The 138162-nt window shown below is 51.0% G+C and overlaps 7 protein-coding genes and 1 long non-coding RNA gene across 9 annotated transcripts; 5 read left to right on the top strand and 3 right to left on the bottom strand.

Annotated features, from left to right (window-relative positions):
• Positions 1–2778: 2778 nt before the first annotated feature.
• On the bottom strand, positions 2779–10712 carry PIFO (primary cilia formation). Its single transcript, XM_054291643.1, has 6 exons — positions 10688–10712; positions 8531–8673; positions 7526–7624; positions 5976–6012; positions 4658–4812; positions 2779–2847 (listed from the first exon to the last, which is right to left on the bottom strand). The coding sequence occupies exons 1-6, from the start codon at positions 10710–10712 to the stop codon at positions 2779–2781; spliced, it is 528 nt and encodes a 175-aa protein (XP_054147618.1).
• A 3525-nt stretch (positions 10713–14237) lies between these two features.
• Positions 14238–19142, bottom strand: LOC128947388 (acidic mammalian chitinase-like). The gene is made up of 11 exons (XM_054291646.1): positions 19118–19142; positions 18633–18662; positions 17475–17676; positions 17081–17137; positions 16812–16977; positions 16575–16699; positions 16206–16311; positions 15946–16131; positions 15126–15245; positions 14902–15043; positions 14238–14316 (listed from the first exon to the last, which is right to left on the bottom strand). Exons 1-10 carry the CDS (start codon positions 19140–19142, stop codon positions 14909–14911), a joined length of 1152 nt encoding a protein of 383 aa, XP_054147621.1. The 3' UTR covers positions 14238–14316; positions 14902–14908.
• Positions 19143–22320: 3178 nt separating this feature from the next.
• On the top strand, positions 22321–28452 carry LOC128947387 (acidic mammalian chitinase-like). The gene is made up of 11 exons (XM_054291645.1): positions 22321–22394; positions 23186–23215; positions 24196–24397; positions 24781–24837; positions 24942–25107; positions 25220–25344; positions 25477–25600; positions 25707–25892; positions 26477–26596; positions 26677–26818; positions 28205–28452. Exons 1-11 carry the CDS (start codon positions 22370–22372, stop codon positions 28450–28452), a joined length of 1425 nt encoding a protein of 474 aa, XP_054147620.1. The 5' UTR covers positions 22321–22369.
• Positions 28453–49959: 21507 nt separating this feature from the next.
• Positions 49960–54393, top strand: BTG2 (BTG anti-proliferation factor 2). The gene is made up of 2 exons (XM_054291647.1): positions 49960–50154; positions 54050–54393. The coding sequence occupies exons 1-2, from the start codon at positions 49995–49997 to the stop codon at positions 54391–54393; spliced, it is 504 nt and encodes a 167-aa protein (XP_054147622.1). The 5' UTR covers positions 49960–49994.
• An 8546-nt stretch (positions 54394–62939) lies between these two features.
• On the top strand, positions 62940–63812 carry LOC128947394 (uncharacterized). Its single transcript, XR_008484047.1, has 2 exons — positions 62940–63166; positions 63692–63812. It is a non-coding gene; the product is annotated as an uncharacterized LOC128947394 (long non-coding RNA).
• An 85-nt stretch (positions 63813–63897) lies between these two features.
• On the bottom strand, positions 63898–137434 carry FMOD (fibromodulin). Of its 2 annotated transcripts, none has more exons than XM_054291653.1 (3): positions 137428–137434; positions 66809–67819; positions 63898–64273 (listed from the first exon to the last, which is right to left on the bottom strand). In XM_054291653.1, exons 2-3 carry the CDS (start codon positions 67803–67805, stop codon positions 64122–64124), a joined length of 1149 nt encoding a protein of 382 aa, XP_054147628.1. In that variant the 5' UTR covers positions 67806–67819; positions 137428–137434; the 3' UTR covers positions 63898–64121. The 2 variants fall into 2 exon arrangements, with proteins under 2 accessions (XP_054147628.1, XP_054147626.1); XM_054291651.1 differs by lacking the exon at positions 137428–137434 and adding an exon at positions 71394–71560.
• On the top strand, positions 93739–104048 carry PRELP (proline and arginine rich end leucine rich repeat protein). Its single transcript, XM_054291654.1, has 3 exons — positions 93739–93803; positions 100835–101780; positions 103271–104048. The coding sequence occupies exons 2-3, from the start codon at positions 100850–100852 to the stop codon at positions 103447–103449; spliced, it is 1110 nt and encodes a 369-aa protein (XP_054147629.1). The 5' UTR covers positions 93739–93803; positions 100835–100849; the 3' UTR covers positions 103450–104048.
• OPTC (opticin) lies at positions 110952–115138 on the top strand. The gene is made up of 6 exons (XM_054291655.1): positions 110952–111173; positions 111472–111610; positions 112910–113068; positions 113298–113500; positions 114313–114408; positions 114926–115138. Exons 1-6 carry the CDS (start codon positions 110952–110954, stop codon positions 115094–115096), a joined length of 990 nt encoding a protein of 329 aa, XP_054147630.1. The 3' UTR covers positions 115097–115138.
• Positions 137435–138162: the final 728 nt, after the last annotated feature.

Raw genomic sequence — 138162 nt, 5'->3', positions numbered from 1 at the left:
TTTGCTTTCATTTCCCTTCAGCATTTTCTTACAGAAAATAAAGAAGAAAAATCTTCTTTATTTTAGGGTTAAACAAAACCAAAAAAATGTTTTCTTTGGTTTCTTTGGAAAAACCATTTGGGTTTTCTTTACCCCAAAATCTGGGTTCAGTTCCCATCCAGAAAAAGCTCCTGAGGTTTGGTCCAAAATCTTCCAAAAATTCCAACTTCACCTCCGCGCTGTTAAAAGGATCCCCCCTCTTTCCAAGGACAAAAATTTAATTAAAAAAGGTTTTTTCCAATGATTTCCTGCCAAAAAAAAATCTGAAATTAAATCTCAACCTCCCCCCTGTGTGTGCCACTGTCGCTTCTGCTGGTGCCTTGCTTGTACAGAATGAAAAATGTACAGAAAATGTAAATGTTTGTATATATCCAAAAATTTTATCTTTTTTTAACTTTACTTTTGTGGTTTCTGCAAGGAGAAAAATCCCTTGCTGGGTAGGGGAAATAAAAAAAAAAGGTGGAATGAAAATTGTAGTTTTTATGTTCATAATAAAAGAAAATTTACGTCCTTACGAGCAAATTTTTTGGGAATTTTTGTGTTCATCAGAAAGGACTAATAATTATTATTTAGTAAAGGTATTTAGTATTTTTATGTTCCTTTATCAATTTAATAAAAAATAATAACTTTAAATTTAATAACTATTAATTTAAGTAATATAATAATAATTTGTTATGGTCATAATTTAAAAAATTATGTCCTTATGAGCAAATTGTGATTTTTGTGTTCATCAGAAAGGAATAATAATAATAATAATTTAGTAAAAGTATTTAGAATTGTTTAATAAAGGTATTTAGTATTATTATCTTCCTTTATCAATTTAATAAAAATTATAAATTGAAATTTAATAAATATTAATTTAATAAAGGAATATAATAATTTATTATGTTCATAATAAAATAAATTTTATGTCCTTATGGGCAAATTGGGATTTTTATGTTCATCAGAAAGGAACAATAATAATTATTTTGTATTATTTAATAAAGGTATTTAGTATTATGTTCCTTTATCAATTTAATAAAAAATAATAACTTTAAATTTAATAACTATTAATTTAAGTAATATAATAATAATTTATTATGTTCATAATTTAAAAAATTATGTCTTTATGGGCAAATTGGGATTTTTATGTTCATCAGAAAGGAATAATAATTATTATGTAGTAAAGGTATTTAGAATTATTTAATAAAGGTATTTAGTAAAGTTATTTAGTATTATTATGTTCCTTTATCAATTTAATAAAAATTAATACATTTAAATTAAATAAATATAAATCTAATAAAGGAATATAATAATAATTTATTGCGTTCATAATAAAGGGAATTTTATCTGAAATTTTATCTAATTTAAATTAAATTAAATCAATTTAATTGAAAATCATTTCATTAGTAATTAAAATTTAATTGTTAATTAAATTATTTTGAATTAAATTATGAATTTAAATTAGCATTTGGGTTTGGAAATACAGAAATTAAAGGTTTGAGGGGGAACAGCTGCCCCAGCACCAGGAACTTTCTGTTTCAGGCCACGTTTATTTTTGTGTCAATATTCTCAGTTTCAAGCATTTAAAATTACTTTTAAAATTAAGAATATTTTCATTTCAGCAGGGAAGGAGCCAAAATGCAAAAATCCACCTGTCCCAACCCGGCCTCTGTCCCTCAGTATTTTCAGGGTGATATTTTGGGCAAAAAACCATAAAAATTCTCTGAGTGTTAGAATTTGAAATGTAGGGAATTCTTGGAAAATCATTTGGTTTATAAAATTATTTGGGATATAAAATTATTTGATATATGAAATTCTTTTCGTATATACAATTACTTTGTATCTAAAATTATTTGGGATATAAAATTATTTGGTATATAAAAATATTTGGGATATAAAATTATTTTGTAGATAAAATTATTTGGTATGTACAATTATTTTGTGCATAAAATTATTTGAGATATAAAATTATTTGGTATATAAAAATATTTGGGATATAAAATTATTTGGTATATAAAATGATTTGGTTTATAACATTATTTGCAATATAAAATTATTTGGTATATACAATTATTTTGTATATAAAATTATTTGCGATATAAAATTATTTGGTATATAACACTATTTTGTATATACAATTATTTGGGATATAAAATTAATTGGTATATTAAAATATTTGGGATATAAAAATATTTGGGATTAAAAATTATTTGGTATATAAAGTTATGTGGTTTTATAATCTAAAGTTTAAAATTAAATATATACTAAATATATTAAATAAATATTAAATTAAATATATACTAAATATATTAAAATTAAATATAATACTAAATATAGTATTTAATTTGAGGCTTTAAAAATTTTTTAAATACTAAAAGTGAGAATATAAATTTATAGTTTGGAGACATGTTAAACTAACTAAATGAAAGTTTAGAATTTGAATTTTTATGTTACAATTGATTTTATATATTTATATATTTTGATATATTTTGAAATATTGTTTTCAGTTCATTACTAAATATTTTTTAAATATCTCCAACACATTTAAAACACATCAAAATATTTTAAAACACCTTCAAACTATTTCGAAACAAATTCTGGATTTCAATTTCTTCCCGATGAGCTGGAATGGGGCTGGGAGGATTGAGATGAGCAGAGCAAATTAAAAACATTAAAAAGCATTAAAAACATTATAAAAAAAACCATTTTAAATATTTGATTTATTCAGCCTGGAGCTCCAAATAAAGACATTTTTCCTCAGCCGTGGTGCAGCTTCAGGTACGCCTCCCTGCCCTGGTGTTTCTGGAAATTTTTATCCACAGTCATCTAAAAAAACCCAAATTTGTGTTAAAAACAATGAAAATGTGCCGGGAAATGAAAGGGGGAGACCAAAAATCGGGATTTAAATCAGATTTTTGTACCAGCAGAGCCCCATGAGGCAGCGGAGGCCCCGCTTTGCTCATTTTGGGGAGGGAAATTGGAGGAAATTCTGAGTAAAAGGGGATTTTGGGGGGGTTTTGCAAACAGGGATTGATTGAGGGAAAATCACTTTGTGTTTTGTGCCCTGGGCTGGGAAAAGCACAAAAAAAATTGGGAAAAAAAGGAAGAAAAAAGGAAGAAAAAAGGAAGAAAAAAGGAAGAAAAAAGGAAGAAAAAAGGAAGAAAAAAGGAAGAAAAAAGGAAATTTTCTCTGTCAGAAGTAGGAAAAAGTAACAAAACAGGGAAAATGGGAATTAAAAGGGAATTTTTATCTCAGAAGTTTTGAGGTAGGAAAGGATAAAAAAGTGGAGGAAATGGGGAAAAAAAAGGAAATTTCCTGTCTCAGAAGCAGGGAAAGAAAATAAAACTGAAAATATGAAGTAAAAAGGAAATTTCCTGTCTCAAAAGCAAGAAAGAATAATAAAATAGTGAAAATACAAAGTAAAAAGGAAATTTCTTGTCTCAAAAAAGGGAGAGGGCAATAAAAGAGTGAAAATATGGAGAAAAAAGGAAATTTCTTGTCTCAAGAGCAGGAGAGGATAATACAACAGTAAAAATGGGAAATAAAAAGGAAATTTCCTCTCTCAGAAAATACTGAGGTAGGAAAGGATTATAAAATAGAGAAAATATGAAGTAAAAAGGAAATTTCTTGTCTCAGAAGGAGGAAAGAACAATAAAATGGTGGAAATGGGAGGTGCAAAAAGGAAATTTCCTCTCTCAAAAGCAGGAGAGGACAAGAAAAAATTTAATTTAAATTAAATTAACGGTTGGGTTTGGAAATACAGAAATTAAAGGTTTGAGAGGAAACAGCTGCGCCAACAAGAAAAAAGTGAAAATGGGAAGTGCAAAAAGGAAATTTCCTGTCTCAGGAGCGGGAAATGAAAACAAACCAGTGAAAACGTGGAGAAAAAAAGGAAATTTCCTGTCTCAGGAGCAGGAAAGGACAAAACAGTGAAAATGGGAAATTAAAAGGAAATTTCCTCTCTCAGAAGTAGGAAAGGAGTATAAAATAGAGAAAATTATGAAGTACAAAGGAAATTTCTTGTCTCAGAAGCACTGGGGTAGGAAAGGATAACAAAACAGAGAAAATATGAAGTTAAAAGGAAATTTCTTGTCTCAGAAGGAGGAAACAACAATAAAATGGTGAAAATGGGAAGTGAAAATGGGAAGTGAAAATGGGAAGTGAAAAGGAAATTTCCTGTCTCAGGGGCAGGAAAGGAAAACAAACCAGTGAAAATATGGAGAAAAAAAGGAAATTTCCTGTCTCAGGGGCAGGAAAGGACAACAAAAAAGCGAAAATATGGAGAAAAAAAGGAAATTTCCTGTCTCAGGGGCAGGAAAGGAAAACAAACCAGTGAAAATATGGAGAAAAAAAAGGAAATTTCCTGTCTCAGGGGCAGGAAAGGAAAACAAACCAGTGAAAATATGGAGAAAAAAAAAGGAAATTTCCTGTCTCAGGGGCAGGAAAGGACAACAAAAAAGCGAAAATATGGAGAAAAAAAGGAAATTTCCTGTCTCAGGGGCAGGAAAGGAAAACAAACCAGTGAAAATATGGAGGGAAAAAAGGAAATTTCCTGTCTCAGGGGCAGGAAAGGAAAACAAAAAAGCGAAAATATGGAGAAAAAAAGGGAATTTCCTGTCTCTGAGCCTTCCTCACCTTCTGCACCTGCATCTTCATCATCCTCTGCACCGGCTGGGGCAGCGCTGCCCAGTTGGGAGCCCCGAACCGGGAGGGCCACGAGACCTTCTTGGTTTGAGGCTCCCGGATGTCGTAGGTGCCAGGCCTGGGGAACAGGAATTGTTTATTTATTGATTTAAATGCATTTTATCTGCGTTTTCGGGCTGGTTTGGTTGAATTAAAATGTCCCAGCGTCGGTCAAAGTGTCCCAGCGTTGACCGAAATATTCTAATATTATCCAAAATATTCTAATATCCAAAAATATTCCAATGTTAACGTAAATATTCTAATGTTGATCACAATGGTCCGATGTTAACCAAAATATTAAATAAAATATCCCAACGCAATCCAAAATATCCCAGTGTTATCTAAAATGTCCCAATATTAACCTAAATATTCCAATGTTAACCAGAATATTCCAGTGTTAATCAAAATGTCCTGGTATTATCAAAAATGTTCCAATGTTAACAAAAAAAATTCCAATATTAACCTAAATATTCCAATGTTAACCAAAATATTCTAATACTATCCAAAATATCTAAATGTTAATCAAAATACTCCAATGTTAACCAAAATGTCCCAATATTAACCAATATATCCCAATGTTAACCAAAGTACTCTAATATTAATCAAAATGTCCCAATATTAACCTAAATATTCTAATATTATCCAATGTTAATTAAAATATCCCAATATTAACCAAAATAACCCAATGTTAATAAAAATATTCCAATATTAACCAAAATATTCTAATATTATCCAAAATACCCCCTAATATTAACCAAAATATCCCAGTATTCCAAGTATTCGAAAATATCCTAATGTAAACCAAAAAATTCCGATATTAACCAAAATATTCCAATGTTAACCAAAATATCCCAATACCATCCAAAATGTCCCAATAGTAACCAAAATATTCCAATATTAACCAATATTTGTTGAGATAAAAAGCTTATTTTCTGGAGATAAAAAAACTTCTTTTTATAGATAAAAAAATGTTCTTTTTTGGGACATTAAAATATATTTTTGGAGCTAAAAATCATCTTTTTTGGAGACAAAACCTCTTTTTAAAATTATTTTTATTATTTTATTTTATTTTATATTTTATATATTATATTATATTATATTATGTTATATTATATTATATTATATTATATTATATTATATTACATTACATTACATTACATTATATTATATATATATTTTATTTTATTTTATTTTATTTTATTTTATTTTATTTTATTTTTTATTTTACAAAGGATTTTCCTCACCCGGGGGTAGCGGTCCCGGTCCTGCAGGCGGGTCGGGAACCGGGGGCTGCTGGAGCTGAACGGGACCGGGACCGGGGCCGGGCCGGGCCGGGCCGGGCGGGGCTCAGCCGGGAAGGGCCCGTAGGCGGCGGGGCCGGGGGTCACGGTCTGGGAAAGCGGCAAAAAACGGGGAAAATCAGCAAAAACCAGGGAAAAGGCAGCAAAAAGCAAGGGAAAAGCGGCCAAAAACCAGGGGAAAACAGCAAAAAAACCAGGGAAAAGGCAGCAAAAACCAGGGGAAAAGCAGCCAAAAAACAGGGGAGTTCAGGGAGAATTCACCTCCGAAATTGCACCTCATTCCCACCCAAAGTTCCACCTCATTCCTGCCCAAAATTCCACCTCATTCTCATCCAAAATTGCACCTCGTTCCCTCCCGACATTCCACCTCATTCCCTCCTGAAATTCCACCTCATTCCCTCCCAAAATTCCACATTCCCACCTAAAATTCCACCACATTCTCACCCAAAATTCCACCGCATTCCCTCCTGGAATTCCACCGAAATTCCCTCCCAAAATTCCACCCCATTCCCTCCCAAAATTCCACCGAAATTCCCACCCAAAATTCCACCTCATTCCTATCCAAAATTGCACCTCATTCTTGCCCAAAATTCCACCTCATTCCCACCTAAAATTCCACCTCATTCCCACCCAAAATTCCATCTCATGCCCTCCCGAAATTCCACCTCATTGCCACCTAAAATTGCACCTCATTCCCATCCAAAATTCTACCTCATTCCCACCCAAAATTCCACCTCATTCCCGTCCAAAATTCCACCTCATTGCCACCTAAAATTCCAAATTCACCCCCAAAATTGCACACTGCCATCCAAAATTGCACGTTCCCACCTAAAATTGCACATTCCCACCCAAAATTCCACCTGCCACCAAAACTCCACCACATTCCTACCCAAAATTGCATATTCCCACCCAAATTCCAATATTCCCACCCAAAATCCCAATATTCCCACCCAAAATTCCAATATTTCTACCCAAAGTTCAATATTCCCGCCCAAAATCCCACCACATTCCCACCCAAAATTCCACATTCCCATGGCAGCACTCAGGGCATGGCACAGCCGGGCTGGGCAATATTTTGGCTGCTTTTCCCCTATATTTTTCCTGCTTTTCCCCCTTTTTTTGGGCTGCTTTTCCCCTCTTTTCGGCCGCTTTCCCCCTGTATTTTTTCTGCTTTTCCCCTGGATTTTTTCTGCTTTTTCCCTGGATTTTTTCTGCTGCTTTCCCCCTGTATTTTTCTGCTTTTTCCCTGGATTTTTTCTGCCTTTTCCCTGGATTTTTCTGCTGCTTTTCCCCTGTATTTTTTCTGCTTTTTCCCTGGATTTTTCTGATGCTTTTCCCCTGTATTTTTTCTGCTTTTTCCCTGTATTTTTTCTGCTTTTTCCCTGGATTTTTTCTGCTGCTTTCCCCCTGTATTTTTCTGCTTTTTCCCTGTATTTTTTCTGCTTTTTCCCTGTATTTTTTCTCCTTTTCCCCTGTTTTTTTTTCCTGTTTTTCCCTCTTTTTGGCACTTTCCCCTCACCTGAGCCCTCTGCTGGAATCTCGGGGCCGTCCTGGCTCCCATCACGTAGCCCAGGGCGCTCATGGGCCGGGTGCTCCAGGAGGATTGCAGGACGTTGTTCTGCAGTTCGAGACCCAAAATAATTTATTTGACATTATTCAAAAGCATCCTCTGCAGGGCAGAGTCAGCTGAGCAGCAAATGTTATTCCTAATAGGGTTTTTCCTAATTATTCCCTTTATTTCTGACTGTTCCAGAACCTCAAGGATCGGTTGGGAAAGGAGAAAATTCCTTTTTCCAGGAAAATTTCCTATTTCCATCCTGCAGTGGGTTTGCAGGGCAGGAGTGCGTGATACTGTTCTTATTATTATTCCCTTGATTTCTGACTATTCCTGATTATTTCCTTATTTTTATTCCCTTAATTATTCCCTTAATTCCTGACTATTCCGAACCTCGAGGATTGGGTGGGAAAGGAGAAAATTCCTTTTTCCAGGAGGATTTGGGACATGTTCCAGCAGGCTTGCAGGGAGGATTTCATGGTACTATTCCAATTAAACTTATTCCTAATAATTCCCCTAATTTCTGACTATTCCAGAACCTCAAGGATTGGTTGGGAAAAGAGATAATTCCTTTTCCCAGGTGGATGTGGGACACCTTGCAGTGGATTTACAGGGCAGGAGTGCAGCATGAAAAGCAGATTCTATTCCTAATAAATTTATTCCTAATAATTTAGGAATTTCTTAATTTCTCACTTGTGCAGAGCCTGAAGAAAAGGAGAAAATTCCTTTTCCCAGGAGGATGTGGGACATCCCCCAGCAGCTTTTCAGGGAGGAGTGCATGGTACTACTCCTAATAAACTTATCCCTAACAATTCCCTTAATTTCTGACTATTCCAGAACCTCAAGGATCGGGTGGGAAAGGAGAAAATTCCTTTTCCCAGGAGGATGTGGGACATCCCCCAGCAGGTTTTCAGGGCAGGAGTGACCCCATAACTTCTCTAAAAACCCCAAAACGCAGGAGGAGCTCACCTCCGGCCCCAGGTAGGAGCCTGGCCCCAGCAAGGGGCTGCCCCTCACGCCCAGCACCTCGATGCCCATCCTGTCCGGGGCAAAGCTGGAGGGGAACATTTTCCGGTCCTGAGTGGTCCCAAAGGAGATGAGCTTGGACATAGCTGAGGGACAGGCACAGGGCAATGCCAGAGAAACAAGAAAAAAGGAGAGAAAAGAGAAAAAAGAGAAAAAAAAGGGTGACCACGAGATGCTCTCTGCCTTCATCCCCCTGCTCTGGGTATTTGGGAGGGGTTTGCTCTTTGCCTCAAAGCCACGAGGGGCTGAGAGGAATGAGGGATTTGTCTTTCCAAAAAGATTGGTTTCTCACAGGAAAATCGATTTGTTTTTCACAAGCAATGACAGATTTGTCTTTGCCATGGATATTTAGGAGGGGTCTCCCCTTTGCCTCTGCCTGATTCGTCTCAGACCCTTCCTCAAAGCCACGAGGGGCTGACAGGAATGAGGGATTTGTCTTTCCAAACAGATTTATTTTTCAAAAGCAATGACAGATTTGTCTTTCCAAACAGATTTGTTTTTCACAGGAAAATGGATTTGTTTTTCACAAGCAATGACAGATTTGTCTTTGCCATGGATATTTAAGAGGGGTCTCCCCTTTGCCTCTGCCTGATTCGTCTCAGACCCTTCCTCAAAGCCACGAGGGGCTGACAGGAATGAGGGATTTGTCATTCCAGATTTATTTTTCACAAGCAATGACAGATTTGTCTTTCCAAACAGATTTGTTTTTCACAGGAAAATGGATTTGTTTTTCACAAGCAATGACAGATTTGTCTTTGTCATGGATATTTAGGAGGGGTCTTCCCTTCCCTCTGCCTCGTTCCTCTCAGACCCTTCCTCAAAGCCGCGAGAGGCTGAGAGGAATGAGGGATTTGTCATTCCAGATTTATTTTTCACAAGCAATGACAGATTTGTTTTTCCAAACAGATTTGTTTTTCACAAGCAAATCAATTTGTTTTTCACAAGCAATGACAGATTTGTCTTTGTCATGGATATTTAGGAGGGGTCTCCCCTTTGCCTCTGCCTGATTCGTCTCAGACCCTTCCTCAAAGCCGCGAGAGGCTGAGAGGAATGAGGGATTTGTCTTTCCAAACAGATTTATTTTTCACAAGCAATTTGCCTTTCCAAACAATCTGTGGGTCTGCTGGTAGGTAAAGCCAGCACTGAGAGAGAAAAGAAATGATGGGAAGGATTCCCATGGATGGAAATCCAACCATGGATGGGATTCAATCCATTCCACTGATTGATGAATGGGAAAAAAATATTTACATTTACAAATAAGCTGTAGGTTTGCTGATAAATTAAATTGGATATTGCAAGTTGAAATAAACAATGGGAGAAAACCCTAAACTCCATAAGAATTAAAAATTTAAAAGGAGGGTTGTACATTCGAGGGGAATCTTTGGTATCAGGTGTTTTGGGAAGCCTGAACCTCTCAGATACCTCAGAAATGGGGGAAAAACCCCTTAAATTCTGTAAGAATTAAAAATTAATTGGGAGGGTTGTACATTAGGGGGGAATCTTTGGAATCAGGCGTTTTGGGAAGCCTGAACCTCTCAGGTACCTCAGAAATGGGGAAAGAGAGAAGAAAATTGGGATATAAAGGAGCCTGATCCTCCAAAAGTTGGAGAGACCCCAGAGGAGCACCCCATGGCCTCTCCTTTTATTGGAATAAAGCAAAAGAACTCCTCTGTCTCCGTTTTGGCCACAAACCTCTGATATTTGTGGATTAATTCTCCTGACAGGGCGGATTTTTCTTCTTTTGGCCACAAACCTCTGATATTTGTGGATTAATTCTCCTGACAGGGCGGATTTTTCTTCTTTTGGCCACAAACCTCTGATATTTGTGGATTAATTCTCCTGACAGGGCAGATTTTTCTTCTTTTGGCCACAAACCTCTGATATTTGTGGATTAATTCTCCTGACAGGATGGATTTTTCTTCTTTTGGCCACAAACCTCTGATATTTGTGGATTAATTCTCCTGACAGGGCGGATTTTCCCCATTCTGAGCAGAGAACTGGGATCTGAGAAGCTCCTGGAGAGCAGCTGATGGCGGGACGGGGGATGAAGGAGAAGCAACGCCAGCCCCTCCAGGTGCCCCTACCTGGGCCAGCTCTCACCTTTGGGCTCCTGCCTTGCTGCCATCCCGGCCTGGCACAGCTGCGGGTGTTACGGGCACCAGGGAGCCGGGGAAAAGCGGGGATTGGGCATCAGGGGGCCGGGAAAAAGCCGGGGTTGGGCATCAGGGGGCCGGGAAAAAGCCGGGATTGGGCATTTCCATCGGGAACGGGCCGGGCTGGCTCCGGGAGCAGCTCTGCCCTGTGAGGTCACAGCGCTGGCGGTGTGACAGCGGCTCCGGCCCCGTTCCCCTGGCACTGCCAGGGAGGGGCAGCGAGAAACGCCGGCTGGGAGGGAAGCCAAAAGCACCAGGGTGAGCGTCAGGGATACACATTGTATATTGGCTTTTTTCAACTTTTAAAATGGATTTTATATGTATTATTTTAAAGTAACTTTGCTGTAAAAATATAGTTTACATTTGTGTTGTTAATTAAACTTAGTAGTGAAACGGCTGATATGTGTTGTAGATACATGTTATAATATTGGCTTTTTGAAAATATTCAAATGCGTTTTATATGTATGATTTTGAAGTAACTTTGTTATAAAAATATGGGTTTCATTTGTGTTGTTAATTAAGCTTGGACATAGTAGTGAAATAGATGATATAAGTATGTGTTATAGATACATAATATTGGCTTTTTGCTAATATTTAAATGGATTTCATATGTGTGATGTTGAAGTAACTTTGTTATAAAGATATGGTTTTTATGTCGGTTGTTAATTAAACTTAGTAGTGAAACGGCTGATATGTGTTATAGATACATATTGTAATATTGGCTTTTTGCAAGTATTAAATTGCATTTTGTATGTCTGATTTTAAAGTAACTTTGTTATAAAAATACAGGTTTCATTTCTGTTGTTACTTAGACATGGTAGTGAAATAGATGCTATAAGTATGTGTTATAGATAAATAATATTGGCTTTTTGCTAATATTAAAATGGATTCTATATGTGTGATCCTAAAGTAATTTTGTTATAAAAAGATAGTTTTCATTTGTGTTGTTAATTAAACTTAGTAGTGAAATGGCTGATATGTGTTATGGATACATATTATAATATTGGCTTCTTGCTAACATTAAAGTGGATTTCATATGTATGATTTTGAAGTAACTTTGTTATAAAAATACAGGTTTCATTTCTGTTGTTATGTAAACTTAGTAGTGAAATAGATAAGTATGTGTTATAGATACATAATATTGGCTTTTTGCTAATATTTAAATGGCTTCTATATGTGTGATGTTAAAGTAACTTTGTTATAAAATATAGTTTTCATTTGTGTTGTTAATTAAGCTTAGACATAGTAGTGAAATGGCTGATATGTGTTATAGATACATATTGTAATATTGGCTTTTTGCTAGTATTAAATTGCATTTTATATGTGTGATGTTGAAGTAACTTTGTTATAAAAATATAGGTTTCATTTCTGCTGTTACTTCAACTTAGACATAGTAGTGAAATAGATGCTATAAGTATGTGTTATAGATACATAATATTGGCTTCTTGCTAATATTTAAATGGATTCTATAAGTGTGATACTTAAGTAACTTTGTTGTAAAGATATGGTTTTTATGTCGGTTGTTAATTAAACTTAGTAGTGAAATGGCTGACATGCGTTATAGATACATATTGTAATATTGGCTTTTGCAAATATTAAATTGCATTTTATATGTATGATTTTAAAGTAACTTTGTTATAAAAATATAGTTTTCCTTTGTGTTGTTAATTAAACTTAGTAGTAGTGAAATACATAACTATGCGTTATAGATACATAATATTGGTTTTTTGCTAATGTTAAAATGGATTTTATGTGTGGTGTTAAAGTAACTTTGTTATAAAGATATGGGTTTTATTTCTGTTATTAATTAAACTTAGACATAGTAGTGAAATAGCTGATAGAAGTGATATCAGTGTGTGTTACAGATACATAATATTGGCTTTTTGCTAATATTTAAATGGATTTTATATATGTGGTGTTAAAGTAACTTTGCTATAAAAATATAGTTTACATTTGTGTTGTTAATTAAACTTAGTAGTGAAATGGCTGATATGCGTTATTGATACATATCATAGTATTGTCTTTTTGCAAATATTAAAATGGATTTCATATGTGTGATGTTGAAGTAACTTTGTTATAAAGATATGGTTTTTTATGTCGGTTGTTAATTAAACTTAGTAGTGAAACGGCTGATATGTGTTATAGATACATATTGTAATATTGGCTTCTGCAAATATTAAATTGCATTTTATATGTATGATTTTGAAGTAACTTTGTTATAAAAATATAGTTTCCCTTTCTGTTGTTACTTAAACTTAGTAGTGAAATACATAACTAAGCATTATAGATACATATTATTGGTTTTTTGCTAATATTAAAATGGATTTTATATGTGTGGTGTTAAAGTAACTTTGTTATAAAAATATAGTTTTAATTTCTGTCGTTAATTGAGCTTGGATACAGTAGTGAAATGGCTGACATGCATTATAGATACATATTGTAATATTGGCTTTTTGCATGTATTAAAGTGGATTTTACAAGTCTTGTGTTAAAGTAACTTTGTTATACAGTTTTTATTTCTATTGTTAATTAAACTTAGACACAGCAGTGAAATACCTGATATTAGTTTGTGTTATTGATACACGTTATAATATTGGCATTTTGCAAATTTTAAAATGGATTCTATATGTGTGATGTTAATTTTGTTATAAAGATAAATTTTTTATTTCAATTGTTAATTAGGCTTAGACATAGCAGTGAAATAGCTGATATGCATTACAGACACATTGTAATATTGACTTTTTGCAAGTATTAAAATGGATTCTATATGTGTGGTGTTAAAGTAACTTTGTTATAAAGATATAGTTTTTATTTCTGTTGTTAATTAAGCTTAGACATAGTAGAAAAATAGCTGATGTGTGTTATAGATACATATTATAATATTGTCTTTTCATAAATATTACGATGGATTTCACATGTATGATATTAAAGTGACTTTGTTATAAAGATATAGTTTTCATTTCCGTTGTTAGTTAAGCTTAGACACAGTGAAATAGTGAATAGTAAATTTTGTGCTAAAATGTCTGCTGGGATGGGATAACATCCCAAAAGCACAGCCAGGAAACACACGGGCTCTGAAAAGGCAGAGCAAGGAGGGGCCATGTAAAATAGTCCTGAATATGTAAATTAGTTTATTGATATACATAACAAGCTATGAATATTCAACAGAATGATTTAACTAAAAGGTATTTAAGGGGAATCCCTTGGGGATTGGGGCTGACCCAATAATGTTTGTCCTTGTTTCCCAATGTCCTTCATTAAACATTTTAACCTGTTTTTCACACCTTTGCTCGATGGTCTTTGTCTCCCATTGTCCTTCATTAAACTGTTTACATTTCCACAGAAGAGCAAAGTGTTTTTCTCTCCTGAGAGAATCAGGAAGTGACAAAACACAAAAGAAGAAACGAGTGGAACCAGGAAGTTGTTGGTTTTGGGTGAAGGTTTATTGAATCATTGTCATTGTGTGCAATGGGATCAGAAGGATCTTTGATCTGGATCGGGATCAGGATTGGGATCAGGATCTGTCACTGCAGCTCCTCCTGCACCTCCAGCAGCTGCAGGGACGTGAGGACTGTGCTGTGAAAAGAAAGCAGAATTTTCCTTGGTGTGACACATGAGTAATGCCATGGCTGACTCTCACAATTAAATTAAATATCAATAAATTAAATTAAATATCAATAAATTAAATTAAATTAAATTAAATATCATGTATATGTGTTAGGAGAAGTTTTATAGATTTATAGTTATGTTTTATTGTCCCCTTGTATTGTTATTACGGGGTCTGGGTTTGGGACATTTGGGAGGGTGGGGTTGTTACTATTGCAACAGCTGATTTCCAATTAAGATTTAAGGAAGTGAAACTCCACCACTGCATAGGGAAGAAGGAGTCAGTGGACAAAACTTTGGGAAGGGCTAAAGGGTTAAAAGGCAAAACCTCCATTGGGCAAATGAGCACATGCTGGGGAAAAAATAATTTAAGTTTTCTCTATTCAGTCTTCTGTTGTATTTTTGATAAGGTTTTAATAAAATTTTTTAATTTTTTAGAAGTGAGTATGGTTTTTCACACTGGGGAAGGGATGATGTTTGCAATGCCCCCTGGCCCACCCCTCCTTGTCCTTTGGGGCACACAGCCCGTGGCCCGTGGCCCTCCCTGTCACTCACAGCACGCTCACAGCCCCAGGCCCTTCTTCAGCGTGGAGATCAGGGGGTATTTGCCCTGGTGGCAGAAGTTGCCAGTGAAGTCATCCAGGTCGATGGTCCACACCATGGCCCCTCCAAAGTTGTTCTTCTTCAGCCAGTCCACCTGTGGGGAGAAAAAACCCTGGTGAGCCCCAGGAATTGACCCCACAGGAGAATCCAGCCCCACCCCAGCACTGCCCCCAGACCTTGAGGCCGAAGCTCTTCTCGTTGTCGTAGCCGACCCACTCGTTGGCCTTGTAGGCGTAGGGGACATCCTCAGGGGCATCCCAAACCTGGGTGGCTCCAGAGCTCAGGAAGGTGCAGATCTAAGGAGGAAGAACAGTGGGAATGTCAGCCAGGTCAGGAACCCAAACCTGGGAGCTCAGGAAGGTGCAGATCTGGGAGAAAGAGCAGTGGGAATGTGTTGTGGTGTGATGTCGTGGTTTGCCTCAGATACCGCGGGTTTCTCCCTGAAGATTCCTTCCCCAGGTGTGTCAGTCACCTCTCCTTTCCCCTCCCAGCACTGGAGCTGGTGCTGCATTCAGAGGCCTGTGGGCCAGAATAAAGCTCTGGATCCAAACCCTCCATCAGAACCGACTCCTTTCCTTCACCATCGCCTCAAAGCTTCTCCACAGAGGGAAACCTGAGGAGCAGCCCCTGTTATGGGGGGAAGCTCCATCCCAGCACCACCAGAGCTCCTGCGGGCCTGGACTTGTCCCCACATGCCCAGCTGCAGCACCAAGCCAGCCAAAAGTGTTTTTGGGGTAAAACACCACACACCCTGCCAGCCAAAGGTGTCTCTGAGGTGAAATCACCACACACCCAGCCCGCCAAAAGTGTCTGTGGGGTGAAACACCACAGTGCTGCTTTTTGGTTCAGCAGCAGGGCCAGACAAGCTCAGGCACGTCCTGTCCACAATATTGGTCATATTCCAACAGGAATGTGAGCCAGGTTAGGAACTCCATGCTGGGAACTTACAGCAGCGTCAGGGCTGGCTTTGCAGGCCGCGATGAGTCCCTCACTCACCTCGTAGTAAGCCAGGAGCCCGGCCTCCCCGGTGTAGGGCCCTGCAGGGCCAGGCCCGGAGCTAGGAGCACCAATGGCCGTGTTGGATGGGCTCTGCAGGGTGAAGCTCTTTCCATAGGTTGGGAATCCCACCAGCAGCTTCTGGGCTGGGGCGCCGTTGTTCTTCCAGTAGTTCATGGCGTATTCCTGGAAAAGGCAGCAGGGTTCAGGCCGTGCTGTGGCACAGGGAGCCCCGGGCCGGAGGCCCCAAAGGCACTCACAACACTGAGGGTGCTGCCGCTGCTGAACAGGGGGCTGTTCTCGCCCGTGGAGCCGTCCCAGGGCCCGTGGAAGTCGTAGGTCATGACGTGGATGTAATCCAGGTACCTGTGGGGAGCAGGGCTCTGTCCTCACCTGAGGGCCCGGAGCTGGGGCTGCCACCACCCCACAGCCCCTGAACTTGGGGATCCCTCAGGGGCTTTCACTGCCGGTCCACAGGGTGTCAGGTTGAGTTCTGACTCTGTCAGTGTTGTTTTAGTTTACTGCATTGCTTATTTTATCCTTTTATTTCCTTCACTATTAAAGAACTGTTATTTCCCACCCAGGGAACCCACCCCAGGACCACCAGGGACCCCAGGTTGGTCACTCACTTGCCCAGCTCAGCAATCTCGTAGCCAGACTGGATGGTGGAAAGTCCTCCAGCCACAGCAGCAGTGACCATGAGCTGGGGCTTGTTGCTCTGCTTGGCTTCCTGCTCGAAGGCTGCCACCATTTCCTGAGGGAGCCAAGGCACAGCAATCACCTGGGGGCTCTCAGGGCTGAGGCTCTGCAGCCCCCCAGGGCTCAGAGGCAGAGCTGTGGCCAGCAGGGCCTGGAGCCAAGCCCACCTTAACCAGGACGGTGAAGAGAGACTTGTCCTGGGCAGGGCTGCCCCTGGAGCCGGGGTATTCCCAGTCCAGGTCCAGCCCGTCGAATCCGTACTGGCGCAGGAACCTGACCACGGAGTTGATGAAGGTCTGGCGGTTCTGGGGCGTGGAGACCATGGTGGAGAACCTGGGCAAGCAGAGCAGGAGAGAGGTGAGGTTGGAATCCAACCTCTTCCTGCTTTCCCTCCCTCTCCCGGGACTCATAATTGGAAAGAGCTGGTTGGACTCACTTCTGTGTGCCGAAATTCCATCCTCCAATGGCCAGCAGGGTCTTCAGGTTGCGGTTCCTGCAAGGAAGGGACAGGAACCAGAGTGACCCCAAGGGTTTGGTGTCACTGTGGACTTTCAGTGTGGGTCCCTTTGGTGGGAAAGGCCAAGAGCCACTGCCCCCATGCTCAGAGGATGGGGCTGTCCCCATGTCCTGCCCTGGCTGTGTGTCTGTCCCTCTTTGCTCAGCATCCTTGTCACTGAGCTGAGAGGGAACCAGAGGGAAGGACTGGGAGGGAGCAGAGAAGGACACAAGACGGAGAAGAGAAAGTCAAGAAGGGAGCAGAGAAGGACATGGGAGGGAGCAGAGGAGGGCACAGGAGGGAGCAGAGCCCTGCTGGGGCTCCCAGCACTCACTGGTTCTTGAGGCCATTGAAGGACTTGTAGAGGGTCTCGTCGTTCCACTCGTAGGTGGTGATCTCGTTGTTGTTCATGCCGGCGAAGGCGTAGATCAGGTGGTTGCACAGGTTGGGGTCGATGTTCTCGGGGGTGTACCTCCCCTCCCCAGGCCTGTACTGGGCCCAGTTGGTGAAGTAACAGGTCAGCACATAGGCAGTGCCTGCGGGGAGACAGCGGCCATGGAGGGGCTGCAGAGCCCAGCACGGCCCGGCCCTGGGCACGGCATCGCCACTGTGGGCACAGCTCCTGTGCCACACTGCAGGGCAAGACCTGTTCTGTTACCATCTGCATGGCAGCTGGCCTTTGGCAAGCGGGCAGTTTGCCTTATCTCTCCCACAATCACTTCTCACTATGGACAGGACATCCGCTGATAACAACCTATTGACTGATAAGAACTACACTGCCTGACTGATAAGAACTACAGCATCCCACTGGGAGCTGCTCTGCCCAGAAAGAGGAGCCAAGCATTGCCACCCAGATATAATCTGGAGATTCTGGAACACCAGCACAGCTTCTCCACTGGATTGCCCAGAGGAACAGCAGCTGCCTCTTCTTCCACTGGATCTTCAGAGATCCCTGCTCCAGCAGAGCCAGCCCTGACACTGCAGGAGGGCTGAGCCACAATTCCAATGGGACTGCTGCCAACAGCCTGACCCACAGCGTGTCAGGTTGGGTTCTGACTCTGACAGTGTTGTTCTACTGCACTGCATTGTTTATTTTATCCTTTTATTTTCTTCCCTACTAAAGTACTGTTATTTCCTGCTCCCATATTTTTTACCTGACATCCCCTTAATTTAAAATTTACAGCAATTCGGAGGGGTGGGGAGGGTTCACAGTCCCCATTTCAGAGGAGGCTCCTGCCTTCCTCAGCAGACCCCTGGCTTTCCAAACCCAAATATCTCCGTGTGTGGGGCACAGCTCGGCCAAAGGCAGTGGGGCCGGGCACCCTGGGGCTCCCTGGGGCTCCCTGGGGCACCCTGGGGCTCCCTGGGGCTCCCTGGGGCTCCCTGGGGCACCCTGGGGCTCCCTGGGGCACCTGGGGCTCCCTGGGCTCCCCCAGCCCCGCAGCCCCAGCCCTTCCTCCCCGGCTGGGCAGGGCTGGCTCAGGGCACCTACCGAGCTGGGCGTTCAGCAGCAGGGCCAGACCTGCAGGGCACAAGGAAACAACAACACACGGTCACTGCTGGGCCTGGGCAATGCACACCCTGCAGCAAGGCTCTGCTCACAAGCTCAGGCACAAGAGTTTCGCTCAAGTTTCTCCAAGCACTGCATTTCTCCAATGAGTTCATGTAAAAGCACCAAAAAGAACCCACACAGATGCCAAAGGAATCATTTGGATTTCAGGTTTAAGTCTAAAAGCACATTTCCATTGCAGCCTGCAATGAGCTCTGTCCATGCCCAAAGCAGAGCAGATCCCCAACCCCAGCAGCGCTAAAGAAGAGAAATTTCCCTCCCCAAAGGAAATTGAGAAATCTCTGACAGAAAAGAGAGAGAGAGCAGCGTTTTCATCCCTCCAGCCCCCGGGCAGGCAGCAGAGCAGCAGTGCCAGAGCCCCCAGGCCTGCTCAGGAGGGCACAGAGCTCCAGCCCAGCAGCACTCACCCGTGAGCAGAGTGAGCTTGGCCATCCTGGACCAGACTGATGTGCTCGGGCTCTCTGCCTCTTTTATACCCTGCTCCTCTCTGCTGCCAGCGTGGGACCCACAGCCATGGACAAACATTACGCAACTTGGCAGGGAGCAGTGTCACCAAACCTGTCACCAGCACAATGGGCCCGGGCTCTCCAGCTGCAGGGGTCACTGCCGCGGGGCTGTGCCACGTCCTGGAGCTGCGAGGGCAGATAAAGAGCGGGATTAGATTGTGGGGTTGTCCAAATGTTGTTCTAACAGCAGCTCTGTGTCCCCCGATGGCTGCAGGGGTGACCTTGTGCTGTCCTTGAGCCCTTCCCAGGGGCTGGCACTGCCCAAGCCCAGCCTGGGTGGCCCTGGTGGGAGCGGCCCCAGGCAGGGCTGAGCGGGGCTCTGGCTCCAGCCCGGGCACTGCTGGGGGCTCTGCGCTCACCTGGGCTGGGGGACAGAGGGACCCTGGGGCTCTGCGCTCACCTGGGCTGGGGGACAGAGGGACCCTGGGGCTCTGCGCTCACCTGGGCTGGGGGACAGAGGGACCCTGGGGCTCTGCGCTCACCTGGGCTGGGGGACAGAGGGACCCTGGGGCTCTGCGCTCACCTGGGCTGGGGGACAGAGGGACCCTGGGGCTCTGCGCTCACCTGGGCTGGGGGACAGAGGGACCCTGGGGCTCTGAGCTCACCTGGGCTGGGGGACAGAGGGACCCTGGGGCTCTGCGCTCACCTGGGCTGGGGGACAGAGGGACCCTGGGGCTCTGCGCTCACCTGGGCTGGGGGACAGAGGGACCCTGGGGCTCTGCGCTCACCTGGGCTGGGGGACAGAGGGACCCTGGGGCTCTGCGCTCACCTGGGCTGGGGGACAGAGGGACCCTGGGGCTCTGCGCTCACCTGGGCTGGGGGACAGAGGGACCCTGGGGCTCTGCGCTCACCTGGGCTGGGGGACAGAGGGACCCTGGGGCTCTGCGCTCACCTGCGCTCTCCTCAGTGAAGCAGAGGAAGGTTCTTTATTTCTTGGAGGTTAAACTCCACAAGGACACCCCAGAGGACGAGCCCAGTTAATTTTCCTCTCAAATTTATCCCCTCATTTTCCCACTCAGCTCTTTCCCAAACTGACACACCCCTGTGTTGCAGAGCATTTCCATTTTTCCCTAAGTGAAGCCCCATCAGCTGAATGCCTCAAAATATCCTTTCCACATTTTATCTTCTGTCCCGATGGAGACTCCAAGCTCTCTCTCTGTGTGAGGAGAATGGGGACTGGATTTCTTCCCTTTTCCCCACTCAGGAATGGGGACACGGCTGTGTCCCTGCACTGGGAGGTTTAATTCCCTGTGGGGTGACATGAAAGTGACTTTCCAGGAGGTCACCCAGCCTTGGATGACTGGAAACCTGGAAAACAGCCTGGTATCAGATGCTGGCTGATCTGCAGATTAAAATGTGCCAACCTGAGCCTTGGAATTTTGTGCAGGCACGGGGTGGGACACAGCTGATAACAGGACAACATCCTCAAGGAGCATTTTTCCAATGTTTTTCTTGGTTGATAAAGTCCCAGGGTACAAATTCAACAGGGATAGATCTGGAAAATCTCGCCCTCAGTGACCTCTGGAGCATTTTCAGCTCTGTTATCCAGGGAAGGTGTTTGGGTATAGAAACAAGAGCATTTGAGGCAGGATCAAGGACACTGATTTGTTTTCATGTGGGGGTAACAAATCCTGGAGCTTTCCTTCAGGACTTATCCTGCCCTTCTCCTGTTCTAACAAAGGTGTTTTGCTGTGGGCTCCCTCGGAGTGCTGGGAAGTAACAAAGGGCACAAGAATTGCTCCTTGCTGAAAGAATTCCAGTTGAAAAGAGCAGACAGGGAGATTCCATCTATTCGAGTGTTGGGTTGCAGAGAGATTTCACCACTCTGGGTTTTTCCAGCTGCATCTTCCCAGTAAAACTCTCATCCTGCCCATTCCATTGGCTGCTGGGAACACCAGCACTGGAATTATCAAAACAGAGGTGTGGCACAAGGCTTGATGCAAACAAAGTGAATCAGAATCAGCTTCTGCTGCGTTGTCCTCCCACTTGTTCTTGTGACCATGGGTGTCAGGAGATTAGGGAAAGAAGATGACAAAAACAACGCTTCTTACAGAAGAATTTTGCTTTATCAGGTGGAGAATGACTCAGCAAAAAGCGATGTGGTTTTTCTTTAGTGATGGGACTCCTCATGTCTGCTTCCAGAGGAGACCCCACCTCACCTGGGTGGGCAAGACACAGCTCAGAGCACCAAGGTCCCTCTGTCCAACAGAGGGAAAAGGGAAGAAATCCAGTCCCCAGGCTCCTGACACAGGGGGAGAGCTTGGAGTCTCCATCTGGATAGAAGATAAAATGTGGAAAGGATATTTTGAGGCATTCAGCTGATGGGGCTTCACTTAGGGAAAAATGGGAATGCTCAGCAACACAGGGGTGTGTCAGTTTGGGAAAGAGCTGAGTGGGAAAATGAGGGGATAAATTTGAGAGGAAAATTAACTGGGCTCGTCCTCTGGGGTGTCCTTGTGGAGTTTAACCTCCAAGAAATAAAGAACCTTCCTCTGCTTCACTGAGGAGAGCCCAGCAGAGCGCAGAGCCCCAGGGTCCCTCTGTCCCCCAGCCCAGGTGAGCTCAGAGCCCCAGGGTCCCTCTGTCCCCCAGCCCAGGTGAGCGCAGAGCCCCAGGGTCCCTCTGTCCCCCAGCCCAGGTGAGCGCAGAGCCCCAGGGTCCCTCTGTCCCCCAGCCCAGGTGAGCGCAGAGCCCCAGGGTCCCTCTGTCCCCCAGCCCAGGTGAGCGCAGAGCCCCCAGCAGTGCCCGGGCTGGAGCCAGAGCCCCGCTCAGCCCTGCCTGGGGCCGCTCCCACCAGGGCCACCCAGGCTGGGCTTGGGCAGTGCCAGCCCCTGGGAAGGGCTCAAGGACAGCACAAGGTCACCCCTGCAGCCATCGGGGGACACAGAGCTGCTGTTAGAACAACATTTGGACAACCCCACAATCTAATCCCGCTCTTTATCTGCCCTCGCAGCTCCAGGACGTGGCACAGCCCCGCGGCAGTGACCCCTGCAGCTGGAGAGCCCGGGCCCATTGTGCTGGTGACAGGTTTGGTGACACTGCTCCCTGCCAAGTTGCGTAATGTTTGTCCATGGCTGTGGGTCCCACGCTGGCAGCAGAGAGGAGCAGGGTATAAAAGAGGCAGAGAGCCCGAGCACATCAGTCTGGTCCAGGATGGCCAAGCTCACTCTGCTCACCGGTGAGTGCTGCTGGGCTGGAGCTCTGTGCCCTCCTGAGCAGGGCTGGGGGCTCTGGCACTGCTGCTCTGCTGCCTGCCCGGGGGCTGGAGGGATGAAAACGCTGCTCTCTCTCTCTTTTCTGTCAGAGATTTCTCAATTTCCTTTGGGGAGGGAAATTTCTCTTCTTTAGCGCTGCTGGGGTTGGGGATCTGCTCTGCTTTGGGCATGGACAGAGCTCATTGCAGGCTGCAATGGAAATGTGCTTTTAGACTTAAACCTGAAATCCAAATGATTCCTTTGGCATCTGTTTGGGTTCTTTTTGGTGTTTTTACCTGAAATCACTGGAGAAATGAAATGCATGGAGAAATTTTAGGGAAACTCTTCTGCCTGAGCATGGGCAGAGTTCATTGCAGGCTGCAATGCAAATGTGCATTTAGGCTTAAACCTCAAAACCAAACGATTCTTTTGGCATCTGTGTGGGTTCTTTTTGGTGCTTTTATATGAAATCATTGGAGAAATTAAATGCTTGGAGAAATGTTATCAAAACTCTTCTGCCTGAGCATGGACAGAACTCATTGCAGGCTGCAGTTGAGATGTGCTTTTAGACTTAAACCTAAAGTTCAAATGATTCCTTTGGCATCTGTATGGGTTCTTCTCTATCCTTTTACATTATTTCATTGGAGAAATGAAGTTCTTGGAGAAATGTTAGCGGAACTCTTGTGCCTGAGCTTGTGAGCAGAGCCTTGCTGCAGGGTGTGCATTGCCCAGGCCCAGCAGTGACCGTGTGTTGTTGTTTCCTTGTGCCCTGCAGGTCTGGCCCTGCTGCTGAACGCCCAGCTCGGTAGGTGCCCTGAGCCAGCCCTGCCCAGCCGGGGAGGAAGGGCTGGGGCTGCGGGGCTGGGGGAGCCCAGGGAGCCCCAGGTGCCCCAGGGTGCCCGGGGTGCCCCAGGGAGCCCAGGGAGCCCAGGGAGCCCCAGGGAGCCCCAGGGAGCCCCAGGGAGCCCCAGGGTGCCCCAGGGAGCCCCAGGGAGCCCCAGGGTGCCCGGCCCCACTGCCTTTGGCCGAGCTGTGCCCCACACACGGAGATATTTGGGTTTGGAAAGCCAGGAGTCTGCTGAGGAAGGCAGGAGCCTCCCCTGAAATGGGGAATGTCAACCCTCCCCACCCCTCTGAATTGCTGTAAATTTTAAATTTAGGGGATGTCAGGTAAAAAATATGGGAGTAGGAATAACAGTTCTTTAATAGGGAAGGATATAAAAGGATAAAATAACAATGCAGTGCAGTAGAACAACACTGTCAGAGTCAGAACCCAACCTGACACGCTGTGGGTCAGGCTGTTGGCAGCAGTCCCATTGGAATTGTGGCTCAGCCCTCCTGCAGTGTCAGGGCTGGTTCTGCTGGAGCAGGGATCCTGGAGAAAGGTGCAGCCTCTGCCTCTGAAGATCCAGTGGAAGAAGAGGCAGCTGCTGTTCCTCTGGGCAATCCAGTGCAGAAGCTGTGCTGGTGTTCCAGAATCTCCAGATTATATCTGGGTGGCAATGCTTGGCTCCTCTTTCTGGGCAGAGCAGCTCCCAGTGGGATGCTGTAGTTCTTATCAGCCATGCAGGGACATTCAATAGCTGTTATCAGCAGATGTCCCTCCTGAGGGAGGAGATAAGGTGAACTGGCCACTTGACAGACTCCAGCTGCCATCCAGCTGGCAATAGAACAGGTCTTGCCCTGCAGTGTGGCACAGGAGCTGTGCCCACAGTGGCGACGCCGTACCCAGGGCCGGGCCGTGCTGGGCTCTGCAGCCCCTCCATGGCCGCTGTCTCCCCGCAGGCACTGCCTATGTGCTGACCTGTTACTTCACCAACTGGGCCCAGTACAGGCCTGGCCTGGGCAAGTTCACCCCTGAAAATGTCGACCCTTGCCTGTGCAACCACCTGATCTACGCCTTCGCCGGCATGAACAACAACGAGATCACCACCTACGAGTGGAACGACGAGACCCTCTACAAGTCCTTCAATGGCCTCAAGAACCAGTGAGTGCTGGGAGCCCCAGCAGGGCTCTGCTCCCTCCTGTGCCCTCCTCTGCTCCCTCCCGTGTCCTTCTCTGCTCCCTTCTTGACTTTCTCTTCTCCGTCTTGTGTCCTTCTCTGCTCCCTCCCTGTTCTTCTCTTCTCCATCCTGTGTCCCTCTTTGCTCCCTCCCTTTCTTCTCTGCTCCCTCCCACTCCTTCCCTGTGGTTCACTCTCAGCTCAGTGACAAGGATGCTGAGCGAAGATGGACAGAGACACGGCCAAGGCAGGACATGGGGACAGCCCCATCCTCTGAGCATGGGGCTAGCAGCTCAGGGGTGCTGTGGACATCCATTCTATGATTTTATGACATGCAATAACTCAGGTTCCTGCCTCTTCCCCTGCAGGAACAAAGACCTGAAGACCCTGCTGGCCATTGGAGGATGGAATTTCGGCACAGCCAAGTGAGTTCAAACCATTTCCGGCCCTAAATGGCAACATAGGAACAAAATGAGAAGGGGAAGGGGCTCCATGGGAACCCCACCTCTCTCCTGCTCTGCTTGCCCAGGTTCTCCACCATGGTCTCCACTCCTGAGAACCGCCAGACCTTCATCAAGTCCGTCATCAAATTCCTGCGCCAGTATCAGTTCGACGGGCTGGACCTGGACTGGGAATACCCCGGCTCCAGGGGCAGCCCTGCCCAGGACAAGTCTCTCTTCACCGTCCTGGTTAAGGTGGGCTTGGCTCCAGGCCCTGCTGGCCACAGCTCTGCCTCTGAGCCCTGGGGGGCTGCAGAGCCTCAGCCCTGAGAGCCCCCAGGTGATTGCTGTGCCTTGGCTCCCTCAGGAAATGGTGGCAGCCTTCGAGCAGGAAGCCAAGCAGAGCAACAGGCCCCAGCTCATGGTCACTGCTGCTGTGGCTGCTGGACTCTCCACCATCCAGGCTGGCTATGAGATCGCTGAGATTGGCAAGTGAGTGACCAACCTGGGGTCCCTGGTGGGATTTGAGGGATTTCCTGGGAGTGATGAAGTGAAAGAGCCCCTGAGGGTGGGGTGACGGCAGCTGCAGGCCCTCAGGTGAGGACAGAGCCCCTCTCCCTGCAGGTACCTGGATTACATCCACGTCATGACCTACGACTTCCACGGCTCCTGGGAGAGGAACACGGGCGAGAACAGCCCCCTGTTCGCCGGCCCTGCCGACAGCGGCGACTACAAATACTTCAACGTTGTGAGTGCTTCCCTGGACACCCACAGCTCCCAGATCCTGGGTGAGATTTCGAGGAGTTCATCCCACAAATCCTGGCAAAGGCTTGAGTGGGACTGTTTTCTTGCAGGAATACGCCATGAATTATTGGAAGAGCAATGGTGCCCCGGCTGAGAAGCTCCTGGTGGGATTCCCAACCTATGGAAAGAGCTTCACCCTGCAGAACCCATCTGACACCTCCGTTGGAGCTCCAGCATCCGGCCCTGGCCCCGCTGGGCCCTACACCAGGGAGGCTGGAACTCTGGCTTACTATGAGGTAGGGATGTTCCATCATGTTCCTCACTCAGATCATTTGAAGGAATTGGTCAGGAAGCTCCCATGGAGTTTCCATTGGAAGGAATTGATCAGGAAGCTCCCATGGAGGTTTCATTTGAAGGAATTGATCAGGAGGCTCCCATAGAGGTTTCATTTGAAGGAACTGATCAGGAAGCTTCCATGGAGTTTTCCTTTGAAGGAATTGATCAGGAAGCCCCCATGTAGTTTTGATTTGAAGGAACTGATCAGGAGGTTCCCATGGGGTTTTCATTTGAAGGAATTGATCAGGAAGCTCCCATGGAGTTTCCATTTGAAGGAACTGATCAGGAAGCTCCTGTGGAGTTTTCCTTTGAAGGAATTGATCAGGAGGCTCCCATGGAGGTTTCATTTGAAGGAATTGATCAGGAAGCTCCCATGGAGTTCTCTGCATGGCTCAGGCACAGAGCTCTCCATGGAATCACCAGGATGGAGTTGTGCACTCAGGGAATGGGGTGGCAGCACAAACCCAGAGGATGAACCCAAGGCAAGAGCAGAGCCTGAGCTTTCCCCTTTTTGTGGATAACATTCCTCCTTCCTTCTCCTTAGATCTGCTCTCTGCTGAGCTCTGCAGCCACCCAGGCTTGGGATGAACCCCAGGATGTCCCCTACGCCTACAAGGGCAGCGAGTGGGTCGGCTACGACAACGTCAAGAGCTTCGGCCTCAAGGTCTGGGGCAGTGCTGGGGTGGGGCTGGATTCTCCTGTGGAGTCAATTCCTGGGGCTCACCACGACTTTCCTCCCCACAGGTGGACTGGCTGAAGAAGAACAACTTTGGAGGAGCCATGGTGTGGGCCCTGGACATGGATGACTTCACTGGGGATTTCTGCAAGGAAGGCAAATACCCCCTGATCTCCAGCCTGAAGAAGGGCCTGGGGCTGCAGAGCGGCGGTGAGTGGCTCCAGGAGAGCAGGAGCAGCTCCCTGGTGGAGATTCCTGAAATTCCTACAGGGGTGTGGGAGGGATGAAACATATTGAACCTTTTCCCACCCAAATTCCAGACTGTGTTCCCCATCTGAGTCCCTTCCTCCCATCACTGAGGCTCCCAACACCACCACCAGCAGGAGCAGCTCCTTGATGGAGCAGCTCCTTCATGGAAACTCCCAACCTTCCTATGGAGGTGTGGGAGGGATGAAACACCAGGAACGTTAACATAAACCTTTTCCTGGTTGAATTCTTGAATTCCAGACTGCGTTCCCCCTGCTGAGCCCCTTCTTTCCATCACTGAGGCTCCCACCACCACCACCAGCAGGAGCAGCTCCTTCATGGAGACTCCCAAGCTCCCTATGAAGGATGAGGAGGAATCAAACACTTCCAACCCTTTCCTGCCTAAATTCCAGATTGTTTTCCCCTCTCCTCCCATTTGAGTCTCCAACAACCACCACCAGCAACAGGAGCAGCTCCTTGATGGAGCCTCCCAACATTCCTAAGGAGGTGTGGGAGGGATGAAACACCAGGAATGTTAAAATAAACCTTTTCCTGCTTAAATTCTAGCATTCCAGACCATGTTCCCCCCTCTGAGCCCCTTCCTCCCATCACTGAGGCTCCCACCACCACCACCACCAGCAGGAGCAGCTCCTTCATGGAGACTCCCAACCTTCCTATGAAGGATGAGGAGGAATCAAACACTTCCAACCCTTTCCTGCCTAAATTCCAGATTGTGTTTCTCCCTCCTCCCATTTGAGGTTCCCACCATCAGCAACAGGAGCAGCTCCTTCATGGAGCAGCTCCTTCATGGAGACTCCCAAGCTCCCTATGAAGGATGTGGGGAGGAATCAAGCACTTCCAACCCCTTCCTGCCTAAATTCCAGACTGTGTTCCCCCTCGTCCCATTTGAGTCTCCCAACACCACCACCACCAACAGGAGCAGCTCCTTGATGGAGCCTCCCAACCTTCCTATGGAGGTGTGGGAGGGATGAAACACCAGGAACATTAAAACAAATATTTTCCTGGTTGAATTCTTGCATTCCAGACTGCGTTCCCCCTCTGAGCCCCTTCCTCCCATCACTGACGCTCCCACCATCAGCTCCAGCAGGAGCAGCTCCTTCATGGAGACTCCCAAAATTCCTATGAAGGATGGGGAGGAATCAAACACTTCCAATCCCTTCCTGCCTAAATTCCAGACTCTGTTCCCCCTCCTCCCATTTGAGTCTCCCATCTCCCACCACCACCAGCAACAGGAGCAGCTCTTTATGGAGGAGCTTCCTATGTAGGAGTGGGACGAAACACCAGGAACATTAAAATAACCTTATTCCTGGTTGAATTCTTGCATTCCAGACTGCGTTCCCCCCTCTGAGCCCCTTCCTCCCATCACTGAGGCTCCCACCACCACCTCTGGCGGCTCCGGCGGCTCCGGCGGCTCCGGCGGCTCTGGGTTCTGTGCCGGCAAACCCAACGGGATCTACGCAGACCCCAACAACAAGAGGAACTTCTACAGCTGCCTGAACGGCCAGACCTTCGTGCAGAGCTGCGAGCAGGGGCTGGTCTTCGACCCCGCCTGCTCCTGCTGCAACTGGCCCCAGTGATTGCCAGTGATTGCCAACCCCTTCCCGGCCAATCCATCCCTCGCATTTCATTGTGTGCAATAATCATGATTAAATAAAGCTTTCTCAAAGCAATCCTCTCTGTTGGAACTCTATTTTTTTTGCATTTTCATGGCTCTCAGGGAATCCTGGAGCGCGTGGCTGTTAAAATTCCCGACAGCAGGTGTCAATGTTGCCTGCTCTTCTTCCCAGCCGTGGTGGAGCGATTTTCCAGGAGTTTTTCAGAGATTTGCCGGCAACATTTGGAGAAGAAAAGTGGTTGCAGGCCAGAAAGCTGAGTTGCTGTTCCTCTTTGTTCAGTCACAAATCAAGATCTGAGGTGAAGACGAATTTTTTAAGCAGTTTTTTATAGAAATAGAGCACTTTGATAGGTAAAAAACCCCACAAAAACCAGGATAAAGGCAGAGTTTGTTTCTCCAGGGTTTTAAAGCCTGTGGGAGACATGGAATCATGGAATCTCAGAGCGGGATGGGTTAGAAGGGACCTTAAAGTTCATCCCATTCCACCACAGGCCATTCCTCCCGTTTGGGACAGCCAGGAAAGCTCCTTCCTCTCCGAGTCCCACTAGCTATAATATAAATATAAATATAAATATAAATATAAATATAAATAGAAATAGAAATAGAAATAGAAATAGAAATAGAAATAATATAAATAGAAATTATATAAATAAATACATCAATTCCTATACCCATAAATTTAGATATAGATAGAAATATAAATGTAGATATAAATATAAATATTGTAAATAAATACATCGATACCTTTACCCATAGATATAGATATAGATATTGATATAAATATACATAAATATATAAATAGAAACAGACATAGAAACATTAGTATAAATATAAGCAGAAATAAAAATAAAAATTAAAATAAAAATAAATATAAATATTATAAATAGAAATTATATAAATAAATACATCAATTCCTATACCCATAAATTTAGATATAGATAGAAATATAAATGTAGATATAAATATAAATATTGTAAATAAATACATCGATACCTTTACCCATAAATATAGATGTAGATATTGATAGAAATATACATAAAAATATAAATAGAAACAGACATAGAAACATTAGTATAAATATAAGCAGAAATAAAAATAAAAATTAAAATAAATATAAATATAAATATAAATATTATAAATATAAATGGTATAAATAAATACATCAATACCTATACCCATAAATTTAGATATAGATAGAAATATAAATGTAGATATAAATATAAATATAAATATTGTAAATAAATACATCAATACCTTTACCCATAAATATAGATATAGATATTGATAGAAATATACATAAAAATAGAAACAGACATAGAAACATTAGTATAAATATAAGTAGAAATAAGTATAAGTATAAATATAAATGGTATAAATATAAATATAAATATAAATGGTATAAATAAATGCATCAATACCTATACCCATAAATATAGATATAGATATAGATGTTGATAGAAATAGAAATATACATAAAAATATAAATATAAATAGACATATAAATATTAGTATAAATATAAGTATAAATAAATATAAATATAAATATAAATATAAATATAAATATAAATATAAATATAAAATAGAAATAGAAATACACATAGAAATAGAAATATTAGTATAAATATGAGTATATATTGATATAAATAGTATCAATAAATACAACTATACCTATACCCATAAATATGGATAAATATAAATATAAATATAAATATAAATATAAATATAAATGGTATAAATACATCGATACCTATACCCATAAATATAGATATAGATATAGATGTGGATATAGATGTAGATATTGATAGAAATAGAAATAGAAATATACATAAAAATATAAAGAGAAATAGACATAGAAATATTAGTATAAATATAAGTAGAAATAAATCTAAATATAAATCTAAATATAAATAGAAATACACATAGAAATGCACATAGAAATAGAAATACACATAGAAATATTAGTATAAATATGAGTATATATTGATATAAATAGTATCAATAAATACAACTATACCTATACCCATAAAGATGGATAAATAAATAGAAATATAATTATAACTAGAAATAGAAATATACATAGAAATGGAAATAGACATAGAAATATGAGTATAAATATAAGTAGAAATAACTGTAACTATAAATGTCTCTATGTTCAAGCCCCAACCCCAGCTCCACCTTCCCCTGGAGCTCCATCCCTGCTCTCCCCAGCCCCGGGCAGCAGCGCCGATCCCCGGCTCCCAGCGCTGCCCTCCCGGGGGCGGTTCCTGCCTCCCTCCCTCCCTCCCTCCTTCCTTCCCTCCCTCCCTCCCTCCCTCCCTCCTTCCCTCCCTCCCTCCTTCCCTCCCTCCCTCCCTCCTTACCTCCCTCCTTCCCTCCCTCCCTCCCTCCTTCCCTCCCTCCCTCCCTCCCTCCCTCCTTCCCTCCCTCCCTCCTTACCTCCCTCCTTCCCTCCCTCCCTCCCTCCCTCCTTCCCTCCCTCCCTCCCTCCCTCCTTCCCTCCCTCCCTCCTTCCCTCCTTCCCTCCCTCCCTCCCTCCTTCCCTCCCTCCCTCCCTCCCTCCCTCCTTCCCTCCCTCCCTCCTTACCTCCCTCCTTCCCTCCCTCCCTCCTTACCTCCCTCCCTCCTTACCTCCCTCCCTCCCTCCCTCCCTCCTTCCCTCCTTCCCTCCCTCCCTCCCTCCCTCCCTCCCTCCTTCCCTCCCTCCCTCCTTACCTCCCTCCTTCCCTCCCTCCCTCCCTCCCTCCTTCCCTCCCTCCCTCCCTCCCTCCCTCCCTCCTTCCCTCCCTCCCTCCCTCCCTCCCTCCCTCCTTCCCTCCCTCCCTCCTTCCCTCCCTCCTTCCCTCCCTCCCTCCCTCCCTCCCTCCTTCCCTCCCTCCCTCCTTACCTCCCTCCTTCCCTCCCTCCCTCCCTCCCTCCTTCCCTCCCTCCCTCCCTCCCTCCTTCCCTCCCTCCCTCCCTCCCTCCTTCCCTCCCTCCCTCCTTCCCTCCTTCCCTCCCTCCCTCCCTCCTTCCCTCCCTCCCTCCCTCCCTCCCTCCTTCCCTCCCTCCCTCCTTACCTCCCTCCTTCCCTCCCTCCCTCCTTACCTCCCTCCCTCCTTACCTCCCTCCCTCCCTCCCTCCTTCCCTCCTTCCCTCCCTCCCTCCCTCCCTCCCTCCTTCCCTCCCTCCCTCCTTACCTCCCTCCTTCCCTCCCTCCCTCCCTCCCTCCTTCCCTCCCTCCCTCCCTCCCTCCCTCCTTCCCTCCCTCCCTCCCTCCCTCCCTCCCTCCTTCCCTCCCTCCCTCCCTCCCTCCTTCCCTCCTTCCCTCCCTCCCTCCCTCCCTCCTTACCTCCCTCCTTCCCAGAAATGCCAGCTCTGACTCAGCCCATTACGAAATGCTGCAGCCACCCCCCTTTGGCTCCTCCAGGCCCTTTGTCCCCCTCTTGTCCCCGCGGATGTTCGAGGAGCGCCCAGAAATTTCCCCCCGATGATTCCACGGCCCTGCTGCCCTCTCCCGTTGTCCGTCCCTCCCATCTCTCCCATCTTTCCCCGCTCCTCATTTTCCCTGCTCTGTGAACAAACCCCGAGCTCTCTCGGGTGTTGTGAAACAGCTCCAGCTCGATTTCTGCCCGTCCTGTTCCCCAAATAACCCCGGCTCTGCTGGGCTGTGGGAACCCAGCACGTTCCTGGGTGACTCAAGGCCCTGGCAAGGGCTCAGAGACCTTGGAACGGAGTCGAAACCACCTGTGCCGTTGATTTTAGCCCTTGGAAACAATTCCCAACTCTGTGTGAGGAGTTACAAACCACAGGGGTTTGAGTAGAATGATGGTGAATTTGTCACAGGGTGAAAAAGGAGAATTTTGGGGTTTTTAGAATGGGGGTTCAAGAGGCAAGATGGAGGAATCGGGGTGTGTGGTGTAGTCGTCGTCTCCTTCTCCTTCTCCTTCTCCTTCTCCTTCTCCTTCTCCTTCTCCTTCTCCTTCTCCTTCTCCTTCTCCTTCTCCTTCTCCCTGGATTCTCTGCCCCCCCAGCCCCATCCCAGTTTATCTAATCCCAGTTTAACCCCTTGTGCTGAGGCAACATCTGCCTGTGCCCCCTAATCCCAGCTCCAGAGCTGGAGCCATCTGGGCAGGGGAGCTGGATCAGCTTCCCATGAAACATTTACCACAGACAACCCAGCTGATCCCACGTTTCTAGAAAAAAAAAAAAAAAAACCCAAAAAAATAAAATAAAAGGGTTTAAAAATGGCTGTGGATCATCACACACCCCCCAGCACAGGGTGTGAGCTCCTCTCATTCACATCCATAAATTCCTGCTGGTTGAAATAAAGGATTATTTAGTGACTACAAGAAAATGGTCTGGGAGGAAATGAGGTGCAGTGCAAAAGGACCAAAAGAGGCCAAAACCAACCTGACAGATGTTGCAAAAGCAGGGGAAAAAATCAAGGAGGAAGACACAACTTGGAGGGGAAGATACGAGGGACATGGCATGGATAATTAAAACAAAAAAAAAAAAAGGATTTTTAATAATTTAACGACGTTTTGAGCCCAGCTTGAGCAACCAAATAGCCTTTAAATAAAACATTCCCTGCTGGAGCAGGTGCCCTTCAACCTCCCTGGGTTTAAAATAGCTCTGGAGTCAGGCTGAGCCCCCAGTTCAGCTTTCCTGAGCGGGGTTTAAGGTGACCTTCACTGGGGCAGGGACATCATCTCTGTCCCCGCGCTGGCTCAGCCACTTGGCCTTGTTTGGAAATGACACAAACTTTCCTTCCAAACCTTGCTGGATGGGGTTTATCTCCCACCACCCTTTTATCCTCCTCAAGGTTTTTTATTTGGGACAGAATTTCCTGTTCCCTCGGCAATGCTTCAGTCAGCAGAGCAGGGAAAAACCTGAAATGAAGAATTAAGGGAAATTAATTAAAAATCTGAATGAAAATTAAGGAATGAAGGCAGAAATTGGGAATATTTTGAGGGAGAGCTTTGGGGGATTATGGCTTTTGAGGGTGTATTAGTTTTTTGAGGTTGGGATTGAAGGTGTTTGAGATGTTTGGATTTAGGTGTTTATTATTTTTTATTAGTGAAACAGTCCTATGAGTTTTGTAGTTTTTATTAGGAAGGTAAAAATGGTTAACTATTTTTTGTTAAAAGGTCTTTTAAGACTGAACTGATACTTAGATTATTTTCCCTCTAACCAAATTGATCTTTTGATGGTCCCATCCATTACTGGAAATGGAACAGGATCTGTTTTCCTGCTGAAAATTCCCTATTTTCTGGCAGAAAAAACCCAGATTCCCTGGACTGGATCTCTCCCACTCCTTTCCCACTTCCAGGCATCCCTGACTTTTCTCTCTCCTCTTCTATTTCCCAATCCTTTATTTCTCCCACCCCCTGGTTCTGTCCATTACTGGCACACAGAAAAGAACCCCTTTTCCTGCTGACAATTCCCTATTTTCTGCCAGATATTCCCTATTTTTTTCCCAGATTCCCTGGACTGAATCTCTCCCACTCCTTCCCCACTTCCAGGCTTGATTCACCCCCTCCTCTCTCTGGATGTTCCTCTCTCCTCTTCAATTTCTCAATCCTTTATTTCTCCCGCAGAAACAAAGGACAGAACCCCCTGGTTTTGTCCATTACTGGGTCATGGAACAGGATCTGTTTTCCCGCTGGCAATTCCCTATTTTCTGCCAGATATTCCCTATTTTTTCCCAGATTCCCTGGACTGGATTCACCCCTCCAACCCCAGCCCCTCTCCAGCAGCCCCCCGACATTCCCAGGGCTCCCCAGGCTGGAATCCCATCAGGATCTCCATCTTTGGCAGCCTGGCTGTGTTCCAGAGCCCCTGGTCCCCTACAGAACACGGAATGGGATCTCTTTTCCCACTGACAATTCCCTATTTTCTGCCAGATTCCCTGGACTGGATCTCTCCTACTCCTTCCTCACTTCCAGGCTGGATTCACCCCCCTCTCCCTGGACGTTCCTCTCTCCTCTTCAATTTCTCAATCCTTTATTTCTCCCACGGAAACAAAGGACGGAACCCCCTGGCTCTGTACATTAGCAACAGGATCTGTTCTCCCACTGACAATCCTGGCAGAAAATAGGGACTGGATCTGTCCCACTCCCAAGCATCCCTGACGTTCCTCTCCCCTCTTCCATTTCCTAATACTTTATTTCTCCCGCAGAAATAAAGGACAGAACCCCCTGGCTCTGTACATTAGGAACAGGATCTGTTCTCCCACCGACAATTCTCTATTTTATGCCAGGAAAATAGGGATTGTCTCTCTCCCACTCCCAGGCTGGATTCACCCCTCCAACCGCAGCCCCTCTCCAGCAGCCCCCCGATATTCCCAGGGCTCCCCAGGGCTGGAATCCCGTCAGGATCTCCATCTTTGGCATCCTGGCTGTGTTCCAGCCCTCCCTGGCAGCTTTTGCTCCCACGTCATTTGTTTTGGAGCTCCCTGCTGCTCCCGCTGACGTCCGCGGGGCCGCGTCAGGCGAGGGAAGCGCGGCCCTTTTTTGGGAATTTGGGATTTGGGAGCAGCTGGGATCCGTCAGCTCCGGGGATGAACACTCCAGGGTTGTTTTTTATCCCCCCCCTGTGCTCAGCACAATATTTTCCTTTCTCTTTAAGAAGCGTTTTGCTGCTGAGGGTGGAATTATTCACCGGAATTCTTTGTAAATTTGATTTTTTTCCTCCCCATTTCAGCCTCTCCAAAGCAGTTGTGGCTCATTTGGAAAGGGAAAAGATAAAAGATCCTTTGGCTCCTAAAAAAATTTGGGAGTTTTGGGTCCTGAGGGAGAACTGGGGAACTTTTGGGGGTGTTCAGAAGGTTTGCGGGGGAGTAAAGAAGAATTGGCGACTTCAAATGCTTGGGAAAGGAGGATTAGAAAAATAAAATGGTGAAAAAAGGGGGATTAAAAAAAGGGGATAAAAAGGGAGGTAAAAAATAAAGGGGGGTAAAAAAGGGGATAAAAGGGGGGTATAAATAAAGGGGGATAAAATAAGGAAGGTAAAAAATAAAGGGGGATAAAAGTGGGGTAAAAATAAACTGGGATAAAAATAAAGGAGGATAAAATAAGGGGATATAAATGGGGATAAAAATAAATGGGGATAAATAGAAAAAGGGATAAAAAATAAACAGAGATAAAAAAGAGGATTTTAAAAAGAGGGGTAAAAATAAAGGGGGATAAAAAAGGGGATAAAAGGGGGATACAAAATAAAGGGGGATAAAATTAAAAAGGGAGAAAAAATAAAGGAGGATAAAAATAAATGGGAATTAAAAATAAAAATAAATGGGTCTTAAAAGGAGATAAAAAAGGGTAAAAATAAAGGGGGGGTAAAAAAGCGGGAATAAAAAAGAGTGGGACAAAAAAAGGGGCTAAAAATTAAATGGGAGTAAAAATAAAATGGGATAAAAATAAAGGGGGATAACAAATAAAGGGGGATAAAAAAATAAATGTAGCTTAAAAAGGGAGTAGGAGTTGGCCCCAGCTGAAGGACACAGGGAGATGCTGGAAAATCCCTTTATCCCAAACTGGAGAGAGCCAAAAATGAGGATCACACCCAGGGCTTTCATTTACTGGAGAAGGAAAAACCCCAAATTCAAGGCAAGGCCCCTTTTCCTTGACCTGGCTGCAAATCCCTCCTCTGATATGGGTGGTGGGGAGATAAGGCAAGCCTTGCTCTTAAAAATGAATAAATCAGCAAAAAATAAAGAAATCAGTGGGGAAAAAATCAGATTACAGAGGCAAGAGGAGGAGTTGGCCCCAGCTGAAGGACACTGAGAGATGCTGGAAAATCTCTTTATCCCAAACTGGAGCGAGCCAAAAACGAGGTTCACACCCAGGGCTCTCATCTTCTGGAGAAGAAGGAAAACCAGAAAACAAATCAGCAAAAAATAAAGAAATCAGATTACACGGGCCTCAGCTGAAGGACACTGGGAGATGCTGGAAAATCCCTTTATCCCCAGCTGGAGAGAGCCAAAAACGAGGATCACACCCTGGGCTTTGATCTTCTGGAGGAGCTGGAACCTGCTGGGCAGGGCACGGAGCAGAGTGGGACCAGCAGGAGCTTCTCCCCCTGGGCCAGATGTGGTCAGAGCCTTTTTCATCCCACGTGTGCTGCCTTTCTTTGCATAGCCCAGGTGTCATTAGGTGTCATTAAGGCAATTATGCCGAATTTTAGCAGCCCACAGAGTAATTGGGGGAAATTTTTAGCATCCCCAGGGGCCCTGCTGAGGATTTTCTCGGGTCAGGTGTGGCTCAGGTGACACCTTTGAAGTGGACCTTGTTGTGCTGCTGCTGTTGGGGTAAGGCTGGAGGAGAACAACTCCAATTTTCCAATTTTTCCCTTCCTTTTTGTTAAAAAAGGTAATTTTTGTTTCTCTTGTTTCAGCTCTGAAGCAAATTAAACCTGAGGAGTGGTTGGGAAAAATCCAGGTTCAGGTCCACAGGGAAAATCAGGGAATTTATGGCTTCTAAAATCCACAAATTTCCTGTGGTTTTACCCTGGCTGTGCTTGGAACAGGGGGAGCAAAGGGGATTCAGCTCTAGGGTGAGGAAATTCTGAGTGAAAATTCTGAGGAAATTTCTGCTCCCTCTGCTCCACATCCAGGTGTCCACAGGGAAAATGTGGAATATCATGGCTTTGGGAGCTTCTGAAATCCATAAATTCCCTGTGGCTTTATTCTTGTGCTGTGCTTGGGGACTCAGCTTTGGGGTGAGGAAATTCTGAGCATCACCCTCTGCTCCACAGGGAAAATCTGGGAATTTCAGGGAATCCACAGGGAAAATGAAGGAATTTCATGGCTTCTAAAATCCTTTCATGGCTTCTAAAATCCATCAAATCCCTGTGGTTTATCTCTACTCCAAAACACCACCAGCCCAAAGGGAAATTTGGGTTTTTTCCTTCTTCCCTTCTTCCCTCAGCTCATTCCTGCATTTCAGGCCTTGCTGTGGATCAGCAGGAGCAATTCGTGATTTTTCCATAGCCAAAACCTCCCCTTAATTAATTAACCCTCAGAGGGGGGTAAAAAAAGCCTCAAAAAATAAAAAAGGCCTCAAAATTGGGAGATTTGAGGAGCTCAGAGCTGGAATTCCTGAGCAGAGCACTTGGAGCACAGCAAAGCCTTGGGGGAATAAAGTGAAAAAAAAAAAAATCTCATTTATGGCTGACAAACATGGCCAGAGGCCAAGGAAAACCCTTCAGGGGTTTTGACCCAGCAGGGTGAGGGGTTGGGAGATATTTTTAGCTGTTTTTTTCTGCTCACACCTCATAGTGGGGCAAAAAAGGCTCAAAATTTGGAGATTTGAGGAGCTCAGAGCTGGAATTCCTGAGCAGAGCACTTGGAGCACAGCAAGGCCTTGGGGGAATAAAGTGAAAAAAAAAAAATCTCATTTATGGCTGACAAACATGGCCAGAGGCCAAGGAAAACCCTCCAGGGCTCTGGATCTGGTAGGGTGAAGGGGTGGGAGATATTTTTAGTTGTTTCTTTCTGCTCACCCCTCAAAACTGGGAGATTTGAGGAGCTCAGAGCTGGAATTCCTGAGCAGAGCGCTTGGAGCACAGCAAGGCCTTGGGGGAATAAAGTGGAAAAAATCTCATTTAGAGGCCAAGGAAAACCCTTCAGGGGTTTTGACCCAGCAGGGTGAGGGGTTGGGAGATATTTTTAGCTGTTTTTTTCTGCTCACCCCTCACAATGGGGCAAAAAAGGCTCAAAATTTGGAGATTTGAGGAGCTCAGAGCTGGGATTCCTGAGCAGAGCACTTGGAGCACAGCAAGGCCTTGGGGGAATAAAGTGAAAAAAAAAAATCTCATTTATGGCTGACAAACGTGGCCAGAGGCCAAGGAAAACCCTTCAGGGGTTTGGATCCAGCAGGCTGAGGGGGTGGGAGATATTTTTAGCTGGTTTTTTCCTGCTCCAGAGGCCTTTGGGGCCTGTGAGAGCAGCTCAGGATCTCCCTGAGGATGAGGAGGAGGAGGAGGGAGTGGGAGGTTGGAATTTGAGACCCTTTTAAAGCTCTGTTTGCCTTTCCAGCCTCTGCAGGCTCCAAGGGCACGGCCATGGGGTTATCTTGGGAAGGGCAGAGGGAGGGGAGAGCCTTGGAGCCATTTATGGGGGATTTTATAGAGGATTTTCCCTGCTCTGCTGGGCCATTCCCGCTTTAATGTCCCTGATCCCAAATAGGGACAACCAAATAGGAACAACCCCTCAGTGGGATCAGAGCCATTTATGGGGGATTTTTGTGATTTATGTGATCCTCAGCTCAGGATCAGGGGCCTTGGAGCCATTTATGGGGATTTTTGTGATTTACGTGATCCCCAGCTCAAGATCAGGGGCCTTGGAACCGTTTTTAGGGGATTTTCCCCTGCTCTGCTGGGCCATTCCCATTTTTATGTCCCTGATTCTAAATGGGAACAACCCCTCAGCGGGATCAGAGCCCTTTATGGGGGATTTTTGTGATTTATGTGATCCCCAGCTCAGTATCAGGGGCCTCAGAGCCCTTTATTTATGGGAGTTTTTTATTTTTATTTTTCCCCACTCCACTGGGCCATTCCACCAGCCCCTTTCTTCCTCCACTTTATTTTCTTAATGCAATATATTTAATGCTCTCTTTCCCTGTCCATCCCTCTTCACTGAAGTTCTTTATTCAATATTTTTAGTGATGGAACAGCTCCTCAGGAAGGATTTATGTGGCTCAGCTCAGAGCTGTGCCTGGGTTTGCTATTTGGGATATCTGGAATGGCTTTTTCTTATTGTTTGGGATGCTCTTCACCATTTCCTCTTTCATTTGAAAATAATTTCATAATATTTAATAGTAATTAATATTGCAATGCTAAAATTATTGATAATTTAAGAATTATTATGTAAGAATATTTAATAATTTAATAATATGATTTTATTAATACTTTTATAATTTGATAATAATTTAAGAATAATCCTGTTATTTAAAAATACCATAAATCCAAACGTACTTTGCAAATTAGATCCACAATAAGAAAATCATCATTTCAGCCCAATCAACCCCAAAAACTTCTTTTTTACTGGCTCTGTAACACTTCCCCACGATCAGATCAGTTTTTCTCTTTTTCCTGAATATCCTGGGGTTGGACATGGAAGGCGCTGCTTGGCAAATGGCAGCGGGAGCGTGCAGAAAAATCGATTTATTTGGTTGCAAAATGAAGAGTTCACTTGGTTCCAAAACGAAGAGTTCCAAATGAAGGCCGTGGGGAGTAATCCCAAGCTGTGCCCTCTCCAAATCCATGGTGGACGTTCGTCCTGGGTGTCCATCCATGGTGACCCCGTTCAGGTTCCAGAATGGGAGGTTGTATGAGCTTGATTAACGCTATTATAAAAGCATGTAAGCCGGATCAATAAATTTGAGACTTGTTGATCATCATCGGATGTGCTTGTCTCCCTTCGCTCCGTCAAATGGTGACCTCGACGTGATACGGCGATAGACCACGGACGAGCGAAGACTGGGCTGCAGATTAAACATTGATCCCTCCTTTTGTTTTCAATACCTGTGGTTTGTTATTGAAACCGAGGTTTGTTTTCTCACCCTGATATGAATGGTTCTCAAAACCTCCATGTCTGTTACTTTTACTTTCCCAAAACAGCCAAGGACAAGATATTTACTTGTTATTAAAAACAACCTGAGAACTTCTGCTATTTACATAAACGTGCCTGAGAACTTAGTTGTTTACAGAAACAGGCTTGGGAACTGCTGCTTGCAACAGCTGCCTTTTACTTTTCCATCAGCTGTATATTTCCATGGCCTTTTTTCCTTCAAGCCATGTCTGAGCAAAATTCTCCAACAGGAGGTGACACTGGCAGAAGCTCCCGGGGCTCTTCTCAGGCTACACCCGCGGAATGTGAGCGAGGCCACGGCTTCCCAGGGCTGCCAGCAGCAACGAGGGCACAGAGGGAGCCCAGGTGAGCGGGGAACACCCAGGCCTGGCCCAGATCCTCCTCCAGGCTGATCCCAGCTCCAGGAGATCCCTCCTGGCTCCGCTCCGGGCCCATCCCAAGGAGCGCTCGCCCTTCCCGGGCACAGCTGCAGGGCTGGGCTGGGTGGGTTGGGCAGGAATTCACATGGATTCACCTGGCAGAGCTTTGGGGGAATGCACAGCTCCAGCAGGGCCCCCCTGAGCTGCTCTGCTGGAATTCCCAGAGCTGGATCAGCCCCGGAGCAGGGGCAGGGTGAGCATCGCCCTCCAAACCTTCCCAGGACGTTTCTGGATGACTCAAAACCGTGGCAGGGGGCTCAGAGACCTTGGCACGGGGCCACAAACACCTGTACCTTTGATTTTAGCCCATGGAAACAATTCCCAACTCTGTGTGAGGAGTTACAAGCCACAGGGGTTTGAGTAGAATGGTGGTGAATTTATCACAGGGTGAAAAAGGAGAATTTTGGAGATTTAGAATGGGGGTTCAAGAAGCAAGATGGAGGAATCTGGATGTGCCTTTTCCTTTTCCTTTTCCTTCTCCTTTTCCTTCTCCTTTTCCTTCTCCTTTTCCTTCCCCTTCTCCTTCTCCTTCTCCTTCTCCTTCTCCTTCTCCTTCTCCTTCTCCTTTTCCTTCTCCTTCTCCTCCTTCTCCTTCTCCTCCTTCTCCTTTTCCTCCTTCTCTTTCTCCTCCTTCTCCTTTTCCTCCTTCTCCTTTTCCTCCTCCTCCTCCTCCTCCTCCTAAAGCCCAGCAGGGTCAGAAATTCCCTCCCCAGCTGCTCCAGCTTTGGTGTTCTTGGCCTTGTTTTGGTGGCAGGCATTGGGGTTGCCATGGAGCTGCACCACACGTTCCCCTCTCTTCAAAACGGGCAAAAAAACCCAGATTTTGGGCAATGTGCTGCCCTGGCAGCTCCTCCCAGCCTGGCTGAGCTGCTCTTTGGCAGCCCAGTTAGATTTTCAGCACCTTAAAAAAAAATATAAAAAATCAAATTCCTGTCTTGTGGTTTCAGCCAGAGGTCTGGGGTTTTTTTTCTTTGTTGGTTTTATTTTTGTACTTCTCGTTTCTAAGAACAGAAAAAATCCGTTTTTCGTAGCTGTGTGTCAGCAGGGAAAGGGGAAATCCTTCAGTCCAGCCTGCCTTAGAAGGAAAGGTGTGAGACAGACCCGAGGAGGGAGGTTTGGCCTGAAAAATTCAGGGAGAGGGGAGAAAATTTAGTCTTTTACCCCACCACTGCAGTGTCCTGATTGGTTTTTTGGCCTGAAAAATTCAGGGAATTGGGAGGAATTTTGATCCTGCACATTCCTGCTATGTCCTAATTGGGTTTTTTTGGCCTTAAAAATTCAGGACGAAGGGAGGAATTTTAGTTCCTTATCCCATCACTGCTGTGTCTTCATTGTTTTTTTTGGCCTGGAACAGGAGGTGGCATCTCCCAGGCTTGGTTTTCTCCATCCTGGAGAAAAAATTTCCCACAAGTTTTCCCAATTTTCCCTGGATCCCTCTCTGTGTGTGTCTCTGTGGCAGTGCCAAGGACTTGGTGTGTCCCTTATCCCACCAGCTCTTTGTCCTGATTGTTTCTGGCCTGAAAATTTCAGGGAAATGGGAGAAATTTTGGTCCTGCACATTCCTTCTGTGTCCTCATTGGTTTTAGCCTGAAAAATTCAGGGAGATGAGAGGAATTTTAGTCCCTTATCCCATCATTGCTGTGTCCTGATTGGTTTTTTGGCCTGGAACAGGAGGTGGCATCTCCCAGGCTTGGTTTTCTCCATCCTGGAGAAAAAATTTCCCACAACTTTTCCTAATTTTCCCTGGATCCCTCTCAGTGGGTGTCTCTGTGGCTCTGCAGGGCCCTGGGAACAGAGCAGGGACCGAGGTGAGCCGAGCCCAGCCGTGCCCCACCCCAAGCTGTGATAAAATCTGCCCCAGCCCAGGGCAAACAGCACGTGGGGGGACAGGCAAATTGCCCTCGGTGATTGCTCCTTATCGGGGTGCGGCCGCCCAGCCAGGCCTTGCCCTTTCCCCTCTGGAAACTCCCAGGATAAACACAGAACGCAGTCAAAACAGGCCCTCCCTCCCTCCTGCACACACCTGGGGACAGGTGCGGTGACACCGAGTCCCTGGCACTGCCACTGAGAAACACACACACACACAGAGGTCCAGGGAAAATGTGGGAAAATTTGTGGAAAATTTATTCTCAAGGATGGATAAAACCAAGCCTGGGAGATGGCACCTCCTGTTTCAGGCAAAAAAAACCAATCGGGACACAGCAGTGGTGGGATAAAGGACTAAAATTTCTCCCCTCTCCCTGAAAATTTCAGGTTAAAAACAATCAGGACACAGCAATGATGGGATAAGGGATCAAAATTTCTCCCATCTCCCAGAATTTTTAAGGCCATAAAACCAATCAGGACACAGAAGGAATGTGCAGGACTAAAATTCATCCCGTCTCCCTGAATTTTTTAGGCCAAAAAATAATCAGGACACAACATGGTGGGACAAGGGACACGCCAAGTCCTTGGCACTGCCACAGAGACACCCACAGACAGGAATCCAGGGAAAACTGGGAAAATTTGTGGGAAATTTATTCTCCAGGGTGGAGAAAACCAAGCCTGGGAGATGCCACTCCCTGTTCCAAGGCAGGGAAACAATTAGGAATAGCAGGAATGTGCAGGACCAAAATTTCTCCCATCTCCCTGAATTTTTTAGGCCGAAACCAATCAGGACACAGCAGTGATGGGACAAGGGAAACACCAAGTCCTTGGCAACTGCCACAGAGACAGAGAGAGAGAGAGAGAGATCAGGGAAAATTTACAATAAAATAAATTTATTCTCCAGGATGGAGAAAACCAAGCCTGGGAGATGGCACCCCCTGTTCCGAGGCAAAAAAACAATCAGGACACAGCAGTGGTGGAATAAAGGATCAAAATTTCTCCCTGAATTTTTAAGGCAAAAAAAACCCCAATCAAGACACAGCAGGAATGTGCAGAACCTCAAATTTTCAGGCCTAAACCAATCGGGACCCTGCACTGGTGGAATAAGGAACTAAAATTTCTCCCCTCTCCCTGAATATTTCAGGCCAAAAGCAATCAGGACCCTGCACTGGTGAGAAGGGATCAAAATTCCTCCCCTCTGCCTGATTTTTTCAGGCCAAAAAAACAATCTGGACAAAGAAATGGTGGGATAAGGGACTAAAATTCCTCTCATCTCCCTGAATTTTTCAGGCTAAGACCAATGAGGACACAGAAGGAATGTGCAGGACCAAAATTCCTCCCATTTCCCTGAAATTTTCAGGCCAGAAACAATCAGGACAAAGAACCGATGGAATAAGGGACACACCAAGTCCTTGGCAACTGCCACAGAGGCACAGAGAGAGAGAGGGATCAGGGAAAATTTACAATAAAATAAATTTTTTCTCCAGGATGGAGAAAACCAAGCCTGGGAGACGGCACCCCCTGTCTCAGTTTGGGGTTGGGGTTTGTGCCTCGTGCCCTACAAACTGCAGACTGAGGGTGTCGTCACCCTAAAAAACAACAAACCAAAACCACAAAGAGCCCAAGCGCGGCGTGGGAACTGAACATGAAACACCCCGAGCTGCTGACTTGCAAAGCCTCAGTCCCTGTGAGCAGCTCGGGTTTAACCCTTGGTTGGGTGCCAAATGTTCTCCCTTTTTTTTTTTTTTTTTTTTTTAATGTATTTAAATTTATTTTTATTTTATTGTAAAATTTCCGGCTCGACTGGTTTGGAGCCTCATCTGGGTAGCCAGGAGGGTTTGGGAGCCTCTGTGAGCTCCTGGTTCCTGTCAGACCAGTTCCAGCCCCAGCCTGGGCAATCCCTGGGCAGAAATTTGCTGAGTTTGGTTTGGTTTTTGTTGGTTTTTTTTTTAAAATGCTCTCAGCTAAATGCAGGGTGGAAAATGAACCCAGCTAGAACAGCCTCAAACTCAGAGAAAATAAGAAAGAGAAAATAAGAGAGAAAGGAGAGGAAAGGAAAGGAAAGGAAAGGAAAGGAAAGGAAAGGAAAGGAAAGGAAAGGGAGGGAGGAAGGAAGGAAGGAAGGAAGGAAGGAAAGGAAGGAAAGGAAGGGAAAAGAGAAAATTAGAAAAAGCAAGAATAAGAAAGAAAGAATAAGAAAGAAAGAGAAAAATAAAAAAAATAAGAGAAAGAAAGAGAAAATAAGACAGAAAGAAACCGATTTTGATTTTCTGGTGGTTCCTTTGCTCTGGAACTCCTCTAAGCTCTTTGGGAGGCTTCACTGAGCCTCAAGCTCGGCCTTAAACACCCCAAGGGACACAAAAGCCGCTTGGAGGGCCCCGAGCCCACAGGAAATCCCCCCTTGGAAGGGTTTAACGGGGCCAAGGTGGTTTGGGAGCCTGGTGAGCACAGGGGGGATCGGGAATCAATGGGGATTTGGGGGATGGCGCCACCACTTCCCCCATCCTGGGGGGACCAGGGGAACCTGCCCGGTGGGGCTGCCTCATCCTCATCATCCTCATCATCCTCATCATCCTCATCAGTGCCTAATGAGCACAGTTAGCCCTAATGGTTAATTAATAGCCCTGGTTATTAGAGCTGCTCTGGGCCAGGCTGCAGCCAGTGACTCAGGGCTGGAGGATTCCACCCCAAAATTCCTTTGGCTGAGGGAAACCAGCCCTGATCCCAGCTGGGATGGCCCAGCTCAGCTCAGTGAAATAAATTTTATATTAATTTTTATTTTTAATTTATTAATTTATTAATTTAAAGTAATTTTAGTTATTAATTGATTTATAATTAATTATTTTTATTTTAAAAATAATTCTATTTATTAATTTAATTTTATTGAATTCTTTTCATTTTTTATTTTTCATTTATTAAAAATTAATTTAAAAAAATTAAAATGGTTTTATTTATTAATTTAATTTAATTTTAATTAACTATTTTTAAAATTTATTATTTTTTACGTTTAAAATAATTTTCTTTATTAATTTAATTCTAATTAATGATTTACACTTTTATTTTTAATTTATTAAAAATTAATTTTTAAAATTTTAAAATAGTTTTATTTATTAATTTAATTCATTTTAATGAATTGGTTTTTAATTTTTATGTTCACTGTATTAATTTTAAAAATTTAAAATAATTTTATTATTTTAATTTTCAATTAATTAATTTTTTAATTTTTATCTATTAAATTAAAATTTTTAATAACTTTGTTTATGTATTAATTTAATTTTTAATTATTTAATTTTTTTTTTTAAATTTGGTTTTTCTGGCTGTTTTTGCACGCGGGTGATGTTTCCCACCAGGATGGTTTTGCTGGATTCCCTTTTTTTTTTTGTTTGCCTGATTCCCATTTTTTCCTGCTGATCCACGTGCCCAGGTGTGTTCGGAGCTCTGGGTGTTTGTCCAGCCTCTTCCAGGGGCCTCTGGAATATCCAAAATATCCAAATATCCAAATATCCAACCCCCCGCCCCTGCAGCCTGTGCTGGGCTCAGGCTCTCCCAGGCCTCGTTCATTTGTGGTGCTGACTTAAATTAAAAAATAGGGGAAAAAAAAAATCCTCAGACTTTAATCCTTGGGTTTATTTCAAGGCTTACAAAGGCAAATCTGGTTTGTGGCGAGAGATTTGCCTGATTTCCTCTGCTCTGGGGTGGCAGATGGGGAGGGGAGGATTTGGGGACCCTTGGGCTGTGTCTGCTCTCAAACCTGACCCAGCCCTGGGCACGGAATGGGGTCAGGAACTCTGAATTCCCTTTCCCACAATTCCCAAATTTCCATTTTCCTTCCCCTTATTCCTGTCCCGATCCCAATTCCTGTTCACAGCTCTGGGTGGGAAATCCCTCGTGCAGAGCAGGAATAAACCCAGAGCAGGAATAAACCCAGAGCAGGACTAAAATCAGCTGCAGGCCGCTAGCAAAAGGCCTCAATTTAAAAAAAAAAATCCCATTACAGCCCAGAATCCTGGGAAATATTGGGAATTTGAGACCTGGAGGTGCTGGAAAATTTCAGCCATCCCCATTGTTAGGGGTACAAATGGGTGATGCTGCCCCTTGGTCAGGATAATTTTCCAGAGGGACAGAACCCCAAGGGTCAGCAAATCCAGGATAATTTTGCAGGGAAGACTCGAAAGGCCGGGATAATTTTCTAGAGGGACAGAAAAGGATCAGAAGTCCAGGATAATTTTCCAGTGGGACAGAAAAGGGTCAGCAAATCCAGGATAATTTTCCAGAGGCACAAGACCCCAAGGATCAGCAATCCAGGATAATTTACAGGAACCCAAGGGTCAGAAATCCAGGATAATTTTCTAGAGGGACAGAAAAGGATCAGAAGTCCAGGATAATTTTCCAGTGGGACAGAAAAGGGTCAGAAATCCAGGATAATTTTCCAGTTGGGCAGAAAAGGGGGGTCAGCAAATCCAGGATAATTTTCCAGTGGAACAGGGAAGAGTCAGCAATCCAGCATAATTTTCTAGAAGGACAGAACCCCAAGGGTCAGCAATTCCAGGATAATTTTCTAGTGGGACTGAAAAAGATCAGCAAGCCCAGAATAATTTTCCAGTGGAAACCCAAGGGTCAGAAGTCCAGGATAATTTTCCAGTGGGACAGAAAAGGGTCAGCAAATCCAGGATAATTTTCCAGAGGGACAAGACCCCAAGGATCAGCAATCCAGGATAATTTTCTAGAGAGACAGAAAAGGATCAGAAGTCCAGGATAATTTTCCAGTGGAACAAGAAAGAGTCAGCAATCCAGGATAATTTTCTAGAAGGACAGAATCCCAAGGATCGGCAATCCAGGATAATTTTCCAGTGGGATAGGAGAGGGTCAGCAAGCCCAGAATAATTTTCCAGTGGAAACCCAAGGGTCAGAAGTCCAGGATAATTTTCCAGAGGGACAGGACCTTGAGGAGCCCCAGAGAGGTGGGATTCCTCATCCCAACTGCTCCCAGCACTTCTCTTGAAAATAATATCAAAAATAATCTTCTGAACACCCATGAAGAGTTTAACCAAATAAAACCACACCCTTCTGTCGTATACAGTAATAAAACCAAAAACACAAATTAAAACAAGAGATTCAGACTGAATGTGAGAAAACCTTTTCCATCTCAGCAACAACCATTCCCCAAAAAACCCTCCGAGCTCCAACCTCCAAAATCCACAAAACCCAAGCAGAAAAAACCCCAAAGAACCTGATCCAGTCTCACAACTGCACCTCAAACATCAAACCCCACTAGAAACCTCCCACCCCAGCGTGTCCATTCCCCCCTGTGCTGATCTGGAGATGCCAGGTGAGCACCTGGAACCTCCTTTGGGGAGCAGAGGGCGTTTTCCTGCCCATCAGAGCAGAGCTGTGGGTCCAGGTCCTCCTCCAGGAGCTCAAGGTTGGTTTGGGACTGGAGTGGGTTGGTTTGGAACTGGGGGAGGCTGATTTGGAAATGGGAGAGGTTGGTTTGGAACTGGGGGAGGTTGGTTTGGAACTGGGGGAGGTTGGTTTGGAATTGGGGGAGGTTGGTTTGGAATTGGAGAAGGTTGGTTTGGAATTGGGGGAGGTTAATTTGGGATTGGAGGAGGTTTGTTTGGAATTGGACAGGGTTGGTTTGGAATTGGACAGGGTTGGTTTGGAATTGGAGGAGGTTGGTTTGGAACTGGAGAAGGTTGATATGGGACTGGAGAAGGTTTGTTTGGGACTGGAGGAGGCTGATTTGGAACTGGAGAAGGTTGGTTTGGGACTGGACAGGTTTGGTTTGGGATTGCAGGAGGTTGGTTTGGAACTGAAGGAGGTTAATTTGGAACTGGAGGAGGCTGGTTTGGAACTGGGGGAGGTTGATTTGGAGTTGGAGAAGGTTGGTTTGGAACTGGACAGGGTTGGTTTGGAATTGGAGAAGGTTGGTTTGGAACTGGAGGACGTTGGTTGAACCCATCCTGGAGCTCAGGCAGGGAACATCTCAGCCAGGATCCCACCCCTGCCTCCATCTGAGCTCTCCCATGGGTGATCAAAGGCAGGAGCTCGCCCTCCCGCTGCTCTCTAGCTCGGGGCCAGTTTCAGCAGGAGCTCCTGTGGTGGCTTCCAGGTGCTCCTGCATCTCCCACAGCATCAGGGCTCCTCCTGTGCCTCCCTCTGGGCTGGCTGGGAGCCCCTGGAGGCTCCGTGGCTGCCCCGGCTTGTCCTGGCGTGGGACACGGCCCCGGTGCCACCTCCTCCTGCACCCTGCCCTTCCTCCCGCCTGCAGTGGGGCTGGGAGGTCCCAGGTGTCCCCTGCAGCCTCCTCGGGTGGGGTGGGGGTGGCGCTGTCACCTCTTGTGTCCTGCAGGGGACACCTGGAACCTTCTCCCTTCTTCAGGAGGTCCAGAATGTTCAGGAGGTTCAGAAAGTTCTGGAGATTCAGGGGGTGGCACTGTCACCTCTCATGTCCTGCAGGGACATCTGGAACTTTCTCCCTTCTTCAGAAGGTTCAGGAGGTTCAGGGGTGGCACTGTCACCTCTTATGTCCTGTAAGGGACACTTGGAACCTTCTCCCTTCTTCAGAAAGTTCAGGAGGTTCAGGGGGTGGCACTGTCACCCCTCATGTCCTCCAAGGGACACCTGGAACCTTCTTCAGGAGATTCAGAAGGTTCAGGAAGTTCAGAAGGTGGAGGGGGTGGCACTGTCACCCCTCATTTCCTCCTGTGTCCCTATCCCTGTGTCCCTCTCTGTCCCTGTCCCTATCCCTGTCCTGGTCCCATTCCTCTGTGTCCCTGTTCTGTCCCTGTGTCGCTGTCCCTGTCCCTCTGTCCCTACCCTTGTGTCTCTGCCCTTGTGTCCCTCTGTCCCTGTCCTGTTCCCCTGTCCTTGTGTCCCTCTGTCCCCCTATCCCTATCCCCCTGTCCCTGTCCCCTATCCCTGTCCCTCTGTCCCTATCCCTGTCCCCCTATCCCTGTCCCCCTGTCCTGTCCCTCTGTCCCCCTGTCCCCCCTGTCCCTCTGTCCTTGTGTCCCTCTGTGCCTATTCCTGTCCCTGTCCCCCTGTCCCTGTGTCCCTCTGTCCCCCTATTCCTATCCCCCTATCCCTGTCCCCCTATCCCTGTCCCCCTGTCCCCTATTCGTGTCCCTCTGTCCGTGTGTCCCTGTCCCTCTGTCCCTGTCCCTCTGTCCCTATCCTGTCCCTGTCCTGTCCCTGTCCTGTCCCTGTCCTGTCCCTGTCCTTGTGTCCCTCTGTCCCTATCCCTATCCCTCTATCCCTATCCTGTCCCTATCCCTCTATCCCGTCCCTATCCTGTCCCTGTCCTTGTGTCCCTCTGTCCCTGTCCCTGTCCCTCTATCCCTATCCTGTCCCTGTCCCTGTCCCTCTGTCCTTGTGTCCCTCCGTCCCCTCCCGGTTCCCCCGATCCTCCCCCGGTAACCGCCCCCACCCCCGCGCGCTGTGACGTCACCGCGCTGAGCTCAGCCGCTATTACCATACCGCTCCATTTGCATTCCCTCATTTGCATGCGGCGCGGCCAATGGAACGCCGAGGCCGCGCCGTGACGTCGCGCGCGAGCCGCCCTATATAAACCGCCCGCAGCGCCAGCGGCCGCCAGTCCGAGCGCCGCGGAGCCGCCGAGAAGGTCGCGGGTGTCGCCGCGTCCCCGCCGGGATGAGCCAGCGCCACAGCCAGCGCCGCGGGCCCCGGGCCGACATGGTGCCCGAGATCGCCGCCGCCGTGGGCTTCGTGTCCGGCCTGCTGCGGACGCGGGGCTGCGTCAGCGAGCAGCAGCTGCAGGTCTTCAGCGGGGCGCTGCGGGAGGCGCTCACAGGTGAGCTCGGGGCGAGGGCGGTGACAGAGCCCGCTGGTGGCCCTCGGGGCCAGGGCGACACTGGAGCGCTTCCCCCGTGTGCCTTCCAGGAGCTGGTGGCCCTTTGAGTGCCCCCCCATGGTGGTGCGAGGACCTGGTGTCCCTTTTAGTGCCGTCTGTGCTCCTTCCGGGACTTGGTGGCCATACCGAGTGCCATCTGTGCTCCTTCCAGGACCTGGTGGCCGTCCAGAGTGCCCCCCATTGTTGCTCCGAGGAGCTGGTGCCCCTCCCATCTTGGTCTCGGGACGTGATGTCCCCTCCCGAGTGGCTCCCGTGTCCCCTCCGGGACCGGGTGTCCCCTCCCGAGTGCTCCCGGTGTCACTGCTGGGTCCTGTTGTCCCTCCTGGGCTGTCCCCCATGTCCCCTCCAGGTTCTGATGTCCTTTTCCGTGTCGCTCTCGGGACCGGCTGTCCCCTCCCGAGTGCCCCCGTGTCCCATCCAGGACCGGGTGTCCCCTCTGGGGTGCCTCCTGTGTTCCTTCCAGGACCTGATGTCCTTTTCTATGTCGCTCCTGGGACCTGGTGTCCCCTTGGGTATCCCCTCCCGAGTGTCTCCCGTGTCCCCTCCGTGTCGTGCCCAGGACCTTGTGTCCCCTCCAGGACCGGGTGTCCCCTCCGGGACACCCCCCGTGTCCCCTCCCGAGTGTCCCCCGTGTCCCCTCGGGTCGGCCACCCCTTGGAGTGTCCCGTGCCACTCTCGCTGCCGTCTGTCCCTTTGTGTCCCTTTGTCCCATCCCAGCGCCGCTCCCGGCGGTGTCCCCAGTGCTGCCCGGTCCCTGCCGTGCCCGTGCCGGTGTCACCGCCCGTGTCCCTCCCTGGGCGGTGCGGGGCTCCCTCCCTCCGGCCCGGGGCTGTTATCAGCCCCAGGAGGGGTGGCCGGGCTGTGATAAGGGGGAGCCGAGGGCAGAGTGTGGGATGGGGCAGCTTTGGGGTGCCCTATCTGCCCCCACAGCCCCTGGCATTGTCCTGATGGGGTTTTTGGGGTGCCCAGTGCTTCCCTCTCCCTGCCCCCCTTGGAGAAGGGATTTGGGTACCAAACTTTTGGTACCGAACTCTTTGGTGCAGAACTTTTGGTGCAGTGTTAATTTCCTGCTCTGCCCGGTTTAATTTCCTGCCCTGCCCGGTTCCTTTTGTGCTCCCGGCCTTCAGGGAGGCTCTGCCCGGGTGTTTATTGGGATTTGGGTTTTAAACCCTGAATTTGGTGAGAGCTGAAGGCTCTAAACCCCACCTGCCTGCTGGGAGGGAGCACTGCAGACAGCGCTGGTTCCCCGAGGGACCCTTTAAAGGGTTTTTCTTACGATTTCACCTTTAAACTCTGAATTTGCTGGTATCTAAGGGCCCTAAACCCCACCTGCCTGCTGGGAGGGAGCACTGCAGACACCGCTGCAAAACCCTTCCAAGGGTTTTCTTTAGGATTTGGCCTTTAAACCCCAAATTTAGTGGCAGCTAAAGGGCCTAAACCCCACCTGCCTGCTGGGAAGGAGCCTTTCCTGGGACGCCATTTCTCACTGGGATTTCTTTAGGATTTGGCCTTTAATCCCCAAATTCAGTGGCACCTAAACCCCGCCTACTTTTGGGATGTCTTTTCTCACAGCTCTTCTCCTCTCCCAGAGCACTACAAACACCACAGAGAAACCCTTCAAAGGGGTTTCTTTAGAATTTCACCTTTTAAACCTGAATTTAAACCCCACCTACTTTTGGGATATCCTTTCTCACATCTCTTCAAAAGGGTTTTCTTTAGCATTTGGCCTTTAACCCCCAAATTTAGTGGCAGCTAAAGGCCCTAAACCCCACCTGCCTGCTGGGAAGGAGCCTTACCTGGGATATCCCAGCTCACTGCTCTTTTTTCTTTTCCCAGAGCACTGCAAACACCACTGAGAAACCCTTCAAAGGGTTTTCCTTAGGATTTGGCCTTTAAAGTCTGAATTTAATGGCAGCTAAAGGGCCTCAATCCCACCTACTTTTAGGACACCCTTTCCTGAGAAACCCTTCAAAAGGGTTTTCTTTAGGATTTCACCTTTAAACCCCAAATTTAGTGGCACCTAAATCCCACCTACTTTTGGGATACCCGTTCTCGCAGCTCTTCTCCCTCCCCAGAGCACTATGAGCACCATTGTGAACTTAAAAGGGTTTTCTTTAGGGTTTCACCTTCAAACCCCAAATTTAGTTACAGCTGAAGGCTCTAAACCCCACTACCTTTGGGATATCTTCTCTCACAGCCGTTTTTGTTTCCCCAGAGCACTACAGACACCACTGGTTCCCTGAGAAACACTCCAAAGGGCATTGTTTAGAATTTCACCTTTTAAACCTGAATTTAAACCCCACCTACTTTTGGGATATCCTTTCTCACATCTCTTCAAAAGGGTTTTCTTTAGGATTTCACCTTTAAACCCCAAATTTAGTGGTACCCAAGTGCCCTCACCCCCATCTACCTTTGGACTATCCCTGCTCACAGCTCTTTTTCCCCTCCCTGGAGCACTACAAGCACCATTTAGAAAAAAGGGTTTTCCTTAGGATTTCACCTTCAAACCCCAAATTTAGTGGTATCTAAGTGCCCTAAACCCCATCTACCTTTGGTATATCTTCTCTCACCTCTCTTTTTCCCTCCCCAAAGCGCTACAGACACCACTGTAAACTTAAAAGGGTTTTCTTTAGGATTTCACCTTTAAACCCCACCTACCTGTACGATATTATTTTCTCACTGCTCTTCTCTCTCCCCAGAGCACTACAAACACCAGTGGGAAAAAAGGGTTTTCCTTAGGATTTGGGCTTTAAACTCTTAAATTTAATGGGAGCTAAAGACCCTAAACCCCACCTACCTGCAGGATATTCTTTTCTCACATCTCTGTAGTGCTTTGGGGAGGGAAAAAGACACCACTGAGAAGAAGGGGTTTTCTTTAGGATTTCACCTTCAAACCCCAAATTTAGTGGTACCCAAGTGCCCTAAACCCCACCTCCTTTCAGGATATCCTTTCTCACAGGTGTTTTTCTTTCCCCAGAGCACTACAGACACCACTGGTTCCTCAAGAAACCCTTCAAAGGGTGTTCTTTAGGATTTCACCTTTAAACTCTGAATTTAATAGGAGCTAAAGGCCCTAAACCCCACCTGCCTGCTGGGAAGGAGCCTTTCCTGGGACACCATTTCTCACTGGGTTTTCTTTAGGATTTGGCCTTTAAACTCTGAATTTAATGGCAGCTAAAGGCCCTAAACCCCTCCTACTTTCAGGATATCCTTTTTCACGTTTCTTTTCCCTCCTTAGAGTATCACAAACACCTCTGCTTCCCCGAGAAACCCTTCAAAAGGGTTTTCTTTAGGATTTCACCTTTAAACCCCAAATTTAGTGGTACCCAAGTGCCCTAAACCGCACCTCCTTTCAGTATATCCCTGCTCACAGCTGTTTTTCTTTCCCCAGAGCACTACAGACACCATTGAGAAAAAAGGGTTTTCTTTAGGATTTCACCTTCAAACCCCAAATTTAGTAGTACCCAAGTGCCCTAAACCGCACCTCCTTTCAGGATATCTCTGCTCACAGCTGTTTTTCTTTTCCCAGAGCACTACAGACACCACTGGTTCCCCGAGAAGCCCTTTAAAGGCATTTTCTTTAGGATTTCACCTTCAAACCCCAAATTTAGTGGTACCCAAGTGCCCTAAACCCCATCTACCTTTGGGATATCTTTTCTCACAGCCGTTTTTCCCTCCCCAGAGCACTACAGACACCACTGGTTCCCCGAGAAGCCCTTTAAAGGCATTTTCTTTAGGATTTCACCTTCAAACCCCAAATTTAGTGGTGTCTAAGTGCCCTAAACCCCACCTACTTTCAGGATATCTCTGCTCACAGCTGTTTTTCCCTCCCCAGAGCACTACAGACACCACTGGTTCCCCGAGAAGCCCTCCAAAGGCTCCGGCTACCGCTGCATCCGCATCAACCAGCGGATGGACCCTCTGCTGAGCCGGGCGGCGGGGCAGGGCGGGCTGGGCGTGCCCCAGCTGTTCCAGCTGCTGCCCCGCGAGCTCACGCTCTGGGTGGATCCCTACGAGGTCTCCTACAGGATCGGCGAGGACGGCTCCATCTGCGTCCTCTACCAGGCCGCCAGGCCCCACCACGCCAGCCCCTACGGAGGGATGCTCACCTGCAAGAACCAGATGATGCTGGGCCGCAGCAGCCCTTCCAAAAACTACATCATGACTGTCTCCAGTTAAAACGAACAAAAAAAAAAAAAAATACCAAAAAACACCCCCAACCCACCACCCACCCCACACAAAAACGCGACAAAAAGAAAAAAAAAAAAAAAAAAAAATTTTTTTTTTTTTTCTCCTCCTCGTCCTTACGCTGCCGAGACACAGGCTACTGTAATGCCTCAAGCTGAGGATCTGTTTTTAAGATGAAGAGCTTATTTATATTTTTTAAGAAAAAAAAAAAAAACCTTCAGAAAATCCAAAATTAAAATTTCGGGCGCCGCTCTGAGCCGAGGCGACGCCCCAGGTGCCTTTTCTAAAGCTGTTGCAAGCTTGTGAGTTTCTCTTTTTTTGTATTTGTTATTATTGTTGTTATTGTGAAACTGAGATCTGCTTAATGGTGATTTTGGGGCTGGCTTTGGAATGGGGGATGAGGGGGTGAAGCCAGGCTGGGCGGTGTGGCTGCCTTGTCACCTTGTCACCACCCTGCTGTCACCATTGCTGCATCTCCAGGTGTTGCAGTGCTGCATTTGGGGCCTGGATTTGCTGTCACTCAGGGCTGGGGACATTGGAGTGGCCCTGCTGGATGTGCTGCAGCTCTGCTCTGTCCTGTTGGGTGACCCTGGGGACATTGGGGTCACCCTCCTGGATGTCCTGTCCCAACCCCTGGCAGGGCTCACCTGGCACCTGGAGCAGGGCAGGGACACCTGGCAGTGTCCCCAAGGTGACCCTGGTGGCACTGAGGGGACGTTCCTGCTGCTGCCACCACCCCAGACCAGGTGCCTTTTCTAAGGCTGTTTCAGGCTTGTGAAATTCTCTTTTTTATTGTTGTTATGAAGCTGAAATCTGCCTAATTTAATGTTTGAATGATGATTTTGGGGCTGGCTTTGGAATGGGGGATGAGGGGGTGAAGCCAGGCTGGGCGGTGTGGCTGCCTTGTCACCTTGTCACCACCCTGTTGTCACCTTTGCTGCATCTCCAGGTGTTGCAGTGCTGCATTTGGGGCCTGGATTTGGTGTCACTCAGGGCTGGGGACATTGGTGACATTGGTGTCACCCTCCTGGACGTGCAGCAGCTCTGCCCTGCCCTGTTGGCTGACCCTGGGGACATTGGGGACATTGGGATGTCCCTCCTGGATGTCCTGTCCCAACCCCTGGCAGGGCTCACCTGGCACCTGGAGCAGGGCAGGGACACCTGGCAGTGTCCCCATGGTGACGCTGGTGGCACTGAGGGGACGTTCCTGCTGCTGCCACCACCCCACACCAGGTGCCTTTTCTAAAGCTGTTGCAAGCTTGTGAGTTTCTCTTTTTTTAATTGTAATTGTGAAGCTGAAATCTGCCTAATTTAATGTTTGAATGATGATTTTGGGGCTGGCTTTGGAATGGGGGATGAGGGGTGAAGCCAGGCTGGGCGGTGTGGCTGCCTTGTCACCACCCTGCTGTCACCTTTGCTCTGCTGCACCTCCAGGTGGAGATTTGGGGCCTGAATTTGGTGTCACTCAGGGCTGGGTGACTCTGGGGACATTGGGGACATTGGGATTGCCATCCTGGATGTCCTGTGCCAACCCCTGGCAGGACTCACCTGGAGCAGGGCAGAGACACCTGGGAATGTCCCCATGGTGACGCTGGTGGCACTGAGGGGACGTTCCTGCTGCTGCCACCACCCCAGACCAGGTGCCTTTTCTAAAGCTGTTGCAAACTCGTGAGTTTCTCTTTTTTATTGTTGTTATGAAGCTGAAATCTGCCTAATTTAATGTTTGAATGATGATTTTGGGGCTGGCTTTGGAATGGGGGATGAGGGGGTGAAGCCAGGCTGGGCGGTGTGGCTGCCTTGTCACCTTGTCACCACCCTGCTGTCACCTTTGCTCTGCTGCACCTCCAGGTGGAGATTTGGGGCCTGAATTTGGTGTCACTCAGGGCTGGGTGACTCTGGGGACATTGGGGACATTGGGATGTCCCTCCTGGATGTCCTGTCCCAACCCCTGGCAGGGCTCACCTGGCACCTGGAGCAGGGCAGAGACACCTGGCAGTGTCCCCATGGTGACGCTGGTGGCACTGAGGGGACGTTCCTGCTGCTGCCACCACCCTGGACCTGTGGATTTTCTACCCTGGTGTCCCCCCTGTGTCCCCTCTGTGTCCTTGTGTCCCTCCCCTCCTCGTCCTGCAGGGGTTGCTGTGTGTCACCCCCTTTTTGGTGCCTTTTCTCCCCAAATCTGCATTTCTGGGGGGCTCTCCCTGCTCTCTGTGGGCGTTTTGGGAAAGGGGTTTGGGTCCCATCCCTGGTACAAAACTTTGCACAATTTGAAATTTCTGCTCTCTGCGTTTCCTCTTGAATTCAGGGAGGCTCTGCCCGGGTGGGTTTTGGGATTTTGGCCTTGGAACCCCAAATTTAGTGGCAGCTAAAGGTCCTAAATCCCATCTTGATTTTGGGAAGGAGCTACAAACACCTGTGAGAAACCCTTAAATGTAAAATCCTAAAGAAAACCCTTTTAAATCCCAAATTTGGTGGCAGCTAAAGATCCTAAATCCCACCTTGATTTTCTGAAGGAGCTACGAACATGTCTGAGAACCTTTAAATGGATTTTCTTTAGGATTTTACCTTTAAACCCCAAATTTAGTGGGACCTAAATGCCCTAAACCCCACCTGGATTTTGGGAAGGAGCTACAAACACCACTAAGAAACCCTTAAATGTGAATTCCTAAAGAAAACCCTTTAAATCCCAAATTTATTGGCACCTAAATGCCCTAAACCCCATCTGGATGCTGGGAAGGAGCTACAATCACCGCTGAGTACCTTTAAATGGATTTTGTTTAGGATTTCACCTTTAAATCCCAAATTTATTTGCATTATATTATTTTATATATTTTATAATATATTTTTATTAGCACCTAAAGGTCCTAAACCCCATTTGATGCTGGGAATGATCACTGCAAACACCTTAGAAGGGTTTTTTTTTTTTAGGATTTCACCTTTAAATCCCAAATTTAGTGGCACCTAAAGATCCTAAACCCCACCTTGATTTTGGGAAGGTGCTACAAACACCACTGAGAATCTTTAAATGGATTTTATTTAGGATTTCACCTTTAAATCCCAAATTCAGTGGCACCTAAATGCCCTAAACCCCACCTGGATTTTGGGAAGGAGCCTTTCCTGTGAAATCCCAAATTCCTCTGCCCTTTTCCCACCTCCCCATGGAGAAATTTGGGGTTTGGTTGTTGCAAAACTTCCTGGATTTTTTCTCTCTTCCCCTTTTCCTGACGATTCAAATTCTCAGACGTTTGTGCAACACATTTCCAAATCCCGAATAAATCAAATTATCCAGCTCAGCAACCCAGCCCTGCCTTTGAAAATTCAGATTTATTTTTGCAAGTTCAGAACTGGAAAATCGACCTCAATGCTCAAATATTTATATTTTTTAAATGTCATTTAATGTTTTTGTTTTTTTTTTTAATGTTGTTTGTGCCTGAGATCAGAGTTTGGAGTTGCATCACGTCTCTCTTCCATTCTAAAATTCAGATTTTTGGCTTTTTTTTCCAAGTCCAGAACTGGAAAATCAACCTGAATTCTCAAATATTTATATTTTTATTTTTATTTTAATATCAGCTTGAGATCAGAGCAGAGTCTGGGGTTGTATCATTCCCTCTTCACTGGAATTTCTCCCCCTTCTAAAATTCAGATTTTATTTTCTTTTGCAAGTCCGGAACTGAAAAATTCAACCTAAATTCTCAAATATTTTTATTTTTTAAATGGAAATACCAGTTTTGTTTGTGCATGAGGAGATCAGAGCACTCTGGGCTTGCATCATTCCCATCATTGCATTTCTCCCCCTTCTAAAATTCAGATTTTATTTTCTTTTTTTCAAGTCCAGAACTGAAAAGTCAACCTCAATTCTCAAATATTTATATATTTTTATTTAAATATCAGTTTGTTTGTGCTTGCAAGCACTCTGGGCTTGCATCACTTCCCTCTTCACTGGAATTTCCACGTCAGCAGAGCAGGAAGGAAGCTCTGAGGGGAATTTTCACTTGTGCAATAGGTGACCTCACCCACACCCAAAAAACACCAAAAAAACCAAATTATTTCCCAGTAGAACACATCCCAGTGCTTTAATTTTAACCCAAAAACCAAAAAAAACCAAATTATTTTCCAGTAAAACACATCCCAATGCTTTAATTTTAACCCAAAAACCAAAAAAAACCAAATTATTTTCCAGCAAAACACATCCCAATGCTTTAATTTTAACCCAAAACCCAAATTATTTCCCAGTAAAACACATCCCAATGCTTTAATTTTAACCCAAAACCCAAATTATTTTCCAGCAAAACACATCCCAGTGCTGTAATTTTCGGGGGGCATTCCTCACTTCGAGTTTTGTGTTACTTTAATAAAAATCTAACATCAAAATTTGATTTTTTTTTCCCTCCCTCTCCCCAGAGAAATTTTCCATGGGAGAAATTTTTTTTTCCAGAAAATTTCCAGGATTTTCCCACCAAAGGAGCCCTAAACAGCCTCATCTCCAAAGTGGGGTTTTTTTTATTTATTTTTAATTTAAAATAACCTTCAAAACCAACCAGATTTGGGTAGAAACCACTTCAAGCTGTGAATTCCTGAGCTCTCCTGGTGTGGATTGTGAGAAAATGTCTTTGAGGGGGTTTCTGTCATTAATTATTATTATTATTATTACTATTATTATTATTATATTTTAATTTTTATTTTTTACCGAGCTGGACTGTTGAACGGGACCTGCTTCTTGTTTCTTTGGGTTATTTTGTGGGGGTTTATTTAAATTTTTTTTTGTGGGGTTTTTTGTTTATTTTTGGGTTATTTTTTAATTTTTTGTGGGGTTTTTTTGCTAGGTTTTGTATTTTTTGTTTGGTTTTTTTTGGTTTTTTGTTTTTTCTGTGTTTTTGCTGGGGTTGTTTTGGGATTTTTGTTGGTTTTGAGCGCGGGGTTTTTTTCCTTTTTGGTTTTTTTTTTTTTTGTTTTGGTTTCTTTTCTTTTGGTTTTTTGTTGCTAGGGTATTTTATTTTTTGCTCCTTTTTAAATGTTATTTTTTTTATTATTGGTTTTTGGGGGATGTTTTTGGGTTTTTTGTTTTTGGGGTTCTTTGGTGTTTTTGTTTTGGTTTTTCTTTATTTTTTGTTTTTGAGGGGGTTTTGTTTTATTTTGGGGTTTTTTTTTGTTGCTAGGGTTTTTTATTTTATGTTTGGGTTTTTTTATTTTTTGTTTCGGGCTTTGTGTTGTTTTTGGGATTTTTTTTGTTGTGTTTTGGGCACTGTTTTGGGGCTTTTTGTTTTTGGGGTTCTTTGGGTTTTTTGTTTTACTTTTTGGGGATCTTTTTTGCTCTTGAGGGGTTTTTAATTTTGTTTTGGTTTTTTGTTGCTAGGGTATTTTATTTGTTGGTTTGGGGTTTTTTTGGGGGTTTTTTTTGTGTTTTTGTGGGGTGGTTTTGGGGGTTTTTTGGTTTTTGTGGGTTTTTTGTTTGTTTTGGGTTTCTTTGGTGTTTTTTTTGTTGTTTATGATGGGATTTTATTTCACTTAGTTTTTGTTGCTAGGGTTTTTTATTTTTTGTTTGGTTTTTTCCCAGGGGGTTAATTTGGGGTTTTTGTTGATTTTTTTTTTGGGTTCTTTTTTTGGTTTTTTTAGGGTTTTTGGGGCTTTTTGTTGTTGTTGTTTATTTGTTTTTGGTTTTGTGGGTTTTTTTTTGTTTGTTTGTTTTTTTGTTTTTTTTTTTTTTTTTTGTTTTTTGTTTTCCTCCTTTTTTTGGTGCAAACGCTCAGAATCCTGTGAGGAACTGGAGGATGGCTCAGCTGTTCCCTGATGTACAGCACATTTTATCCCCCCAATTTCCAGCCCCCGACGCTTTTTTTGTTACTTTAATAAAAAACGCAAAAATCTCAACCCAAAAATCTTCGCCTCGTTCCTGGGAGCTCGGGGGGAAATTCAGGATTTGGGATTTCAGCCTGAACCCCGCCCTGGGACCTCTGTGGGGTGAATTTCCTGCCTCGCCCAGCACTAAGAGCTCCTTAGTCACGGTGTGACTGCAGCCATGGAGCCAAAACAGGAATTAAAACGGGATGACTCAGAGAGGCCCTGGGGTGTGCTGCCCTTCCTCCTCCTCCTCCTCCTCCTCCTCCTCCTTCTCCTTCTTCTCCTCCTCCTCCTTCTTCTCCTTCTTCTCCTTCTTCTCCTCCTCCTCCTTCTTCTCCTTCTTCTCCTTCTTCTCCTTCTCCTTCTTCTCCTCCTCCTCCTCCTTCTCCTTCTTCTCCTCCTCCTCCTTCTTCTCCTTCTTCTCCTTCTCCTTCTCCTTCTTCTCCTCCTCCTCCTTCTTCTCCTTCTTCTCCTTCTTCTCCTCCTCCTCCTTCTTCTCCTTCTTCTCCTTCTCCTTCTCCTTCTTCTCCTCCTCCTCCTTCTTCTCCTTCTTCTCCTTCTTCTCCTCCTTCTCCTTCTTCTCCTTCTTCTCCTTCTTCTCCTCCTTCTCCTTCTTCTCCTTCTTCTCCTTCTCCTCCTTCTTCTCCTTCTTCTCCTTCTTCTCCTCCTCCTTCTTCTCCTTCTTCTCCTTTTTCTCCTTCTTCTCCTTCTTCTCCTTCTTCTCCTCCTTCTCCTTCTTCTCCTCCTTCTCCTTCTTCTCCTTCTTCTCCTTCTTCTCCTTCTCCTTCTTCTTCTTCGTCGTCCTTCTTCTTCGGCTGCTCCCAGCCTCCACTTTCTGCTTCTCTCTGTGTGAAATTCTGTAAAAATTCCTTTTTTCCCCTTATTTTTCCATCCACTTTTTCATTCATTTTCCCCCTTATTTTTACATCCATTTCCCCCTATTCTTCCATTCATGTTTCCCATTCATTTTCCCCTTATTTTTCCATCCATTTTCCCCTATTTTTCCATTCATGTTTCCCTTATTTTTTCCCTTATTTTTCCATCCATTTTTCCATTAATTTTTCCTTATTTTCCCATCCATTTTTCCCTCCATTTTCCCTTATTTTTCCATTCATGTTTCCCTTATTTTCCCTTATTTTTCCATCCCTTTTCCCATTCATGTTTCCCTTATTTTTCCATTCATTTCCCCTTATTTTCCCATCCATTTTCCCCTTATTTTTCCATCCATGTTTCCCTTATTTTTCCATTCATTTTTTTCCCTTATTTTTCCATCCATTTTCCCATTCATTTTCCTCTTATTTTTCCATCCCTTTTCTCATTCATGTTTCCCTTATTTTTCCATTCATTTCCCCTTGTTTTTCCTTCAGTTTTTCCCGTTATGTTTCCCATTTATGTTTCCCTTATTTTTCCATCCATTTTCCCATCCATTTTCCCCTTATTTTTCCATTCATTTTCCCATCCATTTTCCCCATTCATGTTTCCCTTATTTTTCCATCCCTTTTCCCATTCATGTTTCCGTTATTTTTCCACGCATTTCCCCTTATTTTTCCCTCAGTTTTTCCCTCAGTTTTTCCCTCAGTTTTTCCATCCATTTTCCCACCAATTTTTCCATCCATTTTCCCCTATTTTCCCATTCATTTTTCCCTTATTTGCCCCATCCATTTTTCCCTTATTTTTCCATCCGTTTTTCCGTTAAAAATCCCCACAACCAAAGCCTGGAGGGTCCAGAAAAAAAAACCCTAAAATCCCCCGGTGGTGCCTCCATCCCTCCCCACTCCCGCTGAGCCTTTTCCATGGAGATTTTCCCCTTTTCCATGGAAATTTTTCCCTTTTCCCGGGAAAAACTCCGTGCCATACCCGGCCCAACCACTAGACGGCAATTCCAGCCTGGATTCCGGCTGGAAATCCGTCCCGGACAGGAGCAGAAGCGCTGGATGCAGGCACTGCAAAGGTTTTATTGATGGCTTTGGGGTTTACAGTTCATGCTGGTGAAATTACGGGATTTTTTTGGGGGTTTTAAAAAATGATCTTCGCATGCAGGAACGACGCAGAGGGTCGGGGTGAGCCCCCCAAAAGCTCAGCTGCCCCTTCAATCCTCAAACTCAGCCACCCGAGGGGCTGAGCTGGCGAATTTGGGGGGATTTGGGATTTTTAGGGAATTCCAGCGTGGCTCTGTGATTGGTTTTGGGGTTTTCATTGGGATGTCTGAGCTCAGGGGGTGACAGCTCCAGGATTTTCCCCACCCTGCCCTGATCCAGGGGTTTGGGAGGAAGATTTGGGACCCTCCTGTTCCTCAGGGGGTTCCCTCTGATCCCAAGGTGGGTTTCTCTCTTTTAGGGTTTCTCCCCGTTAATTCTGGAGCAGGTTGATGGAAAAGGGGGGAAAAAGGAAAGGAAGGGATGGATTTGCTCCTCCAGCCTGGAGAGCTTTAACCCTTCACTCCCGCAGCTCCCAAGCCCTTGGGTGCTCCTCCCAGGGGGCACAGACCCGGATTTGGGGTTGGGATTTCCCCATGGAAAAAGGGTCTGATCCCCATAGGATTTCCCCATGGAAAAAGGGTCTGATCCCCATGGAAGGATGCTCCTTTCAGTGGGTTCAGATCCAGATTTGGGATTGGGGTTTTCCCATGGAAAAGGGGTCTCATTCCCCTGGAAGGATGCTCCTTTCAGGGGGCTCAGACGTGGATTTGGGGTCGGGATTGGGATTTCCCCATGGAAAAAGGGTCTGATCCTCATGGGATTTCCCCCTGGGATTTCCCCATGGAAAAAGGGTCTGATCCTCATGGGATTTCCCTGTGGAAAAAAGGATCTGATCCCCCTGTAAGGAAGTTCCTCCCAGGGGGTTCAGATCCAGATTTGGGGTTGGGATTGGGATTTCCCCGTGGAAAAAGGGTCTGATCCCCATGGAAGAAAGCTCCTCCCAGGGGGTTCAGACCTGGATTTGGGATTGGGATTTCCCCATGGAAAAAGAGTCTGGTCCTCATGGGATTTCCCCCTGGGATTTCCCCATGGAAAAAGGGTCTGATCCCCATAGGATTTCCACATGGAAAAACGGTCTGATCCCCATGGAAGGGATGCTCCTTTCAGGGGGTTCAGACCTGGATTTGGGATTGGGATTTCCCCATAGAAAAAGGGTCTGATTCCCATGGGATATCCCCATGGAAAATGGGTCTGATCCCCATGGGATTTCCGCATGGGATTTCCCCATGCAAGAAGGGTCTGATCCCCATGTAAGGCAGCTCCTTTTGGTGGGTTCAGATCCAGATTTGGGATTGGGATTTCCCCATGGAAAAAGGATCTGAACCCCCTGTAAGGAAGCTCCTCCCAGTGAATTTAGACCCGAATTTGGGGTCGGGATTGAGATTTCCCCATGGAAAAAGGGTCTGATCACCCTGGAAGGATTTCCCTATGGAAAAAGGGTCTGATCCCCATGAAAGTAAGCTCCTCCCAAGGGTTCAGACCCGAATTTGGGATCGAGTTTGGGATTTCCCCATGGAACAAGGGTCAGATCCCCCTGCAAGGCAGCTCCTTTCAGTGGGTTCAGATCCAGATTTGGGATTGGGATTTCCCCATGTTAAAAGGGTCTGAACCTCCTGTAAGGAAGATCCTCCCAGGGAATTCAGACCCAAATTTGGGATCGAGTTTGGGATTTCCCCCTGTCCAAGGCAGGACGATCCCCACCCCTGCCGTGTCCCACCCCACCCTGGGACAGGAGCTGCCCGTGTCCCCTTCGTGGGACGCTGTGGCGGGGTCAGAGCCGGGATCTGAGTGAAAAACGGGACAATTCCGGAAAAAACGGCGATGGCGCTGCGAGTCGGGCGGGGAAGCAGGAACGAGGGGATCCCCCTGGGGACCTGTGGGGGACACCAGTCCTGGGGGGGCTCAGATCTCGATGACGGTGGCGCGGCGCAGGCACAGCGGCGCGTCCGGGGGCACCGCGTTGCGTTTAATGGCGTTGCCGTCCAGCCGCAGCACCTGCAGCCGCGAGTAGTTCACCACGTCCACCACGGAGCAGAAGCTGCTGATGGAGAACTCTGTGGGGAGAGAGGAGGTGGTGAGGCCTTGGGGTTTTGGGGTTTTTTGGGTTTTTTTGGGGGGTTTTTTGGGTTTTTTTGGGTTTTTTTGGGGTTTTTTTTTTTGGGATTTTTTGCGGTTCTGTGGTGGTTTAGGGGGTGGGTTTTGGGGTTGGTGTTAGGGGGTGGTGAGCTCTGTGCATAGAGATAAAACAGTTCCTGCTCTAGTGGGGACCAAGGAGAAATGGTCCAAATTTCACCCCAAGAGCAGAAACAACAATGGAATGAAGAGAGGGAAAACAAGAAGGATAGGACTTCATAACCTTAAGGTAATTAGACAATTAACTCCAATATTTGATATGCAGCAGAACTTATAAAAGTGACAGACCCCGTGAGCGGTTGTGCATTTTGTGCCATTTTGGGTTCATTTTGTGACCATTTTGGGTCCATCTTGGGTTCACTTTGTGACCATTTGGGTCCATCTTGGCTTCATTTAATGACCATTTTGAGCCCATCTTGGGTTATTTTTGTGACCATTTTGGGTCCATTTTGGGTTCATTTTGTGACCATTTTGGGTCCATCTTGGGTTCATTTTGTGACCATTTGGGTCCATTTTGGGTTCATTTTGGAACCATTTGGGTTCACCTTGGGTTCATTTTTTGACCATTTTTGGGTTCATGTTGGGTTCATTTTGTGACCATTTTGGTTCGTCTTGGGTTCATTTTGTGACCATTTGGGTCATTTTGGGTTCATTTTGTGACCATTTTGGGTCCATCTTGGGTTCGCATTGTGACCAGTTTGCCTCATATTGAGTTCATTTTGTGACCATTTTGGCTCATATTGGGTTCATGTTGTGACCATTTGGGTCCATTTTGGGTTCATTTTGGTTCACCTTGGATTCATTTTGTGGCCATTTTGGGTTCATCTTAAGTTCATTTTGTGACCATTTTGGTTCACCTTGGGTGCAGCCCTGGCTGGGCTCTTGTGCTGCCCAAGGTGGATCCATTGAGGAGATCCTTTTAATAAATCCTATTTTATTCAATAGCTCTGTCTGGCCTCTGTTCTTGCTCAGCCTTCTCTGTGGAGCCAAATCCCCCACAATTTTCCCCAAAAATGGATTTTCGGTGGGAAATTCTCTGTTCTGAGGGATCCACCTCTGCGAGCTCCTTTGTGTTGAGGCAGGCAGGGGGGAAAAAATGTGACCTTGGTCCTCAGTGGAGATCTGGGAGAAACCAGTGGAGATTTGGGGAAAACCTCCTTCCCAGTGGGGATTTGGGAGGAACCTCCATCCCTGGTGGAGATTTGGGAGGAACCAGTGGAAATTTGGGAAAAACCTCCTTCCCAGTGGAAATTTAGGGAGGAACCTCCATCGCTGGTGGAGATTTGGGGGAAATCAGTGGAGATTTGGAAGAAAATTCCCTCCCAATGGGGATTTGGGAGGAGCCTTAGTCCTCAGTGGAGATTTGGGGGAAACCACTTGGAGATTTGGAAGAAAATTCCCTCCCAATGGGGATTTGGGAGGGAGCTCCTTTCCTGGTGGAGATTTGGGGGAAACCAGAGGAGATTTGGGAGAAACCTCCCATCCCAGTGGAGATTTGGGATGTCCCTGTCCCCATCCCAGCCGTCCCCTTTGCGCTCCTCTGCTGCCAGCGCCAGGCAGGGAAATTCCAGCCCAGCCCAGCGCAGGAAGCGGGAGATGGAACAAACTCCAAAATACATTTTTTTGGGGATTTTTTTCCGTGCAGGATTTGAGCCTAGAGGGCAGCAGAGCTCCAGGAAAAGGCAGCAGGACGCAGGGGGGGCAGAGCTGGGATTTGGGGGCTGCACCCATAGAGGGACCCTCGGTTCGGGGCAGGACTGCGCTCCGGATGCTCCCAAGGGGTTTGAGCAGCATCCCCGATTTTGGGGGGCTGTGAAGGTCAGCGGGACCCGCAGAGGAGGAGGAGGAGGAGGAGCTGGCGGTGGCTCCGCGGCGTTTGTGGGCAGACGGCGGCAGCTCCGCTTTGGAAAGCAAACATTTGGGAATCTGTTCCCGTGTCTGTGCTGCTGGCAGCTCCCCGCTGCGGGGTTCTGTGTTTTCCCTGCAACAGCTGATGGCGGCACTGACGCCTTCCCATCCCCATTCCTGTCCCTATCCAATTCCCATCCCCATCTCCATTCCCGTTCCTGTTCCTGTTCCCATCCCCATTCCTGTCCCTATTCTCATTCCCATCCCCATCTCCATTCCCATTCCTATGCCTGTACCTGTTCCTGTTCCCATTCCTGTCCCCATTTCCATCCCAACCCTATTCCCATTCCCATCCCCGTCTCCATTCCCGTTCCTGTTCCCATCCCCATTCCTGTCCCTATCCCCATTCCCATCCCCATCTCCATTCCCGTTCCTATACTTGTACCTGTTCCTGTTCCCATTCCTGTCCCCATTTCCATCCCAACCCTATTCCCATTCCCCATTCCCATCCCCATCTCCATTCCCGTTCCCATACCTGTTCCTATGGGTTTCCCACCACACCAGATGGTTCCCGTGGGTTCCCCATCCCCTTCCCCACCCCTGCTCACCGTCGATCTGGTTCCCCTGCAGGTAGAGGTTCTCCAGGTTGGTGTTGACCCGCGGGATCTTCTGCAGCCGGTTGTAGGAGAGGTCCAGCTCCAGGATGCTGCTGCTGTTGAAGGTGTTGCTGGAGAGCCCTTGGTTGGTCAGGCTGTTGTGGGACATCCTCACGTACAGCAGCCTGGGGGACACCTGGAAATACTCATCGGGGATGGCGTTGATGTAGTTGTACTCCATGTAGAGCTGCTCCAGCGAGGCCGGCAGCCCGTCGGGGACCTTCCTGAGGTTGTTGTAGCTCAGGTCGGCCAGGATAAGCGACTTGAGCCCCTTGAGGGACGCGCCCATCTCGAAGATGAAGTTGTGGCTGAGGTAGAGCGCCGTGAGGTTCTCCAGCCCCTCCAGAGCGTTGGGAGGCACCTTGGAGATCTGGTTGTAGGAGAGGTGGAGCTCGCGCAGCGAGCGCGGCAGCGGGCTGGGCAGCCGCGTCAGGTTGTTGTTGTTCATGTAGAGCCTCTCCAACCTCTGCAGCTTCCCGAAAACCTTCTTGCCCATCTTGTCGCTGCTGATCTGGTTGTTGTGCAGCGCCAGCCACTCCAGCTCGGTGGCGTTGTCGAAGGCGCCCTCCTGGATGGAGGTGACGAGGTTGTTCTGGAAATAGACGTACTTCATCCGCGACGGCACGAAGGGCAGGTAGCGCAGGTTGCGCGTGTCGCAGTACATGGCCGACGAGAAGTTGGGGGGACAGTCACACTCTTGGGGACACCGCCAGGGCACTGCCTGCTGCGGCTCGGGCTCGGGCTCCGGCTCCGTGTCGGTGGCGCTGGGGTAGGAGTAGGCGTACGCGGGGCTCTCCTCCTCGTAGTAGGGCACGTAGTTGTAGGAGGAGGCGCGGGATTGCCGCAGGTAGTACTGGAGCCACGCCAGGTCCTCCTCCTCGTTGTACTGGCCCAGTGAGGACGCGCAGAGCCCGGCCAGGAGGAGGATGAGGGTGGTGGGCTGAGGCATGGCGATGGAGGGACCTGAGAGGGGACAAAGGTGAGGGAGGGTGAGGTGGGGAGGAAGGCAGGGCTGGAGGAGCAGGAGATGAGGGAATCCTGCCCAAAAATCCCTGGCTGTGGACATTTCTTCTGGGTGGAGTTGTGTGATCTTCACACTTTTCACCTTGGAGGAAATTCTGGCCCTGGTGGAGATTTGGGAGGAACCGGTGGAGATTTGGGCAAAACCTCCTTCCCAGTGGAAATCTGGGGAGAACCTCCCTCCCAGTGGAAATTTAGGGAGGAACCTCCATCCCTGGTGGAGATTTTGGAAAAACTTCCCTCCCTGGTGGAGATCTGGGAGAAACCAGAGGAAATTTGGGGAAAACGTTCTTCCCAGTGGAAATTTAGGGAGGAACCTCCATCCCAGTGGAAATCTGAGAGGAACTGGTGGAGATTTTGGGAAAAACCAGTGGAGATTTGGGAGGAACCTTCATTCCAGTGGAAATCTGGGAGGGAACTTCCATCCCTGGTGGAGATTTGGGAGGAGCTTTAGTCCTCAGTGGAGATTTGGGGGAAACGGGTGGAGATTTGGGAAAAACCTCCCTCCCTGGCAGAGATCTGGGAGAAACCAGTGGAGATTTGGGGAAAACGTTCTTCCCAGTGGAAATTTGGGAGGAATCTCCATCCCAGTAAAGATTTGGGAGGAGCCTTTGTTCTCAGTGGAGATTTGGGACAAACCAGTGGACATTTGGGAGAAACCTCCATCCCTGGAGGAGATTTGGGAGGAACCTCCACCCCAGTGGAGATTTGGGAGGAATGTTCACCCCAGAGGAGATGTGCTGGTGAGATCCTGATTTCTGGCTCATTCCATCCCAGTTCCTGGGCAGAGAACAGAGCCTGGGGACACATGGATTTTTCTGGGGTCACACGAGGTGCCCCGGGTTGGCTCCGCGTGGGAGGGAGCAGGAGGAATTTGGATCCCCTTGGAGAAGGGATTTGAATTCTCTGCCTGAGAACGGAATCTGCCAGATCAGGGCGATTCCGGGAGCCTGAGGAGCCTTTTGAAGGAGCTGGAGGCATCGTTTGAAGGAGCTATTTATGCTCCGCTCGCTCACTGGTGACAGGAATCGCTGTGGGTTTCATCCAGCTCTCCCTTCCCCCACAGAAACGCGGGATGCAGATCCTGGTAAACAAATCCTGCCTGGTTTTGGAGCTGAAACCTCTTCCAAGCTCCCGTTTCCCCAGGCACGAAAAGGGACAGCACCCTCGGTGGGACCAGGGAGAGGGGACAACACTTGGTAATGATCCAGAGGAGATAAGGGAATGAGGCAAACCCGTCCCTGATCCCCTTGGCCTCCTCCTGCCGTGGCCAGGTGGGGCTGGGAGCGGGAGGATTCCAGCCCTGGGGTCATCTGGGCTCCTCATCCCGGGATAAATGAGCGCACGGGCTGTTCCTGCAGCCAGGCAGTTTGAAATCCCTCCAGGAATTTGGCTGCTGGGAGCGGGGAGAGGATCCGACGTGGCTGGGAGGGTGTCACTGCCAGCTCTGCTCCGGCACGGACAGCAGGGACCAGCAGGGACCAGTAAGGACTAACAGGGACCAGCAGGGACAGCAGGGATCATCCAGAACCAGCAGGGACCAGTAGGGACCAGTAGGGATGTCAGGGACCAGTAGGGATCATCAGGGATTAGCAGAGACCAGTAGGGATCAGCAGGGACCAGCAGAAACCAGTAGGGACATCAGGGACCAGTAAGAACCAGTAGGGATTAGCAGGGACATCAGGAGACGGCAGAGACCAGTAAGAACCAGTAGGGACCAGTAAGAACCATTAGGAACCAGCAGGGACATCAGGGGACAGAAGGGACCAGTAGGAACCAGTAAGGACTAACAGGGACCAGCAAGGACCAGTAGAAACCAGTAGGGACATCAGGAACCAGCAGGGACCAGTAGGGACATCAGGGACCAGCAGGGACCAGTAAGAACCAGTAGGGACCACCAGGGACATCAGGGGACAGCAGGGACCAGTAGGGATCAACAGAGTCCAGTAGGGACCAGTAAGGACATCAAGGACCAGCAGGGACAAGCAGGGACCAGCAGGGACCAGCAAGGACCAACGTCCCCTTTCTGCCGTGCCAGGGGGTGGCCCTGAGGTCACCTGGTGGCCCCTGGCCGTGTCCCCAGCCTGCAGCAGGGAGGGGACGCCCGGGCTGGCACTCACAGAGGGCACAGAGTGCCCTGCCAGCCTGGCGCGGGAACAGAGAGGGATTGGGGGATCCAGGCTTGGGTTTGTCCTTTTATCGCTGCTCCTGCTCGGGACGGGATCTGGGGGTGCTGAGTGCCACGGGGAGCTTGGCAGGGCCAGAGGAGTTCCTGTTCCTCCTCCTCCTCCTCCTGCTCCAGGGCTCTGTGCCTGCTCTCATACCAGAGCCTGCAGCTCCTCCACCCTCTTGGCAGCCCCTTCTTGGGGGCCTCTTTGGGGCAAAACCCCATCCCAGGGCCAAAATCCCATCCCTGGGGGGCAAAACCCTATACCTGGAGGAAAACCCCCCATCCCTGGGGGGCAAAACCCCATTTCTGGGGGAAAATCCCCATGTCAGGGGGCAAAAACCCCATCCCAGGTGCAAAACCCTTTATCTGGGGGCAACAACCCCATCCCTGGAGGAAAAACCCCATACCTAAGGGCAGAACCCCATCCCTTAGGGGAATATCCCCATTGCTGAGGACAAATCCCCATCTCTGGGGGAAAATCCCCCTATCTGGTGTCCCCTCACCTTTCCCAGTGCCCCCCTTCACCCCTCAGGTGACCCCAAATTCTGTCCCCAGCACCTCCCACTGTTCCCTTGTTGTTTGTGGGGTTTTCTCCCCGGGTTTGGGGTCAGGTCTGGCCCTGAGGTCCCCGTCCCCTCCTGATATCCCTGTCCTGTGCCAGGGGCTGCACCGGGGTCAGCTCCTCGTGCCAAGGGTTTGGGGGCATCCGTGGGGTGATGGAACCTGGGATGGGATGGGATGGGATGGGATGGGACGGGATGGGATGGGATGGGGGCACTGCCCAGCCTGGACATCAGGGAAGGTGCCCAGATCCCGGAGAAGTGGGCATGAAGGTGGCAGAGGGGCAGGAGGGCAGATGGGATGGGGAGATGGACGGGATGGGAGAGGAGCAGCAGGAAAAGAGAGAAATGAGACGGACATCAGGGAAAGTGGGCAGGAGGGGAGATGGGCACGAGGAAAATGGGTGGGAAGAGAGTTGGGCATCATGAGAAGTGGGCAGGAGAGAGGGGCAGCACGAAAAGTGAGTGGGAAGGGAGATGGCATCAGGAGAAGTGGGCAGGAGAGAGGAGCAGCAGGAGAATCGGGCAGCAGGGGAGGTGGGCACCGGGAGAAGTGGGTGGGAAGGGAGATGGGCACCGGGAGAAGTGGGTGGGAAGGGAGATGGGCACCGGCAGCAGCGGGCAGGAGGGGAAGCGCCTCTCCAGCATCCCCATCCCTCCAGCTGTGCCACCCCACGCGCAGCCGGGGCGCAGCGATACAAACCAGCCTTCCAACATAAAAAACCCCAAATAAACAATAAAAGAAAACCCCAAAAAACCTGCCTGCGAAAGGCCGGGCCGGACTCACCGAGCTGCCGCTCTCCTCCTGTGCAAAGGCTGCTGCGGGCTGTGCCGTGGCACCGGCAGCATCGGAGGGGGGGAGGCTCCCGAGCCGCAGCGCCCGTGCCCGCCCCGGATCCCGAATCTTGCGCTGGCACGGCCGGGGCTCGGCGGGGATTCCGCGATTTATTTTTATTTTTAAAAAAATTTTTTTTTTGGGGATTTTTTTCAGGGAGTGACCTCCCCGCCGCAGCTTTGCAGGAGAGACTGGCGAGCCCCTGGTGCTGCCTGGCGTTATAAATAACCTGCGATTTCTTTCCTCCCTCTCCCTCCTCTCCCTCCTCTCTCTCTCTCTCCAGCCTTTTCTCTCAGGAGTGTTGGCACTTTCCAGGCTCCCTCTGCTCAACGACTTAGCGGGATTGGGATGTTGTTTGTCAGGGCTCTCCTGCGTTTCTCATCAGGGAGCTGCGAGGAGGCCTCTGGCCAGGTTAGGGAATGTCGGGTTTTGGGGATGGTGGGGGAAAAATGAGGAATTTTTCCTGAATTTTTACATGACCAGCAGGGGAATGTCAGGTTAGGGAATGTCAGGTTTTGGGGGTGCTGGGGAGAAAAGTGAGGAATTTTTCCTGAATTTTTACATAACCAGAAGGGCAATGTCAGGTTAGGAAGTGTCAGGTTAGGGAATGTCAGGTCTTGGGGGTGCTGGAGGGAAAAACGAGGAATTTTTTCCCTGAATTTTTTCCTGACCAGGAGGGGAATGCCAGGTTAGGGAATGTCAGGTTAGGGAATGTCAGATTAGGGAATGTCAGGTTTTGGGGATGCTTGGGGGAAAAATGAGGAATTTTCCCTGAATTTTTACACGACCAGGAGGGGAATGTCAGGTTAGGGAATGTCAGGTTAGGGAATGTCAGGTTTTGGGGGTGCTGGGGGAAAAATGAGGAATTTTCCCTGAATTTTTTACACTTCCAGGAGGGGAGATGTGTGCCCTGCTCCGAGTGCTCCCCGGGAAGGCTCAGTTTGTGCAGCGCTGCCGTTAAATATTTGGGATAAACATTTCCACGGACGATAAGGCAGCGGCATCCAAAGTAAATAAATTCTCCAGCAAAGGGGCCACTGTGACAGCGGGGATCTGTCTTCGGATTTGGCAGCCTGGGGTTGCCAAGCTGGCGCTTCTGCAGGCTGGGAAAATCCATGTGGGATTGGGGGGTCTCATTCATCCCATCAGGATTTGGGGGCTCAGTCATCCTCATGGGATTTGGGGTCTCATCCTTTCCACCAGGAATTGGGGTCTCATCCATCCCCTAGGATTTGGAATCTCAGCCATCCCCTGAGATTTGGAATTTCATCCATCCCACCAGGATTTGGGGTCGCATTCATCCCCCAGGATTTGGGATCTCGGCCATCCTCCTGGGATTTGGAGTCTCATTCTTTCCTGGGAATTTGAGGTTCTCATCCATTCCCTGGGATTTGGGATCTCATTTATCCTATCAGGATTTGGAGTCTCATCCATGCCCCTGGGTATTTTGGGATCTCATCCATCCCCTGGGATTTGGGGATCTCATCCATCCTCTGGGATTTGGGATCTCATCCATCTCATCAGGATTTGGGGATCTCATCCATTCCCAGGATTTGGGGGTCTCATCCATCCCAGCAGGATTTGGGATTTCATCGATCCCCCAGGATTTGGGATCTCACCCATCCCCTGGAGATTTGGGATCTCATCCATCCCCTAGGATTTGGAGTCTCATCCATCCACCAGGATTGAGGATTTCATCCATCCCCCAGCGATTTGGGGTCTCATTCACCCACCAGGATTTGGGATCTCATCCATCCCCCAGGATTTCGAGTCTCGTCCATTCTTCTGGGTATTTGGGATTTCATCCCTCCCCTGGGTTTTGGGGTCTCATCCATCCACCAGGATTTGGGATCTCATCCATCCTCTGGGAGAAGGGAAGGGAAGGGAAGGGAAGGGAAGGGAAGGGAAGGGAAGGGAAGGGAAGGGAAGGGAAGGGAAGGGAAGGGAAGGGAAGGGAAGGGAAGGGAAGGAGCCCGGCGCTCCCGGATCCTCCCGGCAGCCTGGAATCATTTAGCAGAGCTCAGCAGGTGCCAGCTCCCCCCCGGGCTCCGTTCCTCCTTGTTTTCCATAGGAAATTCCCAGCCAAAACATCCTCCCGGGGCGGGGGGAGCCCTGCGGGGATCCTGAGGAGGAGGAGGAGCAGCAGCAGCGATGTGAGCGCAGTTCGGTGGCCGGGCTTGGAGGGACACGCTGTACAGCGGGGACTCGGCCAGAAATCCCGAATATTTGGGATGGGAAATGTGCCTGGAAAGCACAGCCCGTCTGCAGGCAGGGAGGATGTGGGGAAAGTGGGAAAAGAGGGCAGGGAAAGGGAGGAAAACCCCAGGGAAGGGAGGTGGGGAGGGGTTTTATCCCCTCTGAGCGGTGTGGTGGCAGCTGGAGCAGGAGTCTTCCTCCTCTTCCTCCTCTTCTTCCTCTTCCTCCTCATCCTCCTCTTCCTCCTCTTTTTCTTCTTCATCTTCGTCTTCTTCCTCTCTCCAGGTACCTCTGGATTGCTTCATCCATGCAGGGGATCCTCATTTTCCTCCTCTTCCTTCTCTTCCTTGTCTTCCTCCTCTTCCTTCTCTTCCTTATTTTCCTTCTCTTTTTCTTCTTCTTCTTCCTCTGTCCAGCTACCTCTGGATTGCTTCATCCATGTAGGGAACCCTCATTTTCTTCATCTTCCTTCTCCTCCTCCTCCTCTTCCTCTTCTTCCTCTCTCCAGGTACCTTTTATTGCTTCATCCATACAGGGAACCCTTCTCTTCCTTTTCTTCCTTCTCTTCCTCCTCTTCCTCATCTTCCTTCTCCTCCTTCTCTTTCTCCTTTTCCTCATTTTCCTCCTCTTCCTCCTCTTCCTCTTCTTCTTCCTCTTCCTCTTCTTCCTCCTCTTCCTCTTCTTCATCTTCTTCCTGTTCCTCTCTCCAGGTACCTCTCATCGCTCCATCCATGCAGAGATCCCTCATTTTCCTCATTTTCCTTTTCTTCCTCCTCTTTCTTCTTTTCCTCCTCTTCCTCTTCTTCCTCTCTCCAGGTACCTCTCATTGCTCCATCCATGCAGGGGACTCTCATTTTCTTCATCTTCCTCCTCTCCCTCCTCCTCCTCCCGCTGCTCCAGGCGCTCCCTGGCAGCAGAGCTCTGCTCTCTTTGGGCCCTCTGGAATTAATTCCCTGTGCCCGGGGAAGGTCCCGATGGATTCCCACCACCCTGGACCTGAGGGAACCCTGAGGGACACCAGGAAAGGGAACTCTGAGGGACTCATGGAAAGGAATCCTGAGGAATTCCAGGAAAGGGGAACTCTGAGGGATTTCAGGAAAGGGAACACTGAGGAACCCCAGAAAAGGGAACCCTGAGGGATTTCAGGAAAGGGGGAAAGGGAATCCTGAGGAACTCCAGGAAAGGGGGAAAGGGAATCCTGAGGGTCTCCAGGAAAGGGAATCCTGAGGAATTCCAGGAAAGGGAATCTTGAGGGACTCCAGGAAAGGGAATCTTGAGGAACTTTAGGAAAGGGAACCCTGAGAGGCTCCAGGAAAGGAGCCCTGAAGGATTCGGGGATCCCTCTGGGGCGGAGGCCCCACATCTGCCCACCAACTGCAGGGAAGGTCAGGTCAGCAGGGAGAGCTGATCCAGCCCTGCCTCGACCTCCCCGCTCACCCCGAGCCTCCCTTTTCCCTTTTCCCTTCCCAGCCGCGCATTCTTCAGCCCAAACAACATTCTTGGACCGAGATTTGAGGGAATCTGGAGGGACTCGGTCACCCGGAGACGCAGCAACAGCCGAGCGAGCGGCTGGAAACTCTGAGCGGGGCTGAGCCGGCCCTGCTGGAGGCTCCCGGAGCTCCTGGAACCGCCAGAGTTCCATGGGAGCTGCTCCACAGCTGGCCCGGCATGGGGAGAGCCGAGGGAGGGGCGGCAAATCCCAAATCCAGCGTTGTCTCTTACTGGGGCTGGGAAAGGCTGGGAGATGGTGGGAGATACTGGGAGATTGTTTTCCATAGGAAATTCACAGGGAAGTGTTGGGAAAGTGCTGGGAGATGTTGGGAAGTGCTGGGGCAGCCTTTTCCCCCATCCTGCCCCAGTTCCAGGCTTGGAATCTCACACGGTTCCTGCCTGGTGTCTCTGGGTCTGTGGGTTGTTGTGGGGATGGGCTCGGTCCTGACAGTTCCCAGTCCCACGGGATCCTCACAGCCCATCCCAAACCCCCAGCCCCACAGAAAATCCTTTCACGCCATCCCAAAGTCCCAGCCCTATAAAATGTCCTTACAGCCCATCCCAAACTCCCATTCCAAAATCCCAACCTCACAGAATCCTTTTACCCCTTCCCAAACTTCCAACCCCATGGAATCCTTACACAAATCCCAAACTCCCAGCCCCACGGAATGTCCTTGTAGCCTGTCCTGGATTCCCACCCCCATGGAATTCTTGTAGCCCATCCCAAACTCCCAGCCCCACAGAAAATCCTCACAGCCCATCCCAAATTCCCAGCCCCAGGGAAGGTCCTTTCACCCCATCCCAGACCTCCAACCCCATGGAATCCTTGTAGCCCATCTGGATTCCCAGCCCATGGAATTCTTTCCTTTCAGCCCATCCCAAACCCCCAGCCCCACAGAAAATCCTTTCACCCCATTCCAAACTCCCAGCCCTATAAAATGTCCTTACAGCCCATCCCAAACTCCCTCAGCCCCATGGAATCCTTACAACCCATCTCAGTTTCCCATCCCCATGGAATCCTTTGACTCCATCCCAAACCCCCGGCCCATGGAATATCCTTACAGCCCGTCCCAAACTCCCATTCCAAAATCCCAACCCCACAGAGTCCTTTCACCCCAATCCAAAATCCCATCTCCATGGAATCCTTTCACCCCATCCCAAACTCCAGCCCTATAGAATCCTTGTAGCCCATCCCAAACTCCCAGCCCCATGGAATCCTCACACCCCATCCCAAACCCCCAGCACCCCAGAAGTGCCTCTGGGTCCCCTCTGGCCTCAGCCTGTGGTCTCCATCCCCTTCCCTACAAACCCCAAGTGCTGAATTCCCAAATCCCTAAATCTCTAAATCCCAAAATCCCAAATTCCAAAATCCCTAAATCCCAAATTCCCTAAATCCCAAATTCCCAAATCCCAAATTCCCTGATTCCCTCCAGACCAGGAGGCTCCAAGCTCCTCTCAGCCACTGGAAAAAAAAAAGGGTTTGGAAAAGGTTAAAGGATTCATTCGGAGCAGGGCTGGAAACTCTGAAGCGTTTCCTCATCCCGCCGTTCCCTCCTGTCCCTGGCCTGCTCTGACACCTCCATGGACACGCGGCCAAACGCGTCTGGGAGGGCTGGGCTGGCCGGGGATCCGCTGGGATCAGCGGCTCTGGGGTGTTTGGGGTCATTCCCTCGGCCCCATAGGGCTGGGATGGGCCGGAGCACCTCCGGGATATTTGGGATCATTCCCAAATGGAATTCCCATAGAGCTGGGAGGGACTGGAGCAGCTCTGGGATATTTGGGATCATTCCCAAATAGAATACCCATAGAGCTGGGAGGGACTGGAGCAGCTCCGGGATATTTGGGATCATTCCCAAATAGAATTCCCATAGAGCTGGGAGACGATGAAGAAGCTCTGTGATATTTGGGATCACTCCCTCAGCCCCACAGCTCTGGGGTGTTTGGGATCATTCCCTCGGCCCCACAGAGCTGGGAGAGGCTGGAGCAGATCTGGGATATTTGGGGTTATTCCTTCAGCCCCATAAAGCTGAGAGGGGCTGCAGCAGATCTGGGATACTTGGGGTCATTCCCAAATAGAATTCCATAGAGTTGGGACACGCTGGAGGAGCTCTGGGATATTTGGGATCATTCCCTCGGCCCCATAAAGCTGGGGGAGCAGCTCTGGGATATTTGGGGTCATTCCCAAATAGAATTCCATAGAGTTGGGACACGCTGGAGCATCTCTGGGGTATTTGGGATCTTTCCCTCAGCCCCACAGAGCTGGGAGGATGCCCGGGGTGTTCCCGTTCTTGGATCCCAAATCTCTGTTTCCCAAGGCCTGCAGTGTTCCCATTTAAATCCCTGTAGGACAAATAAATCCCTATAGGAGAAATAAAATCCCTATAGGGCAAATAGAAATCCCTATAGGAGAAATATAAACTCATACAGGGAAAATTAACTCCTTATAGGAGAAATAAATCCCTGTAAAGCAAATAAAATCCCTGTGGGACAAATAAAATCCCTATAGGAGAAATAAATCCCTATAGGACAAACATAAATCCCTATGGGACAAATAGAATCCCTCTAGAACAATGAAATCCATCTAGGAAAAATAAATCCATATCAGACAAATAAAATCACCATAGGACAAATAAAATCTCTGTAAAAAAACCCGTAAATCTCTATAGAACAAATAAATCCCTATAGGACAATTAAAATCCCTATAGAACAAACAGAAATCCCTATAGGAAAAATAAAATCCCTATAGGAAAAATAAAATTTCTATAGAACAAACATAAATCCCTATAGGACAAATGAAATCCCTGAAGAACAAATAAATCCATCTAGGAAAAATAAATCCATATCAGACAAATAAAATCCCCGTAGGACAAATAAAATCCGTATAAGAGAAATAAATCCAAATCAGACAGAAAAAAATCCCTATAAGAGAAATAAATCCAAATAAGACAGAAAAAAATCCCTGCAGGGCAAATGTAAATCCATGTAGGGCAAACATAAATCCATGTAGGATGGATTAATTCCATGTAGGATGAATTAATTCCATATAGATATTAATTAATTCCATGTAGAAGTTAATTAATGCTGACCTGCCCCTGCTGGAGCCCTCAGGGTCCCCCTGGCTCGGGAAGGTCATGGCCCTCAGCTGCCCTCCCTAAAATGTTGTTTTTGTCTGCAAAGCATCCCGAATATGAACCAGAAAAAACCCAAAAAAAGCAAAAAAAAAAAAAAAAAAATAAAGGAAAAAAAGCAACATCAGCTGCCTGGGAAAGCCATCAGCGTTCCTGCCTGCTCCTGCCACCTGGCATCCCAAAAAATCCCCGAAAAATTCCCAAATTTTCCAATCCCGGAGCCCTGCCCGGGCACCTCTGCCCTCCCTGCTCTGCTCCAGCTCCTCCCGAGCTGCCAAGCTCCTCGGGGAGGAAAGCAGAGCATTTGGAAAAAAAAAATAAATTGGAAAAAAAATAAACTGGAAAAAAAAAAAATAAACCAAAGTGCTCGGAGATAAACAGGAGGCAGGAGCGGGGCGTGGGCGGCGCTGCTGCTCTGCAGCTGAACCGAGGATCAGGGGGGGACTGGGGGCTCCTGGCAGCGATTTTGGGGACAAAAGGAGCATTTGGGGGAAGGTGGCACGAGGGGGATGTGTCCCCTGGGGTTTGGGGTCACTCCGTGCTCCCCTTTCACCCCTTTGGAGGGTGGGAGATGGGATTTGTGGGATCATTCCCAGCAGCCCCATGGGATCATTCCCTCATTCCCTGGGCCCCATAGAGCTGGAAGATGCTGGAGCAGGGTCCAAGTGCAGTCACAGCTGAGCTTGGGATGGGTATGGGGATATTTGGGATCATTCCCTCATTCCCTGGACTCCATAGAGCTGGGAGAGGCTGGATTGGGGTCTGGGGGCAGCCACAGCTGGGCTGGGGATGGGTATTGGGGTATTTGGGATCATTCCCTGCACCCTGTGGAGCTGGGATGGGCTTCGGGGGGTCCATGGGAACTGGGGTTGGGCACTGGGATGTTTGGGATCATTCCCTCATTCCTTCAACCCCACAGAGATGGGAGAACCTGGAGCAGCTCTGGGATATTTGGGATCATTCCCTGGGCCGTATAGATCTGGGAGAGGCTGGATTTGGGGTCTGTGGGCAGCCACAGCTGGGTTTGGGGTGGATATTGGGATATTTGGGGCCATTCCCTCAACCCTGTGGAGCTGGGAGAGGCTGGAGCAGCTCTGGGATGTGTGGGATCATTCCCTGGGCCCCATGCGATCATTCTCTGAGCTCTGGGGATTTGGGGAAGGCTGGATCGGGGTCCGTGGGTGTCGCTCCAGGCTGGGGATGGGAGCTGGGGTATTTGGGATCATTCCCTCATTCCCGGGGAGCTGGGAGAGGCCGGATCGGGGGCCGTGGGTGCCGCAGAGCCCGGGCGGGGCTGTCAGCCCCCAGCAATAATCAGCGATGATCAAAGCGGCTCCTTCCCGACAGCCCCGGGATGCGATGATCGGAAATGTCCCGGAGGGGGGAAAACAACGCCCGGTGCTGCCGGCAGAGCATCCGCAGCTCCGGGAGGGGATTTGGGGGGGATTGTGTGGCCTGATCCGAGCAGGGACAGCTCCCAGCTGTCCCCAGGCAGTCACCGCTGCCTCCTGCTGCCCTCGGGGGCTGCGAGAAGCCGATTTTGGGGCTCAGCTCCCCCATAGACGAGGGATCACGCAGGAATCCACAGCAAATCCCATCCCGGCAGAAACATCTGGAAAAATCCCTTTTCTCCCCCAAAACAGCTGCAGCAACGCGGCCTCGACCCCTCCGCCTGCTCGGGGTTTGCTCCTGGGCTCCATCCCGGCCCCCAGAGCCCCCCCCGGCGGTGTCTCCCCCCTTTCCCCCCGTCCATCCCTCCCTCTGGAACTGCACAATGGAACGCGTTGTGGTCGGGGGCCTCTCCCTGGCTGCGGGGCTCGGGTTTATCTCTCCCTTCAACGCCGGAGGGAAACCTCGGAGCCAGACACGCGGCCCCAGCTGTGCCGGGAATGCGGGGAGGGCTGAACCGGGGCCGTGGATGGGGATTTGGGATGCTCTGAGCGCTCCCTATACATCCCAGGGAATGAAGGAAGGGCTGAACCTGGATTTGGGATGCTCTGAGTACTTTCTTTCTGTCCCAGGAACGTGGAAAAGGCTGAAGCTGGATTTGGGATTCTCTGAGAGCTCCCTTTGCATCCCAGGGAATGAGGGAAGGGCTGAACCTGGATTTGGGATGTTCTGGGCTCTCCCTTTGCTGTTCCAGGAGTGTGGGAAAGACTGAACCTGGATTTGGGATGCTCTGAGCCTTCCCTTTGTTATTTAGGGAATGAGGAAAGGGCAGAACCTGGATTTGGGATTCCCTGAATGTTCCCTTTACATCCCAGGGAATGAGGGAAGGGCTGAACCCAGATTTGGGATGCTCTGAGAGCTCCCTTTACAATTTAGGGAGTGAGGGAAGGGCTGAACCTGGATTTGGGATTCCCTGAACGCTCCCTTTGCCATCCAAGGAAAGTGGCAAGGCCTGAACCTGGATTTGGGATGCCCTGAACCTTCCCTTTACTGCCCAGGGAATGAAGGAAGGGCTGATCCTGGATTTGGGATGCCCTGAACGCTCCCTTTGTTATTCAGGGAATGAGGGAAGGATTTGGGATGTCCTGAGTGCTCCCTTTGCCATCCAAGAAAAGTGGAAAAGGCCGAACCTGGATTTGGGATTCCCTGAATGTTCCCTTTGCCATCCCAGGAACATGGGAAGGGCTGAACCCGGATTTGGGATTCCCCGAATGTTCCCTTTGCTGTCCTGGGAACATGGGAATGGCTGAACCTGGATTTGGGATGTCCTGAGCTCTCTCTTTGCCATCCCAGGGAATAAAGGAAGGGCCGAACCTGGATTTGGGATGCTCTGAGCACTCCCTTTGCCATCCCAGTAACGTGAAAAGGGCTGAACCCGGATTTGGGATGCCCTGAACCTTCCCTTTACTGCCCAGGGAATGAGGGAAGGGCAGAACCCGGATTTGGGATGTCCTGAATGCTCCCTTTGTTATTTAGGGAATGAGGGAAGGGCCGAACCTGGATTTGGGATTCCCTGAATGTTCCCTTTACTGCCCAGGGAATGAAGGAAGGACTGATCCTGGATTTGGGATGCTCTGAGCGCTCCCTTTGTTATTCAGGGAATGAGGGAAGGATTTGGGATGCTCTGAACCCTCCCTTGCCATCCCAGGGAATGAGGGAAGGGCTGATCCTGGATTTGGGATTCTCTGATCCCTCCCTTTGCTGTCCCTGCGCTGTCACAGCCCCGTGACAACCCCGAGGTGTGAAAACCTGGAAATATTTCTAAAATTCCCAGGAAAGGCCATCCTGGCTGCTTTTCTCCTCCTGGAAAGCCGAGCAAAGGGAAGGGGGTGCCCAAATCGGGGCAGAGCCCACCGCGGCGCTCAGCGCTGCGAACCCCCAGGAACAACCACAGGGAAAACCGCTCCTGATCCCGGGATCCCCAAAATTCCTGAGGGGATTCGGGAGCTCCCGCCGCGGGGAGGGATCGGGATCGGGATCGGGATCGGGATCGCTTCCCTGCTGATGTGGAAGCTCTGGGTCTGCTCGGCTCCCCAGGTTCTCCAGCCGGGAGGCGGCAGCGGAGGCCGCTCCTCTCTCTCCTCTTTCTCCTCCCTCTTTTTCTCTCTCCAGCTCCGATATTCCCAATTTTCCAGCCGGGAACGTGCGGCTCCGCGCTGATCGGGACGAGCTGGGCTGTTCCTCGCAGCCCGTCCCGAATCCTCCCAATCCCAAAGCGCTTTTCCCAACAATTCTCCTCTTCCAGCGGCGCTCTGACCTTTTCATTAATAAATCAGCCGCGTTATTGGAGGGATGAATAATTCACCATCACACCCAGCCCCGCGCCGGCTGCAGGATTTAATGAATTTAATCCTCTCACGGAACGCCCCCGAGGGCTGAGGAGGGATGGGGATGATTCCAGCGATGCTCTGGATATTTTATTTTATTTTATTTTGTTATTTTATTTTATTTTTATTTTATTTTATTTTATTTTGTTATTTTATTTTATTTTTTATTTTATTTTATTTGACTTTATTTTTAATTATATTTTATATTTTATTCTATTCTATTCTATTCTATTCTATTCTATTTTACTTATATTATTATTTTATTTTATTTTATTCCATTCCATTCCATTCCATTCCATTCCATTCCATTCCATTCCATTCTATTTTTTTCCCCTCTCCGGGTGCTTTAAAAGGAGGGAAAATTCCCCTTTGCTGTGGAGCTGCCTGAGGAAAGCCCCGCAGAATCCTCTTTCCTTTTGGGAAATTACAGCGGATTTTTGATTTTTCCCGACCTTTTCCAGCAGCGGCTGCTCAATAAGGGCAGATCTGGGTAAATGTCTCCATCCAGGGGTGTTTAACAGGGATGGAGACATTAAATTCCTGCCCAGCTGGTGTGGGACACCCCCAGGTGTCGGATTGGGAATGGGAATCACCCCCAAAAATCCTGGCAGGATTTCGGGTCCTCCTCCCGCTCAGGAGGGGTGGGAATGGTTTTTCCTTAGTTTTGGACTCCACAAAAGTGTATTTCACCCCTGGATGGTGCCAGGGATGATCCCAGGGGAGGCTCCATTCGCTTTTGGAGATTTTCCAGAATTTTCCTCCGTTCTGCCCCCCAAATCCATGAGGAAATGGAAAGGGAAAGCCGCAGAGGCGCGGGGTTAATTAGCGAGCAGCCTAAACGAGGTCTGGTATTAATTACACTCTCCCTGGGCCCGGAGCAGCTTCACAGCGACGTGGCCGTGAATGGGGTCCCCCCTGTCACCCATGGGTGCGAGGGGACCCCCGGGCACCCCAATCCCAGCTCTGCAGGATTTGGGGAGCAGCGCACACCGGGGTGGGGACCCCCAGTTGCGTCCCAGCAAGGATATCCCGTGGGATTTTGGGGTGGGAGAAAGAATCCCAGGATGATTTCTCTCGGAAACACCTCCGGGATTGTCAGGGAGGGATGTGGGGCCGATTTTGGGGCTGATCCCGCTGATCCAGGGAAATCTTTAAAGCTTTTCCCAGTCCCGAGTCGCCCCGGTCGCTGCCTCTCCCCCAGCCCGAGCGGGGCAGGGAATGTGCTGGAAAATCTCCGCGTTTCCTGCAGCTCCCGAGGCGCGAGTGTTGCCCTTGGCCGCGGCTGAAGGAGCTTTTTGTCGGGAAAGCGGCTGCGGGAATGGTCTGGAATCTCCTTCCGAAGGTTTCTCCTCCCGCCCTCCCTTCTCCCAGCGTTTCCCAAACACGATCCGGGGGGTTTGCGGTGCTGGAGCATCACCGGGACAGCCCAAAATCCCAAATCCCTGAGCTCCCAGCTCTCATCCAGCCTTTCCCTCCCTTCCCTCCTCGCTCCTTCCCAGCCCTCCCAATTAAACACTTCTGAGCGAGGCTGTTCAGAGGCTCCACAGCTCCAGAGATCCCAGCAGGTCTCCTCTGAGGAGAACCTTCAAAGGATTTCTCCACTCTCAGAGCTGCTGGAGCTCCCGGGTGGATGCAGGAATGTGGGGATGGGCACAGGGATGACAAAGCTCAGTTTTTTAGGGAATTCCAGGCCGAGATTCCAGCTCCCAGCTCCTCCTGTGTGGTTGGAGCCTGGGGTGCTGCTCCCAGGGACAGCCAGGACAGGGCTGGATGATAGAGATTTCCCTTGATTGTGTCTCTCACTCCACAGCTCCGGGAGGAGTTTGATTCCTGCCCCAGCTTTCCCTGCTGGGCCGTGTCCATGCTTATTCCCAATCCTGCAGGAAACCACGGAATCTTGGGGGAGTTTCCAAGAGCTCCAATGCGGGTGTGGAATTGTTCCTTCTTGGAAATGTCGGGGCAGTTGGGTGGCGAGCATCAGGGGTTGTCCTTGGAGATGGGTCTGCTGATGTGGTCACCCATCCATCCATGGATTCCATCCACCCATCCATCCGTGATCCATCCATGGATCCACCCATGGATCCATCCATGGATCCATCCATTCATGGATTCCATCCATCCATCCATGGGTCCATCCATCATCCATCATCCATCCATCCATCCATCCATCCATCCATCCATTCATCCATCCATCCATCCATCCATCCATCCATCCCCCCAGCATCCCCTGCCACCCCACAGGGGTGAATCCCTATGGAGATCTTTGGGATATTCCTGTGGGATCAGGGCATGGCCAGATCATCTCTATGGGATATTTCTGTGGTATCAGGGCACAGCTGATCATCCCTATGGGATCCCATTGGGATCAGGGCACAGCTGATCATCCCTATGGGATATTCCTGTGGGATCAGGGCACAGCCAGATCATCCCTATGGGATATTCCTGTGGGATATTGCTGTGGGATATTGCTGTGGGATATTCCTGTGGGATCAGGGCACAGCCAGATCATCCCTATGGGATATTCCTGTGGGATATTGCTGTGGGATATTCCTGTGGGATCAGGGCACAGCTGATCATCCCTATGGGATATTGCTGTGGGATATTGCTGTGGGATATTCCTGTGGGATCAGGGCACAGCCGAGGGCAGCCTGGCCCTGCACCCCTGGCAGTGTCGGCGCTGCTGGCGAGACAGCGCTGGACGGCTCCGCTTTTTTCCAGGCCCGTGTCCCGCTCTGTGTTCCTTCCCTGTGTTTTGATTTCCTATTAAAGCAGCGCTGCCTCATTTCCTCCCACAAAAACACGGATTCCTCCAGGCCCAGCAAAGCCCCAGGGCTGGAGCACACCCGGGGGGCACCTGCTGCCTTCTGCCCCATCCTTCCCTCTCCCAACCCCTCTGGAACCACAAAGAGAGGGATGATTTCCATCCATCTTTCCATCCCCACACTTCCACCCATCCAGGCTGCGGGTGCCTCCCCTTCCCTTCCAGAACTTTCCCTGTTCCGGGCCAGCTCGGGTGGATTTTTAAGGAGCAGGAACCAGCGGCGCTTTTGCAGCTGCTCCATCCCTTCCACCGCTCGGGAGCATCCCCGGGCAGGAGGGATCGGTCCTGGGAGCGTCTGGAAGCGGAGCTGTGGATGCCTCGGGGATGAAAACACTTCCTGCGCCTCCACCTCCACCTGACATTTGGGAACAGCCGAGCCGCGGCTCTGGGAGCGCTCCAGATTCCTCTCGCTGGAGCGTCACGGGGCAGGGAGGGAGGAGGAGGAGGAGGAGGGAGGGAGGAGGAGGTGTCGGGGCAGCAGCGGCTCCGGACAGCCTGGATGGGAGCCGGGCCCTGCTGCTGTCCTGGGAATCGGGTGTTTATCCTCAGAATCGGGTGTGCATCCTCAGAACAGGGTGTTTATCCCCAAAACTGGGTCTGCATTCTCAGAACAGGGTGTTTATCCCCAAAACCAAGAATTCATTCCTAGAACAGGGTGCTCATCCCCAGAATTGGATGTTTAGCCCCAGAAACTGTGTGTTCATCCCCAGAACCGGGTGTTCACCCCCAGAACAGGATGTTCACCCTAGAACAGGGTATTTATCCCCAGAACCAGGTGTTTATCCCCAGAACTGGGTGTTTATCCCCAGAACTGGGTGTTCACCCCCAGAATTGGGTATTTATCCCCAGAAACTGGGTGTTTATCCCCAGAAACCGGGAGTTAATCCCTAGAACAAAGTGTTCATTCCCAGAATTTGGTGGTTATCTCCAGAAACTGTGTGTTCATCCCCAAAACTAGGAGTTCATCCCTAGAACTGGGTGTTTACCCCCAGGAACCAGGTGTTCACCCCCAGAACCATGTGTTTATCCCCAAAACTGGGAGTTCATCTCTAGAACTGGGTGTTCACCCCCAGAACTGGGTGTTCACCCCCAGAATTGGGTGTTCGTCCCCAGAATTGGATGTTTATCCCCAGAAACTGTGTGTTCATCCCCAAAACCAGGTGTTTATCCCCAGAACAGGGTGTTCACCCTCAGAACTGGGAGTTCATCTCCAGATCTGGGTGTTCATCCCCAGAATTGGATGTTTATTCCCAGAAACTTGGTATTCATCCCCAGAACCAGGAGTACGTCCCTAGAACAGGGTGTTTATCCCCAAAACTGGGTATTTATCCCCAGAACTGAGTGTTTATCCCCAGAAACTGGGAGGTTATCCCAAAGAACAGGGTGTTCATCCTCAGAACCGGGTGTTTATCCCCAGAACAGGGTGTTCACCCCCAGAATTTGGTGTTTTTCCCAAGAATTGGGTGTTCATCCCTGAAACCAGGAGCTCATCCCTATAACAGGGTGCTCACCCCCAGAACTGGGTGTTTACCCCCAGAACTGGGTGTTTACCCCCAGAACTGGGTGTTTATCCCCAGAATTGGGAATTTATCCTCAAAAAAATGGCTATTCATCCCCAGAACCAGGAGTTGTTCCATAGAACTGGGTGTTCATCCCCAAAACCAGGAGTTCATCCCTAGAACAGGGTATTTATCCCCAGAACAGGGTGTTCACCCCCAGAGTTGGGTGTCCATCCCCTCAGTAGGGTGTTTATCCCCGGAATCGAGTTCTTCCCTTGGGAAGGCAAAAAGACAGGGAAAACGAGGCAGGTGCAGGTGGCTTTGACACCTTGCCAAGCTTTCCTTGGAGCCCGAGGGCCACCAGAGCGAATTCCCAAGGGATTGGGCCCAGGGATTCCGGGAGCTGGGAAAGGGGACATGGCTGAGGCTGGGGACACCCAAGGAAAGGCACCTCACACCCCTGACCCTGGAATTCCCAGGGATGGGACGAGCAGAACCTGGGGAAATCCATGGGAGAGACCAAACACCCTGAGCTCCCCCAAAATTTCCGTTTTGGGATGGAAATTTCCACCTCCAGCCTGAAATTCCAGCCAAATTCCAAGCCTGGGGGAAGTGGTGATGACCCAGGGAAGGTCTTCACCCCAGATTGGAGAATTTTTGGGGATTTGGGGACACCTGAGACTCCAGGTGAAATCTGAGTTTTGCCTGAAGGGCATCTTCAGTGCCATGCTTTCTATAAGCTCCAAGAAATAAAATTTGGTGGGTGATTGATCGATGATTTATCATCATTATTTCTATTTTTGTTTGGTTTTTTTGGGGGGGTTATTTCTGGGGTTAATTCTATGTCTGTTTGGGGGTGCTTGTGGAGCGATGATGACGCTTGATTGTTGTTTTTGATAGTAGGAAATACAGAGGAAGGCTAATTGAAAGTGTGTTGATGACGAGTGATTTGGATAATGTGGGGATATACGGTTTAATTATTTGACAAAAATAAATGTCAAGATAAAAAAATGGATGTGTAAAATGGAATTTAAATACTGATTCCTAGTAAAAAAATAAAATAATTATAATAATCAGTTATAAAATGATAAAAAATAAAATAATAAAATGGGATTTGCTGTGGAATTCTCCATGCGAGGATTTTTCAGGGCTCTGAAAACCCCACGAAGATGGAAAGTGCAGGTCTGGGGGTGGCCTGCAGGAGCAGCTGTTTACTGGGCTTGGGGAACGAGGGAGGAAATAACACAAAACCCTCCGAGGATGGATCTGCAAATTCCAGAGAGGACAGCGGGGTTACACAAATCCGCAGGAAGCACAAAAGGCCCAGGAGTTGGGAAAATGAGAAGCAAATCCATCTGGAAGGAGCCCTGGGACAGCCACAGAGCTGAGAGAGGAGCCCTTTTTTGGGAAAAAAGCTCCAATCCCAGATTTTCCAAGGATTTTGGCGGCTCCTGGGGCTGTTTGGGGCTGAGCTCTGCCCAAACCTGGAGCTGGCAGGAGCCCCCCGAGCTGAGCCTGCTCTCTGCAAAGGGGTGGGAAATATGGGTAAAAATCATGGAATTCAGCAAGTGGAATCTGGAGGCTGGAATCTGATCCCTGATGGGCAAACCTCAATAAATTTGGGATTTTTTTGGGATGAGAAACCTTTCCCCTCCTCCCCTGACCCTTTTCCTGTGCCCCACAAACCCCAGTGGGGCTCAACACTTCCCTCCCCAATCCCTGCAGGATCATATTGAGAAATATGGGTAAAAATAATGGAATTCAACAGCTGAAAGGTGGAATCCGCTCCCTGATGGGCAAACCTCAATTAATTTGGGGGTTTTGGGGTGAGAAACCTTTCCCCTCCTCCCCTGATCTTTTTCCTGTGCCCCACAAACCCTGGCAGGGCTCAGCACTTCCCTCCTCAGTCCCTGTAGGATCTGATGTGGGAATTCCCCGGATAAAAGGGCCGGATTTTTATCCCTGGATAAAAATAATGGAATTCAACAGCTGGAACATAGAACCTGCTCCCTGCTGAGCAAACCCCAATTAATTTGGGGTTTTTGGGGTGAGAAACCTTTCCCCTCCTCTCCTGACCCTTTTCCTGTGCCCCACAAACCCCAGTGGGGTTCAGCACTTCCCTCCCCAATCCCTGCAGGATCAGATGTGGGGATTCCCTGGAATTCCTTGGAATTCCCTGCAAAGCTGGGGGTCCCTGGAGCACCCCAAACCCTCTGGGCACTCCCAGGGAAGTTTCCCCTGCTGTGGGGTCAGCAGGGAAGGTTTAAAGGTGGAAACGGGGAAGGTTTAAATGGACTCCAGAAGATTAAATTTGGATTAATTGGGCCTTAATGGCTCTGCCACAAATTCCTCCTGGGAGCGCTCCCGGAGCTCCCCTGCTAATTAAACAACCTAATGAAGGGATTTGATTAAAGGCAGCGAAGTCGTCGTGGCTGCCCTGGTGCCTTGTAGGAACCTGGGAATAAAAGCTGGGAGTGAAAACTGGGAATAAAAATTTGGAATAAAAGATGGGAATAAAACCTGGGAATAAAAACTGGGAATAGAAACTGGGAATGAAAACTGGGAATAAAAACTGGGAATACAGCCTGGGAATAAAACCTGGGAATGGAAACTGAGAATAAAAACTGAGGATAAAAACTGGAAATAAAACCTGGGAATAAAAAGTGGGAATAAAAACAGGGAATGAAAACTGGGAATAAAACCTGGGAATAAAAGATGGGAATAAAAACTGGGAGGGAACCAGGAGGGAGGAGATGTGAGGATGGGGGATATGGGGATACAGGAATCCTTTTCCAGGCCCAGAAATCCCTTTCCAGGCTCAGGGATCCCATTCCAGGCTCAGGAATCCTGCTTCAGGCTCAAGGATCCCATTCCAAACTAAGGGATCCCATTCCAATCTCAAGGACCCCTTTCCGTGCTCAGGAATTTTTTCCAGGCTCAGGAATCCCATTCCAGGCTCAGGGATGCTCAGGGATGCATGGGGACACCAGGAAAGCAGGGATGGGTATTTGGGATGCCTGGAATCTGCACAGAATTTTTCCTCCTCTTCCTCCCTCCCTGAGGATCCCTGTGCCGGGATAACCAAAACCCCACCGAAATCCCCAAATCCCGTCTCCTCTGGAGCGCCTTGTGGCCGGGCCAGCTTTGCCGCAGCCCCTTCCCCAGGCCATTCCCGGCTGGTTTAGGGCAGGGATCAATTCCCCCTCCCCATCTCAGCTCCCCGCGGCCCCAAAGCCGCCACGTGAGGCGCGATCCGCTCGTTACATCCCGGAATTCTTTTCCCCTTCGCTCATTCCCGACTCCAGCGCGTTTTTCCCGGAGCCAAGCCCTTCTCCCGGGCTCCCGGGGACGCCGTCCCGGCCCCTCTGGATGCGGCTCTGGCGCGCGGGGGCAGCCGGAGGGGCCGGGCAGGAGCCGCTCCCGCGGGAGGCTGAGCGCGATTTTCCAGCCTGGCACCGCCCGGAACGCCCGGCAGAGCCCGGGAAGGGCGGCACGGCCCCTTCCCACCGCATCCTGCGGGAATGGTGCCGTCCCGAACTGCCAGACATCCTTTTGGGGGATCCCTGCCTCCCCCTTCCCTTCCCTTCCCTTCCCTTCCCTTCCCTTCCCTTCCCTTCCCTTCCCTTCCCGAAACCTTCCCAAACCTTCCCAAACCTTCCCTTCCCAAACCTTCCCTTCCCAAACCTTCCCTTCCCTTCCCTTCCCAAACCTTCCCTTCCCAAACCTTCCCAAACCTTCCCTTCCCAAACCTTCCCAAACCTTCCCAAACCTTCCCTTCCCTTCCCATGGGCTTGGAGATTTTTTTGCTGCCAAATGACCATGAAATGTCCAGAGTGACCAAAACATGGCCAGAATGACCAGGGAATGGCTGGAGTGACCTTGGAATGTCCAGAGTGACCAGAACATGGCCAGAGTGACCATAGAATGACTGGAGTGACCAGAACATGTCCACAGTGACCGTGGGACATCCAGAGTGACCATGGAATGTCCAGAATGACCATGGAATGTCCAGAGTGACCAGAACATGGCCAGAGTGACCATAGAATGTTCAGAGTGACCATGGAATGGCTGGAGTGACCAGGGAATGTCCAGAATGACCAGACCATGTCCAAAGTGACAAGGAAATGGCTGAAATGACCAGAGAATGTCCAGAGTGACCAGAACATGTCCAGAGTGACCACAGAATGTCCAGAGTCACCAAGGAATGGGTGGAGTGACCAGAGAATGGTCACAGTGACAAGAACATGTCCACAGTGACCATGTAATGTCCAGAATGACCAGAACACATCCAGAGTGACCAAGGAATGGCTAGAGTGACCAGGGAATGGTCACAATGCTCCAACCTCCCCATTCCTGGTGGGACACACTGGGACCCAAATTCCTCCGTGTCCCCCCATTCCCACCTCTGTCCCTCGAGCTCTCCTTGGTCCCCTCAGTCATTCCCGCTGTCCTGGCCCTGTCCCCCGGCATCCCCAAGCTCTGCACATTCCCTCTCCCACCTCTGCCAGACCCATGAGGGGTTTGGCTCCAAACCCATGTGGGACAAACCAGGAAAAAGGGGATCAACCACCGGGATGGCTGAAAATCCACATCAGGGCCAAGGCTGGGGACACACAGCCCCACCTTTCCCTGCAAGAGCACGGCTGGATTTTACTCCAGCCACGGAAAAAAACGATGCCCGGAGCCACGTCCGAGGGCTGAAAAATGTCAAAGGGCGCCTTTGAAGGTGGATCCGAAACTTGGCCGCGGCCGGGGAGAGAATTCCTGCAGGGAGAAAATTCAACAAACAAATTCTCCTGGCCGAGATGAGAGCAGCGCTCGCTGTCACCCCCGGAGCGGCGGGGAGGGGTCGGTACCTCCCGAATTTGGAGCTTTCCGGGGGTGGGAGCGGCTCCGGAGGTCGGGCAGGGCAGGGTGGAGGTCTGGGATGTGGCACCTTGGCACGGCTGGCATCGCTTTGGTGCCAGGAGCTGCCGCTTTGGTGCCTCAATTTCTCCGTTTCCATGCCTGGCTGAGCAGCTGTGAATGAGCAGGGAAAAAAGAGGAAAAATTTAAAAAACAAAACCAAACCAACCAAACAAAAAAACCCCAAAAAACAAAACAAAACAAAACAAAAAAAACCCCCCAAAAAAACAAAAACAAAAAACCCCCAAAAACCAAAATAAAACCCAAAATACCCCAAAAAACCCCAACCAAAACAAACAAAAAAAAACCTCCAAAAAAACCCCCAAAAACCCAAAAAAACCCAAAAAAAACCCCCAAACCCCCAAACCAACCAACCAACAACAACAAAATAAAACAAAAAACCAAAAAAACCTCAAAACACCCCCCCCCAAAAAAAAACCACAAGCGAAAAAACCACAACAAAAAAAACCCAAAAATAAACCCCCAAACACCCAAAAAACCCAAACCAAAGCAAAACAAAGAAACCCCCATGGAACATGTCCCCATGGATATGGGGGATTTTTGGACTGGTTTTGAAAGGAATTAGCGTCAAATTCCAGCAGCATCTCCTTTCAAACAGCATCTCCTTTCCCTATTGATCCTGGTGCTTTTCCAGCTGGCAAACTCGAGCCTCCATCCCGAGTTTTTGTTTGAACAGCCTGGAATTCCTCTGTGGGTCCTCTCGGTGCTTTTTCCTGGCTCCCTCCCCATCTACCTGCTGGATTTCAGGTTTGGGATCGTCCTTCTCCATCCCTCAGCAAGGAGCAATCCTTGGTTTTAGGGTAAAAAGAAAAGCCCCAAAAATAAAATAAATAAATCAATTTAAGGCAAAAGGGGCCGTGCAGAGAGGGGGGATTTTGGGAAAAGCTCCGGATTCGGCTGCCAGGGTAGGAGCAGCCCCTCCTGGGTGGCTGCCAGCCCTGGCACGGCCGCGATTGGGATTTCGAGGAGCCAGAGCAGCTCGGGTTTCACGGGGCTGCTGCGGGTGGAGAGAGGGGGGTGGTGGGGTGGGAGGGAGGAGACCCCAGACCCCAAATCCCGGGGATTCTGGGACAGGGATGGGTCTGGGATAGCAATTCCTTGGTCTGGGGGGCTGCTCTGCCCCCATGGATCCCAAATGCCGGCGATTCTGGGACAGGGATGAATGTGGGAGGGCGATTCCCAAGGCTGGGGGGCTTCCTGTGCCCCCCCAGATCCCAAATTCCGGCGATTCTGGAATAGGGATGGATGTGAGAGGGCGATTCCCAGCACTGCTGTGCCCCTCTGGATCCCAAATGCCAAAGATTCTGGGATAGGAATGGATGTGGGATGGCAATTTCCAGGGCTGGGGGCTCCTGTGGATCCCAAATCCCAGGGATTCTGGGACAAGGATGGATGTGGGATGGGGATTCCTTGGTCTGGGGAGTTCCCGTGCCCCTCTAGATCCCAAATCCCAGGGATTCTGGGACAAGGATGGATGTGGGATAGCAATTCCTGGGGCTGGGGGGCTGCTCTGCCCCCTAAATCTCACATCCCAGAGATTCTGGAATAGGGATGGATGTGGGAAGGCGATTCCCAGGGCTGGAGGGCTCCTGTGCCCCCTTGGATCCCAAATCCCGGCGATTCTGGGACAGGGACGGGTGTGGTAAAGCGACAGGGGACAGCCACCCTGCGCACGAACTCCATCCCGCCCCTGGGGAAGCGGAGCCGGCGGCGAGGGCAGGGCTTGTTCCGTGATTAATTAGCTTTGTTTTGAAACAAGGAGCTGCCTCCGCGCCAGCAGCAGCAGCAGCAGGAGGAGGAGGAGGAGGAGGAAGAGGAGGAGGAGGAGGAGGAATTGTTGCCGTGCGCTCTCGGCTGCCAGAGAAAGACGGGATTGTTGTCAGCGTGCCTCGCTCGCAGCGCTCCCAGTGCTCCCAGTGCTCCCTCCCAGTGCTCCCAGCGCTCCCTCCCAGTGCTCCCAGTGCCCCCAGTGCTTCCAATGCTCCCAGCCCTCCCTCCCAGTGCTCCCAGTGCTCCCTCCCAGTGCTCCCAGTGCTCCCTCTCAGCCCTCCCAGCCCTCCCAGTGCCCCCAGTGCTCACAGCCCTCCCTCCCAGTGCTCCCAGTGCTCCCTCCCAGTGCTCCCAGTGCTCACAGCCCTCCCTCCCAGTGCTCCCTCCCAGTGCTCCCAGTGCTCCCAGTGCTCCCTCCCAGCCCTCCCAGTGCCCCCAGTGCTTCCAATGCTCCCAGCCCTCCCTCCCAGTGCTCCCAGTGATCCCTCCCAGTGCTCCCAGTACCCCCCTCCCAGCGCTCCCATCCCTCCCAGCCCTCCCAGCCCTCCCTCCCAGCCCTCCGCCCCCCGCACTCCCAGCCACAAAACCCCCGCTCCCGGCCGGGCTCGCCCGTGGCGGAGCGCAGAGGAGGAGGAGGAGGAAGAGGAGGAGGAGGAGGTGGAGGTGGAAGAGGAGGAGGAGGAGGGAGAGAGAAGCCAGAGAGAAACTTGTCTTGGGGATTAATAGGAGGCAGGAGCAGGGAGAGGTGCACGCAGGTAAGCTCTGGGCAGGTGTTTCCCCCTCCGGGCTCTCCTCACCTTGCCCGAGCCTCCCAGCCAGCGCTCCACGATGCTCCTGCCCTCTCCGGCCTTCCTCCCATCCCCAGAAACATCTGCTCCTCTTCCTCTTTCCCCCTCTCCTCTTGGTTCTCTGTCCTGCGGCGCTCTGCAGTCTTTGTTCTGTCTCTGCTCCGCTTCCAGGAGTTTCTGGGGTGCACGAGGGGGGAATGTGGGGGCCCGGGGGGGTGTGACAGCGCTGCGGTCACTGCCAGGCGCTTTTGGGGGCACATGAGGTGCCCTTTGTGCGTCCCCAACACCCCAAACCCCAGCACGTTCGGCTCTGCAGCCGAACTGGGGGAACTGGGGGCCGGAACTGGGGGAACTGGGAGGGCTGCACAATCCCTGCCCTGGAAGCAGGAGGGAAAACAAGCGAGGAAAGGGAGAGGCTGAGGGGAGGAGAGACCCCTCCGGAGCCAGGAATGACACCCGGAGCCTCCGGGGACATCGGGGCGCCCCGTCCTGGGTTTGGGGGGCTGCTCCCATGGAGCGGGAACAGGGAATTTCAGACGGGAGCGGGGTGGGAGCGAGCAGCCCCACAGCTCCAACGGGCTGTTTTCTGCCCAAAATGTTGGTGGTAAAGCCTTTCTTTCCTGCCTGGATCGCACCGAGCATTCCCAGGGAATGTAATCCCACTTTTCCTGCCCGGAGCTCAGCTCCAGGTGGGAGGGGAGTGCAGCCCCCTCCCCTCGGGGGTCCCGGGGTTCTTTGTCCCCGCTCCGCCAGGAGGAACGAGCGGGAAACAAAACGATGTTCGCCGAAATCCTGGGGAAAAAACAAACAAAAAAAAAAGGAGTTTTGTTGGAAGGAAAAGGAGTTTTGTTACTTGGAAGAGGCTGATCCCAGACCTGCCCTTGCCCGCCGGCTGGAGAGGTTTGGGGAAAAGCAGCTCCAAAGCAAAACATGGGAATTCATGCCCGTGGTGTGCGGCGTGTGAGGGCTTGGAAACGTCCTGGGGGTCCTGGGATCCTGCAATCCTGGGGTCCTGTGATCATGGGATCCTGGGATTTTGGGATTCTGCGATCCTGGGATCTTGCAATCCTGGGATTCTGGCATGTTGCAATTCTGCGATTATGGGATTCTAGAATCCTAGGATTTTGGGATTTTGGGTTTCTACAATCCTGGGATTCTGTGATCATGGGATTCTGGGATCCTGGGATTTTGGGATTCTGGGATTCTGCGATCCTGGGATGTTGCAATCCTGGGATTCTGGGATCTTTCAATCCTGCGATCATGGGATCTGGGGTCATGGGATTCCGGGATTCTGCGATCCTGTGATCTTGCAATCCTGGGATTCTGGGATCATGGGATTCTGGGATTTTGGGATTCTGGGATCTTGCAATTCTGGGATTCTGGGATCCTGTGATCTTGCAATCCTGGGATCCTATGATCATGGGATTCTAGGATCCTGGGATTTTGGGGTTTGGGGTTTTTGCAATCCTGGGATCTTGGGATACAGCAGTCCTAGGATTCTGCAGTCCTTGGGATTCTGGGATCCTGCAATCCTTGGGATCATGGGATTCTGGGATCCCACAATCCCAACCGTACCTCCTGTGGAGCCCAGGGCATCCCAGCGCCGTTTCCTGGCACAGCCAGAATGCGGGAATCGCGTCCCTGCTCCCGGGAGAGTGAGGCATCAGCTCTTCCAGCCCGGGAAGAGATCAAAGCGCAGCCGTGGGAGGTTTCCCCTGCCCTTGGAGGAGGGAATGAGGCGTCGGAGCCGCTTCCCGGCCTGAGGGAGAAGCGGAACGAGGCGAGGCGGCTGCTGGGGGGGCGAGCGGGGCGTGCGTGGGGTCCGGCCGGCGGCGCTTTGGCAGCGGGATCCGCTTTTGTCCCTGCGCAGCCGTTCCCAGTGCGAGTGGCGGCGGGATCCGCTTTTGTCCCTGCGCAGCCGTTCCCAGTGCGAGTGGCGGCGGGATCCGAGCCGGGAGCGGCGCTGGGAAGGGCCGGGACACGCAGGGAGGGAGGGAGGAATTGCTGAGACCCAGGGAGCTGCAGGAAGGTGATCCCGGCCGGGGCCGCCTTGCCACGGGAGGAGGGAGAGGAGGACGGGATGAATCTTTGGGGAGGATCCCGGGGATTTGGGGATCTGGGAGCAAAGGACGGGATGAGGCTTTGGGGAGGATCCCGGGGACTGTGGGGATCCAGGAGCAGGGGACAGGATGAGCTTTGGGAAGGATCCCAAGAACTCTGGGGACCCGGGTAAAAAGGAGGGGATGGGCCTTTGGGAAGGATCCCGGGGTCTGTGGGGACTCAGGAGCTGGGGATGGGATGAGCCTTTAGGAAGGATCCTGGGGATTTGGGGACCTGGGAATAAAGGACGGGATGAACTTTTGGGAAGGATCCTGGGGATTTGGGGATCCGGGAATAAAGGACAGGATGAGCTTTTGGGGAGGATCCTGGGGATTTGGCGACCCGGGAATAAAGGACAGGATTAGCTTTTGGGAAGGATCTCGGGGACTGTGGGGACCCAGGAATAAAAGACGGGATGAACCTTTGGGGAGGATCCTGAGGTCCGTGGGGACTCGGGAATAAAGGACAGGATGAGCCTTTGGGAAGGATCCCGGGGACTCTGGGGATCTGGGAATAAAGGACAGGATGAGCCTTTGGGGACGATCCTGGGGATTTGGGGACTCAGGAGCAGGGGCCGGAATGAATCTTTGGGAAGGATCCTGGAGATTTTGGAGACCCAGGAGCAGGGGATGGGATGAGCCTTTGGGAAGGGCTGTGGGGACCCAGGAATAAAGGACAGGATGAACCATTGGGGACGATCCCGGGGTCTCTGGGGACCCAGAAACAGAGGAAGGGATGAGCCTTTGGGAAGAATCCTGGAGACTCTGGAGACCCGGGAATAAAGGACGAGATGAGCCTTTGGGAAGGACTCCGGGGTCTCTGGGGACCCTCCTGGCACGCAGGAGCCCCGCGCTGTTGTCACCATGTCCTGGCTGTGTCCTGGTGGGTGTCACCCATCCCCGCATGGACACAGCTCCATCCCAGCGGGAATGGGACAGGACGGAGAGTCCTGGTGGGTGTCACCCATCCCTGCATGGACACAGCTCCATCCCAGCAGGAACGTAGCAGGACCCAACCCCGGCTCCAGCCCGGCTCCGCCGCTCGCTGGGAAAGGGCGAGACCCGCGGGGTTGTTGCATCAGGGCTGCGCCTCCCAAGGGACCCCGGCGACGCCCGGGTGACAGCCTGGCTGCCCTCGCCCTTTTTCCACGATTCCCGGCGCTCCAGAGGCGCTGCATGACGAGCTCCGAGCTGGGTCGGGCTCTCGCAGAGACACGAGCGGTGCTGGACGCGAGGGAAGCCAAGGAAGGAGCTTTGCCCGGTCCCTGTGGTTTATTTTTATCTTGTTCTGCTCCGACATTCCCGCTCCCAGGCTGGAGAGGGGCTTTTCCCCCACCAGGACTGATGGGAATTGCGGGAATGTGCTGGAAAGGGGCCCTGCTCAGCCATCCAGGCTTTTCCTGCCTCTCCCAGAGCTTAAATTCCCTTTATCCCTCAGCGGGGAGCGGGATCTCGCACAAACACCGGGATCCAGCTGCTCGCTGTCCCCTCACCGCTGCTGAGGCACCCGAGGGACATCGAGGGGGACTTTGCCGTGACAAATCCCCCTCGGTGACCTTTGCACCGCTCCCTCTCGCCCCGGCGTGGCGGCTTCTCCCTGCCCTTGGCGTCCATCCCATCCCATCCCGGGGCTGGCAGCCAGCGCCGCTGGAGCTGGGGGTTACTGGGATGCAGGGAGCAGAAAATATGCGCAGAGCAAACCCCAGCGGCATTCGGGGCTGGAATTTCCAGCTGTTGCAAGGATTTTTTTTTTTTAAATAATTTTTTTTTGTCCATTGTAAGCAGAAGGGCTGAGGAAGCAGCTGCCTCCTTCTGGGAAAAACCCCGGGATGTGTTGGGTGCCTTGGCCCTGCAGAGCGAGGAGGTGTCAGGGCTGGTTTTGTCCATGAATTGAGCCTTTTTTCCACGCCAGGCCGTCGGTTTCCTGAATTCCTGCGTTGCTCCATGACTAAACTTTGTTCCAGTGGCGCGGATTCCTTGTGGGCAGCTGGAATGGAGCTGTCCCACAGGCTCTGGTGCGATCAGGGGGGTGGGATTTGGGAATTCTGCTCCTGGAATTCATGCCAGTAAACCCAACTGGGTGGAGAACACACTTCCAGCTTTTCCTGGGAGAGCTGGCTTGGAATCTTGCAGCGATTGTGACGCGTTGGTGGCCTCGGGCTCGTTGCATCCCTGGTTTTTTTGGGAATGTCGCTGCTTTCCTGCAGTTTGCTTGGAAAAAAAAGTGAGTTCTGCTTTCCCCAGGCAGGATGGGGACAGGCACGCCAGGGAAAGGGTGATGGCAGTGCCACAGGGCTGGGACGGTCCCCGCAGGGTGGACAAAAGGGGTGGCCTCACCCTCCCGCCACTGCCCGTCTGTGCCGGCAGAATTCCACAGGATTTTGTCACCCTCCAGCCAGAATTCCTGGCTGGGGTGGCTGTTCCCGCTCTGTGCCGAGTCCACAAACATCTGGGATGTCAAATCCTCGTGTGGAGGGGACAGGGCAGAGTCAGTGGGGTGACAGCGCTGCCCTGTCCCCCCAGCCCTGCTGGGACATTGCTGGGTGGCCTGAGTGGATCCAACACCTGGATCACAGCTTGGAATGTCGTGTCCTGGATGGAAGATTGTCACCTCCCAGCTGGAATGGTCACCTCCCAGCTGCTCCCTCCCCTCTGCACCGAGCCAAGCTCTGACCTCAGCTCCCCCTTGGGTGTTTGTGGGGTTAAAATCCAGGTTCTGGAGCAGAGGAAAAACCCCATGGAAAGCCCTGGGACCCCATGGAAAGCCCTGGGACCCCATAGAAAGCTCTGGGACCCCATGGAAAGCTCTGGGATCCTATGGAAAGCTCTGGGACCCCATGGAAAGCTCTGGGACCCCATGGAAAGCTCTGGGATCCTATGGAAAGCTTTGGGACCCCATGGAAAGCTCTGGGATCCCATGGAAAGGTCTGGGATGCCATGGAAAGCCCTGGGACCCCATGGAAAGCTCTGGGATCCCCATGGAAAGCTTTGTGAGCGAGATCCACGTGGTGTGTCTGGGGAAGGAGCAGGATTCTGCCAGAATGGGAAGGGCACTGCACAAACAGATCCCCGTCACGGATTTTCCCATTTTCCTGTCACCGAACCCGGAATGCGGGGACAGGATCACGTCCATCCCCGAGCAGGACCTGCTGCAGCTCTGCCGGGCTCAGGACCCGGCAGCTCCGGGCTCTGCTGGCTCCTTCCCTGCTCCTCCCTTCCCCCAGCGAGATGCCAGAGCCCTGACGGAAAGCAGCCGGCCCGGGAGGCGTGCGGGGTTAACCGGAGCCAGATGGGCAGGAACAGGCTGGGCCGGCAAGAGGGGCCAAAACAGGAACTTTTCCTGGAGAAAGCCAATTCCTTGGAGCCTCAGGAAAGCGTGGGGTGGCTGCAAAGGGAGATGGGGATGGCAGAGGTGGCTCTGGAAGAGGGTAGGCCAGGGGGTCCCTGCGGTTCCTGGGTTGGGTGGGGGATTTTCCTCCTTCAGGGGTGATGGAAATTGGGGATTCCAGGCATGAGGAGAGCTGGAAATGGGCTGGAAAGGGAGGACGGGCAGTGAACCCCACTTTGCTGTGCTGGAAGTGCTGGATTTCCCCCCAAAATTGACACCAGCTGCTCCAGCACCTCCAAAGGCTTCTCCTGTCCTTCCTTCCTTCCTTCCTTCCTTCCTTCCTTCCTTCCTTCCTTCCTTCCGCCACTTCCGCCACTTCCGCCACTTCCGCCACTTCCGCCACTTCTGCCACTTCCTTCCGCCACTTCTGCCACTTCCTTCCGCCACTTCCTTCCTTCCTTCCTTCCTTCCGCCACTTCCTTCCTTCCTTCCGCCACTTCCTTCCTTCCTTCCGCCACTTCCTTCTGCCACTTCCTTCCTTCCTTCCTTCCTTCCTTCCTTCCTTCCTTCCTTCCTGGTGCTTTTCCAGAGCCAATTTCCTCTGGAATCATGGATTTGCTGTCCTCAGTGCCAAACGAAGCCAAATCCATGCAGGAGTCTGAAGAGCTGATCCGTCCTTTGGGAAGAGAGGATGGAAGTGGCCTCTGGGGAGGGCCCGGGCAGAGCAGGGTGAGAACATGAAATAAAAACCCGAATTAAAAACAAAACAAAACAACAACAGCAACATTCCCCATGGATAACGGTGAGGCAGGGAGAGGAATTCCATGGATAATGGAAAGGATTTTTCATAAAAGATGTCTGCAACACCCAGCTGTAGGATTGACAGGGGGTAGGACGGTCGGGATGGATGGAGATGAGAGATCTCTGAAGCCAGGTCATGGAACTTGGGGTTTATTGCAAAGGGCCAAGTGCAGGGCCCTGCTGGGAGCTGCCAAACACAGCTGGAGCAGGACTGAGAGAAGAGAGGGGCAGAGAGGATGAGAGGGAAAGAGAGAAAAAGCATAAGAGAGTAAAAGGGGTAAGAGCGTAAAAGTCAAGAGCTCTGAGACAAGAGGTAAGAGCTAAGAGACAAGACAACAAATTTCCCATTACAATACAATAAATCATCTTCTGTGTTGAATATTCTGATTCTCACTAACCAATCCAGTACAAGATACAAATCCTACAGCATTTCCATACAGCCTATAAGAATCATTACATTACCACACTGTGCTACATTTTAAACCCTAAAAACTCCTCTTTGGGCCCCTTCTGCCAAGCTGTAGAGTCTGCTCTGACCCTTGGGCCTGTCTGCAAGCAGGGGGTGTTGTTCCATCAAAAGGGGATTACTTTCAGCGGCCACACCATTGTTTTCCTGTTGTTCAGTAACTAAGAGATCTCAAAGCTTGCTTTCATTTCAATCTCGCTTATAGTTTCCACATTCTCAAAATCTTTTGCCAGACAATCATATTTATAAGGCTTTCCTGTTCCATCTTCCCCACCACCCAACCCCTCTCCTCGTGTCCCTGCAGGAAATCACCTGGACCATGAGGGCGACCCTTGCGTTCCTCCTCCCGCTGGCGCTGGCGCTGGTGGCGAGCGGGCAGCGCCGCAAACCGCCCCGCCGGCCCACCCGGCCTCCCCTGCCTTTCGAGGAGCCCGTGGAGCCCACAGAGCTGCCCCCTCCCCTCCCTCCGGGCCCCCCGTCCGTGTTCCCCGACTGCCCGCGGGAGTGCTACTGCCCGCCCGACTTCCCGTCGGCGCTGTACTGCGACAGCCGCAACCTGCGCACGGTGCCCGTCATCCCCGCGCGCATCCACTACCTGTACCTGCAGAACAACTTCATCGCCGACCTGCCCGAGGAGTCCTTCCGCAACGCCACCGGCCTCAAGTGGGTCAACCTGGACAACAACCGCATCCGCAAGGTGGACAGGAAGGTGCTGGAGAAGCTGGAGAACCTCATCTTCCTCTACATGGAGAGGAACCAGCTGAAGGAGGTGCCGGCGTTCCTGCCGCCCAACCTGGAGCAGCTGAGGCTCAGCAGGAATCAGATCTCCAAGATCCCTCCTGGGGTCTTCAACAAGCTGGAGAACCTGGTGCTGCTGGACCTGCACCACAACAAGCTGAGCGACGGCGTCTTCAACAAGAACACCTTCAAGGGGCTCAAGAACCTCATGCAGCTCAACCTGGCCCACAACATCCTGAGGAAGATGCCCCCCGGCGTGCCCAGCGCCATCCACCAGCTCTTCCTGGACAGGAACAACATCGAGGACATCCCCAGCGATTATTTCAAGGAGTTTCCCAACCTGGCTTTCATCCGGCTCAACTACAACCAGATCTCGGATAAGGGGCTGCCCAAAAATTCCTTCAACCTCACCAACCTGCTGGTGCTGCACCTGGCCCACAACAAGCTCACCAACGTGCCCTTCATCAGCCCCAAGCTGGAGCACCTCTACCTGAACAACAACTCCATCGAGAGTGAGTCCCACGGGGCTTTTTGGGGATAAAAACCTTGGAAAGGTCGTTTCTCACCCGGTGGGATGTGATCACTTCAAAGGGGTGGGATGAGGTGGGGTGGAGGGAGGGTCTGGGTGGAAGGGGAGGAGCAGAGTGAATCCCCTGTGGTGCTGCAGGACTTTTCCTGGTTGTCTTCTTTGGAGCCACCTGCCCTTGGAAAGGCTCTTTCCTTGGAAAAAAATTGGGATATTTAACAAGGAAAGCTTGGGCGGATGTTTTAGGGAGAGATGCCAAACACACGGCTTGGGATGGTGAGGGAACATCCCATGGAGGCAGAGCAGCCAGGGCTGCCCCACACCATCCCAGGGAAATCCAGCCGCAATTCCAGGGCCGAGGTTCCTGGGGCGGGGTGATCCCTTTTGTCTCCGGAATGCCGCCGCATCCCGAGCTGCGCTCCCGAGGAACGTGACCTACTTCGCTCCTGATCAAAAGCCAGATTTTCCCTCTCGCTGGGGCTTTGAGCAGCCTGGGATTGTCCCTTTTGGTGGCAAAACGACCCCAATTTGGGGTTCAACAGCGGGGGGGGGGGGGGGGGTCAAAAATCCCTGTCCACATTCTCTTTTCCCAAACCCGCATCCCACTCTTCCTCCTCTCCACATTCCTTTTTACCCTAACCCTCGTCCTATTCTTCCTCTTCTCCATATTCCCTTTTCCCTAACCCACATCCCACTGCTCTTCCTCTCCATTCCCTTTTCCCAAACCTGCATCCCACTCTTCCACTTCTCCACATTCCCCTTTCCTTAACCTGTAATCCTCCGCTCCTCCTGCCCATATTTCCTTTTCCCTGACCTGAATGCCACTGCTCCCCCTGTCCACATTCCCCTTTCCCTTAACCCACATCCCACTGGTCCTCCTGCCCACATTCCCTTTTCCCAAACCTGTAACCCACTCTTCTACTTCTCCACATTCCCTTTTCCCTAACCCTCATCCCACTGCTCCCCTTGTCTACATTCCTTTTTTCCCTAACCCACATCCTGCTCTTCCTCCTCTCCATATTCCTGTTTTCCCTAACCCTCATCCCGCTGGTCCTCCTCTCCACATTCCTTTTTTCCAAACCCACATCCCATTCTTCCTCCTCTCCACATTCCCTTTTCCCCTTTTCCCTAACCCTTATCCCACTGTTTTTCCTCTCCACATTCCTTTTTCTCTAACATGAATCACGCTCTTCCTCTTCTGCACATTCCTTTTTCCCAAACCCCACTGTTCCTCCTCTCCACATTCCCTTTTCCCTAACCCAAATCCCACTTCTCTTCTTCTCCACATTCCCTTTTCCCTAACCCTCATCCTGCTCTTCCTCCTCTCCACATTCCCTTTTCCCTAACCCAAATTTCACATCTCCTCCTCTCCACACTCCCTTTTCCCCTTTTCCCTAACCCTCATCCCACTGTTCTTCATCTCCGCATTCCCTTTTCCCTGTCCCTCACCCCCATGTGTGTCCCCTGTCCCCGCAGAAATCAACGGCACTCAGATCTGCCCCACCTCGCTGGTGTCCATCCAGGATTTCTCTCCCTCCAACCTGGACAGCGTGCCCCGGCTGCGCTACCTGCGGCTGGACGGGAACCTGCTGAAGCCGCCCATCCCTCTGGACCTGATGCTGTGTTTCCGCCTGCTGCAGTCCGTGGTGTTTTAGCCCTGCCCGCCTCTCCCAGGCTTTGCTCGGACATTTCAGACACGTGGGACCTTCTCTCCTCCCTCTCTCCCCCTGCTCTCTCCTCGCCTCCATCCCTCTCCTCGTTTTCCCCTTTTCCTGCCCTGCGGGGACAGCGGTGGCTCCTTGGGGACCGCGCTCTGCCGTGTCACAGCTCGCTGTCCTTGTCCCCGGTTCCATCTCTCCCTTGTGCCCCGCAGGGTTTGGGGTCGGTCCGGATGGAGCCGCTGGGCTCAGGGTGTGTCCAGCACCATGAAACGTTCCCGGTGGGTTTTGGAGCTGGGATGGGATGAACTGGAGATGAGGGTGGTGGGATGCGTAGAAGGGGAGGGAGGATGGACAATCAGGCCATGCCAGGGATGGGGACACTCCTGTCACCCTTCTGGAGAGCTTTGGCTCCACGTTTCTCCAGAGGAGGAGGATCTAAATCCTGCCTGGAGCTCTGGATCTGTGGGGATGGAGCAGGGAGGGTTTCCTGCCCATGTGTGGGGTGGACACCTTCCCACACCCCCTGGGCAGGAGCAGACCCTGCCCGGCTTCAAATCCCCATCCTAGAACCGACCCATGGGGACACAGCCCCATCCCAACATCCTGCATCCACATCCATGGGGCCACAGCCCCATCCCAAAATCCTGAATCCACATCCATGGGGCCACAGCCCCATCCCAACATCCTGAATCCACATCCATGGGATCACAACCCCATCCCAAAATCCTGCATCCACATCCATGGGGCCACAGCCCCATCCCAAAATCCTGAATCCACATCCATGTGATAACAGCCCCATCCTAAAATCCTGCATCCACATCCATGGGGCCACAGCCCCATCCCAACATCCTGCATCCACATCCATGGGGTCACAGCCACATCCCAAAATCCTGAATCCACATCCATGGGGACACAGCCCCATCCCAACATCCTGAATCCACACCCATGGGGTCGCAGCTCCATCCCAAAATCCTGAATCCTGCCCTCTAAACTGGAGGGATACAGGGCCACATAAATGGGGTCACAGCCCCATCCCAGCATCCTGCATCCTTCCCTGTAAAATCTGAGGATTCAGGGACAGATCTGTGGGATCATAGCCCCATCCCAAAATCCTGAATTCTTCCCTCTAAAATCTGGGATCAAGGGCCCCACCCATGGGGCCACAACGCAATCCCCAAATCCTGCATCCACATCCATGGGGTCACAGCCCCATCCCAAAATCCTGCATCATTCCCTGTAAAATCAGATCTGTGGGGTCACATCGCCATCCCAAAATCCTGTCCCCTTCCCTCTGAGATCTGAGGCTCCAGGGCCACATCCACGGCTCAGTTTCTCTCCGGAGCCAATCACACATGGCTGGGCTTTGCCTTGTTTTTTATTTTATTTTTTTTTTTTTATTAGAAATAAAAGGAAGGGAGAAGAAAAGGGAAGAATCATCCTTTGGAAGGGCTATTTTCATCCCTGCTCTTCCCCGTCCCCACATGTATCTCTCCCCCCCCTATAGCTGTACCTGCATTTATTGGGTCTCCGGGTTTAGGGGGGATTATTCTCTTCTTTTCTTCCTGAGTCTCAGGATTTGGATTTAAAGGCCGAGCATTAGAGAGAGAGGAAAAAAAAAATCAAAATCCAACTGCAATGAGCATTAAATAAACCAAAGAAAGCTCCTTTTGTGCCCAGCCTGCAGAACTGACCCTTCCCAGGACGGCCACGGACGGGCACCGTGTCCTCCTCCCTGCAGCTGGCACAGAGGTGCTCCCCTTTTCCCATTAATTAAAACCTCCTGCTAATTAAGGAGGGTAAAATCTCCTTTGCAGCTCTCCCTGCAGTTGGGTGGGACAGGTTTGAGCCCTAAACCCGGACGGAGCCCCCCTGGATTTATGTATATTTATATCTGATGTGTATATAGACTGGTAGAATGTACAGATATTCCCAACGGCACCCGCACCTCCCAGCCCGGCGACTTCATGGGGTTTTCGCTCCCACTCCCTGCAGCAGTGGAAATAAAATCATTCACAAGGGACCCTGAGCCTCTCCCTGGTCCATCCTCGCCTTCCTCAGGTGCTGCTCCATCCAAAATTTCCTTGCCTGGGGGATGACTCTCCCAATGTTTTTGGGGTTTTTGGGGTTTTGGCTGGGGTGATGCTGAATTTGGGGGGGAATTTTTGGCTGGGATGGAATTCCCAGAGAATCCCTGGATTCCAAACCCCAAATCTTTCCCTTTAAAATCTGAGGATGCAGGGACACATCCATGGGGGTCACAGCCCCATTCCAGCATCCCGCACCTTTCCCTGTAAAATCTGAGGATTCAGGGACACATTTGTGGGATCACAACCCCATCCCAACATCCTGAATCCTGCCCTGTAAAACCTGAGGATTCAGGGACACATTTGTGGGGTCACATCCCCATCTCAGCATCCTGCACCATTCCCTGTAAAATCTGGGATTTGGGGCCCCAAGCATGGGGTCACCATCCCATCCCGACACCTTTCCTTGTAAAATCTGAGGATGCAGGAACATGACATACCCATCCCAAATTCCTGAATCCTTCCCTGTAAAATCTGGGATTAAGAGCTGTATCTATGGGGTTACAGCCCCATCCCAAAATCCTATATCCATATCCATGGGATCACAGCCTCATCCCAAGATCCTGCGCCTTTCCCTGTAAATTCTGAGGATTCAGTGACACACCCATGGGGTCGCAGCCCCATCCCAAAATCCTGCACCTTTCCCTGTGAAATCTGGGATTAAAAGCCACATCCATGGGGTCACAGCCCTATCCCAGCATCCTGAATCCTTCCCTGTAAAATCTGAGGATGCAGGGACCACATCCATGGGGTCACAGCCCCATCCCAACAACTTGCACCTTTCCCTGTAAAATCTGAGGATGCAGGAACACATCTGTGGGGTGACATAGCATCCCAAAATCCTGAATCCTTCCCTGTAAAATCTGAGGATTCAGGGGCACATCCATGGGGTGACATCCCCATCCCAAAATCCTACATCCATATCCACGGGGTCACATCTCTATCCCAGCATCCTGAATCCTTCCCTCTAAAATTTGAGGATTCTGGGCCACATCCATGGAGCCACAGCCCCATCCCAACATCCTGCACCTTTCCCTGTGAAATCTGGGATGCAGGAACACATCTATGGGATCAGATCCCCATCCCAGAATCCTGAACCTTTCCCTGTGAAATCTGGGATGCAGGGCCCCATCCATGGGAACACAGCCCCATCCCAAAATCCTATATCCATATCCGTGGGATCATGGCCTCATCCCAGCATCCTGAATCATTCCCCGTAAAATCTGAGGATTCAGGGACACATCCATGGGCCACAGCCCCATCCCAAAATCCTACATCCATATCCATGGGGTCACATCCCCATCCCAGCATCCTGAACCTTTCCCTGTAAAATCTGAGGATTCAGTGACACACCCATGGGGTCGCAGCCCCATCCCAAAATCCTGCACCTTTCCCTGTGAAATCTGGGATTAAAAGCCACATCCATGGGATCACAGCCCTATCCCAGCATCCTGAATCCTTCCCTCTAAAATTTGAGGATACAGGGACATATCCACAGGAACACAGCCCCATCAAAAAATCCTACATCCATATCCACAGGGTCACATCCCTATCCCAGCATCCTGAATCCTTCCCTCTAAAATTTGAGGATTCTGGGCCACATCCATGGAGCCACAGCCCCATCCCAACATCCTGCACCTTTCCCTGTAAAATCTGAGGATGCAGGAACACGTCTATGGGATCAGATCCCCATCCCAGCATCCTGAATCCTTCCCTGTAAAATCTGGGATTAACAGCCGTATCTATGGGGTTACAGCCCCATCCCAAAATCCTACATCCACATCCATGGGGTCACATCCCCATCCCAGCACCCTGAACCTTTCCCCATAAAATCTGGGATCAGGGACCACATCCATGGGGTCCCAGCCCCTCTCTCAGCAGCGGGATCGGGCTGGGCTGGGTTGGTGCATCAGCGGCTCCTCCTCCTCCTCCTCATCCCCTGCGATTCCCGATGGGAGCGGGGGAAGGTGTGAGGATGTGGGAAGGGCCGGGGGGGCCGAGCGGGTTTGGGAGCGTTTGTGCTGTGCAGAGCATGCTCACAGCCGCCCCCCCTGCTACCCCACTGTTTTATAACCGCGCTGTGAATCCCCCTCTGCCAGCGGGGTTTCCCTCACCCGGGGATGTCGGAGCCGTCTCCCCACGTTGGGATAGGGTTTCTCAATGAGGGGAGCAGTGCTGAGCCCCCCCTTGCACCCACAGCGGCTTCCCCTCCCCAAAAACCCCAAAATCTTTCAGTGTGTGAAGGTTTGGGGTGCTGATCTCCCCCTGCACCCACAGCGGCTTCCCTTCCCCGAAAAACCCCAAAACTGCCCCAGAGAGTGAAGGTTTAGGGTGCTGAACTCCCCCTGCACCCATAGCGGCTTCCCCTCCCCAAAAAACCCCAAAACCACCCCAGAGAGTTTGGGATTCTGAGCTCCCCCTGCATTCACAGCAGCTCCTTGTCCACAGAAACCCCAAAACCACCCCAGAGAGTGAAGATTTGGGGTGCTGTTCTCCCGCTGCACCCACACTGGTTCCCCCTTCGCAGAAAACCCCAAAACCTCTCCGTGTGTGAAGGTTTGGGATGCTGAACTCCCCCTGCACCCACAGCGGTTCCCCCTCCCTAAAAAACCCCAAAACCACCCCAGAAAGTGAAGGTTTGGGCTGCTGAGCCCCCCTTGCACCCACAGCGTCTTCCCCTCCCCAAAAAATCCCAAAACCTCTCCGTGTGTGAAGGTTTGGGGTGCTGAGCCCCCCCTGCACCCGCAGCGGCTTCCCCTCCCCAAAAAACCCCAAAACCGCCCCAGAGATTGAAGGTTTGGGGGGGCTGAGCACCCCAAAGCTGCTCCCTAAAACCCCAGGGATTGCGGTTGGAATTGGGATTGGGATTGGGGCTAGGATTGGGATTGGGGCTGGCAGCTCCCGTGGGGTCACGGCGAGGGCTGGCACCCCCTCGTTAGCGGGGTTCCAGGGGTTGGGGCTCCCCAGCCGCGGTTCCCAGCGCTGGGTCCCCGCCTGTCACATCGGCTCCGTCCCGGTGCCCACCGAGCCGCTTAATGAGGGGCTTAATGAAGATCAGCGGCCGCTAATGAGCGGGGCCGGGGGGTGACACAGCGGGGTCTGGGGGGCTCCGGGGGTGTCCCCGGGGGGCTGTGGGGGTGTCCCGGCCGCCCCCCCCCCGAGCAGATGGGTGCTCCGGCAGGGTGGGTGGGTGCGTGGGGGGCGAAGCGCCGCTGGCACCGGGAACATTTTCGCGGCCGTGGGTGGGTGGGTGGGCACGAGGCTGCCCAGGAGGGGCTGCCGCGCTCGTCCTGCCCCTCCTGGGGTGCGCCAGCCCCGCGGTGACATCCCCAAGGAGAGGGGTGGTGGCCCCCCGCGATGAGCTCTGTCCCCGGGGTGGGGACACAGAGGGACATGGGGGGTTCCCAACCTGCCCCAATGAGGCTCCCCCTCCCCCAAAAAACCCCAAACCACCCCAGAGAATGAAGATTGGGGGTGCTGAGCCCCCCTACACTCACAGCGGCTCCCCCTCCTCAAAAACCCCACAACCTCTCAGTGTGTGAAGGTTTGGGGTGCTGAACTCCCCCTGCACCCACAGCAGCTCCTCCTCCCCCAAAAAACCCCAAAACCACCCCAGGGAGGGAAGGTTTGGAGTGTTGCACCCCCGGAATGGGCACAGGGCTCGGTGACCTCAATGTCCCCATCCATCCCTGCCCAGGGGGGTCTCTGCAGCCCCCCCAAACCCTGGGTTGGTCACTGGGGTCCCCTCGGTGCTTTGAGGCCGGACACAGCCGGGAGTCCCCCTCTGGTGGCACCTCCTGGGGTGGCACTGGCTCTGTCCCCACCGCCCCTGGGGACACCCTGGGGATGTCACCGCTCCAATCCCGCCCCTCTCGGGCTGCGGGAGCGGAGCCACCCCCGGGCTGGTGGCCTTGGGGACAATGTAAGGAGCCAGCAGGGGACCGCGGGTTTGATTGGCCGCGTCCTGTTTGTCCCCTCGGTCAGACCCCCGAGCTGCCCCTTCCTCCTCCTCCTCCTCCTCCTCCTCCTCCTCCTCCTCCTCTCCGTGCCTTAAAAGCCCTTCCCAAGCCCTTCCCAAGCCCCTGCAGCCCAGGGGGCTCCACGCCGAGGAAGAGGAGGAGGAGGAAGGACAGACAGGGGGTACGTCCGTCCCGGCCTCGTTTGGCTCCTCCAGAGCCCCCCTAGCTGGAGGATGGGAGGGTTTGGGGGGTTCAGGGGTCTCAGAGCGCTGGGAAAGGGCAGATCTGGGGGAAAACAGGAGGAATTTGGGAGCAGCGTCCTCGGGATGGAGTGAAAAAGATTCCGGGTTGGGTGGTGGATTTGGGATTTGGGGACTGGGGACTGGGGATTTGGAATTTGGGATTTGGGATTTGAATTTGGGGTTGGGGGTTTGGGATTTGGGGTTTGGAATTTGGGATTTGGGGTTTGGAATTTGGGGGTTGGGATTTGGGATTTGAAGGGGGCCGGGACCCTCGCCCTGCTCTGCCGTGGGTGTCCCACAGGAGGGAATTCTCCTTTGGGAATGGGCCCTGGAGGGTTTGGATGTGGAGCTGCCAGCGCTGGGGGATGTCCCCGTGCTGTCACACGGATCCCGCGGCCTCTGGCCCGCCAGGATGTTGGAAAAGCAGATTTAGAGCTGGATGTGGGAGCAGAAGGGGGAGCAGCAGTTCCGGGGCTCCTGGGGCTGGTTCTCCTCCTCTGCTGGGCTTGTTGGGCCAGGGGCCGTTTCCACCCATCCCCACGAGGGCCGTGACCCCCTCATCACCCCCCGACCCCCCTCATCCCCCCCGGGGCTGGGAAAGCCGGGCAGCCCCGGCAGCCCCGCGGGGCCTCTCCTGCACAGCCGAGCGTGAAATGCGCTGAAAAGGGTCACGGAATGTCCCCTCTGTCTGTCCCCCCCCGGGATTTGGGGCTGTCTGTCCCCCCGGGATTTGGGGCTGTCTGTCCCCCTTGGATTTGGGCTGTCTGTCCCCTCCACCCTGAGGTTTGGGGCTGTCTGTCCCCCCAGGGTTTGGGGGCTGTTTCCCCCAGGTTTTGGGGCTGTCTGTCCCCCCTGGGGCTGGGGCTCTCTGTCCCCCCCAGGTTTTGGGGCTGTCTGTCCCCTTGGGATTTGGGGCTGCCTGTCCCCTCCACCCCGGGATTTGGGGGCTGCCTGTCCCCACTGGAGCTGAGGCTGTCTGTCCCCCCGGGATTTGGGGCTGTCTGTCCCCCCCAGGATTTGGGGCTGTCTGTCCCCTCCCAGGATTTGGGGCTGTCTGTCCCCCCAGGATTTGGGGCTGTCTGTCTCCCCCAGGATTTGGGGCTGTCTGTCCCCCCCAGGATTTGGGGCCATCTGTCCCCCCCACCCCGGGGCTGGCCCCCCACCCAGCCCTTGGTGACATCCCTGGTGCCGTGACCCCGGCCAGGTGCAGGATGTGTCCCCTGGGCTGGCTGGGGGTGGCCGCCCTGTGCCTGGGGACACTTTGGGCGGTGCCAGCCAAGGACAGGAGGAAGGAGGAGAAAGCCAAGGCTGAGCTGAGCCTCTTTGAGAACCTGGACTTGGACAACTACGACGTGACCTTGGAGAGCTATGGGGACATCCTGGACCTGAGCAACTACGAGGAGCTCTATGACTACGGGGACCTTGTCCCCAAGGTGAGGGGGACACAGGGGAGCCCCTGGTTCCATCTTTGGACGGGGATTTGGTGCCAGGGACGGATGTGGCACCGCAGGAGGAGCAGCCCTGGCAGCTCTCCTGAGATTTGGGGAAGGTTTTACTCAAACCAAACCCCTGACAACTCATGGATGTGAGGATTCCTTCATCCCTCTGGGCCAGGAGAGCTGGGAGAGATTTCCAAGAAGGAATTAATGACCCCAACCCAATGACCCTGATTGGTACCACCCACCCCAGAGGGGACAAATCCCCCACACTCACACCCAGCTGTGTTTGCAGATCGAGGTTGGCACCTTGGCTCCCCGCCCCAAGGACCCCAAAACCCTCCCAGAGCTGGCTGAAACCACATCTGGAACCCCAAAACTGCAGCCCCCAAGCAGTGCTGGCCCCGTGCCCCCAGCGCCCATCCCCAGGCAGGGTGAGTTGTGCTCCCTTGTAATGCATCCTCACATCACAGAAGTGGAATTTTGGGGGGAAAAAAGGGAATTTTGGTGCTGCCAGCAGCTCTTCGCAGGGTTTTGGGGTTGAGTCTGCTCACAGGAGGGCTGCAGAGAGAGAAATTGCTGGGAAAAAATGAACTCCAGCAAAGCAGCGAGGCTTTAATGAGCAGAGGCTTCGCGACAGTGGCAATTAGATTAGTGACAATTAAAATCCTGCGGCGAGGATAAATATCTTTATTCCTTTGCTGTCACTCCAGGCTGGGAAAAATTAAGTGGGAGGAGAAAGGAAATTGGTGCTGAGCTGCTTTGAACCCCCCCTCGAAGGGGTTTGGGAACCTTGGGGGAGAGGAGGAGAATCAGGTGTGGGGTGGGCTTGGTTTTACCCCTCGGTTTTACCCCCTGGGGGCAGCTGGGACAGATTTTTCTTGATTCAAAAGAATTTTCTTGAGTTCTGCTTCCTCCAGTGGGAAAATTAAGGGGGTGAAGAGAGATTTGGATATAAAAAAAGATGAATTTGGGGACTTTAATTTCCCCTCCTCCTGCAGGAGGGGTTTGATCCTGGGCACTTCATATATTTATGGGTTTTTTTTGCTTGGAGTTTCTGTCCCTTCCATGGATGATGCGGGGCTGTGACAGCTCTGGGTGTCACAAACTCCATGTCCCCGTGGCAGGGTGGACAGATCCCAGTGTTCTGGGTTATTTTATTGGGTCAGGGGGCTGTGACATCTCTGGGTGTCACAGGCCTCATATCCCCACAGCTGGGTGGGCTCCTCCTGATGTTTTGGGATATTTTATAGGGTCAGGGAGCTGTGATAGCTCTGGCATCATGGATTCTGTGTCCCCACAGTGTGAGCATGTCCCTGTGTTGTTGTGGGGCATTTTATGGGGTCACAGAGGGCTGTGACAGCTCTGGGTGTCACAAAGTCCATGTCCCCATGGTGGGATGAGCTCCTCCTGCTGTTCTAGGGTATTTCATGGGGTATTTTATGGGATCAGGGGGCTGTGACAGCTCCATGTGTCACAGATCCATGTCCCCATGGTGGGATGAGCTCCTCCCACTGTTCTGGGGTATTTTATGGGATCAGGGATCTGTGACAGCTCCGTGTGCCACAGATCCATGTCCCCACAGTGGGGTGTGCTCCTTACGCTCTTCTGGGTTATTTCATGGGGTCAGGGAGCTGTGACAGCTCTGGGTGTCACCAATTCCATGTCTCCATGGTGGGATGAGCTCCTCCCACTGCTCTGGGGTATTTCATGGGGTCACTGCTTGTTTCCAGGGCTGCCCAGCTGCGTGCTGTGCCTGTGCCTGGGCAGCTCGGTGTACTGCGACGACGCGGGGCTGGAGCAGATCCCGGCGCTGCCCCCGGACACCGCGTACCTGTACGCCCGCTTCAACCGCATCGGGGCCGTGCGCGCCGGCGACTTCCACGGCCTCGGTACGTCGGGGTCGCCACCAGGAACGTCCCGCCTCTCCAATGGCACTGGACAAACCAACAGTCCGCCAAATTTCTTTTCCTCCATAAAAGAATGAGAAACAATGAGTTATTTACAGAAAGGGCATGAGAAAGTTGGTTACAAGAATGTAAACATTAGAAAATCTTAAAAAATCAGGGCGGCAGGGAATAAACCACCCTGGCTTTGTCCCTGTCCTCCTCCTGCCCTCAGAGAAGCTGAAGCGCATCGACCTGAGCAGCAATTCCATCTCGTGGGCGGATGCGGACGCGTTCCAGGGGCTGCCCAGCCTGCAGGAGCTGCTGCTGCCTGAGAACCTCCTGACGGCGCTGCCCGAGCTGCCCCGCGGCCTCGTGCGCCTGGATGCGCGCCTCAACCGCATCCCCAGCGCTGGGCTGCGCCCCGAGGCCTTCCGGGTGCGCCCCATGGCTGGGGGGCTCTGCCAGACATGGGAGGGGTAGAGGGAGGGGACAAGGGGGTGAGCTCTAGGGGGGTCAGATCCAGGGGGTTTATTGGTTCATCTCTTGGGGGTTCATCTTAAGGGGTTCATCTATTGGAGGTTTGTCTCTATTGGGGTCATCTTTAGGGGTTCCTCTCTAGGGGTTCATCTCTTAGGAGTTCATCTTTAGGGGGTTAATTGGTTCATCTCTTGGGGGCTCATCTTTAAGGAGTTCATCTTTGGGGGTTCATCTCTTGGGGGTTCATTTTTAGGTGTTCATATCTTGGGGAGTTCATCTCTATTGGCGTCATCTTTAGGGCTTTCTCTCTAGGGGTTCATCTCTTGGGGGTTCATCTTTAGGAAGTTCATCTTAAGAAGGTCATTGGTTCATCTCTCAGAGGTTCATCTTTAGGGGTTCCTCTCTAGGGGTTCATCTCTAGAGGGTTCATTGGTTCATCTCTTGGGGGTTCATGTTTAGGAGTTCATTTCTAGGTGGCTCATCGGTTCATCTATTGGTGGTTCATCTCTAGGGGGTTCATCTTTAGGTGGTTCATCTGTAGGAGTTCCTCTCTAGGGGTTCATCTTTTGGGGGTTCATATTTAGGGGGTTCCTCTTTAGGAGGTTTGTTGGTTCGTCTCTGGGGGTTCATCTCTATTGGGGGTCATCTCTAGGGGGCTCATTGGTTCATCTCTCGGGGGTTCATCTTTAGAGGTTCATCTTTAGGAGGTTTATTGGTTCATCTCTAGGGGTTCATCCCTATTGGGGTTCACCTCTGTCCTCTCCCCGCAGGACCTGAAGCAGCTGCAGTTCCTCCATCTCTCCGATAACCAGCTGGATTTTATCCCGGTGCCCCTTCCCGAGAGCCTGCGCTCCCTGCACCTCCAGGTGGGATGGGGTTTGCCCGAGTTTAGCAGATCCCACCTCTTCCTCCTCCTTCTGCTCCTCCTCCTCTTCATTGTCCTGGTCCTGCTGCTTGTTCTTGTCCTGGTCCTGGTTCTGGTTTTGGCTCTGGTCTTCCTTCTCATCCTCATTGTCCTGGTCCTGGTCCTATTCCTAGTCCTGGACTGGTTCTGGTCTTCCTCCTCATTCTTGTTTTCCTGGTCCTGGTCCTGGTCCTGGTCCTGGTCCTGGTCCTGGTTCTGGTTCTGGTCTTCCTTCTCATCCTCATTGTCCTGGTCCTGATCCTATTCCTAGTCCTTTTCCTAGTCCTGGACTGGTTCTGGTCTTCCTCCTCATTCTTGTTGTCCTGGTCCTGGTCCTGGTCCTGGCCCTGGTCTAGGTCCTGGTCCTGGTCCTATTCCTGGTCCTGGTCCTTTTCCTGGTCCTGGTCCTGGTCCTGGCCCTGGTCCCCCTCCTCTCCTGTTCCCTGTGACCCGGCCGTGCCCGTGTCCCGTCCCCGCAGAACAACAACATCCAGACGATGCACGAGGACACGTTCTGTGACAGCCAGGAGCAGGGCCAGATCCGCCGGGCACTCGAGGACATCCGCCTGGACGGGAACCCCATCAACCTCAGCCTCTTCCCCAACGCCTTCTCCTGCCTGCCCCGCCTGCCCACCGGCCGCTTCTCCTGAGCCCCCACAGCTGGAAATGCAGGAAAGTGTTCCCAGATCCCGTCCCAGAGTGCTCAGACCCTGCTGCTCCATGGAAAATGTGAATAAAGTGGAGGTTTTTCCCCCCCAGGGTGAGCTCGGTGCTGGGGCAAACTCATAAAATAAAAAGAAAATTAAATAAAGATTTGAAAATGTATTCAAAGCTTGTTCTTGGCAGTAAGAGCGGAGGTAAGCCCTCACCCAGCCGCAGCCCAGCAGCTTTGCTTGGATTTGCAAAGATGGGATTTCCCTGTGTCCCTTTTCTTCCTCCATTCCCTCCAGAGGCTCAGGGAGATCCTGAGATCCTGGCCAGGGACCAGGAGCTGCATTGCCCCAGGGAGGTGACACTTTGGCCACCTCAGGTGTGATCTGTCCCCTGGTGCAGCTCCAGGGGGGTGTGGCACATCCAGGTGTGGTGGATTTGGGATGGTATCCAATGGATTTGGGAGGGAATCCCTGGATTTGGGATGGTGTCCATGGATTTGGGATTATATAAATGGATTTAGGAGTGTATCAATGGATTTGGGACAGTATCCATGGATTTGGAAGAGTATCCATGGATTTGGGAGGGCATCTATGGATTTGGGATGGTATAAATGGATTTGGGATGGTATCCATGGGTTTGGGACGGTATTAATGGATTTGAGATGATATAAATGTATTCAGGAAAGTATCCACGGATTTAGGAATGCATCCATGGATTTGGGAGGGAATCCCTTGATTTGGGATGGTATAAATGGATTTGGGATGTTATCCATGGATTTAGGATGGTATCCCTGTATTTGGGAAGGCATCCATGGATTTCAGATAGTATCCCTGGATTCAGGAGGATATTCCTGGGTTTGGGATGGCATCCATAGATTTGGGAGGGTATCATTGGGTTTGTGACAGTATCCATGAATGTGGAACTGCAGAGAGCCCTGGAGCTCCCCGAGCCCACCAGCCCCACCAGGATCTCCCTGGCCTGCAGCTGAAATCCCCCAGCCCATCCCGATTTTCCGCAGCCAGCGGGAGCTGCCCAGCGCTGTGGGATATTTTCCATCTCTGATGGATTCATCCCTTATATTTTTATCCACGTGTAAGGAACACCATGAGGGGGATGACACATCCCTGGAGAATCCAGAGCCCTGAACTGAAACCACGGAGCTCAGCCCACATCCTCGGAGCCCGCGGAGGCGTCCGAAGGCGGCTGGAGAAAACCTGGGAAGAAGATCCAGCTCCTCATCCATGGGGACGGTGTGGGCACCTCCTTTTCCATGCAAAACCCAGCCCAGGTGTGGATTGCTGACCCCAAAATCCTTGGGAAAATGGGAATTTGGAGTTGTTTTATGCAGAATGGCAGGATTTGTTGCCGCTGTTGTTGTGTCAACAGCCTACGGATCTGCTGCCTCCTCATCCTCATCCATCCCACCCACCCTTCCAACACCTTCCCACCAGCCTTTATCCCGCTGATCCCATGGGATGGAGCTCCCAGGGCCCCCCTCCCCAAATCCAGCCCCATTTCTGCCCCTGCAGAGCTCTGGAAAAGGTGGGACCCGCCCCCTGTCCTGTCCCATCCTGTCCCCGGGGCTGAGGGGACCCCAAAACCACCCAACGCCCCTAAATCTCAACTCTCCTGCGGAAAATCCCTCTCAGAGCTGCTCATTTCTTTAGGAAAAGTTGGGATTTCTGCCATTCGGGTTCCAGCAGGATGGAATTTGCTGCATTTTCCCCGCCGGTCCCTTCGCGCTGGTCCCGCTAGAGGGCAAAGGCAGCGCCGGGAATGTCGGACCTTCCCTTGGAACGGCGCTCTGTCCCTCCTGGAGCCTTCGGGGATCCCGGGAATGCCCGCAGGGATCGGGAACAGCCCGGGAATGATCCGGGGAAGGGCTCGGGGGAGCTGCAGGGGCTGGGATGTGACAGGAGGGTGAGGGGATGGCGCCCGGATTTACAGAAATCCCAAATTTCCGAGAGCAGTGAGGGGCTCTGGGGGGCTCTGCTGGGGCAGAATTGAGGCTCAGGGCCGGTGAAGGTTCCTGTCTTGGGTGGCTTTTGTGTCCCTGTCACCCCCAGCGAGGAGGGACCCTGGAAAGACCGAGCTGCGGCTGTTTTGGAGCTCAATTATTGATTACCGGGGCAGTTATTGATCACGCCCTCGTGTCCTCGCTGCGAACCGCCACCCCCTCCTGCCACCCGGGACTGTCCCCAGGCGCTGCTGGAGCACCGGGGTCCTGTCCTGGAGCATCCAGGAGGGCACAGAGCCCTTCCCGGCACTGCCATCGGGGCTCCGCATCCCCGTCGTCGCCTCCATCGCCGCTGCCCCGCCCGGGGAGCGTTTCCGAGCGGATTTCTGGCTCTGCCTCCCTCCTGCCCTGTCGCTGTGCCGCTCAAGGTCACCTTCCCTCGGCGGGGCTGCGCTGTCACACATCGATCGCTCGGCTCTGGCAGAGCCCCCGCCAGCTCCGCATCCTGCGGCTGCTCCAGATGGCCCCCGCCCCTGCTCTCCTCCTCCTCCTCCTCCTCCTCCTCCTCTTCCTCCTCCGTGCGGCCCTCCCCGCTCCGCTCCCAGCCCCCAAACAGAGACAGAATTTGGGGGATTCTCCAAATGTCCCCGCAGAGCGGGAGCCGCTCCTCGCTGCCCCTGAGGGAGGTGGGGGGAGATGGGACAGAGGGTGACATCCCTGGGGACACAGGGACTGCGTGTGACATCCCTGGGGGGACTAGGTGACATCTCTGGGGGGCTCAGTGTGACATCCCCGAAGGACTGAGTGTGACATCCCTGGGGGTCTCTGTGTGACACCCTTGGGGGGGCTCAGTGTGACATCCCTGGGGACACAGGGACTGTGTGTGACATCCCTGAGGGACAGCATGTGGCATCCTTGGGGGACTGAGTGTGACATCCCTGGGGACACAGGGACTACATGTGACATCCCTGGGTGATTGAGTGTGATATCCCTGGGGCACAGCGTGTGACACTCTTCAGGGACATTGTGTGACATCCTTGGGGACACGGGGACTGTGTGTGACGTCCTTGGGGTCTCTGTGTGACATCCCTGGGGACTGAGTTTGACATCCTTGGGGGACTGTGTGTGACATCCCTGGGCACTGCGAGTGACATCCATGGGGGCTCTGTGTGACAACCCTGGGGGATTCTGTGTGACATCCTTGGGGGGCTCTGCGTGACATCCCTGAGGGACTGAGTGTGACACCCCTGGGGAGCTCAGTGTGACAGCCCTGGGGACACGTGTGACATCTTTGAGGGACTTCGTGTGACACCCCTGGGCCACAGCGTGTGACATCCCTGGGGACACAGGGGCTGCATGTGACACCCTTGAGGGACTGCCTGTGACACTCTTGGGGGCTGCGTGTGACATCCCTGGGGAACTCTGTGTGACACCCCTGGGGACCCTGGGTGTGTCCAGGAGTTCCCTTCAGCAGTTTCCACCTCCAGCTCCCCATTCCCAGCCCCCTCTCCCTTCCCCTCACCCAAATTTCCTCTCCTTTCCCCCATCGGGAGCAGCCCCGTGTCCTTTGGCCACCACATGGGGACAGAGCCGTCCCCTGGTGTCCCTTTGCAGCTCAGGGATGTGACACCGCAATCAGGGAAGGACCATGGGACTTTTCAGCCTCCTGGGCCCTGGAGAAACTGGGAAGATCCCCCAGAATGACCAAAACCTCATTTTCCTGCCCTAATCCCAGTGGGGTCATTGTTGAACTCATTAATTCCCCTCAGAATTAACAAATTATTCTCATTATTAACGGTGCTGCTCCAATTCTGGACTTTTCCCCTTTTTCTTCCCAGAGCTGGGATTGATTAGGTGGCAGCAGGGGATGAAAGGGACACCCATGAATTATCCCTGAGGTGTGGACAGCTCTGGGGTCCCTCCAGGGAAACTCAACAATGGGAATGACAACAGGATGGGGATGGGGGGAACAGCCTGAGCTTTTCTTCTCCCCATTTTCCCCTCCACCACTGGAAAAACAACAAAAAAACCCAAAAAACCAACAAAACAAAAATAAAGGAGAAAAAAACAGCAGCAAAACGCAGCAAAACGCAGCAAACACATCCCTTGGTTTTTTCCACAACCCCCTCCCCCTCGAATTGTATAAAAATAATCCGTAAAAAATTCAGATTTCTCGGGCTCAGCCCCCTCCCTGCTGCGTTCCCGAGGGATTGGGGGTTCCTGCAGCATCCCGGGGTTTTCCTGCCTTTCTGTGGGACCGGGATCCCTGCCCCGAGCGCCTCGGGGTGCGATCTGCGATTGCCACTCCGCTATTTTCGGCAGCCACGCGTTAGGTGCTGTCAACGGGAGCCCTGACAAAGCCTGGGAACAGCTCCGCGACGGGAAGTGTGAATTGCCGGGAATGTGGGAACGGCTCCGAGGGGCCAAAGGGGGGTTTGGGGGGCTGGGATGGGATGGGGATGCCCAGCATGGGGAGGTGGTGGCAGCCACGAGTGGCAGCGTCACCTCCTTGGGGGGGGGTGACAGCAGCGTGGCTCCCCAAAATGGGAATGGGCTCCTGGATCCCGCCCTCCTGGAGAAGGGAAAATTCCCTCCAGCCCCATTCCCAGGGGATCAAAAATTCCCTCCAGCCCCATTCCCAAGGGATCATCTCCCAGAAGGGAAAATTCCCTCCAGCCCCATTCCCAAGGGATGATTTCCCAGAAGGGAAAATTCCCTCCTGCCCCATTCCCAAGGGATCATCTCCCAGAAGGGAAAATTCCATCCTGCCCCATTCCCAGGGATCATCTCCCATCTGATCATGGAAAAGTGACATAATGGAGGAAAACTCCATCAGGATTGGCTCTTCCATGCCCCAATCCCAGATTTTCCAAGGATCTCATCCAGCATCTTGATGGGAACCAGGCTCTCCCCACTGGCAATTCAATGTTCCCCATTTTTGTTTGTCATTTAAAAAAATTTTTACCTAAATCGGAGCTCTTCCAAGTGGGATTTGGGTGGGTTTGGGGGGGATGCTGTAATCAGGGGATCATTTCCCAGAAGGGAAAATTCCCTCCTGCCCCATTCCCAAGGGATCATCTCCCATCTGGGCATGGAAAAGTGACGGAATGGAGGAAAACTCCATCAGGATTGGCTCTTCCATGCCTCAATCCCAGATTTTCCAAGGGATTGAGGGAAATTTCCTCGTGCCCCATTTCCTGATGGGCACAGGCTCTCCCCACTGGCAATTCAGTGTTCCCCATTTTTGTTTGTGGGGTTTTTTTAAATTTTTTGACCTAAATCTGAGCTCTTCCAAGCGGGATTTGGGTGGGTTTGGGGGGGATGCTGTGATCAGGAGGGGTTGGAGGAGCCGAGGATGAGGATGAGGGTGTGGATAAGGATGAGGATGAGGATGAGAGGATGAGGATGAGGATGAGGATGAGGATGAGGATGGAAGGAAGGGAGCTCTGTTTGATGAGGATGAGGACGGGAGGAAGGGAGCTCTGATTGATCGGCATTTTTTAAAATAACCACTCCGAGCCTGGATCTTCCCCGGCTGTGGGATGTGGAAAACCTGGAGAGGGGGAAGAGAGAGAAACAGCTCCGAGCGTGCAAGCGCCGCTAATTTATGATCAGAGAAATGTTGGAGCTGCAGGATTGCAGGGAAAGGACCCGGCTGAGCCAAGGAGGAATCCAGGGTGATCTCCAGGGCTGGGGAAAAGCTTCCCCACAGGGAAAACTGTGGGAATGCAGAGCACACTTGGCCCAAATTGCTGCTCGAGGAATTGAAATTATTTCCCTCCCTTGGTGCTTCCAGCTGCTTTTTTCAGGTCGTGCTTGTTGGGATGAAATTTGCTGTGAGATGCTACCCATGGGTCACACACCCCAGGGGGAAAAATCAATGCCAGAAGGAAATTCCTTTGGGACATGGGAATTCAAATTCCCCTGCTCTGCTCTGGGTGCACAAAGAAGAAACATCTCCTAAAAAAAAAAAAAAACAAAAAAAACAAAAAAAACCACCCCAAAAAAACCAGAAAAAGAGGAATAAAATAAGGGAAAAGAGGGAATAAAATAAGGAAAAAGAAAGAATAATAAAATAAGGAAAAAAGGGGAATAAGTAAGGAAAAAAAAAGAGGAATAAAGTAAGGAAAAAGAGAAATAAATAAGAAAAAAATTGAGAAATAAAAGAAGAAAAAAAGGAGGAACAAAATAGGGGAAAAGGAGGGAATAAAATAAGGAAAAAAGAGGAATAAAATATGGGAAAAGGGGAATAAAATAAGGAAAAAAGGGGTAAAATAAGGGGAACAGGAGGAATAAAATATGGGAAAAGGGGGAATAAAATAAGGGAGAAAAGAAGAATAAAATAAGAAAAAAAGGGGGAAAATAATGAAAAAGGGGGAAAATAAGGAAAAAAGAGGAATAAAATACGGGAAAAGGGGGGAATAAAATAAGGGGGGAAAGAAGAATAATATAAGGGAAAAAAGGGGGGGAAATAAGGAAAAAAGGAAGAATAAAATAAGGGAAAAAAGAAGAATAAAATAAGGAAAAAGGGGAAATAAAATAAGTAAAATAAGAAGAATAAAATAAGGAGAAAAAGGGAGATGTGGGCAAATGAATGCAGCCTAAAATAAGCAGCCAGGCAGCCTGGACTGGCTGAGGGATGGGGATGCTGGGTTTGGATCAGGAAATGTCTCCAAAGGGGCTTTTCCAAAGGTTCCCAGTGCCCCAGGGCTGTGGCATGGGGCCGGTGGCACCCCCAGACCCAAACCCTGCTGGTTTTTGAGCCCCACATCCCCTGTGGCCATGCTGGGGACGCCCAGGGCACGGTGACATCCCTTGGATTCATGGCCTCAAACCCCTCTGATTGTTGAGGTCGCTTTGTCACCGCCACCCCGAGCGCCAGCAGGGCCAGGTGACACCGCCAGCAGCAGGGGACAGCCCAGGTGCCACCAGCTGCTCCCACACCCCGTGATTTTCCCACTTCCACGCAGCTCCAGGGCTGATTCCCTGCTGTGGGATGGCCAAATGTCCCTTCCCTGTCACCCCCACCCTGGGTTATTTTGGGATGATTCTCCCAGCTCGTGCTGCCACGGGACTCTGAGGGAGCCCACGGCGTCCCCGTGTGTCCCTGGCCACCCCCAGCCCATCCCTGAACTCTCAGCAGCTCCGGGAATTGGCTCCATAAATCAGCGGAGAGCCGGGAAATGAAAATCGTTCGGGTGATAAATGGGGTTGATTTCGCTTTTAAGGAGCAGGATCATGGAAAAGAGCAGGGCAGGAGCAGGGAAAGGAGGTGCTGAGTTTCCCATTTGGGAAAAATTGTGGGATAAAGGTGGTGGGAGGAGGAGAACCGAGGGAATGCTGGGGATTCCTTGCAGAGATGGAGGCAATATGGGAACAGCTTTTCGGGTGGCTTTATGTTTTTGGGGTGCTGTGCTGCACTGCTCAGGGTGTGCTCACCCCACAGGGGTTTTCCTGGCTGTGGAATTGTCCAAATCCACAAGGAAATGTTATCCTTGGATCCAGGTGGGAGTGATTGTCCACTGGACTTAACAGTGCCTGCAGCAGCCATGTCCTGTGGCACCCAAATCCTGCAGAACCTGAATCCTGCAAAACCCAAATCCTCCAGAGCCCAAATCCTGCAGAACCAAATCCTGCAGAACCCAAATCCCACAGGATCCGCATCCTGCAGAACCCAAATCCCACAGGATCCACGTCATGCAGCACACAAATCCGGCAGAACCCAAATCCTACAGAACTCAAATCCTGTAGCACCAACATCCTGCAGAACTCAAATCCCACAGGATCCACATCCTCAGCACCCAAATCCTACAGAACCCAAATTCTGCAAAACTGAAATCCTGCAGAACCCAAATCCTGTAGCACTCAAATCCTACAGTACCCAAATCCTGCAGAACCCAAATCCTACAGAACCCAAATCCCACATGATCCACATCTTCAGCACCCAAATCCCAGAGGATCCACATCCTGCAGAACCAGATCTTGCAGGATCCAAATCTTGTAGAACCCAAATCCTACAGAACCCTAGTCCTGCAGGACCTAAATCCCACGGAATCAACATCATGCAGCACACAAATCCCGTAGAACCCAAATCCCACAGGATCCATGTCCTGCAGAACCCAAATCCCACACAATCCAAACCCTGCAGCACCCAAATCTTGCAGAACCCAAATCCTGCAGAACCAAATCCTACAGCACCCACACCCCCCAGCACCCACATCTTGTACCCCCCTCGCCCCTCAGCCCCATCCTGGCCCCACAGCAGCTCCCTCATCCAGGGGCAGCCGTGCACGGGATGATTTCAGGGTTTGGCCCCAGGCTGGCAGGGATGGGAGCCTGCATTAATAAATCAGCCCTGCCCCGAGTCCCAGGGCATTTCCTGGGATTAATGATTTGGGATGAGGCCAAAAATCCCATTTACCCCACCCGGAGCCGAGTCCCTTTGTGCCAAGGTCAGCAACGCCTTTTCCAGCCAATTTTTAAAATTATTATTAACAAGAATAATCAAGTGTTGGAAATGCATTTTCATTCCCAGCACGGCGAAGCCTCCAGGTTCCTGCAGAGAGAGGGGGGGATGGACACCCCTCAGATTAAAAATGGAAATGGAAACAGCATCCCTGTCCCCCAGGAGCCTTTTCCTGGCTCTCCTGGCGACAGGAGGGCGTTGGGGACATTCCTGGGGCTCTCCTGGAGTTCCCACCGGGATTTGACACCCCGGGATGGCCGGGAAGGGAAAACGAGCAGGATGCGGCCCTGGGCGATTTCCCGATGGATGTTTGCGGGTTGCCGCGGCAACGGGAGAGCCGCGCTGGTTCCTCGGATTTGCTTTCCTCGGAGGGGAGAAAGTTTTGGGGTCCTGGCAGAGAGCGGGAGCGGCGCGGGGGGAATGGGGTGGGATCGGAGCTGTGGGATGTGGTGGGATCAGAGCAGTGGGATACAGTGGGATTGGAGCCGTGGGATGTGGTGGGAATGCGGGATCAGAGCTGTGGGATGCACTGGGATCAGAGACGTGGGATGCGGTGGGATTGGAGCCATGGGATGCAGTGGGATCAGGACTCTGGGATGTGCTGGGAATGTGGGATCAGAGCCATGGGATGCACTGGGAATGGGGTGGGATCAGAACTGTGGGATATAGTGGGATCAGAGCCATGGGATATGGTGGGAATGGGGTAGGATCAGAGCTGTGGGATGCACTGGGATCAGAGCTGTGGGATACACTGGGAATGCAGTGGGATCAGAGCTGTGGGATGGAGTGGTATCAGAGCTCTGGGATGTGCTGGGAATGCGGGAACAGCCCCATGGGATGCACTGGGAATGGGGTGGGATCAGAACTGTGGGATACAGTGGGATCAGCACCACGGGATGCACTGGGAATGCAGGAACAGCCCCGTGGGATGCACTGGGAATGGGGTGGGATCAGAGCTGTGGGATCCAGTGGGATCAGAGCCGTGGGATGCACCGGGAATGCAGGAACAGCCCCGTGGGAGGCTCAGGCTCTGCTGCCACCACTCCCACACACATTCAGGGACACAAAACACCCAAACACATCGGGAAAATTCCAACCCAAACCCAAGCTCCACCACTCCTCACTGCCATGTGGAGATCCAGGGTGGAATTCCAAGGCTGTGCACCCACTCAGGGTCTCTGGTTGTTCCTCTGCCATCCCCACCTGTGTCCCCTGTCCCTTTCTGGGGACAATCCCTGTGCAGCACCAGGATGAAGCCCTGGATGCTCCCCTGGATTCTGAGGCGCAGCTTTGGGGTGGAAGATGATCCCAAAGACATTCCAAGGTGGATTCCAGGCCCTGGGCAAATCCTGGCCCTGGTTTTGCCCCATTCCCGGCCCAAGGAGAGCAGCCCTGGCTGTCCTGGAGGAAAATCCACCCAAGGAGACACCTCCAGCCAAAGCTCATCCTTGTCCCAACCCAAAAGGGAACCCAGCAGCCAGGGGAAATCCCAAATCCTGCTGGGAGCCCAGCCCTGCTCCAGCTCTCCCTGATTTTGCTGGGAAGTTTTATGGGTGCTCTCTGTTTGTGATTAATCATTTGGGTTTAATTGCTGCTGCTCCAGCTCAGCCAGGGTTTGATTGTTTGGTTCCTCTTGGCTGCTTCCCCCAGGATGGAGGAGCCCGGACCAGGAGGGGCAGTTTGGGATCAGGATCCCGATGGATCAGCATCCCAACAGAGCCCTGGGTGTTCCCTGGTCCCACAAGCAGACTGGGGCTGGCAAATGGGATTTTGTGCTCAGGGTTTGGTTCCAGCTGGGAGCCAGCAGAGCCACCAAGCCCTGCTCAGCGTCCCCACCTGCTCTGAACTCTGCCCCAGGGAGGGCACGGCACGGGCTCAGCCACTCCACCGAATTCCCAATCCCAAATTCCTGCCCCAAAGCCATCCCAGGACCCTGCTGGATGAGCTGGTGGCTGGGCTGGGGGTGACCCCAAAACCAGTCTGTCCCCACTGAGACCCCAAAATCCAGCCTGTCCCTGCTGCCACCCCAAAATCCAGCCTGTCTCCACTGCCACCTTAAATCCAGCCTGTCCCCATTGTCACCCCAAAATCCAACCTGTCCCCACTGTCACCCCAAACCAGCCTGTCCTCACTGTCACCTCCAAAACCAGCCTGATTCCACTGCCACCCCAAATCCAGACTGTCCCCATGGTCACCCCAAAATCCAGCCTGTCTCCACTGCCACCTTAAATCCAGCCTGTCCCCATTGTCACCCCAAAACTCAGCCTATCCTTACTGCCAGCCCAAAATCCAGCCTGTCCCTGCTGCCACCCCAAAATCCATCCTGTCCCCATTGCCACCCTAAATTCAGCCTATCCCTGCTCTCACCCCAAAAACCAGCCTGTCGCCACTGAGACCCCAAAACCAGTCTATCCTTACTGCCACCCTAGATCCAGCCTGTCCCCATGGCCACCCCAAACCCACAGCACGGGCCCGGGCTCCAGGGCAGCCCAGCCTCACCCTCGGCTGCCAGGCGGGCAGAGGGGACAGCGCGGTGACCCGGGGCCACCAGCAGAGACAGCAGCGGTGGCACCGGGGGACAGGAAAGGCCGCCCTACTTAGCAGGGTTTATATAAGGAGCCATCTCCGAGCAGGATGGGGAAACAGACGGGAACGGGAAAAGCTGCTGGGAGCAGGGGAATCCCTGCAGGAGGGTGAGGCGACACCCGCGGTGTCACCCGCGAGGGGCGCAGCCACCCCCTGCTTTGTCCCAGCTCCCACCCCCCCTTATCGCTAATTAACGCTCATTCATGAATTCATGGCCTCTCACATCCTGTCCCCAGCGCGTCCTTCCCGCTTTTGGGGTGGGGACTGGAGCCATCCCAAATGCCGTGGGGTGGCTTTGGGGACATCCCCAAAATCCGGGAGCCTTTCCCCGCTGGCCGCGGGGCTGGAAAAGAGCCGGGAGAGCGGCACCTCGGCCAGCAGGTCCGCTCCCCTTATGGAAAGGCATTTGGGATGTGTTTATTCCTGTCGGAGCCCTTGGCCCGTGGCGGGGAGCGGGATTAATCCGGGAGGAGCTGCCAAATTCCCCAGAGAGGCACGAGGGGCTGGAAGTGGGGGAGAACTGGGGGGTCCTGTTGGAGCAGGGGGGTGATGGATGCGTGCTCCCCATTCTCTCAGCGATCCCAGGAGGAGCAACCAAAGGGGGAAATGGAAGTGGAGGAAAGGGGAGAGAAATCCGCGGAATCACTTTGGGCTCCGGAGCGGAGTTTTGGGACAGATTCTGTCCCAGCTTTGCTGCTCCTCGCTCAGGGCCGGGCGAGATCCGCAGCTCCAGGGAGGCAGGGACTGGGAGAGGATGCCCTTAAAGCCGCAATCCCAGCGAGATCTCCTGCAGGGACACGCGGGTGACACCCTGGAACCCTGCCCCGGGAGCTGCTCCGTGTCACCCCGAGGCGCTGGTGACAAAGCCCGTTAATGTCGCCGTGGCCCCGGGGCTGGCGGTGGCTCGCTGAGCTTGTTAATTATCCCCAATTCGTGATTATCATCCATCACCAATACGATGACAATTATCATAGTCACAATTATCATAGTCACAATTATCATCGGGAATAGGTGACAATTATCATTATCATCGTCTCTTCAGGGACGTTGGCATCTTCTGCCCGTGCTGCCGCCCTGGCACCTCCACATCCATCACCGCCCTCTCCAGCTGTGCCCGTTATCCACGGATTCCTTCGCATTTATCCCTCATCCACCTGCCCAGGTGCTGCCTCAGGGCTCGAGGGGATCTTTAGGGGATTTCTGTGTCTCCAGGGTTATCCTCATCCTCCTCAGGCGGGCAGGAACTGTGAAAATTGGGAACCTTGGGAGGATTCCGCGATGGCCTGCAGAGCCCTGAGGGTATTTTCTGATCCCCCAACCCGGCTGGAAAACCTGAATATTACAAAGAAAACGCATTTTTATGAGGATGGCGCTGCCTCACACAGAATTCCGTCCCCTCGAGGAGCGGGGCGCTGTCACCGAGCCCACGCCGGGCTCCGAGCGCGCAGCCTGGAGCGGGACCAGTCCCCGGGAGAGCCGGGACCGGTCTGGCCGAGCCCAGCGTGAGTCACGGCGGCCTCGCCGCCACCCAGCCATAAACATCCCGGCTTAGGAGCCGCGTCCCAGTTTCTCGGCGCTGTTTGCATTGATCTGCCTTCCAGGGCTCTGCTTTGCTCCAGTTTTTAATGTAATTTCACCAGCCATTAGCCCAGAACGCAGCTCGGCTCCCTCCCTCACTTCACAGCGGTGTTTTTGCCTAACTTTTCCCTATTTTTTTTTTCCCGCTTTTTCTCCTCTAAATATCTAGATTTGAGATCTCCTTGGTAGCAAAATCCTCAGGGGTTTTTGGGACCCTCGCCACGACCCGGCAAAAGCGGCGGGAGCCCAGGGTTTGTGCCTCCCCAAACCAGCCCAATTATGGTCAAAATGCTGCAAAAACAGCCCCGAGAGCCTCCTTGACCTTCTGGAAGCTGCTCCGAACCCCCGGGAATGACCCCGAACCTCACCCCGATGATTTCAGCCGTGATTTCCTGGGGGGTCTGGCAGTGTGTGGGGTGTTATTTTTATTTCTTTTTTTTCCACTCTGAGGGAAAATGAGAATGCTGAGGCACAGAAAGACTCTCACTTCCCTAAATCCTAATTATAGCACCCAGAGCTTTCGGGCTCAGCGGGTGCCCCGAGCCTCGTGCAGCCTGCGGGGGTGGGAAACTGAGGCACGGGAGTGCTGAGATGGATTTAAGGAGGTTTGGGAAAAGGTTGAGCTCCTCCTGAGTTTGCTGTGAGGGCGGTGACACAGGATGGGGAATTTCCCTGTCCTTAGCCAGGTTTGCACAAGGAAAAATAATGGGGAAAATGGGATTCTGGTGCCTGCAAAGGAATCAGAGCCGCCGGTTCCAGCTCCATCCGCGGCTCCCTCGGGGCTCGGTGACAACGAGCGGGCAGGCGGGGACACGGGGCCGGGGCGAGCGGGGACACCGGAGCTGTGGCACGCCAAGCGACAGCCCCTGGGGCTGCCAGCGCCCACGAGCAGCGGCTCCGCAGCACCGCCAGAACCGGGGAAAAAATAAAATAATGCCCAAATCCCGTTTGTCCCAAAGCCAAGTTTCCGCTGGAAGCCACCAGCTGTCCCCCGGCCAGGTACAGCGACTCTGCCCTCATTAGTTACCGCCTGATTAATTACCCTGCTGCCTCGTGCCCCAAACAGATCTGGGTATCCAGGCGCTAACGAACGACTCCAGCAATTAATTGCGGGGATGAGTCCACTCCTAATTAGGAGCAGATTTAGGGATGAGCGCTGCGAGGGCTCTGGTTGTGCCTCCGCTCGAGCGCGGGCTGAGGATTCCAACCTGGGGCTTTTAATGAGTGATTGAGGAGTTGATTAAGCCCGAGCTCGGGGAATCGGGCTGGATCCAGCCGGGATCCAGCCCTGCTGGGAGCGGTTTTGCTGCCGGGAAAGGTGGTGTGAATGTGGCCGGGTGTTCAGCTCTGCGAGGCTCTCCATGGCTGGGAAGCTTTTTACAGCTACTTCCAGGTTCCCAAAATATGCTCAAATATCGGAATTTTCCACTGTGTTATCAGAGTGTCACCTGGAGGGGGGACAGGGCATCCTTTGGGATGTTCGGGTGCCCCAGGCTGGGCTCTGCCTGTCCCCTTGGGCAGCAGCTTCACCTTTGCGGCTCCTAACAAATCCCAAAGAAAAGGGGGATGCTGCTCCAGCTTTCCCTAAGCAATCCCAAAGAAAAGGGGATTCTGTTCCTGGCTGTTCCTGAGAAATCCCAAAGAAAAGGGAATGCTGCTCCTGGCTGTCTCTGAGATATCTCAAAGAAAAGGGGGATGCTGTTCCAACTTTCCCTGAGAAATCCCAAAGAAAAGGGGATGCTGTTCCTGGTTGTCCCTGCGAAATCTCAAAGAAAAGGGGATGCTGTTCCAGCTTTCCCTAAGCCATCCCACAGAAAGGGGGGATGCTGTTCCAGCTTTCCTTGAGAAACCCCCCAAAAAAGGGGGATGCTACTCCTGGCTGTCCCTGACACAGAAAAGGGGATGCTGTTCCAGCTTTCCCAAAGCAATCCCAAGGAAAAGGGGATGCTGCATCCGTGTCCCCTCCCTGTCCCTGGCCAGGCTGGGCCCAGTCCCCAGTCATGGTGGGCTCCATTTAGGGCTGCTCCCCCTTTGTGGGGATTCCCAATGGAGCTGGGAATGGGAATTTTCCCCTTTTCCCTGCGGATCTCCCCTGCTTGGAGCAGAGCCGGGTGAGCCCCGCGCTCTGCCAGTGCCAGAGGTGATGCTGTGTCCTCCAAGGGTCACTCAGGGCTGGGGGGGCAGCTGGAAATTAAAAAAAAACCAACACCCGAACAGGCTGGAGAAGAAAAGGCCAGAGAGCAGCTGAGTTTCCATCAGCGCTGGGTCACTGGAAAATCTGAGTGGGGAGCGAGAGGGAAGGAGCGAACTTCTGCTTCCTGAGGGAGGGAGGCAGGGAGGCGCCACCGCGGGCTGGGAGCGCTGCCGCAGCTCCGGCCCTTCCCCGGCTCCCATTCCTGGAAAACCCGCTGGAATGGGGAGCCCGGTGTGCTCCGTGCCTGGCCCGCGGGGCTGCTGCTGCTCCGCTGAGAACGGGGCACAAAAAACAGCTGGGGTGTCCTCAGGATGAACAGGGGTATGTCCTCAGGATGGACAATGATCTGCCCACAGGGTGGACAGTGGTGTAGCCTGCAGGATGGACACAGGTGTGTCTGAAGGATGGACACAGGTATGTCCTCAGGATGGACAGTGGTGTGTCCACAGGATGGACAATGATCTGCCCACAGGATGGACAGTGGTGTGTCTGACGGATGGACAGTGGTGTGTCCACAGGATGGACAGTGATCTGTCCTCAGGATGGACAGGGGTGTGTGTGCTGGATGGACACTGATGTGTCTGCAGGATGGACACTGATCTGCCCACAGGATGGACACTGATGTGCTCACAGGATGGACAGTGATGACACTGATGTGCCCACAAACTGGACACTGCTCTGTCCGCAGGCTGGACACTGATGACGCTGATGTGCCCACAGGCTGGACACTGATGTGCCCACAAAGTGGTCATTGATGACACTGATGTGCCCACAAACTGGACACTGATGACACTGATGTACCCAAAAACTGGACACAGATCTGCCCACAGGATGGACACTGATGTGCTCACAGGATGGACAATGGTGACACTGATGTGCCTGCAAACTGGACACTGCTCTGTCTGCAAGCTGGACACTAATGTGCCCACAAACTGGGCACTGATGAGCCCACAAACTGGGCACTAATGACACTGATGAGCCCACAAACTGGGCACTAATGACACTGATGTGCCCACAAACTGGATGCTGATGTGCCCACAAAGTGGACATTGATGACACTGATGTTCCCACAAGCTGGACACTGCTCTGTCCCCAGGCTGGACATTGGTGACACTGATGTCCCCACAAGCTGGACACTGCTCTGTCCCCAGGCTGGACACTGATGTGCCCGCAGGCCGGACACTGCTCTGCCAGGCTGCAGCTGCTCGGTCCCCTCCAGGATCTGGGTTGGAAAGCCTCGATCCCAATCCCAGCTCAGCACAGGCTGGGATTTCAGGGAGAATGGGAGGAAGGATGTTCATCACAAGGAGACGGGGACAAAGGATGGCTAGAGAGGGTGTGTGGCAGGGCTGGAGGGTTCAATCCCTCCTGGATGGCTCAGGTTTGGCTCTGGGGCACACCTGGACTCAGGTTTGGCTCTAGAGCACACCTGGACTCAGGTTTGGCTTTGGGAGCACACCTGGACTCAGGTTTGGCTTTGGGAGCACACCTGGACAGGGGTTTGCCTCTGGAGCACACCTGGACTCAGGTTTGGCTTTGGGAGCACACCTGGACTCAGGTTTGGATCTGGAGCACACCTGGACTCAGGTTTGGCTCTGGGGCACACCTGGACAGGGGTTTGGCTCTGGGAGCACACCTGGACTCAGGTTTGGATCCGGAACACACCTTGACTCAAGTTTGCATCCCTACCTCCAACACCTAGCCCAGATCTTTGCCCCAACCCTCATCACCCCAATCCTGCAGAGATCCTCCATCCCTCATCCCCTGGGCTGCACCATCCCCTTCGCGAGCTTTGGGGACGGATTCTCCCTCCCCTCCTGCCCTTCCTTGGTTGTTTTATTTTCTTCCCTGATCTCAGCCTCATCCATCGCCATCCTTTATGGATGAGATGTGTCATTCCTGACCCGGGTTCACCGCGAGCTGCCAGGGACGCTGCCAGCCCAGCCCGTGGCCCTCGTTAGTTTGATTGCTCCTCGGGAACCGGGACGCGCCAAGCCCGGGGGCTCCCGGTGCTCCATCACCGCCTGTCACATCCCGTGCGGAGCGGAGCGGGGCTTGGAGGGGGAAAACACACAAAAAAAAAAAGGGAGAAAACAGCTCAAATGAAGGGCAGGTTCGCACGTCAGAGCCGGGAGCTGGCATCGGCTGTCGCGGCAGTCAGCGGGGACAGGAGATGCTGGCGTCACCGCTGATGTGCGACACAGGGAGGGAGGGAGGGAGGGACATCTGTGCCAGAGCCGCAGCGCGGACCCTCCCGCCGGTGATTCCTGCAGCCCCGACGTGATCCAGGAGTCCCAGAGAGGCTGGAGAGTCCCTCCAGGATCCTGGAGTCCGAGCTGTGTCCTGTCCCCGCCTTGTCACCCGGAGTGTCACATCCGCGCCTTGGGCACCTCCAGGGATGGGGACTCCAAAGCTCCCCGGGCAGTTCCAATCCTGCCTTTTCCAGGGAAAATTCCTGCTGGTGACCAAGCTGAGCCTCCCCTCTGTGAGGGCAGTGTCCCACCCACAGGTGGCTGGGATGTCCTTGTCACCTTCCCAAGCAGAGCAGGGATCTGCTTTTCCAAGCCTGGATTTCCTGGGTGCCAAAAACTCCGTGTCCACAGGGGAAACCCTGCAGGGAAAAATCCTGCAGGTAAAATCCTGCAGGTAAAAATCCCGCAGGGAAAATCCTGCAGGGAAAGATCCTGCAGGGAAAATCCTGCAGGTAAAAATCCCGCAGGGAAAATCCTGCAGGGAAAGATCCTGCAGGGAAAATCCTGCAGGTAAAAATCCCGCAGGGAAAATCCTGCAGGGAAAGATCCTGCAGGGAAAATCCTGCAGGTAAAAATCCCGCAGGGAAAATCCTGCAGGGAAAGATCCTGCAGGGAAAATCCTGCAGGTAAAAATCCATCAGGGGAAATCCTGCAGGGGAAAATCCTGAGGGAAAAATCCCTCAGGGGAAATCCTGCAGGGAAAATCCCGCAGGGAAAAATCCCTCAGGGGAAATCCTGCAGGGAAAAATCTTGCAGGTAAAAATCCCTCAGGGAAAATCCCACAGGGAAAATCCTGCAGGAAAATCCCACCCTCAGTGTGACAGTGGCTGTGTCCCAAATCTCCAGCTCTGTCAGGTGTCCCATGCCATGGCTGTTCCCAGTGAATTCCCATCCCTTTTCCCACCATGTCCGAGCCCTGCTGCTGCCTCTCCTTCCTCCTGCTGCTGTGAGCTCCCTCTCCTCTCCCTCTCTCCCTGCCGTGACTCATTTCTCTCTGGCCAAGAGAAATTCTTGGATTTTTAAAGAAGTCCTGGGAGGGTTTCCATACCTGCAGAGGCTCCCAGCAGGTGCCACGGAGCTTTTCCAGGCTGGATAAAGGAGGGATGGATGGATGGATGGATGGATGGATGGATGGATGGATGGATGGATGGATGGATGGACACAGGGATGGATGGACACAGGGATGGATGGATGGATGGATGGATGGATGGATGGATGGATGGATGGATGGATGGACACAGGGATGGATGGATGGATGGATGGATGGATGGATGGATGGATGGATGGATGGATGGATGGACACAGGGATGGATGGATGGATGGATGGATGGATGGATGGATGGATGGATGGATGGACACAGGGATGGATGGATGGATGGATGGATGGATGGATGGATGGATGGATGGATGGATGGACACAGGGATGGATGGATGGATGGATGGATGGATGGATGGATGGATGGATGGATGGACACAGGGATGGATGGATGGATGGATGGATGGATGGATGGATGGATGGATGGATGGATGGACACAGGGATGGATGGATGGATGGATGGATGGATGGATGGATGGATGGATGGATGGATGGATGGACACAGGGATGGATGGACACAGGGATGGATGGATGGATGGATGGATGGATGGATGGATGGATGGATGGACACAGGGATGGATGGATGGATGGATGGATGGATGGATGGATGGATGGAGGCAAGAAGGGAAGGATGGATGGGGATCAAGGAGATCTCAGCATCCAGGACCCGGCAGATGGAGCCAGGTTCGGAGCTAAGGGAAAATCCTGCAGGGCAAAATCCTGCAGGGAAAAATCCCACTCCCTGGGATCCCATAACTCCGAGATGGGAATTCAGGGGTGTCTGAGTGGCCCCAAATCCCAGCTCACCCCAGCGTGGCTTTCCCAGCCCTTATCCACCAGCTTTTCCCGGTCAATATTTACACTTTGCATTTCCAAGGAATTCCCGGTGCCTCCTCCGCGCCAGGCACGCTGCCAAGGGCAGGGATGGCATCACCAGCGGGGTCACACCTGCACCTCCCAGAGCAAACTCCAAACTTTCCCTGGCACCAGGGGCCCCTCGGCACCCGTGGGTGCGGCCACGTGCTCCTGGAGCAAAGTTTCTCCTCCGTTTTTGTGATTAATTCCTTCCTCCCACCACAGCCACCCGCAATCCCATCTATATCCATGGCTCCCCACTCCTCCTCAGCTGTAAAATATTTATAAATCCCTACATTAGGGCTCTTTTTATTTTTTTTTTCCTGCATTTTTTTTTTTCCTCTTTTCTCCCCTGCCGGGCTCCCCGGCTCTGCCGAGCTTCAGGAATTGCTTCATTTCCATAAATCTCGGGGAAGCTGTGAGGAATAATTTCGGGTTTTTTTTGCTCGGGGAATGCGCTGCTTTTTTAATTGCACTCATCTGCAGCTCCTTAGCAATGCATTATTGATGGTTATTATTCCAATAAAGGAGCCGTTCTTGGTTTGTTGCACTTGGAAATGTGTCTGGTTTTCCTTATTCCTTCTTTCTTCCTCTTCTGGGAAGAGGTCACCTTTGCATCCAAGATTTTTCCACTCATTTTCACCCCTTTTTTTAGTATTTCTCTCCTCTTTTGGGTATTTCATCCCTTTTTTTTTTTTAGTATTTCAGTATTTCTCTCCTCTTTTGGGTATTTCACCTCTCTTTTGGGTATTTAATCCTTTTTTGGGTAGTTCACCCCTCTTTTGGATATGTCACCCCTTTTTTGGTTTTGGTATTTCACCCCTCTTTTGGTTATTTCATCCATTTTTTGGTATTTCACCCTTCTTTTGGGTATTTCACCTCCTCTTTTGGATATTTCATCCCATTTTTTTTAGTATTTCTCTCCTCTTTTGGGTATTTCATCCCTTTTTTTTAGTATTTCACTCCTCTTTTGGGTATTTCACCTCTCTTTTGGGTATTTCATCCCTTTTTTGGGTATTTCACCTCTCTTTTGGATATTTCACCCCTTGGTTTTTGGTATTTCACCCCTTTTTTTGATATTTCACCCCTTTTTTGTTATTTCACCCCTCTTTGGGCTATTTCATCCTTTTTTTTAATTTTTTTTTTGTATTTCACCCTCTTTTTGGGTATTTCACCCCCTTTTTTGGGGTATTTCCCCTATCTCTTGGATGTCACCACAGCTTTGCCCTGTGGCATCAACCCCAGCGATGTCCCCTCATCGTCACCCAGTGTCCCCAAGCACCTGAAGGTGGGGTTAGGAGGCAAATCGACCTTTCTGGAAGCAGGAATCTGGAGGATCCTGAAGGATTGGAATATCTGGAAGCTCCCGGTGGCTTTGCTGGAGCTCCACCTGTGCCACAGGGTCTGCCCCGCTGCTTCGGCCTCCAAATTTTGGATTCTGGGAATCTCTTGGGGTTTTGAAAAAGCTGCTCCCAACCCCAAAACTTTGTGAAGGCGACAAAATGGGGATCACCCTGTGGCATGCCAGGATTCACCTCCGCGCTCTGTGGCATCCAGGCGGGACCAAGAGCATCTCCAGCTCTTCCAGCGCCTTCTCCCTGCATCCCTGGAGGGAAGAGCGGTCCCGAAGCGGGGCTGGGGAGCTCCTCCACATCCCCGGCTCTTGGGGCTTTGAAAAAGCTGCTCCCAACCCCGAAACTTTGTGAAGGTGACAAAATTGACCCTGCTGGGATCACTCTGTGGCATGCCACGATTCAACTCCACGCTCTGTGGCGGGACCAAGAGCATCTCCAGCTCTTCCAGCACCTTCTCCCCGCATCCGCAGAGGGAAGAGCGGTCCCGAAGCGGGGCTGGGGAGCTCCCCCGCCTCCCCGGCTCTTGGGGCTTTGAAAAAGCTGCTCCCAACCCCGAAACTTTGTGAAGGTGACAAAATTGACCCTGCTGGGGTCACCCCTGCCCAGGATTTCACCTCCACGCTCTGTGGCGGGACCAAGAGCGTCTCCAGCTCTTCCAGCACCTTCTCCCCGCATCCCCGGAGGGAAGAGCGGTCCCGAAGCGGGGCTGGGGAGCTCCCCCGCCTCCCCGGCTCGGGGCTGACAGCTCGGCAGTGACGGGCAGAGCGATTTTGTGCCTCTCCCTCGCTGTCACTCGGCTCCCCGCTCCCTTTCAGCACCGCCCACCGCGCTGTCACCGCCGGCTGCGGGGACTTTCCTCGGGCCCACCAAGGTCCCCGAGCTGTTACCGCGCCGCGAACACCGAGCACGAGGCTCCTCCTTGATGTGAGGAATGAAACGAGGTCGGGACCGGAGGGATAAAATGTTCATTTGGGGATCTCGGGGGTTTTCCCTGGAGTTGTTTCCCTGGGGAAATCCATGGAAAAGCACGGATCCGTCATCCCGGATTTCCCCTCATCCCACCCAGAGGTTCCTCCTGAGCTGTCACAAATTTTGGGGGTTTAATAAAAATTTAAATCCTGCCGTGATTCCAACTGGGAACTGTGCAGGGATGGGGAAGGGAAAGGCTCCGAGGCACTCTGGTGATGAATCCTGTAGGTGAGCAAACAATTTCATCTCCTAATTACAGTCATAAAGCAAAAATCCCTCCCGATCCCCAAATTCCTCCTCTGGCGTTTTGCCTTCTCCTTTCAAGGCCCTTTTCCCTGATGAAGGAGCTGCTTAATTAGGAATTAACGGGGCTGTTGGAGTAATTGGGAGCAGGAATGGGCTAGGAGAGGTTCATTAGTGCGGTGATGGGTAATTAGCAGTTCCGTGGCTGCGGGAATTTTTTTTTTTGGGGGGGAGGTCTCCAAAGGCCTTGGGGTGAGGAAAAAGCCAGAGCAGAGCAGGGAATTGCTGTGGATGCCATGGGACGGGGATGGGACTTTTCCATTGGCATCCCAAACTCCAGGCAAGAACCCAAGCCTTGAACAGACACCTCCGGGTGCTGCAGCTCAGGGAGGAGCAGGGAGAGGGAAAAGAGGGAGAAAAAGCAGGAAAAGAGGGAGAAAAAGCAGGAAAAGAGGGCGAAAAAGCAGGAAAAATCCCTTCAATCCCCTTTCCAGCAGGGATGGGATGGGACCTTTTCCATTGGCATCCCAAACTCCAGGCAAGAATCCAAGCCTTGAACAGGCACCTCTGGGTGCTGCAGCTCAGGGAGGAGCAGGGAGAGGGAAAAGAGGGAGAAAAAGCAGGAAAAGAGGGAGAAAAAGCAGGAAAAGTCCTTTAAATCCCCTTTGCAGCAGCTGTGGGAGCATCTCCAGCTCCGTGGTCCCTGCAGTGCCCCCAGGACCCCGCGGCATTCCCGGCAGAGCCTCTCCAGGGTTTATTTATCCCCGAGCAGTGACAGCGCTGCCGCTCCTCTCCCTATATTTAGCCCTTGAATGGAGAGAGATTTCACAGACGCCTGACTCTGCCTTGTGCTCCAAAGTCACTCAGTGTTTCCATGAGAAACCCGGGGGGGTCCAATCCGGAGCTCGGTGACAAAATCCTTCCCAAAATCCTTCCCAAAAATCTTTCCCAAAATCCTCCCCAAAATCTTTCCCAAAATCCTTCCCAAAATCCTCCCCAAAATCTTTCCCTAAAATCCTTCCCAAAAATCCTTCCCCAAAAATCCTTTCCCAAAATCCTTCCCAAAATCCTTCCCCAAAAATCCTTTCCCAAAATCCTTCCCAAAATCTTTCCCAAAATCTTTCCCATAATCTTTCCCCAAAATCTTTCCCCAAAATCCTTCCCAAAAATCCTTCCCCAAATTCTTCCCCAAATTCTTCCCCAAAATCCTTCCCCAAAATCCTTCCCCAAAATCTTTCCCAAAAATCCTTCCCCAAATTCTTCCCCAAATTCTTCCCCAAATTCTTCCCCAAAATCCTTCCCCAAAATCCTTCCCCAAAATCTTTCCCAAAAATCCTTCCTAAAATCCTTCCCCAAAATCCTTCCCCAAATTCTTCCCAAAAATCCTTCCCAAAAATCCTTCCCAAAATCTTTCCCAAAACTCCTTCCTAAAATCCTTCCCCAAATCTTTCCCCAAAATCTTTCCCCAAAATCCTTCCCAAAAATCCTTCCCCAAATTCTTCCCAAAATCT

The sequence above is a fragment of the Melozone crissalis genome, unplaced genomic scaffold (assembly GCF_028551555.1).
Source record: "Melozone crissalis strain CALT ecotype California unplaced genomic scaffold, PUWL_Pcris_2 ptg000101l_1, whole genome shotgun sequence".
In the NCBI taxonomy this organism is placed as follows: Eukaryota; Metazoa; Chordata; class Aves; order Passeriformes; family Passerellidae; genus Melozone; species Melozone crissalis.
This window is presented reverse-complemented; position numbering and strand designations above follow the sequence as displayed.

What these genes read in the sequence shown, in the direction of transcription:
- LOC128947388 (XM_054291646.1), bottom strand. Translation starts at nt 19,142, where the DNA reads ATGGCCAAGCTCACTCTGCTCACGG. An exon ending in CAAGCTCACTCTGCTCACGG is followed by an intron (nt 18,663 to 19,117) that starts GTGAGTGCTGCT and finishes TGTGCCCTGCAG; the next exon opens with GTCTGGCCCTGCTGCTGAAC. An exon ending in GGCTCCTGGCTTACTACGAG is followed by an intron (nt 15,246 to 15,945) that starts GTGAGTGAGGGA and finishes CTTCCTCCTTAG; the next exon opens with ATCTGCACCTTCCTGAGCTC.
- FMOD (XM_054291653.1), bottom strand. Translation starts at nt 67,805, where the DNA reads ATGCCTCAGCCCACCACCCTCATCCTCCTCCTGGCCGGGCTCTGCGCG. An exon ending in GCAGGGGAACCAGATCGACG is followed by an intron (nt 64,274 to 66,808) that starts GTGAGCAGGGGT and finishes CTCTCCCCACAG; the next exon opens with AGTTCTCCATCAGCAGCTTC.
- BTG2 (XM_054291647.1), top strand. Translation starts at nt 49,995, where the DNA reads ATGAGCCAGCGCCACAGCCAGCGCCGCGGGCCCCGGGCCGACATGGTG. An exon ending in GCTGCGGGAGGCGCTCACAG is followed by an intron (nt 50,155 to 54,049) that starts GTGAGCTCGGGG and finishes TTCCCTCCCCAG; the next exon opens with AGCACTACAGACACCACTGG.
- OPTC (XM_054291655.1), top strand. Translation starts at nt 110,952, where the DNA reads ATGTGTCCCCTGGGCTGGCTGGGGGTGGCCGCCCTGTGCCTGGGGACA. An exon ending in CGGCGACTTCCACGGCCTCG is followed by an intron (nt 113,069 to 113,297) that starts GTACGTCGGGGT and finishes TCCTGCCCTCAG; the next exon opens with AGAAGCTGAAGCGCATCGAC. An exon ending in TGCGCCCCGAGGCCTTCCGG is followed by an intron (nt 113,501 to 114,312) that starts GTGCGCCCCATG and finishes CTCTCCCCGCAG; the next exon opens with GACCTGAAGCAGCTGCAGTT.
- PRELP (XM_054291654.1), top strand. Translation starts at nt 100,850, where the DNA reads ATGAGGGCGACCCTTGCGTTCCTCCTCCCGCTGGCGCTGGCGCTGGTG. An exon ending in GAACAACAACTCCATCGAGA is followed by an intron (nt 101,781 to 103,270) that starts GTGAGTCCCACG and finishes CTGTCCCCGCAG; the next exon opens with AAATCAACGGCACTCAGATC.
- PIFO (XM_054291643.1), bottom strand. Translation starts at nt 10,712, where the DNA reads ATGGCAGCAAGGCAGGAGCCCAAAG. An exon ending in GATTCCAGCAGAGGGCTCAG is followed by an intron (nt 6,013 to 7,525) that starts GTGAGGGGAAAG and finishes CCGGTCCCGGTC; the next exon opens with CCGTTCAGCTCCAGCAGCCC. An exon ending in TGAAGATGCAGGTGCAGAAG is followed by an intron (nt 2,848 to 4,657) that starts GTGAGGAAGGCT and finishes GGGTTTTTTTAG; the next exon opens with ATGACTGTGGATAAAAATTT.
- LOC128947387 (XM_054291645.1), top strand. Translation starts at nt 22,370, where the DNA reads ATGGCCAAGCTCACTCTGCTCACCG. An exon ending in TTCAATGGCCTCAAGAACCA is followed by an intron (nt 24,398 to 24,780) that starts GTGAGTGCTGGG and finishes CTTCCCCTGCAG; the next exon opens with GAACAAAGACCTGAAGACCC. An exon ending in CCTGGGGCTGCAGAGCGGCG is followed by an intron (nt 26,819 to 28,204) that starts GTGAGTGGCTCC and finishes CTTGCATTCCAG; the next exon opens with ACTGCGTTCCCCCCTCTGAG.